Raw genomic sequence first — 138,373 nt, 5'->3', positions numbered from 1 at the left:
TCATGCTCGGTGTTCTCCCAGAGAAAGCTCTTCATGATTCCTCACAGCACAAGAGCAAGGCCCAGGAGCTCCCTCTGCCTGAAAAGCTTGTTTTTAAACTGTTTTGGTTCCACTGTTCCCACTCTGAGAGCAGGAGAAGACTAAGTTTTGGTTAATTACAAAAAGGCAGTTTCCATCCTGTCCAACCTGCTTGGGCTGAAGCCATTTTAGTGAACGCAGGGAGGAATCTTTCATGTGCCTTTTTGGAGACAGCTGAACAACAGCATGAGTTCTGCATTGTGTCCTTGGGCTTCTGACTGTAGGAAAAGAAAGTCCTGATGACTAAAATCAGCTCAAAACCAGTATGGGAGGTGGTCATGCTTACGTGTCTCTGGTTGGGAGAACTCCTTGGGAACAGCTCTGGGCTGTCCTGACTGCAGGGTCAAGAAGTGCAATAGAATCTGAAACATTTCTTCTTTGCACAGGGACCCTGAGTTTGTTTTCTATGACCAGCTGAAGCAGGTGATGAATGCATACAGGTATGGAACTCCTGTGGGCGTGCTGGGCTGTTGTCTCACCTGCTGGCAGTAACTGCTGTAGCAATTTCATGTGTACTTTTCCTTATTCCAGGGTCAAGCCAGCAATCTTTGACCTGCTTCTGGCTGTCTGTATTGCAGCCTACCTTGGCGTTGCCTATGTTGCAGTGCAGGTAAGAGACACAGATGTATCATTTTCCTTATAAAACAAGTTAGCTACAGTAATTCACACAGTGCCAGCACTAAAGCTGGAACAATAATGCCAGTTGGCTGTGCTGAAGGCAGTCTCTTGCCATTCTAGTGTTAAACTGCTTTTTAGAGGTGTTTCTTGTAGTCAAGAACATGCATAACTCACTTGCTAAACTATTTGGCTCCAAACTGAAACTTTACAACAAATTTTAGTTACCTTGGTAATTTAAAGGTTTGTAGCTTGTAGTGTTAGGAAATATCTGAACTTGGGATGCAACTTAGAAATGCGTCTTTAGAGTTCTGCTTTCTTTTTCCATGAAACCATAAAAATCTGTGTCCATACCTCTGGAAATGTTGTACTCCATGCTTTGGCCAGCCAGATTAAATGTGGTGTTTCTGTCAGTGTTAACCAAGCCACTGTGAGTGAGGCTTCTGCTCCTGCCTGGGTTCATGAAGGACATGAATGAAAGGGAAGCCTTTTAGCTCACTCTCAGTTTTGATCACTTCATGTTATTTGTGTCTATTATTTGTTTAGGGAATCCACAAGCATTTAAAAACTTAGTGTGACAATATAAACAAGAGGAAAAGCATATACTTTGATTTCTATTAGCAATCTTCATTACTTCTGTCATTTGAACTTGAAATTATTTGAAGCCTGGATCTTGTTACATCTGTCAAATATCAAATCAAAATACAATCAACCCCAGCAAAATCAAAAGAGAAATTAAGTGAATTTCTAAGTCACTGGGGAAATGGTGAAAGAGAAGATCCAGTTAAAGGATTGTGAATTACTGGGATTTTCTGTGTTTGCCTGGTTCATTTTAACCTTCCTGAAACTGCTGGCAGCAGTGTTTCTATAGAGACCAGGAACCTGCATGTGTTGAAATCTGAAGCTTTCTCCTCCCCTTCAGAAGGAACAGAATTGCATCCAAAAATAAAAAATTAAAAAATCTTTAACACATCTTCACAATGAGGTGATACAGACCTGCACAAACACTTCTGTAAGCCATCATTTTCTGTGTAACTTGGCTTCCTTGTCATAATTCCTCCTCATCCATCAAGTCCCACTCCATCTTCAGGATGAGTGGTTGATGCAAACAAGGCACCGCATTTGCACACTGGTATTGTTTCAAGCCTTCTGCTAAGCTTTCTGTCTTTCTGTTTAGAACTGTCATGGTTACTTTTTTTTCCTTCCGTTTCCAGCACTTTGGTCTCCTTTACAAGATGATACAGAGATTATCCCTTAAAACCAAGCAGCAGTGAAGCACCAAGTCCCCCCCCACCCAGCAGCACTGAGCCATCGGTGAGCCCATCGGGAACCTTCTGCCTTCCACTGAACCCTGCTATTTCTCTTCCTTTGTCTCCTCTTTGCTACTGTATAGAAGGGAGGAAGGCATAAAGAAAATGAAATTTTAACTCTCGTGCACCTTTTAAGTGCTTTTCTTCACCTTCTTCCCCTGATTTGCACCATGTCTGGTTTTCCTTTGCATTTTGGTGAGGGAGAGGCTGAGAGACTTCAGCAATTCCTGCAGTCTGATTCTGAGCAGCTTCTCTGAGAGTAAAACTAAGTCCAGCACCTTCATGGACACATGTCACACAGCCAGCCTGGAAACTGAAACTACGGCCTGAAGTGTTATCTCTGCCCAGCAAACAAGGACTTGGAGCAGTTGTTTAAAAGCAAAAACAGAAAGTGCACATGCAAATTAAAGAGAATGCAATTAGCATGTTTCCTTATGGCACCTCTTCCTTGAGTTCACTGCCTGGCTTTAGGGAGTTGTGCTGAGCAAGCAGTGTCTGCAGCAAGCACCGTCTTGCATTTTGTTTCAACTCACCCCCTTTTAGGAGGTGCACTGTGAATGATCTTGGCTGTCGTTGCCAGGATGAGGAAAGATTGTTAAGATGGGTTTCTGGCATGAGGGTTTTTGCCAGGGACAGGTTCTCTCCTGTCTCTATTGGAGGATGCATTTTGCTGTGTACTTGATTTCTCTGGAGGTTTGAACAGTTCACAGCTGCCACCATTCTGTGCTAAAATCTTGCTTGAATTTTGAGGGGTGTTCCATAGTCCCAGCTGCTGCAGGATCATGTTCTGTGCTGTTCCATGTACTTGCACAAGCTGGTTACACTGATAACAAGAGCAAAAGCAGCTCAGACCTGGAAAATATATTGAGCTACTACAAGCCCTAGGCTAGTTGCAGTTCTAGAAGATAACCCTGAATGCTGTCCTGCCACCCAGCAAGTTTTGAGTCCTTTCTATAATCTCTTCTATGTACATGAGGTCTCTTCACAAGCCACAGTGACGCTTTATTCTAATTTAATTTACTATTTCTAATTAAAGTAGCGTATCTTACAGAGCCTGGAAAACTATTTTTGAATTGAGATGGACCCTTTTTTTTGTGTATGCAAGGAAAATTCCACCTGTGCATTCCTGTTTGCACATACCTGCTGTGCACGTGCTTGTTAGAAAAGGGGTTGTTGTGGCCAGCACTGTCCTTTGGATGGGTACCAAAGCACTGATTTCCATCCTTCTTTTTTTAACCATAGTCTCCTTCTTGGAGTACCCTTGCCCCATGATGTGTCCTTTCTGCTACTTTATATGTGTAGCAACTTGTTCTTTATAGGGTCTTGTCTTTTCCAGGAAAGCATGCTGGTGTCAGTGGCTCACCATGGTGTCAGCAGGTGGCATGGTGCCAAGCACTCCAGGAATACCAGCCACACAGGGAAACCTGCATTTACCTGATCTTTTGAGTGCTCATTTGAAATATGTCTCTCTGCATGCGTGAAGTGCTCATGACACTCCTCTGCCAAATGAATTTATAGTGGCTTCAGAAGTTGCTGGAGTGGCTGGAAGGCAAGCCTTGATTGTTTTCCACTGGTTTTTATGCTCTGCCCATAGAGACTGCATCTGCTGTGCCCTGGGAAGCTGCATACTCTGGGCTGGGTAGGTTTAGAATATGCATGGTACAGCGGCTCTCTGAAGAACTCTGTAGGCTCTGAATACCTGGGAGTCCTCCAGCTGCATTATCCATTTCTCCTGTGTTACACTTAGGGAGGTTGTGTTCCCTCCAGTCCAGCAGATTCCTTCACCAGTCTTAATGATTTACTCTGTTACTTTGCTGAGAAAAATAGAAAAAAAATTATTACCAATGATGCTGCAGCTTGAGTTGATGTGTGTAAAATTTGCCAGTAGTGGACAAGAGCAAAGAGAACAGACCTGGAGCTTGTTCCTTGCAGTGGAAACTGTCAGCCTTCAGTCTTCCAGATGAGAAGCTCAAAGCTCAGAGGCAAAAACTTCCAGAGGCTGTAGCACAAAGAAAACACTTTAGCTCTTTGTGGTGTCAGCAATGAACTGTTAACACTCCTGATGCAGTGCCAGAAGCCAGTGGAAACAACCTAAAAAAAAGATGGATAAGGTTAATGAGGAGAGATCATTAACCTGAGGGGCAGTTGGGATGTTACACTGCTCTCTCCCACACAAGGTTAGTTTGTCCCGTAATCCTTTCGTGTCTCTCTCCCTGGCTGCCATAAAAAGTAGTTTTTACTACAGATAAAGAGTTTTTGCTTTTGGTCAAAGTGCACATGCACTGAAACATATGTGTTCAAATCTGAGATAGTCAAATCCCAACTTCCTCATAGCTGGAGCAGAGTGCCCATCCTGGGACTGAACTTAGTTCCCACATTGTTGTTTCCTTGGGTGAGTCAACAGAGAAGCTTGCAGAGAGACCCTGGAGCTGTTCTGCACCATTACCTGATCAAGTCAGTCACCAACACAAAGGCAGAAATCCAACAGGTGTTGTGATAAAATAAAAGTTCTCCACAACATTGCAGAAGAGCTCTGTGTAGCTGATTCTTGTTGATCTTTTTTTTACCTACTCTCTTTTTTTGAGGAGTTTGCCTGGCCTGTAGGGAAGAGTATGGAAAGCATTATATCTGCATACTCACAAGTGGCTAGCAGTTGATGCTTCTAGCCAGAAAACCATTTTCTTTGCAATTTGTCTAACTTTACCTGTTGTCCTGGTGCTGTCAGTCTGCAGCTCACAAAAAACTGGTTTTTCACCAGGGTTTAACTGAAGCTAATAATTCCTTCTGTCCACTTCCACCTGCATGGGCACTATTGGGGATTGCATGGGAGTAGTTTGGATTATTGTAGTTCATCTCCCAAATAAGAGGGGTTGGTTTATTGTTGGGAGAGAAGTAATGCTGTGCAATATGAACTCCACTCCTGTACTCAGTGCAAAGAAGACCCTGAAGCCAAAATCAACTTAGGTCTCCCACTGTTTTTGGCTGAAAGTCACCACAATCTATTTAGACATTCAAAACCACAGGTAAAATTGCTGTGGGGCTTGGTTTTGAGGGTGTCCTGTTTGTTTTAAATCTTATGTTCTTACACTGTTCATGGCCAAGCCCAAATCCTAGGCTGCTCCTGCACACCCCGTGTTTAAGCTGGGGTTTTACATTTCAGAGGTTTTACGTTTCATTTGGTCTTGACTCACCAATCTGAAATGCTGAGGCTGCTCCTGATGTCTCACAAAATTGGGCCTCTGGGTACTTGAGTGTGGACTCCTGCTTGCTCACTTTGATCTGTTTCGTTTCCATTTGTAGTTACTGCATAGCAACTTCAAGATTATAATCTGGAATATTTGCAGCTCAGGAAAAAATTTGATTTATCTAGCAGTGGTAACTCAATTATTTATCTCTTGTGTGCCCTGAAGAACAAATGTATATTGAGGTGAATATTTAAAAGCTAATAGAAAATTCAATGCAGTTGATTTACATACTTTAGGACTATAAATGTAATAATATTTAAGTATTTTAACTTTTTTTTAATTTGTTTGTCCCTTTTTCCCCTGGAAAAATAAACCAAGTGAATAGGTTTGTCAGAGAACTATTTGCTCCAAAGAATGGAATCTCCTTGCATTATTTGGAGGAATAGACACCTCTACAGAAAGGGAGAAAATCTGTGTATTTAAAAGCTTTATCCTTTCTGTCTAGTCAAAAGTAAAATCATATGACAGAAAACATTTACACACTCCTAGCATGATTCCAGCACCTTGAGGTGAGCAAATTCCTGCTTATTCAAAAGGTTTGTGCTCATGTGAAGCAATTAAAGTTTCTATGCAAAACAGCTTTGGTACTGTGAAAAACTGGTTACCTCAGCAGCCAACACTGTGTGCTCATGGAGATTGTCCTGCCTCTGTCCTTACCCAATGCCTATTTGACCACTAAACTATTTATTCAAATTATAAGCATTGCAAGAGATCTGTTCCCTGAGCATGAGTTTGTCAAAGTCGTGGTCAGAGGTGTAGAGTGGCAAAGTGACCTAAACGAGATAGAAGGGGAAAGCTGGATGTACGCTCATCCTGAGGCCGAGTGTCCTCCTTGTTGAGACCCTTCAAGAACCAGCCGCGTGTGGGGCTGTGCGGTGACACAGGGCGGTGACACAGGGCGGTGACACAGGGCGGTGACACGGGGCGGTGACACGGGGCAGCCCCGCCCACTGCCCGTAGGTTCCGAGGCGAGGGGAGCATCTCCCGGTTCCATCCCCGGCCCGGCCCGGCTCGGCTCAGCCGCTGTCCTGCCCTGGGGACCGCTCCCGTTCCATCCGTTGCAGGGTTCCGCTTCCTTCTCCAGGGCTCGGCTTCCCTGCCGGCAGCAGGGACACGTGTCTGCCTGTCCGAGGGTCCGTGAGGCTGGTGCTGGGGATGTCGAGGTGCCAGGAGGATGCCGATGTCCTGGCTCCTCTGACCAGGCTCTTCAAAGTGGTGATGTGTCTTTCTAGAAGAGAAAGAAACGTCTTCCAAGACAGAGAAAAGGTTGAAAACAAAGGCCAAACCTTGGAAGGTGACAGAAAAATGGCTGGGACAAGGCAGTGAAGAGGAGGGCATCTTCCAGCAATGGAGGGCAAAGAGCTGCTCTAGAAATGTGTCATCATTGCTCTCTCGATACAGGTCTCCCCTGTACCTCCTCTGCTTGTAACAGAGCATTTTTGTAGCTGGAGTGCCCACTGTCCCATCACAGCCCTCTGGCACACGGAGCAAAATCCTACAAGCTGAGGGGCAGCTCGTTGCAGGGCTGGGTTTAACACTGGCTCTATCATGTCATAATCACAGAATCACAGAATTAACTAGGCTGGAAAAGACCTTTGAGATCACCGAGTCCAACCTGTAATTATGTCAGTGCCCTGCTTTGAAGGGAAGGTCCTTGTGGACATCAGGGAGTTCTTCACTGACAAGGAGGGTGGTGTGAAGCCAGAGAGGAAAAAGGTCCAGCTGCCTTCCCTGGATGGAGACTGGGGCTGTGCCAGCCACTCCACTCTGGCTTAGCCTGGCTCTCGGTGCAGGGAGACCTGTGCATGCCATGCTGAAGGACTGGGAGCTGAGCAAACCACACTGGAGGGCTCAGTGCTTTCTCAGCCTGGGTGGCAGCAGCTGCAAAAAAGCACAAAGGATGGGTGTAAGCCTCCAGTGAGATCTCGGGCTTGGCAGGACAGCTCAGAGCAGTGCGGGAAGCTGGTGTGCAGGACTGATCACCAGTCCTTTCTCTGGCTTTTGGTAGGGGTAGAACTGCGTGGTGGAGGAGGGGAGGCTGAAAACACTGGCCCTGATGTTTCCTTGTGTCTCCCCGCTAGCTGACAAACTTGTGTTTTGGTACTGGTCATGCCTCTGTCAAAAAGGGGACATTTTGTGTGTTTGTCCCTAATCTGTAATGCTGGAGCCGTGCTTGGCAGGGCGACCATCCCAGAAGTAAATCTATCTCTCCTTCCCCGTGCAGCTGGGGACAGAAAGGTTAAGAACCTTCTGAATCCTTACCAAGACATTCCAATGCTGCTGTTAGGTGTTCCCTTATTCTTTTGGCAAGTGTCTGATGATGTGATGTCCTGACACTTCTGCAACTTGAGTGTCCCATCAGAGCAGCACTACCTGAGCGTGCGGTGCAAGAAAGGCAGGTGGAAAAGGGAAGACACATCTTTGTCTAGAACTTTTCAGCTGATGAACCACACTTAGGCCTTTTGCTTCGGGACTTTGATGGTGACTTGCTGGCTTGCCTGGAATTTCACAGGCCCTGGGCTCTTTTCACCTGTTCTGTGGGTTGTGCCTAGCAAAAATTGAGTCAATGTGAGGTTTCTTGAGGAACCCTTTGGTCCTTGCTATAGATTTTTGTGTGAGGGCAGATGAATTTGTTTCAGCTTCACAGAATCAATTAGGTTGGAAAAGACCTCTGAGATCATCGAGCCCAACCTATTGCATGACTAAGCATGGTTTTCATTCCAGAAATTAATTTATTTCAGAGAAGTTACAAGTATAAATTACTCTCTTACAGGGAACTATGTACCCTGTAATGAAAATGGGAAGCAAAGTCCTCAAGCTTTTCTGTGCCTCCTAAAATTGCGAACGGCGCAGGATTTCTCCCAGACCAAAGCTGCCAGCAACTAGGACTCTGGCTGCCCTTGGAGTGCCAAACACCATGTCCGAACTGACATCAAGAAACTGGGTGGTTGAATTTTTGTTTCCCATGGAAAAGGACCTGCGCCGTTGGCAATTTTATGAGGCGGCACCCCACTCCTGGCCACGGGTGCATGGAAGTGGACAGAGCTGAGCTGCTCGGAAGAAAGGGGACTTGCCCTTGAAAGGCAGAGGCAGAGAGACCTGCAGACCTGGGGCCATGCATGACTCCCCCTTCCAGCTAAGCCCCCTCCAGCCCTGGCGCTCGTGGTTGTGCTCGCTGCTGGGTCACGGCTCCGTTACAAAATTTTCTGCTTTAAATAATCTCTTCGCCTCCAGATCCTGGTGCTGAGGCACCGAGAAAATGGGGCGAATGCTAATTTCTGACACGAGCGTGGCGCGGCTCTGCCTTCCTGGGTGCTCACAGCTCTCCTCTGCTCCCAGGGCCTTCCACGCTCCTGGGCCGTAAAAACACAGCTCTTCCCTCGCCCACGGGGATGGGCGTCGCGGCAGTCACACCCGCCCTTCCTCCTCACCCACGCCGCCTTCACTACCCTCCCGGCCCAGCCGGCCGGTCCCGAGTGACCCTCCCGGGCCGCTCCGGGGCTCTCCCGGTGCCTTCCCCGCTGCCCCCCGCTCCTGAGGGGCCGCGGCGGCGCCGGGGCCCGGCAGGGGGCGCTGTGGCGCGGCTCTTTGTGGCGCCGCGGCGGCGGCGCTGGCGGCGGGGCCGTTCCCGCCGCGCTGCCTCCCCCGCCCGCCCGCCCGCCCGCCCGCAGCCGCGCCGGGCGCGGGGCATGGCCAGACTCACCGAGGGCGAGGCGAGGAGGCAGCCGCCGCCGCTCCCGCCAGCGCCGCAGCCGCCGCCGCCGCCGCGCCGAGCCTCCCCCATGAGCAGCAGCGGCGGCGCGGAGCCCCCGGCGCAGCCCGACAGCATGAAGGACCTGGATGCCATCAAGCTCTTCGTGGGGCAGATCCCGCGCAACCTGGAGGAGAAGGACCTCAAGCCGCTCTTCGAGCAGTTCGGCAAGATCTACGAGCTCACCGTGCTCAAGGACCGCTACACCGGCATGCACAAGGGTGAGCCCGACGCGGCGCGCACAAAGGGGCGGCGGGCCCCGGGTCGGTCCACGCGTGACCCACCGCGATGTGCTGCTCTCCCACACCCCCCCCGCATCCCTCAGCGGGGGCTGGCGGCCCCCGATCCGCTGCCCGGGAAGGCGTCCGCATCCCCAGAGCCCGCGGGCGGGGTCCGGCATCCCCGCGGCGGAGCCCCGCGGAGCCCCCCGGCCGCGGCCCGCGCCCCGCCGGCAGCCCGGGGCCTGTCGCCCGCGCGTGGGGTGCGGTGACAAAGGCGCCGATGGGCAGCGTGGGCCGGGCCGAGGCTGCTGCGGGGCGCGGGGGCCGCAGCGGGACCCTCTCTGGGCTGCTGACCACCCCCTCAGGGGGCTCGGACCGACCCCGGGCAGGGGTTCGGCGCTGCGGTTTTAAAACCCGCGCAACAAAGAATATTGGCCGCGAACGTGCTGCTGCTGTCAGTGGCATTTGGAGTAGGTGGGGGGCCTTCGTGATGAAGAGATGAGGGGTCTTCCTTCGCTGAAGGGCCTTTAGTGGGTGCTGAAAAGTTTGAGGAGGCTCCTTTAGCCTCGTTTATTGTTGTGTTTTTATATTGAAGAGCTGTCGCGTTCGGCGTGGCAGCTCCCTTCGGTGGAGCGGCTCTACCCCACCCCAGCAGGTGTTTGGGATCTTGTGACCAGCACGGCTCCAGCCAGGAAGGGAACTCACGGAGTTTGCTGTAACAAACCGAGGGGGTGATGGCAACCTTGCTCCCTGGCACAGGTAGAACGACCTGCAGGGAACCTACAGTGAGTACCCTGAAAGCTGTGGGTGCTCAGGCTGGGCTGCTGTGCCCTAAAATGATCCGTGATGGGGCCATGTGTTGGTGCATGCTGGAGGGAGTGTGCCACGCTCAGTCTGATGCCTCAGATTTAGGAGGAAGGGTAGGAAAAATCTAGTGCCTTGGCAACGAGAACCATTCTAGACTGAACAGAGAAGGAAGAGGACAAGAGAAAAACAAGTGTATTTTCAAACAAAAGGCCAAATCTAACTCCAGCACAAAGGGAAAACACTTTCTCATTGAAGCCTGTGGGGGCTGGGCTGGCATGAATTTAGCTGAAGAAGTGTGTCTGGTTGTGACTGAAGAATGAGGATGCCATGTGCTTGTGTGTCTCTGTGTGCAAGGAACTGCATCCAAACCTGCTGCCAGGGGACGGTGAGTTGCAAGGTTTCAAACCCAGCGAGGAGGAGAATGGGCCCAAGGCAAGAGGCAATTTCACATTTCATTCCAGTTGACGTCTTAAATATAGACTGTGTGGTCTGAGGTCAGCTTCCAGGCAGGAGACAAATTCTAGGGATCTGCTTAGGTATGGAAATTAGAGGGGGCAGCAGTGGCATTAGCCAGATGTGTGCGATATTAACAGAGCTGCTGTTAAATGCAGCATTTCTGCAGCAAAATAAATACATCCTTTTGGTGCTAACATTTTTTGAGCGGATGCTGGTGTTATTGGTCATGGGTTGTTGTGTCCAGAAGACGCTGTTGAGGTGTGTAGGTTCTCTGGTGGTTGTCGTAGGGTTGTTTCCACACACCTTCAGTTCCCTCTGCCCCTCCCTGTCCTGTTTTGTACAAAGTGAGAGGCTGGGATTCCTTCCCTGGTGGCATGAGTTTGCATGTAGATCCTCAGCCTGTTTTGGGAACAGCCTCTCCAAAGAAGTCATCCCTTCACAAGGAAGTGGGGGGGGGTTTAGCATGCAGTGAGGGAATTAGATCCACGGTCCAGCCCACTGTGATGCCTGATCATTCCCATTTACCAGGTTTGGCTGCATTAGCTTGTGCTCCATGCAGGAAGGCCATCCAGGTGAGGAGCTGCTGCTGGCATCAGCAGGCCTGGAGGGTGCCAGGCCTGACCCAGGAGCTGCAGTGGCCTAGAGCACTGTCGCAGCCCCTGATCAGGGGACACTTTGGCTGTGAGCTCGTTCCTGCACTGTACAGGAGCCACAACCTTTTTGGGGCAGTTGTAGCAGCAGACTCAGTTTTCTCTCCCCATGTTCCTGATCTGCAGTGAGATCCAATTGACAGCTCACATGCAGCTTCCATCTGCTTTTTTCCCTTTCTCTCCCCAAAGAGGAGGATGCAGCTCTGTGAGAAGCCAGCACTGCTGGTGAAGCCCAGCATGTCCTCTTGTGTTCCCTTGCAGCTTGACATGGAGCTGAGCAGCCACCTCTGCCTCCAGGGAAGAAGAAAGGGTGGAAAAGGCCTGCCAGGGGCTGGAGGATGTGAGTTGGGCTGCAGTGTCCAAGAGCTGGTCCTGTATGGGTGCTGAGAATGGATGAATTTGGTGGAGGCAGAGGAGAATCTTAGAGATCTAGAAATGTGAACTCTGCTATGAAATGGTTTTGTTAGTACCTGACTTGTCATGTCTCAGCAACCTGGCTACTGGTAGCTGATACTGTTCCAGCCTAATATTATTCATGAGGCAGTTTTTCTATTTATGTTAATCACAGATACATTTGCATTTTAATGGCAGTGCTTGTCTCAAAGCTAATATTTTCATGGGGAGAGCGGGGAGGTGTTTGAACAGGCTTTTGGAATGGGTCAGGGCAGGCTGAGTGGGGAGAATCAAGTGGAAATTTTTGGCCTTGTGTTCCAGGATTAGGTAGAAGGCAGTTCCTTCACAAGTGTCAGCTGGATGGGTTTCCTAGGAGTGCTCATGTTAGGAAAAGTGGAGAGATTAAGGAGTGTGAGATGCTAAACTGAACTGCAGGGAAATATTCAGCAGGGGCAGGAGCAGCCGTCTCACAGGCATGTGGACAGATGGGTGGCTTTTTCAGAGGGCAAGGATACAACAACACCCTCAGCCCAACTTGCCTCCCTGGCAGCCCAGTTTTGACTCAGCTTCTGCAGGCTTGTAGATTAGCTCCCCACTGACTCCATGCTTCCCCTGCTGAAGTATTTGATGTGATTTCTGATGCTAAGCAGAATCTAGAGATCCCTCTCTCCTGCAAACTGGCAGCCTTTCCTTGCTCAAGGCTTTAGACTGCTGATGTGTGGAGTAATGTTTAGGATCTGAAGGGACTGTAAATTCCAAAGTCAATGTGTAATTTGTAGGGAGGATCAGGCATAGAATATATATATATTTTTTTTTTTTTCTGCAGTCTCTTGCAAGTGGGACTAGGCTAGGTTCTGCTTTCAGGGAGCTGGAAACCCTCCTGGTGCCTGTGGAAGTAGGGTGGTATCACCAACACTGATGGGACATAGAGGTTGTTTTAGTGGTCTTTGGCAGAATGATGGTGGCCTGGCTTTGGCTTTACAGACAGTGCTCTGGGTGCTGCTCTGCATCCCTGTGCTGGGAATGGGCCATTGGCACTGCCCGGGTGCCAGGGACCTTCCAGGCTGACGCTTCTCAACACCCCGAGCACTTTCTAACATCATGTCCTGTGTCTCAGCAGGCACAGCTGACTTGGTGTGAGAAGTGCCCAAAGGGGCATCAGCCTGTCCGTCTGAGCTTGCTGTTAAGTAAAGCAGGAAATGTGGAAGTGAGGAAGCCTAGTGAGAGTGACAGGCCCCTCTGCACCTCTGTGGACATCACTCTTAAGCAGATCCTTGGGTGGCTCTGTTAAGCTCAAAGTTTTAGGAGCCTGAAGAACCCATGAAGGACATGGTGAGCAGAATCCTGTCACAGCATCCCAGGGAGTAGCTGAAGAGTTAGTGTGCAAGAGATAATGGCTCTTCAGGAAGGCAGTTTCTTTCCCCCAAATATTTGTTTACACAATTAGGCTTAGAGCACAGTGTTTCTGCCAGATCTTTTCCTGTATTTCTGACCAGGACTTTGCAAAGAGAATGGAGTTGCCTCCTGCATCCTACCTCCAAAACACCTGGCTGTGGAAGGCATAGCTGACATCTTTAGCTCCCTCCTTTCCACAACCAGTACAGCTTCCCAGGTTCCTGCTGTTGGGGAAGTAAGAACGAGATGAGATGAATGATAGGAATGTCCTCAAACCTCAAAGCTTAGAGACATGAAGAGCTCAGGGATGGAGCAGTGGACCAGGCTGTCCTGTGCCTGTAGCCCCAGTCCAGGCAGGACGTTAGAGGCTGCCTGAGTGCTGCTTCATGCTTGAGTGAAGGGAAGGAGCACAGGTGGCTTCTGCTGAGCAAATACCCACATCCTTGTAAAGCAGGGCAGCAGTGAGGATTGCCTTTGGGTTGGAGTGAGGCATCTTCAGGCACCATAGTTACAGGATGTTTCTGTCTCTAGAAGCTGCTGCCTCTTGGTACTTGAGCTCCTAAAAGATGAACAGTGTTACAGGCTGTCTTTGCTGTAGGGAAGAGAAGGACCGGGGGGCTCTAGGGAGGGGGATTCATGGCAGTTTTTCACATTGGTGCTGGTGGATGTAAGTGTTGCTGGGCTTTACAAATCCTTGATCTGGCATGATGACAGTACCTCCTTGTGTGAGGAGTGTCTCTCCTTTATCCCCACTAAATGGTGTGTCTTTGTCCAATCCTCACTTTTAGCTTGTCCTCCTGTGGACTGAGGTTTTTGAGCCTGACAGTGTGCTTTGCCTCAGTTTTGACATTCCTGAGCTCTGGAATATGGGACTCGAGGATGGGGTTTGCATGCTTCATGTAGACATAACTCTGCTCCTATCCTAAGTTTTCTTAGATTTGATGGCTGATGCTCCTGAGGCAAGGATGGTGCCTTCATTGCACGTGGGCATAGTACCAATGCATTGAAGCTCTTAGTGGAATAAATTGCTTATTCCCAACTGCTGACTTCAGAGTTTTGTGAGCTAAACCTGACCCAAATTATCTTAGAATGAGTCTTGTATGACTTGCAAAGTAGCAGACTTGAGCAGCAGGTGGAATTGGGTAAACATCTGTGTTTGAGGCTTTTGTGACCAGGCTTTCAAATCTGTTAGAAATAGATTATAGGGGTTATAGAGTCTGGTCTCTCTGGTTATAGAGGTGCTTTTGAGGCTTGATGTCAGAGCCATGGGGGAGAGTGAAAGCAGAGGGGAGCTTCCCCACCACAACAGAGCCAGCTGCCTTTGCCAGGGGAAGTAGAGTTTACCTGCATTCTTCCTGGCCTCACTGCATTTGTTAAATTATGTTTTGGCCCCACATTTGACTTTGGTGCAGCATTCTTGGTTCAAAACCTGGCAATAAGAAGCTTTAATTACCTCTTAGACATATCTGGTGCTTGCATGCTGTTTATGGAAGGTTTTTTTTCCCTACCGAGAGGTGTGAGGACAAATGCAATTTGCTTACCTGCAGCAACTTCTTGGAGTTGGGATGGAAAAACAGGATAATCGTGTTGCTGTGAGTTGGGATTGTTCTGAGGAGCTGGCTTCTTCCTGGCCTGAGGGTGTTGTGTACCGTGGAGTCACACTGGGGTGGAGGGGAGAGGTCCAGACAGCCCCTGCACCTACCTTTGGATCCATGGAGAGCTGAAGCAGCTCTGGAGTACCCCAAGCCAGGCACAGGAATGTGGAGGCAGAAAATTGGGTCTCTCTGGCCATAACAATGCATCTGCAGCCCCAGCACAGCAGTGTAAACAGGGATGTTCATCAGCAAGCCAGAGGGACTCTTCCTGCCTTTGCTTGGAATGTGAAATGCCACTGTGGATGGGAGGGGGTGAGTGAGGGGGTCAGATGCATTCTGAATCTATTCTCCAGTGCTTTGCCTACCCTCATCTGAAACAACTCAAGTGACGGAGCTTCAGGCACTTCCCTGGGGAGATCATTCCACAGTCTAAATCTCTTTCTGCTAGGAAATGTTTCTTGATAACCAGCCAGATTTTTCCTTTGCTTATTCTTAGCATCAGAGCACCCAAAGATGATCCCTCTTCTTCCTGGAGGGGCTACAACTCCTCCCCTCCTCCCTTGGCTCCAGCATTCGTCTGAGATGTTGAGTCATATCTTGACTAAGAATGTCAGGATCTGGCCTTTTCTGTGTGCTTTTCATCTGCCTTCTCAAGTTGGCCCTTGCAGAATGCATGGTGCTCTGCTGGGCTCTGTATTTCCCTTTTTCCTTGCATATGTACGTTGGTGTGTGTTTGTGTGCATCATATGGCATAGAAGGCCAGGCCTCTCCTCCTGTAGCTTTCCCTGATTTGTGAATCTGGATCATGGAGCTTTTGTACAAGCCTAAAATCCCAGATACTTTTCTTCTTTCCTTGCTTTTTTTCTTTATTTTAATCAGTGATCATGCTGGTCCTTGCCTCTCTCCTGATCCTTGTGTTTGGGACTGTTTCTGCCACAAACAAGATCAGCTTCCCTTTTGCTCTCCCATTGTGTCTCACCTTGTTCAACACCTGTGTCAAGCCCAGTTGATTCACTGGGACCCTTTTCCAGCTCTTAACAGACCTTGGATGTGGTCTGCAAGTCCTTTAACATTGTTTCTTTGTCTTTTTTTTCCTCTGGAGCCTTAGACACATCCATATTACGTAACATTTGTGTTGATGTTCATCTGCAAGTGCCTGTCTAACTTGACGCTCGCTGTATCTGCTGCAGGTTGTGCATTCCTCACATACTGTGCCAGAGACTCTGCCATCAAAGCCCAGACAGCACTGCATGAACAGAAGACTTTGCCAGGGGTAAGTCCTAGTGAACTGTCTGGAGTTTTTGCTGTGGGCAGGAGAATGGAGAATTGTCAGGGGAGGGAGCGAGGGCGAGAAGTGGCTTAGATCAATTTTCCTGCTTGTGGAAGAGAAGGGTGTTTCAGGGGTTAGAACAGGGATATGGGAGTGGAAACACAGCACTGTTCTTCACAGAGCTGATGCTTTTTTCTCTAGCCAGGCCTCTTTCTGTGCTGCTCTTTGCTCTCTGTGGTGTGACAGGACACCTTCAGCTTTCTGTCCATGTCACTAGGGAGCTGTGGGCTTTGGGGTGAGGTGTGTGGGTGCAGCCTGCACAGTGGGCATTGCTGGAAAACTCACATGAGATAAGATACCAGAGCCTTTTTCCAGGTGTGCAGAACCTCCTGGTGCATCCACTCCTACTCTGCCATTGCCCTGCAGGGTGCCTGGACAGAGCTCTGATGCAGTGGCTGAGTTGAATCAGGCTCTCAAAAATAAAAAAATACACTTGCCACGTCCCATTGTTTGGAAGAGAAATGGGTTATTTAGGTGAGAGCAGGACTGCTGGTCTGTTCCTGAGTCTTGCTCACTCCACAGCTGGTCTTGGGAACCAAGTTCAGTGGGATTTGAGGGAGGCTGGGCACTGTGGAACAGGTCCCTCCTTGCCTGGCAGTCCTCTGCTTCCCTGGGACCTGCTGGAGAGCTAAAAGGAGTTCTGGATTGTTTCCTTTCCCATTTTGGTATGATTTAAGAGCTTTGACTGGGCAGTTTCCTTGCTGTACTGAGGGGGTTGATCAAGCACATTGAAAGGATTCATTTGGAGGTGAGTAGGAGGAGGAGTTGGGTACTTATAGATAGAAGCTCACAGGAGGCCCTGAGTGCTCAAGGCAACAGAATAATTAATGTAAACCAGGGGTCTCTGGAGGATGGTTAGGAATTCTTAACCATAACATTTCCTCTTTAACCCATACAGGTCCAAAGAACTCCCAGCTCTCATCTCTCCCAGCTGCCCTCAAGACCTCCACACACAAACACAAACCTCCTTTTCTGTATTTGCTTACCTGTGCTTTTTTTGCATGGGCCCGTGCTGGCGTTTGAGTGCTGGAAAATGCATGTAACTTAATTACCACTTAACAGGATCCTTATCTCAGGACAGCCAGGGGGAAGAGTACAGATAACCAGCACAAATCTGCCCGAGTTATTTTTGTGTGATGGGAAATGGTCAGCTTTTTGAACTAAAGCAGTGTAACCTCGTGTGTTGGTCCAGGGCAGAGCTGACAGTGTCTGTAAGAACAAGTCAAAGGATGTAGGAGCAGCTGAGAGGAGTCATGGTACAGTGCTGTTAATGCAGTGGGGAAGTCAGACATGTCTCTGAAAAATTATTCATGTGAGGCTTGGTGGATTCAAGGCAATCTCAGTTTTGCTACAGTTCTACACCAGGAATTTGCTGCATGTTTCACTGTATTCTCTACTGCCTGTGCTCTCAGGGGTCTCAGAGAGCTGCATGGAGCAGTGTTTAAAGCAGCAATTTATCTATGATGTGGTGATCTAAAAGCTTTTTATGTTAAGGGAGGTGTAAGACACTGCCTGGGAACAGTAAGAAGTCTGTGGTAGGTGAGTACTTTTGAACATACTTGTCTGGAGACAGTTAATGAGCAGTGTGGTGTAATTATGTTTCAGGATTAGGATGAAGATGAGCTGTGCTGCATTTGGAGCTGTCTATTTTCAGGCTGCCAAAATACCATTTCATCACATTTAGTTTCTCTTTTGTTCAGTCTCTCAGTGACCAAGGAGGCACAATTTTCTCTCTCTTTGGTCATTTAGAGATGGTTACTTGGCATGGATGTGGGCTGGGTGAGCTGGGGTAGCTTTCAGCCGTGGTGTGCTGGTGTCTGTGTAGCATCACCAGCCCTTCTGGCCCAGCTGATCACGGGGAACACTTTGGAAATGAATCCCAGACAGGAATGCCAGGCAATTGCTTCCCTGTTTGGGGAGCAAGGCCGTACAATCTCATCTCTGTACATTCACATCTGGATCATCTTCTGATGAACTCTGGGGTAAAGCCTATCCCCAGGAATTTAGTCAGGGCCCCAGCACAGGGCAGAGCACAGAGTGTACTGACCACACCTCTGAGGTTTCAGTCAATGGGCCACAGTCTGGTAAACAACTGATTTCTTGTGCATTTTACCCATATGCTCTCTCTGTGTTGCACATAGCAGTAGAAGAAAGAAAGCTGAAGGGCTATGAAGTGTAGGGTGACACAAAGTGTCACCTGAATGCATGACCAAGCATCAGCAGGTTTAGAGACAGCAAGGGATCAAACTGGCAGAGAAAGGATCTGGTGTTGATCCTACACTTGCTGTTGTACCACCAAGCAATAGTAGATGCCACAAGAACCAAAGTACCTTCCTTTGTTGGTGTCAGTGCAGAGAACTGTGGTTGAACTCAACAGTTCATGAACCTGAATAGAGACAAATTACTTTCTTGGTCTAGACTGAGGATTTGGTAAGGACAGATTTGTGGGAGTGCTTTGATATGGTTTCTGAGAGGTCCTTAGGTTGTGATCAGGCAGCTGGAGCAGGAATTCTGGGTTCTTCTCCAGGTTGTCACTGGGTAGGTCTGGGCCTGCAGAGGTGTTGCTGAGGTCCTCCAGGTCTGATGCCAGCAATGTCAGCCCACCTGCAGGGCCATGAGTTCAGTGTAGCTTTCCTAAGCTTTTATATATATAGTTATATTTATATTTTAGGTTTTCCATGTAACTCAGTAGGAATCACTGTGGTCTGTATTTATTCTTGTGGCATTTGGGGCAAGTTCTCTTTGTGTGAGATCAAAATTCTCTTTTGTTTCTGAATTGAGTGCTGTTGGATGCATGGTAACTGAATGGAATTTAAACTCTAAAAAGCTTATTTTTTGACAGTAAGGCTCAGCATCTTTTTCTGAGGTAGACAGAATTTTGGCTTTTATATTCTTTTTTATGGACCACTGTGCTCAGGGTGTAAAGACTGTCATAGAGTCATCAGGCTGGGAAAGACCTCTGAGATCATTGAATCCAACCATTAACCCAGCACTGCCAAGTGCAATAAACCATGTCCCTAAGTGCCACATCCACACGTCTGATGGTGACTCAACCAGTCTCACCTGTACAGCTGTATACTGTATTATCTAGAACACCTGTGCTGCCCTCAGAGCTGGTGAATTGTTGAAATCAGGCCTTTTTCCTAAATCCAGTGTCCTCTTCAGCTGCCAGCCAGCCCAGCAGTGCAGTGTTTCACCTTCTCCCCACTCCCTGGCACACTCCTCCCTGCCTCAGTGAAATGATATTGTATCTCAATAACCCATGCCTTTGATTCGTGATTGTGCCTTCACTTTGCTGAGTTCTGAAAGGAATTGGAGAGGTTATTAATGACACACAGTGATCACACAGCAAGTTAAAGCCTCTTGCTAAGTGAAATTTGAGGGAAAAGCATCCAGCTTTTCAATATTTCGCAGAAACGCTTTATGTCTCTTTTCATTTGCAGCCAGACAGTTGCAAATTACATAAAATTGCTCCTGAAGAAGAAGAGGAAGAAGAATAGAGGGAGGAAGTGGAGGGGGGGAGGTTTAAAAAAGTAATTCTTTTGGCAAAGTACAGTTACAGTTTTATTTCTATGCAGAACAAAGAAAGGCCTGCTGAAAGGTAGGAAAGTAAGTGGCAGAAATTGGTATTGATCCAAGCTGGGAATACGGGCAGTTTAAGAGCAGTGATGAGGGTACTGAAATGTGGCTACATCATAGGGAGAACTCATGGATGCAGGGACACAGGAATGGAAAATTACAGAGAGCAGCAGCATGAGAGCAGAGAGAGACTCTGGGAATGCACCAGGGGTTGAGATGCTGCAGCACTAATTCAGGTGGTTGGGCACCAGGATTAGTGCAGAGACCCAGCAGAGCTCGAGCAGAGGGCATCCCTGTGGGTAGGCTGTGTCCTGTGCTGCCAGGAGCAAGGGCTCACCTGGGCCATCTGTCAGGATCCTCAGCCCGTGGTGGTAGGAAGGAGCACAGGTGTCTGGAGGGACTTTGCTGGAGAGGGCAAAGCATCTCATTCTTCCCTCCCCTCTTGTTTGTGCAATGCTGGTGTGAAGCCAGCCTGGATCAGTATTTCTCAAAGTTTCGTGTGGTCTAAATGTTTGGCTGAGGTTTGAAGCTGGGCCCCACTTGTTAATCTTTGCAGCTGCAACCCTTGAACAGGGCAGGCTGGAGAAGTTTTTCCCATGTCCATCTTGCAGGTTTGATAGACAGTACCAGCAAATTCCTGAGAGCCATGCAACATCAGTTAGCAATACAGAGAGCATGCCAAGGCTATCTCATGGACATGAAGGTGCTGGGCTAAAGCAGCCCCTGGGCAAGAAGCAGCAGAAGTGCCTGTTCAGTGCAGAGGGAATTGCAAATGCTTGTGCTGTTGAGGGTTTGGCTTGAGGGGCTGAGAACTCTCTGTAAGGCAAGGCAGCTGCCCAGTGAAGTGCCAACACTGAAGAGCAAGCTGCCAATGCAGCCATTGCCTCCTGTTCCCTATGGAATTGGAAGAACAGTGAAACTAAAGATCAGCACTTGTTCCCACATGCTGACCGAGTGGACTCGTGCAGGCTCTGTCCTGTGCACAAGGGGTCTTCCTTTCTCCAGAGAAGGTGCTGCCCTTTGCACAGCCAGGCCCTGGCATCTCCTTGCAGCACAGAGCTCTGGCTTTTGCTTCCCAGAGCTGGGTCTTCCCTGGTGGTCTCCCTTAGCTGTGCTTGTGAACACACCTGTACCTGCACACCAGCCCACACAGACCTTTGTCTTTGCAAAGGCACCACCCTCCTGAGCAAGGCTCCACGTTCCCACCTCCGTGGGGTCGTTTGGGGTGTGTGCCTGCACAAAAGTGTTCATGAACATGGATACAGATAGAATCATAGGATAATTTATGGTGGAAGAGACCTCTGGGGTCTCTGCTCAAACCCCACTCAAAGCAGGGCTGACTACACCAGATCACTGAGGGCTTTCTCCAAATGAGATTTGACTGTCTCCAGCGGCATCCTGCAGTCACCTGGGGCCTCTTTTCTAGTCTGCCAGCACCCCTGAAGGGAAACAGCTTATCTCAAATCAGCCCAGAACTGCCTCATTTGGTGGTGCTGGGGCTTGGGCCCGTTTTGGGTGGATTTTCCCGTGGGTGCGTCATTATCGCCGGAGGTTTTGCTCCGCTTGGATTGTCGGTGTTAGTGGTTGCCAAGGGAACTGGCACAGCCGCTCTGTGTGCAGGCAGAGGGTCCCTGTGCCTGGCCCCCTCTGTTACATCAGCAGAGATGTCTTTTCCTGGCCACTGTCATTACTCTGCCGTGGGGTAGGAGAAGGGCACGGCTGCAGCAGCCCGATGGCAGCCTGTGAACCTTCCAGCACAGCCAGGAGAAGCTTGTGCAGGCTCTGCAGAGCTGCTGTGTCCATCAGCTCAGACACCTGCTGCCCCAGGCTCTGCCCTTCCCTGGTTCCCTGGGGTCCTTGGAGGCTGCAGCTTGTGCACAGAGAATCACCTGAATGTGCTCACTGGACCAATGGTGCACCAGTGGGCACAGGGAGAGGCATGGGGTGCTGGGTGTCTTTTCCAGTGGAAAGATCAAAGCCAGCTGAGTGTGGCACTGCTCCCAGCTTTTCCCCATGCAGCTTTCTTGCTCAGAGTAACTTGGTGACCCATCTCACAGCATCTTACTTCTGCTTTTTGCAGGCCTTAAGCCTTAAGCATTCCCTAGGCCTGCTAAGCACTTTCTACCTTGGTGGGAGTGACAAACGTGACAAATCTTGGGCAAGTCTCTGTCTCTGCTGAAGCAAGATCCTGCAGCTGGCACAGGACTGTGGGTCTGAGTACCCAGCTGTGCCTGGCTTCTCAGGCCCACGGCTTTCTGGAGGCCAGAACCATCTCTTGTGGTCTTGATGAGCTTTCTAGAGTTTTTGGGTTTTCAGTTTCATCAGTCCTTCAGCAATCTTCTTTGCTCATGCAATAAGTCATAGCTGAGCCATTCAGGCAGGAGCTATGTGCTTTGTACTCTGGGATTCATATCCTGCTTCTGCCACAGACTTTCTGCATGATCTTCATCGCCACATGCCTCAATTCCTCCACCTGGAACACACTGCTCATAATTATCGTTGTCTCCTCCACAGTGGGATTGAATGAGGTGAATTCATAAGCAGCCTTTAGAGCTGTGCCAGAACTTGGTACTAATGTTGCTCGTGTTTCTGTGTGAGACACCTTCCCTTTCTCGGGGAAGGATGGTTCTCCTGGACAGGACTAAGGCACACTGAGATGTCAGAGGGAAGATGCAAGTAGGATGCTCGAGCACTGAGACTGGCACCAATCCATCCCTGCTTGCATTCCTGATCAGAAACTGAATCCAAATGAACAAATTAGCATTTAGATTTATGTGCTCTGCCCAGGTAGAAGTGATTATGATCATTCAGGCAGGGCATTTTTAACTGGCCAGAGGAGGACAAGCCCACAATTTGTAAAGCTGAAAAGCCCAGGACCTAATTCTGCCAATGGCCTTGGATGCCTTTTGGTTCCTGACAGCCCAGAGGAGCCAGCCTGCATTGTGTGTTTCGTACACTGTGCTTCTGACCCTCTTAACACTGTGAGGTTCCCCTGCATTGCACCTAAGGGGCTATTTTACATCACTTACTCGTAATTAATAGAGAGGCTTGCCCTCCTGTCCCAGGGGGCTTTTTCCTTCTATCCAGCTTTTGCAGTTTGAAAGCTGAATAAGCGGGATGTGGGAGTCACTTCTTCTCCTTGAAGAACAGGGCTACCAGGCTGCTGAGCTGACTGACTAAACCGATTAAACATGGGGAGCCAATTCACTTCCAGAATGCTTTTTTTGGGGTGTGATGAGAGAAGTGGTGCATTTTGGCCTTGGTGAAACCAATAGCAAAGCTTCCTCTGATTTTAGGAGTGCCAGGAATTTTCCTTAGATCATTAATCCCAAGAGTGCTGCAAAGGTGGGGAGCATTTCCTCAAAAGCAGGGGGGAAGCCCAAACAGAGCAGGGTTCCCTGCTTCTCTGTGCTGCCCAGATCCTGGGGATGGGGTGGGATGTAATCCAGACACTTGTCAGCAAGGCCTCTCAGCCTTGCCTCTTCCCTGGAAATCCCTGGGCTCCTCTGGGCTGCAGTGATTCTCCCTGTGGGTATCTCCTCACAGCTCCCAGGGGGCTACACGGGACATGTGGCTGCTGTGCTTTGTGTAACGCTCCCGAGGTCAGGATGGCCTTGTCCCCATCTGGCTGCCCCCCCCCCACCAGTAACCCCCCAGAAAGCCAACAAAGGCTGCAGGCTTGTGAGAGGGAGAGTGATGCAGGCAGGGAGACGCTGTCTGTGAGAGCTCTGAGCAGGGTAGGGACAGCTGTGTTTGGGAAGCTGTGTATCCAGCCAGGAGGGAAATGTGAGAGAGAAGCTGGAGCAGGGCAGTAGGAGCTTTGCTGCCCATCTGGTGCCCACTGCTGCTCCAGAGGATTTCTTGAGTGCAGTGGGTCATGGAGCTGACAGCCCTTAGAGTGTCAGCAGCAGCAGGTAAGAGGGACCCTGAAGTGTGAGGGTGAGGGACTGGGGCAGAGGACATTTTGCCCACGGTGTCCTGACAGCCTGTGCTAAATGTTAATGTGATATTCTTAAGAAATGAAGGCTAATAATGCTCAGCTGAATAATTTAACAGGGAAGATGAAGCTCAGCTTGTGAGGCAGGTACAGGCTCATGAATCATTTGCTCGAGTTCTCCATCCTACACATGTGCTCACCTATGTGCTCCTGTGTGGTAAAAGGCAACCATGTCTGTGCATGTGCATTTTCTTCACTCTGGAAATTTAAGGCAGGCACATCCTACCTGCTGGATTCTGGGCCCAGCTGAGTATATACAAATAGAGTTTTCTTATCCCTATGTGCTCTCTGATTACTGCGCAGCCTCAGGTGATGACTGGAGGCCAGGAGAATTTGAACTTCCAGAGTTTGCTGTGTAAGCCAGAAGCAGGTCCTCCCTGCTGTCCTGTTCCTCTTTTTCTCCCTCAAATGGGAGAGTTAAAGCTTGACCATTCTTACTGTGTGTTCCTGTAGGGGACAGAGCTCTTTGTCTGAGACCTGTATACAAAGTTTAGGACACCCCAGGGGCAGTTCTCAAGGCCTTGAGACACATGGAGTTGAGTTAAAGCTGTTGTGGACTCCCTCTGCACAAGAGGCCTTTGATAATTTGTTCATCTTTGGTGGCAACATGAGACTTGGAAGGATTAAAGTGGCGCTGTCCTTCTTCATGGAAGCCTCTGGGTGTCTGCTTCTATGCAAGGAGGGCCATGGCTGCCTCTGCCTCAGCTGGGAGACCTCCCAATTCAGGAAGAAGCAGGCAGACAATCCTGCTGCTCTTCTCCAAGCCTCAGCATCTGGACAAATTGTATCTTGTTTTCTTCTCTTTACCTATATCTTCCAGAGCAGATGACGACCAGCCCAGGGACCTGACCTCAGATTGGTGGGTGTCTCTCAAAGTCACTGGAGCTGGCAAGGCCTCTGGAAATGGGCAGCCTTTTACTGAGGGCTTGGTCTGATATGGGCAGAGGGAAAGTCTTCCTGTGCCCACCCCAGGTGCTGTTTCAGGTGGGAAGAGAGGAGCTGTGGTCGCAGCTGAGAGGTGCAGGGCAGCCTTGCTCTCTCTTGTAGCCCCAGCCAGGAGCTGCATCCAGATTTGCACCGGTACTGACCCACATCACTGTACTGGCACTGCCACCTCTCCTGCCAGGGCGTTGTGCTGTGGCCCAGTTGTGGGCACATCACTTCACTTGGTCAGTGGCCCTGTGGGATGCACTCGCCCACGGTGGCAGGTTCCGTGGGGTCACCACCCCTGGGGTCAGGTCCCTGGGATGGGCAAAAGGATAGAGATGGACAGATGGGTAGAGGGGGCCCCTTCCCCAGAGATCATATCAAAATGTCTCTTTTGTGCAAAGCAGAGGGAATGCCCCCAAGAGCTGGTTTCCATGGCAACTGCAAATGTCAGGTTCCATGTGGTGAATAACCGTTTCCATGACAACACCTCCTTTATCCTAGGTGCTGGGAGCTGGAGTGACAGCCCTGTTGGGGGAGGGGACAGGGAGATGGCCTCAGGTACTTAACCTCCCCCTCCTCTCCCCCCATCCTTTCCGACTCCTCGCCCTCAGCCCCTGCATCCCTGGGAGGGTGGTGCTGGCTGTGTGTGCACTGCATTTCCACAGCATCCCTTCCGCCCCTCCTACACCTAAATGGCTTTGGGGCTTTGGCTTCCTCATAGAAGCTGAGATCTGAGTCTGTCCCTCCGTCTCCCTCCCCATCAGTTCAGTTAGTTCAGCCCTGGTTTTGCATCCTGGCTAGAAACAAAACTATTCCTCGGTGCTGGGGGAGCAGTGGGATGTGACGTGGCCAGCTGCCTCTCCTGGCTCTGCACGGAGCCCTCTCTTCTGAGCACACATCTGGGCTGCCTGCCCTCTCCCACTCAGCCTGCTCCCACAGCTCTGCCAGCCTCAGCTCACACAGGCAGGCTGCCAGGGACTGTGAGCAGTGACAGAAGCCTCTCAGCAAGGAAACTGGAGACTTTGTGGAACAATCTCTGACCGCAGACTCCTGAACCCCTGCCCCACATCCCACTCAGCTCAGGAAAGAGGTGCCAGGCCCTTGGCAGCTCTCTGGGGGAGCAGCAGCCCAGAGGCTGGCGAGCTCCAGTGCTGGGGCCACATGGCAGCAACAGCAGGATGTCAGGAGCTCTGCACATCCATGCGGCTGATCAAGAGTGGGAAAAGGACCTGCAGCCTCTCCTTCCCTAAATGATTCAGCAGGTCTTGGGGGATGGAGGTTGTTGTCTGTCAAGGTGCAGCACAGCAGCAGCTTAGCCCTCCTTTGGGGAGCTGCCAGCCCGTCTCTGGGGCCGTTATCAGCAGCCCCATGATCAGTCCTTGAGGCAGGAATTGCGTGGGCCTGCTCCCAGCCTCTGCTCGTCCTGCCTGAGGTCCATCAGTCAGGGGAAGCCAGCTCACAGCCCCCAGCTGCCAGGCTGTGTGCCATGCCATGCCAGCCTGTCACCTCCTGGTTGGCATCTCTGTCCTGCGAACTGCAAAGCTACCTCACGGATTTCCTCCAGCTGTTGGGAATGTGGGCTCTGCCTCTGGTTTCTGGCTAGTCTGGCTCAGCCACCACTTGGAGACTGACAGCCCTCCACATATTGCTTGCTGGCTTCTAAACACATTTCAGTTGGTGACTTTTATGGCTTGATTTAGTTTTCTGTTTTGTTGCTGGTTTTCCTCAGGGGTTTCCTGAGAGAAGGGGCAGACTATGCCTGGACCTGCAGCTTGTGTGCAGGCCTTCCCTGCGATATTCTGATTGTTTTTTATTATGAATGTCACTGATTCAGGTCACTGTCAGCCTCTGTGAATGATGCTGAGAGACATGGAGTGAGATGTGCTGTGAATGTGGAAATCTGTCCTGTGCACCATTCCTCGGAGGTTATTCTGGTGCAGTTGGATCCTGCTAGCTGGGAAAGGAGGCTACAGCCTCTCTGGGCAGCACAGGACACACAGACCTGCCAGCAGATGAGTTTTGCCCTGCTTTTCAAATCAGACAGTTAAAGCTGTGGGTTCCTTAATGCAGCTACTTCTGTCTTACCTGGAGAATCCCCATACCATGTGAGCTAAGCTACCCTTCAGGCTTATTTGTGGTTGGATTATTGCTGATGACACTAATGGCTGCAAGAGAAGGAAAAAGCTCTTCTCCACGCCCGAGCGAGAGGAGTTTTGCCACTTTCAACCTCAGCACTGCCCCTGAGGGCCAGAGATGAGAGATGTTGCTGGAGAGCAGCACTGCCCTTCTCAAGAGCTACTCTAGTGCACAGAGCTGTCTGCATGAGGGCTGGGGAAGGGGAAACACGACATGCCTGCTTGCTGTGCAGCTTCTAGCCAAGTTCAGAGGCAGTGTCTCTTCCCTGCTGCAAGGACAGTAAGTGGCTCAATTAGGTGACGTGGCCATGCCTGCACTGAGTCAGGGCAGACACAGGAAGAGCTTCCAGGCACAGTCTCACCTCAGGCCACCCTGACCACTGTTCAGGCTCCAGTCACATGGTGATGAGCTGCTTCCTCAGAGTCCTTTCTGTGCCACTTGCAGCACCCGAGGAGGCAGAGGTTTATGCATGGTGGGCATTTCCAGGAGAACTGTTCTCTGGGGTGAGCAGCTGAGCAGGGAAAAGCGCCAGGCTTCTTTTGGAAAGAATGGTCCCTTCTTCAAAGGGTACTGGTTGCCATCACAATGTCTTGGTTTCCCTTCTGCCACTCTCCTGGTGCCCTGTTGACAGTGCCTTTAGCAGCGTGTGCTGGGCAGTGGGCCAAGCAATAACCTCTGCATTTCTCTTCCCTTGCAGATGGCGCGCCCGATCCAGGTGAAGCCTGCGGACAGCGAGAGCCGTGGAGGTAGTTGTCATCTCTCCTTGTTTCTCCTTTGGTGGCCCTGTACTTGTGAGGGGGACCAGGAAATGAGACACAGGGTCCTGGCCCTGCCTTCCTCTGTATGAGGAGGAGTCTGTGTGTGGCAGAGATCTGGGGGGCAGGAGGGCAGTGTAGGGTCATAGCTGGACACAGCAGGCAGCTGACAGCACACCAGGTCCTAAGGGTGATGATGTGGCTGCCCTCTCCATCCTCTTTCCCAGCTATTTGAGGGTGCCATCAGCCTGGCAGTACCTGTCCCAGGACATTACTGAAGCAGACCTGTACGGCACTGGGGCTCCTGAAGCCTTTAGGAAGAGGTTCCTTCATTCCTGCACCTGATCAGCCCAATAAGAGCCAGATCCCTGCAGCAGTACTGGCTTTTTAACGTGTTCAGCTCATTGCTCTGCAGCTGATTCTCCTGTCTGCAGCTCCCTCCACTGCCTCCCCCATCACTGCTGAGCTGTCTCAGCCCCGCCACTCTCAGTCCTGCAGCAGCCCCCAGCACATTGTCAAGGCCAAAATGCTATTGCAGAAAAGATCACATGATGGGGAAATAATGTCTGAAGGGAAAGGATCCTGAGATGGAGGTGCTGTCAGCCTGCAGGGGACCAGCTTGGTCAGAGCAGCATATACTGAGAAGTTCAGAGCTGGAAGGTTGGGAACAAGAGAATCTGGTAATTTAATGGGGAGCTCTCAGCAGCTCAAATGCCTCCTCCAGGTGGAGAAGGTTTGCAACTTCAGCCCTTTCCAAATCCATTTACTCATTTTGCTTCTTCTCCTTGCCTTACTGATCTATTTCTTTTCCTTTTCTCTTCATTCCTACATCTGCCTCTCCAGGCCCTGTGCTGTTGGTGCTGCCCCTGCAAGCAGTTTAGTAGAGGCCAGGGGAGGGCTCGTGTGCTCTTGTTTGTGCTGTGGGACAGCATGTCCTGCATGCTTTATTTAGATTTGGAAGGCTTTTGTTTTAAATTTCCAAACAGTTTGTAGTGACTGAGAGTTATTGCACTATCAAGAACATGAGATGTATTTTATAATATTTTATATGAGTGTATTTATGGTTGTGTGATCCTCCTTTAAAAAAAAAGTGTTTAAGTCAGAATGTGTAACTTTTGGTTGTTAAGTGACTTTTACTGAACTCTGGGCATTTTACTTCAGTCCCTTGGTTTAGGGTAGAGTTTAAGGTCCTTATTTAAGCTATACACAATAAAAAGAGACCAGAGTCTTCAGGGTGTTTCACTGTTGAAAATGATGTTATGAATGGATGAAAGGTCCTTTAGATGTGCCTGCAGGGGGTGTAGAGGGGGCTGGCTTCTCACTGGTACCTCATATTGTCTCTGGATTCAACCTTAAGGTGGTCAATCCTTCCCCTACCACACTGATAAAAAAAAAAAAGGTTTGTGTGTCTGATGAGTGCAGCTCTGAAGTCTCTGGTGTCTAACCAGGGTTGAGGCCATCTCTGCATCTCTCTTTTGTTGGTGGGGCACTACTGGGAACTATTCTATACACACCCACCTGGTATTAGGTGTTGGGATGTGACATCTCTGATGCCTCTGTAAAATTGAGCTGAAACAGGTCAAAACCAGGTTTTGACCTGTTAAAAACCAGGGTGCTGATTTAAAAACAAGCTTTTGGCCAAGGCACTGGACTCTGAAATCTCTAAGCTTATGAAAAGTGCCACATTCCCTAATGGTTGCAAATGTCAGAACATCAACTCTGCTTCCCATGGATAAGAGCAGTAATCTTTGGAGTCTGAACACCTGTCTCCTGCAGCCTGTGCACCTCCCTTCACGCTCATTGCAGAGCTCAAAAACAAGTGGCTCCCACCATGACAAACATTGGATTTTTTCCTGAGGCAGGAGCAGCATCAAGACAGCACCCTGTGTTTGTCTGAGTCAGGTTGCTCTTCTGAAACGTTTCTGCCATGATGCTCCACTTGTCAGAGAAGTGGCTGAACAACTTTGCAGATATGGGAAGAGCAATATCCGTATAGCAATAGCCCCCCCTAGCAGGAGGTAAAAGAAGGATTTGGGGCAGGGCAGAACTGTATGGATAAGGAATTTATCAAGGGAATAGCTGCATGCATCAGTGAGGCACTGTTCTGCATTATCCTTGAAGGGAACCTCTTTTATACTCACCAGGGACTGACATTTCCCAAGTGGAGCACCCTGAATTAAGTACGTGAAGTTAGAGCACCAGAATTTGTCTCTTGGTCTGAGAGATGCTAATTTTTCTGCCAAAGGGGCAGTTTTGGCCAATCCCTGCAGGGGCTGTGTGGGGATATCTGGATGCTCAGTGTTCCTGCACCCTGCAGAACAAATTCACCACGAAAAAGTTGCTGCCTGCATTAGTTCAGGGTGGGACTTGTGGTTCTGGGGCATGCATTGTCAGCTTTTCCCTGCTCTCTGCTGGGAGCCTGGGAGTGCCAGGAGGAGGTGGAGCAGAGGGGGCAGAGGAGTTGATGTGCTTGTCTGGAGCACTGGGCTGCAGTGATGGGCCATGACAGGTAACCCAAACTGTTTAGCACTGCCCAGGAACGAGGAAGCTTCCCAAGGAGATTTGCTGCATCCCATCCACAGCCAGGAGCAGGCTTCCCTCTCTCCCTGATCCTGGCTGCTGCCTGCTGTTGGCCAGATGACCTGAATTCACTGGCTTTGTAGGAGCTGTGTTCAGTGCTTGTGTGCTCTCTCTTGGCCATAGCATTTGTCCTCAACCCCTGGCTTGTTCCCGTGGTACCTTCATCAACAACGTGCTCTGTGCTGGCCCCCACTCCTGCTGCCTGCATGGCTGATGGTGCCCAGAGCATGTTTCCATGGGAACTCGACAGTCAGAGATCAGAGTGAATTTCCCTGCTTGCTGGACAGCACGGGAAATTGCCAATCAGAGGGTGAAAAGCAGGAGCTGTAGAGAAAGTGAAGGGGAAAACAGCAGGAGGGGAGGGTGTGCTGTGCCGAGGAGGGGAGAGATCTTCCAGTGCTGCAGGAATCCCTGCTGGGGAGCTGAAGAATGATGGAGCTGATGACCTGAGAATGCCAGCAGGTTTAGTATCAGCCCTGAGAATGCCAGAGGGTTTGGGATCGATGGCTTTAGGATCACAGATCAGGTGAAAGGGTTTGATAGCAGATTAGGTGAAAGGGTTTGCAGCGTTCCAGCCCAGCTGGGGAGGGATGAGTCAGCCTGGATATTGTGGGAGAACAGCCCTGTTTGGGAGCTGACGGAATCGAGAGGATCCCGGATCATGGGTTGGGCTCCAAGATACAGAGAGGGAGAGGTCAGCAGCAGAAGAGCCCTTTCAGAGGTCCTCAGCTGCCACAGAGGCATCCAAAGGGAACAGGCTGGATCCTTTTCCTTTGTGCAGTCTTCAGAACTGGGCTGTATGTAGCAGGATTCACTGTGAAAAAATCTTACGTTGTCAGTGATTCCATTCCCTTTTACTATTGCTGTTCTGGGCATTCAGAAAAGATTCCAAACCCGTAGGTGTGTGTATTTATATTTGCCTTTATAGCTTGAGTCCCTAAGGTGTCACAGTTTTAACCTGTGCTGCACAGCCAGGAAGACTGGCTTTTATTTTTTCTTCCGAATTCCAGAAAGGAAAGCTGAAATTCCCACATGAAGGCAGGACTTCCAAAAGGTTGTGTTAGTGAGCCCTGTCAGACAACAGAAGATCTGTAAAACTGCAAGGATGGAGTGTTCACTGTTTCAATGGACTTTTCCCAAAAGGCAGGGTAAAGAAAAATGCTTTTGATTCAACAGAAATGGTGTGAGGAAGAAACCACAGGAATTACCCAGGAAATGTGAGGGCTCTCTGAAGAAGAAAATAATGAGTAACTTGTAATTTGATGTTGATTTGATTGCAAGCTGTAGGATAACTGACTTTCCCAGATGTCTCAACACCCTCTGCCCAGCCAGCCAGGGGTCCCTGAAGAGAAAGGCAAGACCATCAGATGCATTTCTGGCTGTCAAATCTCAGCCCACGGTTATTTGCTTGCCAGTTCAAACAACAGAGGATTATTTCACAGCACTAGAGTCAGTGCAAGTGTTTCCCAGTGTATTTCTCCCCTTTGTTGGTGATTTTTTTAAGGAGCTCCTTGTGTTTGCCCCCCAAAGGCTGCAGCATGGTGCACCTGTCTGAAATAAGGCCTGGTCGCAGCTGCAATGGAGATTCAGGGTAGAGGAAGGAGGAACCCTACGGAGCTCCAGTGTCCCCTGCCATGGCCAAACTGGGCTCACATCTGGCACCAGGTGGTGTCAGTCAGAGCACAGAGCTGCTGCTCCTTTAGTTTTCATGTTCCTCTTCACTGCCCAGTAAATCTGTTCCTGTCCAGTCCCTTTTCTTTCACCCCCCCTCTTCCAGTCAGATTTTTCACCTTCTCTATGTGCTGTTTTTTGGTTGGTTTGACCACCAGCACTTCAGAGCTGGCCCTTGTGGGGGCAGGTGCTGTCTCCCTGCTCAGCAGGCAGCTGTACAGCACCTGCTTTATCAACTCCTGTGCCTTGGCTGGGGATTATTGGGCATCACCGATTTGAATGGACTCAATCAGCTGAAATAATGTCTCCAAAGGCAGCCATTGCCATGCAGGGGCAGGGAGAAATGTAGAAAGAATCACAAGGAAAACAGAAGGGGATGAAATTCTCATGGGCTTAGTTACCCAGGGAATCATGAAAACAGGGAAGCTGGGGAATTTGGCCTTTAAAAAAATACACAAAGCCATATATTTCAGCCACTTCTAGTTATATAAATCAGGAGTATCTGTTTGGGACTGAGTTAAGAGCCTGGGCTGTAGCACTTCTAACACTTGATGTGTGTGGTGGGCACAAGTGGCACATGTCTGCCTGGGGCTACAGGAGAGCTGTGCCTGGCTGAGCCTGTGCTGGGGCCCTAGGGCAGGGTGAGGTGACTCCCTGTGGTGTCTGCATGCTGGCTGAGTGCGTCTGTCTGCGCATTCCTCTTGCTCACTAAGGAATTTCATTCTGGAAGGCATCCCCGGGGGCTGGGGATGTACAAGTGTGTTGCTGGGCGTGTGTGGGCCTTTGTGCTCATCCATTAGTGCTGCGTGTGTGCATCTGCTTTTCTGTGAGGGACACATGGCACGTGTAGGTCCTGCCTGTGTGTGCTGCTGAGCGTTTGTGTACCTGGCTGAGCAGTGGGGAAGGTGGGGAACCATCTCTTGAGCCAAGGGGAGCAGGGATGGGGCTGGGGCGAGCCTTGGTGACAGTGTGAATGTGTCATGTGCCATCCTTGCCTGCCATCCGTACACAGCACCCCCCCGGAGCTGCTCTGCTGCTGTAGCTCCAAGACCTGTTGTTTTTCAGGTCACTGCACGCTCAAACAGAGAGCAGCTCCTTTGCTATTGCCCCTGACGTGCGTCACATTGCATTGGTTTGTTTGGAGCCAGCCCCTCTGATCCTGTCGCTAACAATAAGGAATCCTCTGGCACTGCTGCTCCGGAGCCACATCCCGACACGTTCCCTCCTGTGGGTCATGTCTCCCCACGCAGATCTGGGGCAGTGGGGGAGGGTGAGCTCTGGAGCTGGCACAACTGTTTCCTGGCAAAACCAGAGACTGGGCTGGTGTTTAGGCTGGGATTTCCATGTTGTGCTGTTTCACTGCTGTTCCCATCAGTCTGGGGAGGATGCTGCCCCAACCACCGCTGTGTTTGTGCTTGACTGGCCAGCATCAGGCATGGGATGGGCTCCTGTGGGTGCTGATGGGGGGAGAGAGTGGGAGAAGGCACTCTGCACCTTCCTTGCCTCCACACTTACCCATCCCAACAAAACCATAATCCTCACTTCTCTCTTCTGAGTCGGAACCCAGAAGGACTCTGAGCTCAAAGTCCTGGATGTGTTGGCCACTCTTCCAGCTTCTTGCCAGTGTGACACGGGTACACAATACCACTGGAGAGGGGGGAGCTGATGATTGGCCTTCACCCAGCTGTCTGGTATTTGGGTGATCCTACAGTGAGGCAGATCAGGACCCAGGATGCCAGGGTTTATCCCAGGCCTGAGGAGATAGCTGGTTAGACTGGAGAGGGGAGGGGCAAATGGAAATCAAGATGCTTGGTTACATGGCAGCTAAGGAGATGGGGGTCTTCGAGAGAAGGAAAAGGAAGCAGAAGTCAAAGGTCCTGGAATATATCACCCTGCCTGAGCTGGTCTGCTCTGTTTCCTAAGGTACCTGTTGGACTTCACATGCTGATCAACAGAAATGGAATTGCCCAGACATTTTTTTCTTACTATCATTTCTTTTGGATTATTCGAAAGAAAAGGCTAATGAATGAAAGGAAATTATAATTCCTTTGTTTTCCATTGGGGAGGGTAGGACAGGGGAAGCCACAGAAACCCTTGAAGGTATGAGGATCTTGGGCAGATCCTGCATTCTCACCCCTGGAAGAATTTCAGCCAACAGCAAATCATTTCCATGCCAGGCATGTTTTTAACACTAGGCTGTTTTGTGCTTAAGTGTTCCTCTCCTCCTGCTCTGGACTGCAAGCCTCATAGAAGGTTGATGTTTCTGTGTTTGCCCCTAGGGGACAGGAAGCTCTTTGTGGGCATGTTAAATAAGCAGCAGTCTGAGGATGACGTGCTCCGGCTCTTTGAACCATTTGGGGTCATTGATGAATGCACGGTGCTCCGTGGACCTGATGGGAACAGCAAAGGTGGGAACCCTCTGTGTGTCCTGCCCTTTGTCCCTGCTCTTTGAGTGCTCACCAGCCTCACCTTCCTACTGGGGCTCTTGTTCCCCTCCCTGTATTTATGGGAACCCATAAACAGCCAGGAATAGGGAGCAGGAAGAGTCATCTGCTGCCAGGAAGGATTGGGGAAGGTGGGCAGAGACTGAGGGAACAGGAGGGGAAGCAGAGCACGATGATTAGCTGAGCTATCAGGGTCACTCGTGAGCCTGTTCTGTCAGTCTGGGGCTGCAGGTTGAAGTATTTGTACCCACAATGAGCAGTCCACAGAGAATTTGGTGAAGAGGTGATTGGGGCAAGGGTGGAGATGGTGTCATCATCTGTAGAGTATATCATTGAAGTAATAATTTGAGACCCTTCCTCTTTTTTCCAGGATAGAGGACTTGGGATGAGTCATCCTTTTTGTTCCCTGCTTCCTTGGGGTGGCTTTCCTTTGCCTTACCTGAGATACAGACACTGTCTCTTGCGTGATGGCACTTTCACAGCAGTCCTGTCACTGCAATCTCCTGTGCTCTTTCTGTCCCTTTCCAGGCTGTGCTTTTGTAAAGTTCTCATCTCACACAGAGGCTCAGGCAGCAATCCACGCACTCCATGGCAGCCAGACAATGCCCGTGAGTATAAGGCCAGGGGACCTACCCTCTTCCTAATCCTTGTCCCATTTTCCTGTTGCAGGGACCTCCCCACACTCTCCAAAAACCCATGACAGGTTCGACTGCAGTGTCCAGCTGGTGTGGTTGGGAGGTGTGTGGGTGTGTGTGTGCACATCTGTGCTCCACTCGTAGTGACCATCCTGTCCCCTGGGCTGCTGTTTGTGGCTGTGTTCGTCCAGACTGGGAGTGACAGCACTCACAGCTATAAAAACTAAATAAAAGCCAAAAATCAGGCCTTGATTTTGTCTTGGAAACAACTACCTGGAGTAGTTCAAAACTGAGCAGGGTGAAAGCTGACAATTCAGCCACATGGGTTCAGCATCTGAGCACACTCCTTGGCTTCTTATTTAGGCAGTAGAGGAGGCCTCTGGGGCGGGCTGGGTGTGGGTGGGAACCCTTTGTGCCTTGTGTAGCCATAGCCAGGCCTTCCTGTGCAAGTGGAGCTGCAGCTGTGGCCTCATCTCTGGCAATCTCCAACCTGAAATTGGGGCACCTCATGGACAGGACAGTGCACTGCTGCAGCAGGGGTATTCCCAGCTGCCAGGAGCTGCTGCCTGTCCAGCCAAGCTCATGATAGTGGAAAGATGGTGCTTGTGACCATTGATGCCCTGGCTGTTCCTGGCTGCACCAGCACCTGGTGAATGCAGCCAGGGATGTGTGCATCCATGCAGGCAGCTGTGCGAGGCTCAGGTGTGAGGGGAAGGGTATGAGAGGGAAGGGTTGGATGGACAGACGGATGGGGAAGGGCACAGCCCAGGTTCCAGGCAGCTCCCCAGCACTTCCATGCCAATATTTGCTCTTCTGCTCCTCTTCCCACTCCTCTCTGCCACCTGTCCTGCCCCGTCCTCCCTTGCCTGACCGCTGACTCTCTGGCTGTCCCATGCCTCTTCTCTCCTGCCTCCTCTCTGTCTCCTCTCTCTGTGCCTAGGGTGCCTCCTCCAGTCTAGTGGTGAAGTTTGCTGACACAGATAAGGAGAGGACCCTCCGCCGTATGCAGCAAATGGTGGGGCAGCTGGGGATTTTCACTCCATCTCTCTCCCTGCCGTTCAGCCCATACAGCGCCTATGCGCAGGCTGTGAGTATCCCGCGGGGGTGGGTGGGGAACGCTGCCCTGCTGGCCCCGGGCAGCACCTGGGAGACCACAAACTGATCTCTTGGCAACTGTGGGAGAGCTTCCCAGCACCTGAGAATGCTCCTGGCTCGTTTCTCCAGTCAGCTGCCTTGTCTTGCACAGGTTTTGTGCGCTTTTCTCCTGGGATGGGGGGGCAGGGGAGAGCTGGGGCCTCCTCAGAGTGAGCCTGGGATTTCTCTGATGTGGAGATGTTGGGAACAGGTCAGTCATGACCCAGTATCTTTCTGTCTTGTTTTGAGGACAGCTCGGAGCCATGGTTCCTGGGCGATGTCTGCCAGATATGTGATACCAACTTGTGAACCCTTCCTCTGGGTCTGTGGCACAAATGTGTGCTTCTCTGGTTCTGGAGCACTAGGAGAGCTCTGGGACCCAGCTTCATGAGTTTATTTCTCTGCTGAAATATCATTTTCCCCCCAGCTGTCCTTGGCTCCCAGGTTTTCTCACTTGGCCAGTGGGACTGTGGGGTTTGCAAGATGCTGGACAGGGAGCAGTGGGTAGCAGAGAGCCAGAGGTGTTCCAGCAGCCTGGCTGTGCTTTGGGTTTTAGTGAGAGAACCTCCTTGCCTTGGAGCCATGGTGGTAACTGCCATTGATGTTCGAGGTAGGTCCCAAACTCAACAAGTCCCACATCAGCTGTGGTGGAGCATCGTTTGAGCCTCCTTGGTGACTATCATTTTCAGGTCTCCATGCATAAAGTGTAAAGCCCATGGAAGGAGGCTCAAAAATTGCTCAAGGCACAAGAGGTTCTTGTCTCAACAAAGAACTCAAAAGTAGATACTGTTACTGAAAGTAATTTTCCAGGGGGGAGTGCAAATAAACCTGTTCTTCTCGTATATGTGGACACCTCTTTCTCCTCTGGCTTCAGCAGCTCCTTTCTTTCATTCGTGTGACAGAGAAGGAACTCTTTCTCATTTATTGGCTGTTTCCTCTCAAACATTCCCCAGAAACTGCCAAATGCCTTTTAAGTGTGTGGATGAGAAAAAAGGAAATACACATGAGGCTCCATAACTTGGGGGAATTTTGCAAACCAAACATAGAATTGGTCCAATACAGATTATTCGACGAACCCTTTCTGACCAGGCACCATCTTTCACCAGGAATCTTCTTTTCTGTCCAGTCCAGGAGCCAGCTGCACCTGAGGTTGTAGCTTATCTGTAGCTAATCTCTGTGGGTCACCCATGAGATGATCATCCTGGTGTGTCTCCTGCTGTCCTAGAGATGGCCCTGACTTGGGCATGGTGTGGTGGTGAAGAAGGCAGGAATGGACCACACAGTGAGGTTATGATGGCAGGAGGTGCTTTATCAGCTTGAGCTCCAGGCTGTGTAAGGAGGATGAGCAGCGAGATCTTCCAGACTCAGTCTTTTAATCTTCAGGAACTCCTGCTGATGACAAGAAGGCAGTCAGGTCTAAGCTGTGCCTCCTTGCTTATCTGCATCTTCTTTCTCCTCAGTTGTCTGTTACTGTGCTGCTCTGTCTCTGATTCTTCACTGGCCTTCCTGCTCTGTGACTTTATTTTTGCTTTCCCTGTGACTCGAGACTCAGCCTGTCTCACTTTTTCAGGATTTTTTCCTTCCTTTCCTTTTAATTTCCACTGGGTTTGGTTCTCCTTTTTTTTTTCCCTGAGGCACTGACCTCACACCTGGCTTTCCTCTCTTGTGCCATCCTCATCTTTGGTCTCCCTTCTGGGAGGAGAGATCCCAGCCAGTCCTCATATAGTGTCACCATCAGAGGGAGAGGGAATCAGCCCTTTGAAATGCCATCTAACATCTCTGGAAGTGGAGGCAAAAGAGAGGGACTTCCGTGCTGAATCTCATTAGGGTTCCTCAAACTGCTCTGCCATGGGCAGCCCTTGGGAGCTGGGACCTCTGGTAAGCCAGGGTTCAGGGGAAGCCCAAAACCCCTCGTGCCTTCCTGATTCTGGGCTTGGAGGAGTAGATGCTGCACCCAAGGTTCCCCCCAGGGCTGGGAGATGCAGCTGACCATTATGGATGTGGCTGAACCAGACTGACAGGAGCGAGTGCTGCTGGGGTGAACTGGTGCATCAGAGGCACCACAGGTTCTTAGAGTCATAATTTATTACACACCAACTTTCTCTCCCTGTCCCCACGGGGTTTGCTGTGTTACCGAGCCAAAGTGGTCCCCAGGAGTTTAGGAAGAAGTCTGGAGCCTGGGTTGTTTTGTTTTTGTTTTCAGTTGCCTGTTTTAAATTTATATTAATAGCCTTTTTCTTCAAAAACAATCTCAAATTAAACCTGAAATAATCATACACTAAGTTCAGTCTAAAGTTACTCAGATCTATGCAAATATGCAAAATAAGATACTTAAAATAGTCAAACAGTGCATGTTAGTTGAAACTGTAAGAAAAAGTCTCATCTGGGAAGTACAACTGGCTAAGCATCTGAAAGCAGTTTATTTCAGTGCTTAAATCAGGTTTTGATCCCAGGTGCCTCTGCAAATGAGTTCATTTTATTCAACAAGTTAGTTCAGGTGGACTCAGGGAAATGTTTGGGGGCTGAAAAAAAATAATTATCAATACAAAAGAGGCCTAAAGTCTTTAAAAAGCGGCTAGGGCAATTTACTAAGTGCTTATAATGGTCGAATATTTCTTGTATATCATAAATCAATTAGTTCCAAACACAAAACATAATTTATGCACACCTCCCCCCCTTTTATTTCTGCTCTTATGGTTCATTATGGTAATTTTATGCAAGTGATGAGAACAATTCCAGAGTGCCAGTTTGGTGCTCATGCAGCTGCGTGGAGGCCTTGGTCCGGCCAGAGCCCGGCACAGAACAGGCGTTAATGAGGAAAGAGAAGATCAGTGTTCACAGAGTGAGTAGGAAACGTGTTGGTTCCTGCACCCTTGAGTGGGGACAGTGTGGGGACAGGAGCAGGAACACGTGAGGGCTCTTGCACAGAGGCTCAGCAGGGCCCTGTGACCCCAGGGAAGCCACCTTTCGCTGCAGTTCTGGCTCGGGGTGGGTGGCTCCTGATGACAGGAGTGAATCCAGCTCCAGGGGAGCCAAGGATGATGTGGTGGTGAACAGGGAGGTGATACCAGGGTTTTTCCTGGTCACAGGAGTGACCCTCTGTGCTGTCAGTCCCCCTGCCCGGAGAGCCCCTGCCTTGGGACAGGCCTGGGAGCACTCACCCATCCCCAAAAAGGGCTCGAGCCAATTTCACCCCATGGCTTCACTTGTGCCAGCTTACAGGGGCAGCCATGCCATGAGATTCCTCTTCTTTTTATGCAAAAGCGATGATCAGCTTCTGTGTGGAGGAAACTGGGAGGTTTAGCTAGCCATGAACTTTTCACAGTTACCAGATCCTTCAGCAGAGCCCTGGGCCAAACTGCCTTGCAGGCTTCACCCCTTTGTGAAGAGGTAGGCTCCTGGAGAGCTGTGTGTTTGTGGTGCAGAGCAGACAGTGGGATGTGGCAATGTAAGGAAGATTTTTGTTGTTTTCTTGGGTTTTGCTTTGTGTCACCCCTCAGCACCTCCTGAGAATCTCTGGTTTCCTAAGAGCCGTGCCTGTACCTCCCCTACTCTTCTTGCTTGATGTGAAGGCAAAGCTGATAAAGGGGCTGGATAATTTTGTATCCAGAACTGAGTCTTTGTTGCCACTGCACTCTGAGGGGATCTTATGCTCCCGCTGATGGTCAAATAGGACCAGAAGGACTTTTTTGTCTCTTAGCCCTCGTCCCAACCTTCCCACCCTTCCTTTTGTACTGTGCATCTCTGCCTTGGCAGGTGTGTCATGGCACCACGAGGAGCTGATGTCCCCTGGCCCCAGGGTGCAGGCCAGTGCCAGAGGACAGGCTGAGCTCAGTGGATCACGGGGCAGACCTCTGAGGGCAAAGCAGGCCACAAGAGCTGGGCCTGGGCACACACCTGGTTGCACAGCAGGGTCCCCGTGCCAGAGTGAGCCCTGTGTGTCTCCCAGCACCTTCTGCTCGTTGAGGCTGGGCAAAAGCAGAGGGATTTGGACCCCATTCCTCGAGGCAAAGCTGTGCTATTTAATATCTGGCACTGTCCCAGGAGAAGTGACCAGGGAGAGCGGCCTGTGCCTGACAGTGCAGAAGGGCCTGTGGGCAGACGGTGCTGCTGGCTGCCAGGAGCACAGCCCTGCCCTGCTCCCTTCCACTGCAGGAGCTCTCTGAGCCGAAGGGGCCTGTCCCGATGCCCTGGTGCCCAGCTGAGTGAGCTGAGACCCCTTGAGGCTGCTGGCCCACAGAGCGGGCGAGGCATGGAGGGTGCCCAGCCGCGGCCCTGGCTTTGTGGACTGGGATGCCCCCCGAGCTGTGTCCCCTGCCTGCAGGACGGGGAGCTGTGCTCAGCTCTCGGGGGCTCTTGTGGGTGGCCAGGCCACTGTCCCACCTTGGCAGGGGCAGAAGCTGTTTGAGTATGTGGCTGCAGGGACCTCGTGGGCCCCAGGTGTGGGGACGGGGCCTGGGGTGGACAGCCATCACTGCCCACCCCAGTAGGTCTGGCAGTGTCGGGAGAAGCTCCAGGGCAGGTGACAGGACCTGGTGGAAGTGAGAGCCAGGCTGGTCTGTGCAGCCTCCCCCAGCTCTGCAGGGCCCTGGCAGCAGGAGGCCCCAGGCAGTGCCAGGCCCTGACTGCACGGTCCTGCTTTGCAGCTGATGCAGCAGCAGACCACGGTTCTCTCCACCTCCCACGGCAGCTACCTGAGCCCGGGCGTCGCCTTCTCCCCGTGCCACATCCAGCAGATCGGTGCCGTCAGTCTCAATGGGCTGCCAGCCGCTCCCATCGCACCAGCGTCAGGTGAGTGCCTCCCCGGCCGGGGAGCCTCCTGCCCCAGCACTCCCAGGTAAAGCAGTTCCTGCCCCTCCAGGCTCAGCAGCTGCATTAGCTCGCTCGTTTCTAACAGCGCAGCCTCTGAGCACAGCAGTCTCTGCTCTGCACAAATGCCTGCAACCGCCCCTCACGTGCTCAACACACATCCTCTTGCCCTACGGCCGTGCATTTTTGCTGCAGTTTTTCCCTTTTGTACAGTAAAGAAGGACAGGGTTCCCAGGATTGCACTTGACTCTGAGGTCAGCAGTGCTATTGTTCATGATCATCCCACAGCAATAATGCATACTGGGTTCAAATGCCTGTCAGAACAGGCATGTGTCATGCCAGGTGCTGTGCAAACCCAGATCAAAGATGTTCCACCCCAAAGCTCTGACAGCACTCAGGGCTGGCGGTTCTGCACACACTCTTCCCACTAGTGCTGCTTCTTAATTTTGGGAAGGTTTCAGCACCAGTCTGTCATCTCCACGTGCCAAATAGAAGAGATAATGGTTTCATACACAGCAGTCTTGCCAAGCAGGTGGAAAGGGGGAGCAGGGGCTTTGTGGAACTTTGACTTTGATGGGGTGTCCTCTCTTCTTGTTCTTCAGGGCTACATTCACCACCTCTCCTGGGAACAGCGGCCATGCCAGGACTGGTGGCACCCATTTCCAATGGATTCACTGGCGTGGTACCATTCCCAAATGGGCATCCAACCTTGGAAACAGTTTACACCAATGGCCTTGTGCCATATTCAGGTATTGAGAGCAGTAAAAAAACCCCACCGTGCAGAGACCTAAGGAACTGCATTTAGTTCCTCTTTTCTGGATTCCCCACACAAAACACTTTTGTAGCTCCCTCCCAGCCAGGCACTGAGACTCACTTGGGGGCGAGGGTGGGAAACACCACTACACACACACACACACACACACACACACACAGAATGCATGAATGATTCCCTTTGCTGTGCTTCTGATTGTGTTTTTCCCTGCAGCCCAGAGCCCTTCAGTAGCAGAGACTTTGCACCCAGCCTTCACAGGAGTTCAGCAGTATGCAGGTACCAGCTTCCCTTGTCTCCCTCAGGCCCTTGTGTGGCTGACCAGATCCTCAGGTAAATGGTTTGTTCTGTCTCCTTGGGCTACAGCTGTGTATCCAACCACCACCATCACCCCCATTGCACAGAGCATCCCTCAGCAACCTCCCATCCTGCAGCAGCAGCAGCGAGAAGGTGAGAATCAGAGTGGGAATGGGTGTCCAGTGGTGTGGGTGGAATTTGTGGAGCTCACCTTCTGCACCACAGAGCCAATGGAGAGGAGGCAGCACTAATTTTTGTCCACTGGTCTTTAATGCTGGAGCTGGGTTATAGAAACAACCTCATGTCTGCAGTGAGTGGACTGGCAAGGATCACAGGATGCTTGTTGTGCAAATTTCCTGGCCTCACATCTGGCCAGATGCTGCCAGGTGCAAAGGGGCAGTAGGCCCTGGAACACCTTTCACACCAAAGGGGATGAGAGTCAGCACTTTCCCTATGCAGTCAGGGGCAAAGAGCCGTCATCCCCCTCTTTGCTGATGCCAGAACCACAGTGGAACCAGTCAAGCCAGCCCTCCAACATACTCTCCTCTCTTTTCAGCCTTCATAGCCTACTGAATTTATTTTCAGCTTATTTCAAAACTGGCCTGAATAGAATTTGGAGGCAAAGGCATTTTCTCTTTGCTCCTGATTGGTACAGCAAGTGTCAGCAAGGGAGCAGTTTCTTGTGCTCATAAGGAGCAAGTGAAGGAGTGGACAGGATCAGGTCAGCCCATAAATTGGATGTGTGGCAATCCAGGAGGTTTCCAGTTAAGGGTGTGGCTTATGGACTGAAGGCAACACTGCAGGGAGTGCTACAGCAGCAGGTTTCACACAGCAGCGTCTGCTGCTCTCCTAGGACTGGGACAGCTGTGAGCTCTCACCTCAGCTGATTTCCTTCCAGCAAAACAGCACCCAGACACTCACAGTGCTGGTTGTGTCCAGCACCCTGTGTAGGAGCTAGGCAAGCTTTGAAAGAGAATCTGCTCTCCAGAAACTCCAGTTTTGTATGGAGCCTTCCAGTTGCTCTTAAAGAGCCGTGAGAACCCTTCACGGACCAGTGACTGAGAGACAAGCAAGGGGAAGTCAGAGCAGAAGGAGGCAGTGCTAGGGCTCTCCTCCAGTGCTGTGCTGTGAGTTGAGCCTATTTCTCTTCCCCTGCCCTTTGGGGCTTTCTGTTTTGTCCTTCCCCATTGCCCCTGTACCTGCAGGTCCTGAAGGCTGCAATCTCTTCATCTACCATCTCCCCCAGGAGTTTGGAGACAACGAGTTGATGCAGATGTTCCTGCCCTTTGGCAATATCATCTCCTCAAAGGTGTTCATGGATCGTGCCACCAACCAGAGCAAGTGTTTTGGTAAGTGCAGGCAAGGGAAGCATGATCAATAACAATGACACTCATATTGGGCATGGTACCAACAGTGCCACTGTCACCCATCCTGTGTCCTTCCTTCAGGTTTTGTAAGCTTTGACAACCCATCCAGTGCACAGACTGCTATCCAGGCCATGAATGGCTTCCAGATTGGCATGAAACGCTTGAAGGTCCAGTTGAAACGGCCCAAGGATGCCAACCATCCCTACTGACAGCAGTGAGCAAGCAGGAGTCACTTCTGCAGCACAGGTAAACTGCCTGTACCATCAGGGCACAGCTCTAGTCAGGGGTCCAGCTGCTCCCTGCAGAGTGGAAGGCCAGGAATGGAGGCAATAAACACAGCTGGTGGGGCAGAGGTTTCACCTGAGCAGAGTGACCAGAGCAGGCCTGGAGATAATGGCCAGGTTCAACAATCATCAGGCAAATTTGTGGCAATGGGGCAAGCCCAAAGCCAAGCCAGAGAGTCAAGATCAGGCTCAGGTCTGGTGGAGGTGAACAGGGTCAGACATAGTCCAGTGATTGCCAGGCAGGTCTATAATGATAATAATAAACATCGAGGTGGAAAGACAGCCCAGGAGCTGGAGCCCAGGTAATGACATCCATGGAGAGGACAGGTCCATGGACAGATGGAGACTGGCACTTCCATGCTATAGATCAGACAGAGGCTGATGGCACAGGGCTGTAGTGAGACTCTTGGAGCTGTGGGCAGAGTGTGGACAGACATTGCAGGTGAGGCTGGCCAAGTTCATCAAGGCCTGTGAGTGCCCTGGGGGCCCTAACAGGCAAATGGTTCCAGTGGCCTGTTTGTGGTCTAAGCAAGGTTTTACTCTGCTGTCCAACTGCTCCCAAAAAGCTTTTGACTTCCTGAAAAGGTTTTAAACGCTGGTAGTTTTCAATTGTTACATGGCCCCAGAAGTTAGTCTGCAAAGAATGCTTTCTGGGTTAAGAAGAGACAATCCCATGATTCATAGGGATCACAGAAAAGCAGAGAATAGGTGAGACCCTGAAGGGCTGCTGCCCAAGAGCCTACAGATGGGGAGCAAGGGAGGGCTGATCTGGTTTGGGTCAGTCGTCGACATTTAAGCAGCAGCAGCAGCAGCTCAAAGCCTGAGGTTTGCATAGATGTCCTCCTAATCTCCCAATTCCCTCCCTCCTCCCTTTCTGTTCAGGTGAAAGGAAAGTCCAGAGGAAGAATTTCTGCTTCAGGTTGATTTTCAGAGAGGCCAGTAAATTTATCGACTCTTTTGACACCACCCCTTTCCTTCCTCGGCTTCCCACCTTACCCACCCCATCTTCCTCCTCCCCTCCTTTCCAAGACATGCAATTAAAGAGAAGGCTCAATATCTGCCCAGGAGGAAGATTCTTGCCACGCCTGGACTCGCATATTTGCTGCTAACGTGGTGCAAAGCAAAGGGACCAGCAAACCAGCAGCCCCTGGGGACACGGAGCTCTTCCTCTCGGGGTGTGGCTGGAGTACATGGACCAAGCAAACCCACTGGTGTGTCTCTAGGTTACTGCAGTGATGTGTGGAAATTTACTTCCGTCCCTCCCTCCCTCCTGCTCTGTTTCTGGCCCTTTCATAGATAACTATAAATATATACAGTCTCTATTTTTTTTTTAAACTAGCTCACAGGACCAAACTTTTCCATTCAGAGACTGACTGCTTGCAAGAGGTATTGGAAATTAGGGGTTTACCTTTGCAACAGTGTCTTCTCAGCATGCACTGCAGATAGGCCTGAACGTTTTGGAGGGCGGGGGGCTGGGGGTGGGTTGGGGAGAGAGAGAGAGAGAGAGAGAGCACATCTCTACTCAACAGGAGCAAGAAGAAGGGGAAATACATTCCTCCAGGATTAGGGCACAGTCAGCTGCTCAGCTTGAGTCACTCCTCCACCTTAGCACCAGCCTGGTTAAGGATCTGGAGAGCTCTCAGTCTTACCTTTCCAAGGGCTTCTGCAGACAAAGCTCCTGGAATGTGGTGCCAGCCCCTACCCTGAGCACTCCCTGATTAGGCTGAAAGCACAGGAAACCAGTCCCTTTACTTAGAGGAACTGCACTGCCTCCCCACACATGGAACAGATCCATGTTTCACAGCTCTCCATGGCAACAGCATTTTCTTGATGAAGGCAGGAGAAGATGAGAGAGTGTGAGCAGATGCAATCTCCAGAACAGCTAGAGAAGCCTCCCAGGGGCTGCACACTGCCTCCCTGTGTCGGATACCCAGCACTGGGGAGTGGGCAGTTCTCATTCCAGATGAAACAGGACCTTTTCTCCCTCTGAATTCACACACCCGCTGCAAAGCCTTCCCCAGCAGACGCAAGGAAAATAGGATGAAAGAGGGTTCCATTCTGGGATTTTTTTTTCCCCAGCACCCCCTCCAAGAGAGAGATTATACATTATGCAGCATATACATATATATATACACATATATATATGTAGGGACAGCTCTATACACTATATACACATACTCTAAAGCACAGAATGTAGTTCAGAACTGGATTTAAAAAAGATCCCCTGGGAGTGGGGGGTGTGTCATCCTGACAAGGCACATCCCTTGAACAGTCTCTTCAAGTTTCTACAAAAATAAGGGAAGGAAAGCAAGGCAGAACAGACCAACAAACCCCAGAGTGATTAAGGAATGAATGATTTCAATATTCCAGAGTTTGATAAGGTACCACAAACATTGGTGTGTGTGTGAGGGTGTGTGAGCACATTGAAATAGGAACAGAGAGTTGGTGGGGTAAAGTTGGTGCAATTGATACTGAAGTGAGCTATGGGGATTTTGGAGAATCTCGGCCAACTCTCATTCTCCTCCAGTTGCCCTTTGTTCAGGTGTTTGTGGCACAGTACCTTCACATCTCCTCAACCACCCTTCTGTGTCTGACGCTGAGAGTTTATGAGAGGTGAATGAAGCTGTGAGAGTCTGTGTGTTTCTATAGTCCATGTTTACTTATTGTAAATACCATTTTTATACTTAACATCTATTATGTATGTGATTTGTATAATGTACTTTATTTCTGCTACAAGTAATTTCATGAAGTTTAAACTTAGTCTAATTTTGAACAAAACAAAAAAAAAAAAAGAAAAAAGATGAACAAATGCAAAATGGGAAAAAAAGGACTTTGGGAATCCTAGGTCAAGCTGGTTTAAAACAAGCATTTACAGTTTCTTCCATCACAGTTACTGATGTGACTGTACAATGTTACAGGTGCGATACAAGCTTTGTCAATGTCAAATTCCTCACTCTGGTCAAAAAAAAAAATCCTAAATTTATTTAATAAAAGTTTTACTTGCTAAGTAACTGGGGCTCTAGTTCATGTTGTTAGTTGCACCTGCTTTTAGGTAATGCTTACACTTGAAGACATTGCCAAAGCTCTGGGCCAATTTAACAGGTCCCATGAGGTCAGCAAACAGGCCTTGGCCCACAGAATCCAGGGGACCAATATTTCTTCACAGAGGAAGCATCAACACATAATACCAACACATTAAAAATAATTTAATTAAAATAAGAGATTAAAATTCTACTTCATGGAATCAAAAAAACCCAGTGAAGTCATGGAGCAGGATGTCCCTGGAATGTACAGACATTCTAGGACATCCTGTACAGACAGACAGGGGTTAAAGGTGGGGCTGAGAGAAGGCTGGATGCAGTAAAAGCAGGTGAGGCTGAAGGAGGAGGGGAGATGGGAGCAGGGCTAAGACAGAGTGAAGAGGGGGAAAGATCTCTGAAGGGTAGCAGCAACAGAACCATGGCTGAAGCAGGATGAGAGACCACGAGTCATGTTAGGAAAAGGGCACCTTTGCCACCACTGCTGCCCTGCTCCTGCTTGACACCAGTGGTTGGGTGGGATGCTTAGTGGGATGGCAGGAATGTGATTAGAAGGGATAGAGGATGGGAGAGGGGACTGGGCATTAAGGACTGCTGTAGTTGTAGAAAGTCCGTAGCACCTGGTTGCTGCTGCTGGGGAACAAAGCCCAGAGGCAGCAGAGCTGCTGCAGCCACCCCGGGTAGAAAACCTCGTGCGCCCGAGCGGCTCCTCCCCGGACAATGGCGAGCGCGGCCTCGGGAGCAGGAGAGGCACTGAGGTGCACTTTGCCCCTGCAAGGGAATGGTCAGAGGGTCACTCAAAGCCACACGGTCCCTGGTGGGGTTTGAACTGGGCAGACTGACCCCACAGGGCTCTGCCTGCTCCTGTTCCATAATGAACAACCCTGTGATGTGCCCAGGCAGGTGCACTCTCCCCAAACAGATGCACACACCCTCTCAAACAGAGCTGCTGTGCATTTTTTTGTACGCTTTCAAGAAGAGACATTCCCGCAGACAAACTCTCTCCCAGACTCCTACATCCTCTTCCAAATACCTACCTGATATTCTCCAGTGCTGAATCAGTAGCAATCAGGCCCAGGATGCACAGTGTGACAGAGACATTTCTCTTCTGCATGATGAGCTCATGGCGCAGGGAGCCAAAGAATCCATCCAGTGCAAACTTGGTGGCAGAGTAAGAAGTGGTGAAGGGAGTGGGCATTTTCCCTGGAAAGGGAAAAGAGAATGGAAACCACCAGGAAACTGGGTGTAAGGAGGATCCATGGAGAGGGAATCTGGGCAAAGCTGTAGGCTTTGTCATACTGCATCAACTCACGCTCTGTTCAGGTGAGTGTCCCTTTATATAAGTATAATATTAGAATAAGTATTGTTGTATTATACTTATTATATATTTATTGTTATTATATACTGTGAAAAGCACAGTTTGAAAATGCTTTTAGGGGTGGAACAACAGAGAAATAGGAACAGTGTATATGAACAGTATTGGGAACCATTGTTTCCACAAGGCCAGCACTTAACTCCAGGTAAAGCCACCAACCTGTGAGGGAAGAAACAACCACCAGAGCGCCTCTGTTCTTCTCCAGGGTGGGAAGAGCTGCTGTTGCAAGTGCCACATAACTCAAAAAATTCACCTGGAATAATAAATGTAGACATGAAAGAAGCAAGAGGGTTTGAAAGCATGAGCCAAGAAAGTCAATAGAGTGGTCAGAAATGGAAAGAAGCACGGTCTGGATTTGGCTTTTCAAATGTCAAGTGAGAAAAATCATCTCTCTGAAGATGGGGACAAACATTGCATCTATGAGTCTTTCAGATTCTAGAAAAAGCAATGGAGAAGATTCAGAGCAAAATTATTCCTGGGCTTTAAGATACAATTGGCTATCCCAGCTTTCTCTCTATGCTGTTCTTTAGTCTGCAATCCCTATCAAAGACATCAGTCTCAGTTTGCTCCCCTTTTAAGCTTCTCTTCACTGAGCTCAGACTACAATGAAGCACAAAATTCAGCATCTCTTCAGAGCTTCACTGCTCTCTTAAATTTTAACTTCTTACCATGTCCCTAAGTTCCCACTCTCCAGCAAACAGCCTCCCTCCAAAATGAAATAGAAACTACTATGACCCACCTGAATGAAGAAGACTGAACCAAGAAAACAGCTCTTCATTTTCATGGTCCCAAAACCTGGCACCAGGGTGATTCTACAGGAAAACTCTAAATTTGTGAACAGAGACTCAGACAGCAGACACCATTTCAAACAACCTTAATTGTGTTCTGCAATTGTGCACATGCCATAGATCAGTAGGAAATGCTGGCTGTTCACTTATAGACCTTCCTGACCTAAACACAACTGCCTGTAACTGCACATCAATTCTAAGCTCCTGGGCTAGAAGGAGATAAGAAGGACAGAAGGAAGAAGTCTGAAGTTCTTCCCAAACATTTCTCTTCACAAATGCACAACATCTGAGGAAAACACCTCTCTAGCAACAAAGCCTCCAAAGTGCTTGATTTGAAATGTGAATGAAGTAAAGGGATTGTTCTCAGCCCTTGCCACAGGCTTGGCTTTGCCTTGGAGCTTCCCAAAGCTGTCCCAGGAGAAGCCAGACTCACCCAGATCCTGGTGAGCTGGGAAGCCTCACCTGCATGAGCCAGCGGGTGTATTCCACATCTCCAGTCCACTTCTGGAAACGGTTTGTGCCAATGTGGTTCAACACCAGGTAATCCAGGCCCCCTTGGACAGCAGAAAAAGCAGTCAAACAAGGGGCCCATCCCCTGACCACCAACCAGGGAGCTCAGAAATGCCAGGAGGGCTGAACCACTCCCTCAGAAGGCTGTGAAGTGCTTTACCATGAAGATAGATTAAATATGCCCATCTGGGAGCAGCTTTGGCTGCTCTTCAAGAGTAGAATTGAAAGGAAAACTGTTTGACAACAACTTTCTGAAATGATGTTTCAGTGTGATTCAGACTCAGAACTTAGTTCTGGTGGTACATCTACGTCCTTAACACCCCTCTCAGTTCAGGGAACTGAAGCAGGAAGCTCCTACTAGAATGAGAACTGTCCACACACCTGAAAACCAAAGAGATGCCCAGGATGCTTACCCAGCTTTTGGACAGCAAACTGAATCACCTTTTCAGGCTCTGAAGGGGAAGACATATCTGCAGGGATATAAAATATTTTCTTTGCTCCGAGTGTCAGGCATTTCTCCATCACCTTGAAAAAGAACACCAGAGATTAAACAATATGGAAAAAGAATAAGAAAAAAGGGCACCTTAAAGCATGTACTTCAGTCAGTGAGAGCCAATTCTGGACAGAGACACATTTAATCTAAAATCTACTGCTGTTTGGGCCATGGAGAGCTCATTCTGCATCCAGACTTTGAATCTGCATCCTGCAAAGAGTTACCTCAATTTAACTGTCTGCTAAAACAATCTGCTTTAGAAAAGGATCAAGATTGGGTAAAAAACCCAATCTTCAGCAGAAATCTTCTGGAACAAGGGTTATGCTTTACATCAAGTCATTCTCTTTTTTCCAAAATAACTGGAAAAGAATTCATCTTTCATAATTCCTTTGCTGTGTTGAGTATGTGAATGTACCTGGCAATGATATGCAGTTTTAGCTATCTGCTGAAATAATGCCTGCCAATCATTAGGAACTATTATTATGCTCACTGTCCCCAACTCACCTTTTGCACCATTTCATAGTGAAGAACTTTCCTTGGAAGTCACATATCCCCACAGTTAAAGAGTTGTTACCCTTTCTAAATATTGTCCTATTTCATAAAGTACAGATGAAGAAGCCTCGTCTATTTGAGTTGGTCAAAAAGTTGGTTAAAAATGCATTTAACCTACAAAAAGTCCTGGGTTTTCAACAAAACAGCTACAAATAGAACAATTTGGACTCTGAAAAGCTGCACATCATGCAGGAATTGTAGTTCATGAAGTATCTCAAACTGAAAAGGACCCATAAGGATCATCAAATCCAAATCCCTGCCCCTCACAGGACTCCCTCAAACCAAACCATATCATTGAGGATGTGGCCCAGATGTTCCTTGAACTCTGACAGGCTTGGTGCTATGACCACTTCTCCCTGGGGAACTTGCTCCAGCAACTGATCACCCTCTCAGTGGAGAACGTTTTCCTAATGTCCTATCTGAACTTTCCCTGATGCAGCTTCACACCATTCCCTCAAATAAATAAATGTTCAGGCAGTTAAAAGCTCAGGCACCATATATGCATCTTCTTGTGCAGGCCACCTTCTCTTCCGGATTTATGCTTAACAACAGTTCTGAAGGAAAATTTATCATGCTGACAACTAATTTTTTTTGTTGTTTTGGTAAAAGCCTGAATTTCTCATGTCTTCCCCCATACAAGGAAGAGATTCTTACCTTCTGCAGCACACCTTCCCTCCTGGCAGTCAACACAATTTCAGCACCAAATCTGGCATAGTGATATGCTATCTGCTCTCCAATCCCAGCACTGGCTCCAGTCACGACAACACGGGCACCAGACAAGCTCTCTTTTTTATGGGAAAGAGAATAAAAGATATAGAACTGAGTGAAAAAAAAATGCCTTCTGCATATCATTTATTCTTTGCCATCACTTTGGAGACACATCAGCCCTCTTGTGCCAGGCACTGCACACCTATAGAGATGATTCTTGACACTAGGGAATTTACAACCAAAACATAAAAGGAGCAAGGCAGTAGCAAAGTGCCATTTTTTTCCCCAGAGACAGCAGGATCCCTGCTCTTAGACCATTGTGTTCCTATTTGTTTCAAGTTTCTCTTTGTTTCTGGGAGTGAAACATTGCTTTGGGGCCACCAACTCTGGTAAGACTACGGGCAGGAACGAGACCAGCAGTCAAAGTCTGGAAATTCAACCTTTTCTCTTGTGTGACTTATATTTCAGCTTGAAACCACCCCCTGGCGAGCCTACCTGGATTAAAATCGTCTTTCCAGAAGAAAGCTATGAGCCCAGCTACGACCCCTGTGGCACAAAGCACTTTTCCAATTGCCTTCATATCCCTCCAAGTGATGAGGAACAAAGTGAAGTCTTGAAGTTGAGCCCTTCAGCCAAAATACTGTGTTCTCCTTCCTCTGATGCCGGGAGCCGACCTGCGAGAGGCACATAAAGGCTTTTCTAGAACCGAGACCCCACCGGAGGGGCCGCTCCCCTGGGAGCCACAGCCACTTTGGTCAGGAACAAACAGGATCTTTCACCGGCAATTCCCACAGCCCTCTGCATTCAGAGCCAGCCTTCACACACCGCGAGCCTACAGGAGAAAAAACCCCCCTCGTGTCTAATCTTAGAGGACGCTTAATTCATTAAAGACTGATGACATTTGGCAGCAGTGACCCCAAAGCAGCCGAACGCCGGGAGGGAGGCGGCGGCAGAGCCCACAGGACGGAGCCTCGTCGGGAGGAGAAGAAGAGCAGCGGGATAAGCTGCTCTGCCGCCACGCTGCGACACAGCGCGACAAAACGGGCGGCGGGGACATGACCACAAAGGCGCCGGAGCCGCGCCCGGCCCCGCCGAGCCCTCGGCCCTGCCCGGCCCCTCACGGCCCTCACGGCGGCGGCGCGGGCGGGGCCGCGCGCGGGCACGTGACGGTCCCGGCCCCGCCGCCGCCATGGCCGCCCGCCTGCTCCCCGCCGCCAAGTGAGTCCCCGGCCCCTGCTCGCCCGGCCCGCCCCGGTCCGCACCCGGCCCCCGCCCTCCCGCACCCTCTGCCCGGCTTTTGCCCTCCCGCACTCCCCTCCCGGCCCGCCCTTCACGCCGCACCCCCCCCCCGCCCCGCGCCTCAGCGCGCCCCGGCTGTCCCCGGCCCGTCCCCAGGCCCTGTACCTCGGCTCCGCTCGCCCGGCTCCGTCGCTCCGCGCCCTTGGCCTCGCCTGTCCCAGCGCCTGGGAGCTCCCCGTGTGTGTCTGCACACGCCGGGCAGGGCTCTGGCGCTGTCTGGGGACAAGCATGGACACGTAACATAAGGCCGAGAACAGCGCGACGCTCGGATCTGGACGTACACCCGTAGCGAGGAAGTGCAGAAGGGTGTCCTTGGGAGCGAACAATGCATTTTAGCAGAGAAATCCCTTTTCCCCAAAATGCGTGTGAATGCACGACTTAAAAAAATGGCTCTCTCTTGTCAGCTGTATCTATCGTATGTCCTACTACTGCAGTACCGCTGTCTGCCAAGGTTTGGGTTGTCCCTTTGCACAATAGCTTTTGCTGTTTTTTTTAAAGGGGAAACCTCTTGTCCTGTGAGTTTGGGAAAGTCGGTCTCCTCAGATCTCTTATTTATAATGAAAATGCCAATAAAGGCCAAATATTCTCTTCCCTTCTTCCCTTTTGTGGGTTGCCATTGCAGCTGTAAAACTGGTGACTGTGCATCATGTAGGGAAATATTAAAAGCCTTGGCAATGCAAACACCATGGCCAGGTGTTCACTGGATTGTAAGGAGCTTCACAAGATACTGGTGTCTATCAGATTTATCAGATAAATATCAGATTTATCAGGAAGAACCACATCATTAACATGGATGGCTTGCCCACTGCAAAATCCTTTAGTTGCTTTTAGAAGAGGTATATGCCAGTGATTCTCAGACTTTAAAAAGTGGCACATGCTCTTGAGGTGCTTGGCACTTTCTCTTTTTTTTTCTTGAAAACCATCACTGATAAAATGTGAATTTGGTGCAGTTTCAAGGGGCTGACAGGAAATAGTTGTCCTAGGAAGGCAAGGAAGGTAGGTAGGTACTTTTCTGCTGATTTTTGCCTGCAGTAAGACATGAGATTTCGTTATTGATACCATCTCCTTGGCAGTCACAACCACTGAGAAAGATGCACTGATGGTCATAACGTGGACTGAACTGTTCTGATTTCAACTCTTTCAGGTTTCTCATCAAAGGAGGCCTGGCTGGAGCTGCTGTGTACGTGGCATATGACCAGGGGCTGCTGGGCAGTGGCACACAAGGTGCCGAAGCACTCAAAAAAGCTCAAGAAACGCTGCCTCCAGCTATCCAAGAGTGGACAAATTACCTGGGCTGGGAGGTAAGGGCTGCTCAGGTGATCCCTGCAACACAGACACCTCCTCGGAATGAGGAAGAGAAAATATGGGGGTGATACTCTGATTCCAGTGAGGCTGGCAGGAGTTTTACTGTTGAAACTGGATTTCACACGGCAAATATTTTAAAGAGGATTGAAATGGAAGGCGAATAAAATTCTGAATTTGGGGCAGAGACATTGCTCACAGATGTTATTTCAGTGGAAAAGGGGTGACCAGCCCTGTGCAGGGTCAAGGAGGGGATTGCACACATGCTCTGGGAGATATTTCCCTATGTAGTGGTCTTCCTAAGCTTCTTTTGAAGGATCCTACATGTTTAAAAAGAACCAATGAATATATTATCCTCCCAATTTCTTACATTGCCAGCAGTTCATCAAGTTGAATTTAAACTGCTTGAAGAGACCCCTCCTCTATGAGTAGTTCTTAGTTTTTAAAATCCTCAGAAAACAGGAGGCCTTTGCTTGAAGTTTGAAAAGGTTTTTCATAATTACAGACAATTACAAACTAACAGTCTGCTGCAAGGAGACCACAGAGATGGTTTTTTTTCAGTAGCACCTAAATAATATTTTCTACCTTTTGCACCTACTTTATATTGCAGGAAAGAGCAAAGCCCAGACTTGAAGCATCATTTGAGGCTTACAGAGAGTAGGCACCTAAGTATTTTTGACATCTGAGGTCAAGAGGCTTTGCCAAGGTGAATTCCCAGTGAAACCCCTCAAGTGCTGATATTTTGTTTCTCTCTCTTTAGCTCCCCGCCACTCCAAAATTTGACTTCTCCCTCTCTGATTCCTGGAATAAAGGTAAAATAACTGCTCACTAACTGAGTCTGAACAGCTTTTCAGAAGGGATGAGCATTCCCATTGTTATTAGAATTTTAGATATTTTTGTTTGAAGGCCAAAGCATGTTAGAAGTATCCAGTAATATATAGTTTCTATGGTGCAGCAAAGAGTCTTCATACAATTGTGGGGAAACACAGTCCACAAATACTGTGACATGTCCAGCATCACCCATGGAGTCTGTGGCAAGGCCAGAAATAAAACAGGACTTAAACAAAGAACCAAGCTCAGTCTTGTAATTGTCTTAACTCATGTACAGGTGCTGAAGTTGGAATTTCTGTGTCACAAATGCTGTTGAGACAATAAAGCTGTACTGGAAGCATGAATCATTCAGGCCACAGTGTATTTAAAAGCTGAGTTAGAGCTCAGGGTTTAAAGAGATCTACAATGATGGAGTTGGAAATTGGGCTCGAATGATGGTGATCTTGGGGTAATTCTTCTCTGCTTTCCTTGCAGGAGTGCACACAGTCATGTCTGCCTTGTCTGTAGCTCCCACCAGGGCCTGCGAGTACACAATGGAAGGCTGGAAATACGTGAAGGATCTTGTGAAATGAACACGTTCTCCAGGGTTCAGGATTCTCTCAGTCCATCCCTCTGGAGGGCAGCTTGGCCATGTAAGGGCTACAATAAAAGACTTTGGAACTTCCATTTGTATTTGGGTTGGTTTTAGCCTACAGAGTGGAACAGTTGCTTTGTCTTAGCTATGATCAAAGGCTCCAGGGATCACAGATAAGTTGGAATGAAGTGATGGCCATGTGCTGAGGAACAGCCTCTGTTCTAAAGCTTGGAAACTAAACAGATTATTCTGAAGCTGAATTAATCTTGACGGTGAATGCCATCTAATTCAAACCAAGCCAACAAGAGTTAAAAAAAAAATTTAAAAAACCAAGGTAACAGTAAAATATGCTGTAAAAGATGGCCTAGGATGATCAGACAAGCACAGGGGAGAGTAAGTGAGCAGTTTATCTGCATGAAACATTCTGTTAGCATCCTCTGTGCCCCAGTTGGCAGACTGTGCATATTTTCATTTTAACATAGATGAAAACTTTCATGAGGTCACTTTTCAGTCACAGCCAAGACAAATGTAAGGGGCACCAATAGCCTGGAAGGCATCAGTATTGTAAAATAAAGTTACAGATTGATTCTGTGTTTTTAACCCTTTTTGATGGGATTGTTATAATTACAGAATGAGCCAAAACACAACCGTGGAACAGGAAACAGCAGTGGGAGGGGAGAGAAGGATGAGTCCTTACTCAAATTAGGAAGCAAATTTAAAACAGGAGGATAAAGAAGGATTTGCAATTTTGTTTCCGTTTTTAACAAATAGATACACGATGAAGCCAACTGCCCAGAGATTCCAGAGGATTTGCTTAAGATGCAAATGGCTTTAAAAAGTGCTTAAGTTAATTCCTGAAGGATGGGTCCATCAGCAGCTCTTAAAGCTGATGGTCCAGATGGAAGCTGCAAGCTCAGTAAACCTTGGGAATTGTGTCCTGCAGGTGCCAGATGCTTCACCTCACTCCAGAACCGAGATAACCTCTCTCAGTGCCCCACTTCTTCCCTAACTTTCCAATGTCCACTGATCTTGAAGCAGCACAACTTCGGTTCCAGGTCTACTCCCCATCTCACTGAGCCAAACCTCCCACTAAAGAAATTCTGACACTCATCTACAGAGTTATCCTCTCTCTGGCTTTTGCTACAAACCAAATATAACCACTCTGAACAAAGCACACTCTGTACAAACAGAATACTGCAGCTCTGGTATGCTTAGAACTCGAGTTCTCTGTGCTTTTCAGGACCTTCTCTACCACTTTTTTGCTCTTTGATGATTGCTCTCCTAGGCTTCATTGTTGTAATATGTTTTCTCCATTGATGAATGAAAAAATATCTTCAGGCAACTCATAAAAAACCCTTCTCTAAAGATGGAAAAAACCCCAGTGACCCTACAAATGAAGTAACAGGACGTTTTTTCCTCTTGGCATCATAAAAACCATTTTAGGGTAAGGCTAAGGTCATGTTGCTCCAGAGATATCTGCACAAAGATAAATTATAATTTGGATTTGACAAAGCAACAGATCATTTGCACCAATCTCAATCATGTTAGGTCCTCAACACATTCTTAAAATGAATCTAAAGCACAGCCAGTGGCTGCTTCTAAGGAAATTATGGATTACTTCTAAGACAGTTATAGATTGCTAGGTAAAATTACTGGGCTAAAACTGGTGGAGTTTTGGACTACCCTGATTCATCAGAAGCTAAATAAAGTGATTGTGGGTTCACAAGCACCTCTGCACTGTCTCTTAACAGAAGCTGTGCTGCTATCACAGAATGTAACTCCTTTTTCAGACATTATCTTGCACATGAGACCAGATGAAAAGAATTCTTCACTACTTGCCCTACAAGCTCCTATGGCAATTTTGCAGTGGCAGGGTGTTCAAATTTTGACCACTCTGATCCACTAACTTTAACACATGGTGGCACATGGGCTGGTTGTTAGCTTTGACAGCTCTGAGGTAAACCACAGTATTTCACTATTTCTGGGAGTGCAAAGGGACACCTGTAAGGCATTTTGACACTTCCATCTTTGACACAGATTTAAATGGTTTAACATACAGCTGAAGAAATCAGTTTGACAGGAACTGCTGAAACAAAGCAAGTAACTGTAAACTGGCATTTATTTATGGAAAATGGAATGCTTCATTAACAAACATTTTTAAATGGGATATGAACAACACCTTACAAAACAAATGAGTTCACATTGGATTGAGTGACATAATATGGCAGCAGCTTAAAAAAAATTACACTTACAGTAGCCCATAAGTTACAATTAATGGTAACCCTGGGTAACAGATCTGTTTCACTTGCCACCTTGCATGAAAAACCAAACACAATCAGTAGCGACGGTTGAAACGAGGATCGTTCGGTCTGTTTGCTCTTTCCTGGCCAGCAAATCCTTCTCCTTGCATTCCTCCTCCGTGCATGATCTGACTCTGATTGCCACCCTGCATGAAACTGCCACGCCTGGAAAGGGATTTAGACATTTTAATGTTCTCTCATGCTGGTACAGTTAGATTGCTAGAATGGGTGTTCTTTTTGCATGATTTTTCACTCTTCCATAGGATGCACTACATAAAAGCCATGGGGATTATTTTATTATTCCTTGACACTTAAGTAACAAATTAGATAACTGATACTCCCATAAATGTTTCTCTGGCTAATTTAAATAGAAGAAATGCCCCTTAAAAGGAAGAAAACCACTTTGCTGCTTTTAAAGTTCTTACCCTGACATGCCTCCACGATGCATCACATGGCCCGGTCTGCCTCTACCGCCACCTAAAGAAGTTCAAATGCTCCCTTTATATCCACAGCAAGTTTTACTTCATCTCCAAGAATAATGTCTGTATTTTCTTCTTTACATGGCACAGCTAAGGAGCTGTGCAAGAACCATACCTTGCCATCGCTCATGATCCCGTCCTATCATCCCTCCATCCACACTGCTCTGCCAGGAACGATCTTGGTGCCCTTCAAACTTTCGACTGTGATCTCCCCAGTCACGTCCATCCCTGTAAAAACATGAAGTTCCCATCTTCTCATATGAGCAGAGCACAAGAAATAGTTTTTATATTTGAATCCAAGTCACAAACGTACTCAAATGCTTTACCAAGGCTCATGTGAATCTTGTATTTATAGTGCTGCTAAGTCAAATCTCGGAAGAATCTTTCTGCTCAAACCAAGATGACAACTAAATAAGATACTGAAGAAGAACCACTATTGTGAAAATAGCAAGCTTTCATAGAAATATTAGTTAAAATTAATGGAAAGCATGATGACTTTAAGATGTGGAGTTATTAAAAAAAAATCATTCCAAGTGCACGTTTTGATGCACACAGCATCGAAACATTTGCAGTCCATCCAACACTGTGGTGAAAGCTGGAAAAAAAAGAACTGTACTTCCAAAAACTTTGACATGTGGAAATACTCCTTAGGTGCACAAGAAGAGGTGCTTTTAGTACTCACCGTGACTGTGGGGGTATCCCTCTGCTCTCACTCATCCTTCTGTCAGAGCCGTAGCTGCCCCAGCTCTCCCGGGAGTCCCGCGAGTGCCGGTCGGGGCCTCCGTGGCGCTCGTCTGGGTAATGCTGGAAGGCACAGAGAGCTCTTACAGGGCTGCACACACAGACCTGGCTCACTGTTTAAACCTGCTCAGCTGTAATTCCTCCATCTCAGAATCAGCTGGGAGGGAAGGGACCTCCTGACAACATCTACTCAGGGTCAGCCAGGACAGGCTGTCCAGGAGAGTCTCCCAGTGGGTTTTGAGGATCTTCTCAGGTTCTCCAGGCAACCTGTTCTGGCATTGCCAGTTAAAGGGGATTTGAATTGTCTTCAGGTAGAATTGTGTTTCAGTTTGTGCTCACTGACTCTTGTCAGTGGGCACCACTGTGGCACCTGGCTGCACCTTATCCATATCCTCCCTCCCATCAGGAGCTAAAGCACATTGGTAAGATAAGCCCAGGACTTTGCATTTCCTGCTCTTGAACTTCATGACATTCCCCTCAGCCCAACTCTCCAGCCTACCCATGTCCCTCCAAACCTCATAGTAAAGGCCACTGAGGGTTCTATGACTCCCTAAAATTAATCTCTCACTGCTTGAATGAGCCCTGAAGGTCCTTCCCCCAGCCCTCAAACACAAACATCTCTACAGTTCAGCTCTTACTTCCATGTAACCTCATAGAGTGAATATGTATTTTTGTACTTTTACCTCTTCTATGCAATCTTTTGGAATACTCTCTTTTGACACAACTCACTTGCTTTGATTTCTATCAGAATAATTACATCTAACTTCTATAGTAAGTCTTTGAACTGAATTTCATCCTACTGAAGAAAACAAGACAATCTGATTACTCAAACGTATTTTGGTGGATATAATGTAATTCTCAACTACTGAAATTTAATCTCACACACACTATAGAAAATCAGGTTATAAGATGTTAAGATATTTCTGTAGCTCTATAAAGCAACTCACTTGTCCATCCCGATCTCCCATAATTGTCCTGGAGCCATCTCTCCTATAAACAGATGATTAGAATCAGACTGTGGTAGTAAAACACACAGCAGTCTGTAAAAATCCATCTATATAACAACACAGATGAAAAATCCTGCACATCGTGTCACATCAACAAAAGGCATAAACAGCTGGAACATATGGAAACCACGACACATTTTGGATTCCTGGAAAACCCAGTTAGTCCTAAGGTATAAACCAAAATATTCTTGTTAGAATTCTAGGTGCCTAAAATATTATTGAGAAGTTTTCCAGAATCCTATAAATATGTAGAATTGTAAAAATACTTTGCCCAAGCCTGCCAGAAGCTTTAACTCATGTCACAGTACAAATCTTTTCATGGTTTTGGAAGAGAAAGACCACAGCCACTAAACAGCACTTGAAAAATAAAATGCAAACCAAGCACACACCTACCTTAAGTAAAGGCAGCAAAATGTGACATTAAAAATGTATTTTTGTCTTTTGTTTTCAGGCACGAGTGGAGGTAAGACACCAACCTGTCTATTGAATGCTCCTGGTAACGCCCACGATCCCTGTGATCGAAGTCATGGAAGCGATCCTGGCGACTGAAATCTGAGTGGTACCTGTCATTCATGGCCATTCGTTTTGCCTCTGGCCAGTAGGGATCATCCCTCCTGAAAGACAGAACAGACTCATTTTAGCCCAGATAATGCCTTTTGATATTGGTCCTCCTTCCAAACCAAAAGAAGGATAATTAAGTTCAAAAGGGCATTGAAAAGCCTGAGCTATTAAATATGATCATCTCAATGCAACCAACAACTGCTGAGAGCACATGTACGGCTTTTGCCAGCCCAGGCTGATGAGACAGAACCCAGCAGTGATGTTTTCCAGTGGCATCACTTGCATTTGGTGGCTTTACCTGCCATCTATGTCATAAGGTCTCCTCATGGCAGAGCGCCGCTCCTGCTCATAGCGCAGCTGCTCGTGCTGGCGCCGCAGCTCCTCCCTCTCGCGCTGGATCCGATCCTGCTCCCTCCTCCTCTCGTGCTCGATGTGCATCCGTTCCCTTTCCAGCCTCTCCCTCTCCATCCGTTCCCGTTCCAGACGCTGCCGTTCGATTTCCAGTCTCTCCCGAGCAATCTCGAGCCTCTCCCTCTCTTCCCGTTCGCGGATGGTCTGGAGGTGCTGCTGCCTCTCCCGGCGCTCGCGTGTGCTGTTTGAACAGGCAAAAGTTACACGTGGAATGCTCCAAAGAATAAAGCAAGGTAAAATAAAAGGGGAAGCATTAAAAATTAAAACCACAGTGGCTGCAAACTTGCATGATCTCCTTGAAATTACACCTGGGAAGGGCATGGAGGGAAAGATATTCAGTGTACACATGAATTTATTTAGAGACTGATCAAATGACTCCCACAAAACCCACCCTGGGGGTGAATACTTCTATATCGTCAGGAGAATGTGAATCCAATTGCCCACATATACTTCCATATGGTCAGGAGAATCTGAATCCAAATGCCCACAGTTCATTTCTTATACTGAAACAAAGTATCTGTGAAGAATATTTTATTTCTGTGAAGAGACCTGGGACGGCATGGTGGATAATGACTCCACTAAAGCTCAGGAATTTAACTATGAGGGAGAAACTTTTTCCTCTCCAATAAAAATAACAAAAGCATTTTCCCCCTGTTCAATTCAACTACTGTCAGGTGAGAAATAAAGTTTTGTAACGTGCAGAAAACATGGAATTCAGGTCACAGTTCTAGCAAGGAATCTGAAGGGTGGCAATTATCACCTTTAATCATGACTCTATCAAACATACGAAACAAAGAAAAAGCCCCACCAAAAAGAATTAAATACCTAAATTAAGTTCAACAGATACCCATAAAAATAAACAAAGTTACAAGAGAGGAAAAAAAACTGAAGGCCTTTTTCTCTCTCAGTCTTATTTTAATAAAAATAAGATATATATATTTAAGGCAAAAAAACCCAAGCAATGTCAGTGCTGCTCTTACCGGCGCTGCTCTGCCTCCCTCATTTTTCGCTGTGCTTTGATTTTGTCAAAGGGGACAATCCCTTGTCTCTCTCTGCTCTCTGATTTGCGGTCCTGGCTCTTAACACTCTGTATTTAAAAGAGAAACTTTAATTAATTAAAGGACAACCATCACAAACAATACTCTTAAGCTCTGTTTCCATTTGTACAGTTCATATCTCCAAGGTTGGGCCCTGCTTTTTTCCAAAAGCTGTTCTTTTTCTAACGTTACAGACACCATATATTAAGACAGTAATACCTTGCCTCATTTGTTTGGCAGGATTTGAGTGCTGAATATGGTGTTGGCCAAATGAGAGGTATTTTACTAATTAAGATCTAAATCCCTGTTACAGAAACTCTAATTTGACAAACTGGCAGGACAAGTGTGGGTTGCATGTAGCATGGCAGGATTCAGGATTTGTTTCTAAGGAAGATGTTTTCCATGCAGAAGCATTACTTACTCTGTCTTTTGATGTAGTGGATGTTTTCACACTAATAACAGGTTCTCCTTTGGATTTATCCATGACTACTGTTCTCTCTGTTCCTTTACTTCCTAAATAAATCAGAAGTGGAAAAAACCAATCAAACTACATGACGTACACCACTCATTGCTACGCCAGAAGTTCTGTTCTCTAAAATGTGAGAATGGGCATTTAACTCTCTCTTCAAAACAAATTCTTTCACTCCACCTAACCCAGGTACTTCTTTTAAGGATTGCACAATGTCAAACATCTCCCCTTCCCCTTATACATTCTGGATTTCCAATCAGAAACAATCCTAGAACATTTCTTTGGAAAGAACTACCTACAATTAAATATTCCTACATCAACATATCTTTTACTCTATTAAAAAAAAACAACAGTCAAATTACCTGATTTAACAGTTTTAGGTTGATCTGATGAACCAGACTTCTGCTCATCTTTATCTTTTTTTTCCTTTTCATCTTTGTCTTCTGTCTTTTTAGGATCATCTCTTTGGTCAGATTTCTCATCCCTTTTAGCACCGCCAGGTCTGTGGATAGATACTGATACAGATTAGACTAATACAGACTAAGAGAAAAGAAAATTCAAGGAAAATGCCAACAACACACCAACAAAGTAGAATTCTGATGTGTAACAACCATAATTGGATTTCCAAACTTTTCCTTCCATAACTTCCTGCTCCATAAAACAAGATATTCAGACCATCCCGTGCAGGTGTCAGAACTTGGCCAGGATTCAGGTATCTCAACTGGAAGCATGAGGACAAATTCACACCATTAAGCACACCACGTGCTTAATGTCCACAAAGTTTCTCACACAACGTGACAATGAACTGTTTTTGTCAGGCAACTTGGTGAAATAAAAGCAAGAAGTTCTCAGCAAGTAGCATTTAAGAGAAGTTATGCCTCGAGAAGATAATTAAGGCAAAGTGCTTAGTGTTTAATTCACTCTCTTAGTGCCTTAATCAGCTACTTTCAGTAATGCTAGAGAGGAAGAGCACAGTGCTCAGGAGGAACACAATCTGGGAACAGATCTTGGACAATTTTCTTTTAACTGTCTGGGACCTGGAGGAAACTCTATTCCAGTGAGAGACACAAGGTAAGGAGAAAGTGAAATTCTCAAATGGTCTTTCCTACAGACTTAAGACATGAAAGCTCCACAATTATTACTAAACCCCAAATAAGGCTAAATTTAAAGGGTGTGCTTGAAAATGCAACTTTCCAGTGCCTACTTTAAAGCATGCAATAGAAACATTTTAAATTAGGCACTGAACATCAAGTGACGTTTATCTTGTAGTAAAAGCTGAAAAAATCCATGTACACCTGTTTTTGAATGTTTGCCACAGAAATTCTTACTGTAACTTTAGTTTTTCCTGACATCAACACAGACTGAAGAACAGAAAACACCTTTGGTAGGAGAATTTTCAACACAGTACCTCTCACTGACTGTTTCTCTCTTTGCTTCACTCTCTTTTTTTTCACTTGTCTTCTTCCCAGCGGGTTCATTTTTTGCCTGAAATTTATTTTGCACATCATCAGCTGAGAATGTGGCCTCAATCATTTGCACAGTCTGGTGGGAACTCGGTATCTTTGAGGACAAGTACTCACTTTTTCCACAGAAATGATCTTGCCATGCAGCTCTGTCTTGTGCAGGTGAGTGATGCACTTTGTGGCCTCCTCGGCCGTGGACATGGTGACAAAGCCGTAGCAGCGAGCGCCAGGACTGCGAGCGTTGGTCACCACCTTGGCACCCACCACCTTCCCAAAAAAACCAGGAATTACTCTCCCTGTGACAAATCCCTCACGTATAACAGCAAGAACTACAAGCTCCTTTTCTGCTCTTTTTAATTCCTGGCCATTGCCACGCAGGAAACTTCTGGTTTTGAGAGATTAACAAATACAAAAGGAGCATTGCTTGGAGCTGACTATGTTTCTGTTACCAATGGAATGCTACAAAAGCTGAATCAAGAAGTGGGAGCCAAAGACTGAATTCTCTTCTGGAGAAAGACCACAAGGGAACAATATCAAAAAAAAAAGGGCATCTAACTCTACATCAACAAAATCACTTTGCTCAAGTATAAAATAGTAAAAACCAATACAAATTCTTAAGGCAATTTCCACATACACACTAATTCTCAACTGCTAAGTGCCAGCTTCCCTCCAAAAAATGTTTGCATGTCACTGCTGAGGCACATCAGCAATGTTATCTGCAATCTTCTTTACAAAACAGGAAGTTTCCCCAAAAACTAGAGCTTGAAAAAGGCACACAAATGGTGTTTACTTATGCTCAGATATTCAATGCAGCTCACTTTGTAATAGAGAAATCAATCATATTTCAGGTGTGATGTTTCAAAGTACAGCTAAATGAAGAACCTACTTCTGAGCATTTAATTTATTGCACATGTACATCTACTTCCAGGAAGCTCTGCCTCTGCTAATACCCTGAAGAAAATAACAATATTTTATTTAAATGACTAAATGGCACCATGACATCTATCTAGAACCAAATACTAAGTTGTTTGTTGTTTACTTTTTAATCACATTTAAAATTTAGTGGCACATCTCTATAATCAACATTTTTGGTTACCAGATGGAATTCTAAGCAAATCAATGGAAGTATTGTGTCACAAGGAGCATTAAAAAGGTTTTACCAGTCCCATGACTTTCAAACTCCAAGCTGTGCTACAATTAATCCATTTTTGTACCTATCTGTAAAGGCATATTTAAGTTTCAGAGTATTTTCATCAGTAAAACATTCAATGGCAGGTTGTCAGCACATACCATTTGCTTTTACTACAATCAGCTGACAGTAATCTGTAAATTGGCCTCAGAGGTCTGACAAAAATCCTTACTGATGGCTCTGATATCAGATGCTTTTTATTGAGCTCTTTCCATTTTCCAGCTGACAGGGAGATTTGACATTTTGTCTTTCCTTAACAGCAACTGCAGGACCTCTCCTGCCAGCAAAACCAAACAACACCTCCCCATATCCCAAACTACCCAAACAAGTGTTTTTTAAAGGAACTGCCAACTCTTGACAAAAGTGAAACTTTAGGTACTAAGGCAATTCCTAAGATATTCCCCAGCAATTTTGTCTCAACATTTACTGTATATTTTACTTAGTCCTAAAGAAGTCTTTAATAAACATTAAATTCACAGCTGACTGTGAATTTTCAGCAGGTGAAGATACCATACTGCAGCACAGGAGACAGAAAAATGTGTAAAGTTATTGACTATTTCAAATAAAGGATCACAAAGGGAATTTTTCTAGCCAAAAAAACCAAACAAAACAAACACTGGAACAAAAAGAAACCAACAAAAATAACCCCTTACCTTCCCATATTTGCTAAACAGATTCTTCAGATCTGTAGCTCTGGTGGTGGAAGCCAATCCACTCACCCAAAAGTTTCTACCAGAACTGCCAGCACTGCGACCTAGTTGGGAAAACAAACAGACAAAACCAAAACATACCCCAAATCCTAATTACTTGAATTAATTACTTGAATCATTATGCGAATTAAAATGGAGCGGGATCACAGATTTTTAACTTTTTAAAATCCCAGAGCAAGTGAAATGCATTGTGTGACACTCTCCTCCCATGATTTGCTTTGCTGAAGGTAAGGAGCATTACAAGTTCAAAAATTTGGGTGGAACTACGAGTTTTGATACAGAAATATTTCATATCATTCTTCAAGAAAGCAACTGGACAAGGGCATCTCTGAATTAAGTGAGGCTCTTGAAAGCATGTCAGAATAGATCCCAGTAACTTACAGGAAAGGAGAGCAGCCCTGTAAGAGTTGTGGGGAACTGTGTCTGCACCCCAGGTGTGCTCATGTCTTGCCTCCTTATCTCAACTCCAAGGGAATGCTGATGGGATACAGAATTCCTCCCAAGGAAAGCCATTCACCATCAAGAAACCAAGGAAATGTCTCTGTTTCTGCCCACAAAGATCCACAGTTGGGATACAGAGTCTGACTTCAGTTGCAGGCGTTAGGAAAGACCTGGCCTGCTTCAGCTATGCAAGAACCACAGAACACCTGGCCAATTTTCCATCTCAGCTACAAAGGTAATTTAATAAATGCTAATGAACTTGCCAAGTCTGAACACCCAACATCAGGTGATTAAAGACTGACCTGAACTCCAAGGTTTAGTGTTTGCATGAAGCATTTACACAAGGATACTGTTTCCAGTCTCCTTTGAAATGTCTTTACTGTCCTTCTGTCAGTCTGGGCAGTTTCAAGGCCTCAATGAAAGGGTTTCACTCCAGCTCCCTGTTTTCCATACTTCTGTTTTGGTGGTTTTTTGGTGATATATGGAATTTTACAGAACCTCTTTCATCGAGGGAAGGAATTTTTCCCAGAACCTTTCCAAAATGCTATTTGGGTGTCTTTCCATCTTCTACTTAATAATTTCAGTCATTGGCACGAGCAACTGAGAACACAGATATCAATATTTACACAAGTTTCCTAGGAAAGGATGCAGTAATTTGTATCAATCTCTTACAAAAACACCCAAACCAAAGAGAGTTTTTTTGTGTAAAGGTGAGTATACACCTGCCATCATCTATCTCAAAAGTGCACGGACAAAGGTATGTCATGCACACAAATACATGGGGGATGCATTGTCTTAGTGTTTTAAAAAGCTGAGCCAAAGGCTTTGATGCTTTTACTCCACACATTTCTACAATTTAGAAATTACTACCTGCAGTTACTCTGGCAACAGATTCCTGGAGAAAGAAGAAAGTGCCCATTTTTCTGTTTTCTGCTATTTTACCAATGAGTTTCTTAACATTTTTAAGACTATGTTAATGTCCTTTTTGATTAAGGATTGCTCAGTCTTAACATCTCCAGGTTCTTCCCTCCCATAAGACTTTAAAAAGTGCTCCTGCAATGGTACTGCACTTTTGAGACAAAGAAATTCTGGGACTTGAAAATATTTAACTTAGAAACAAGAACAGTGCAGACGTTGGGAGCCGACCACCAACACTGGAGACATCTTTCAGATGAGCATCCATTGACTGCCAAATCCACCAGGGTGAGCTCATGAATTTCTTTTTCTGCACTCTTGTTGACACAGTTTTCAGAACGAATGCACGGAACATAGAAAATTCTTCATCCTAAATAAAATCCTTTCATACAGGTGGGCACATAGCAATGTATGAGTCAGAACTGACTTGTATATAGTTTTTTAGCTTCCTTCTGGCTCAGTCACTTTGCTCTGCATGCAGAGAATGTTACAGAGCCAAGCAGCTCCCTCTCACCACTGCTGCTCACTAAGCCAGAAAAGGAATAAAACAAATGCTATGGACCACAGCATGTCCTTTGGAGAGTGGGATGCAGGAGCAAGGTGGTTATCAGACACCCAAGCTCCTGAAGGCTGCTTTGAAAGCAAACCCAGCTAAGAGTTTTCTCAGTCTCACAAAAACAACACACTCGAGTCCTTAGGTAAATGACAGCATGCACAGAACATTCCCGGAGATATTCTGAAGTAAGAGAACACAAGATTACAGACTGAACCCAAATTGACTCTAACAAGGCTGAAAGGGAGGTCCAGCAGCTTGTGCTAACAGGTATAACCCAGGACCTCTGAAAAAGCAGCTGACAGGGAGGTGAGTCTGGGTTGCAAACCCCAATTAAAACCAAACCAATTCCTCCTGTCCAGTTGGCAGGCAGACCTCATAATGAGTTTCTTGCTTTTTATAGGAATTGCTGGTGTTTCCACACTTAAAAGTGCTGAACTACCTGCCAGCAGCGTGTAAGAAGAATGTTAACAGTCAGATCTAAATTTTCAGCCCTGGGCAGGCAGAAGAGAACAGAGAGGTGGGGTGAGCTGCAAAGACTCAGCTGCCTGGTGTATTAAAAGCAAGAAGGCATCTGACACTGATAGAAATATTTTCTTCTTGCTTATGATGCATACTTGCACCATGAATAGGATCTGCAGGACAAAGATTTAATAAAATCAACCTAATTTGAAGACAACATTAAACTGTAAGATTTGTGGCATGTAAATATGTGAATTCTAGATCCCAAATTACTTCAGCAAAACAGAAGATGGGAAGGAGAATTCTAAGTGTATAGTAAAGCAAACACAATTGCAAAAGGTTCCTGACTCACTAACAGCTGTTAGTGAGCATCTCCAGTGCCAAAAAAGACATATTTACCACGTATTAACATCTACCTTTAAAAATCAAGATACAAACAAAACAGTGCAATGCACATGTTCTGAAAAAATGCATATAAGGAAAATACTTATTTTAACGTGAATAAGGAAAATCCAGACAGAAGTGAGTTTATGCTATTCAACAACTGCTTTGAGTGCAATCAATTTCTGCTGAAATAACCCATCCAAGACAAACAGCTATCCAAGCAATCATTGAACTTTTATATTTGAAAACAAACATACCTTTCTCATCTTTTGAAATTATCTTTGTATCTCTGTCCTCCTCAACAGGGCTAAAGAAAAAACACCACATTATTCAAGTCAGAAAGAAAAGTGACTAAATATAAATTATGAAAAAAGCTAAAATTAAATACCTACCAGAAAATATGTTGCAAACGAAAACACACCTTTGTATACTTGATTTAAGAAATCTGACAAGAAATAACGAAGTCAGATTCTTAAACAGACTTACATTAAGAAGATGATTACAAATAAGAGTAATTTGGGAAAACAACCTTTGAAGGTTGAGGAAGGAAAGAAATCAAACCCACTGCGTTTAAAAAAATAAAAATATCTGCACATGGAGAAATAAAAGAGACCTTTAGGAATAGGCTACAATTTCATCAGTCTCGGAGGCCAATTGAAGGAAACAGCTTATTCGCATCACTTAAGGACCAATGATAAAAGATAGCATCTGGTCTATAACGGAGAAAAAACAAACCTCTTTTTCTGATCACCGCCCTCACTGGCTGAGGACTCTTTAGTGGCAGGGGAAGATTCCTCTGAATTAGCTTTGTCTTCTGCTCTCTTGCCATCTTCTTTGCTATCTCTGGCTTCGGCACCTGCGCCTTTCTCCGCTGTCTCCCCACTAGAGGCTTCCAGGCCTTGGGAGCGTTTGCTACTCTGATCGCTTAGGGTCTCTACCACTACACCTTCAGAGTCCGGGGCCTCTTCCTCGGGGCTCTGTTCACTTGTCTCCCCTTTTGCTACCACTAAACGCTTTGCTTCCTTCCTTGCCAAAGCTTGGGCCGATTTGCTGTCCAAAGCTAAAGCATCTTCCTCCAACTGAGCGGCAGCGAGAGCGTCCTCTTCCTCAGCCAGCCTCTTGCCTGGCCCCGCGTTACTGGCTTCCTGCGCACGCGGCCGCTCCGCTTCGGGAGGTTCTTCGTTAAGTAGCTCAGATTTACAAGTTTCCCCCAAAATGTCGAGTATTTTCTCATTTTCTACGGATTTAACAGGAATAGAATGGCACAAGATTTAATCACCAGGGAAATACAGCAATCACAAATGTGGAACTGGCATGGCTGCCACACTAACACCAAGAGAACTGCTAAGCTACACAGAGATTGGAAAACCCTAGTGTACACAGTGTTACAGCTACCACGCTAACTGCTCTCTCACACACTGCCAAATCAGCCCTAGCACCTCAACAGGGAAGAAAAATGCCCCCACAGATTTAACAAAAAACTTCGGGCTCAGCCTTCATATTCTTCAGCAAATCGTTCAGCTCTGTTTCTTCTCTAGTTAGCTTCCAGAGTCCGAGATGCTTAACTGAACGTATCAAGGCACTGAGAGTTCAATTTTTAAATTTCTGTGAAATTCTTTTAGCAGAGACAGTCCAACATGAGAACTGGGCATCTTCTGATGGTGCATGAGTGTGTTTGCAGTCCAGAAAGGGAATAGTATCTGTATGAAATTTCCATGAAGAAACTCTCTTCTTTCTTCTGTATCCAGTAACTAATCTTTACACTTTAATGCCCTACAATATCTTTTTACTGCTTTCACTGCTCTCTACTTAGTAACAGAGTTAAGGTGTGTGCAATATCACAAGATCTGTTTACAAGTAGAATATTTAGCTTTTAAAACTGTGATTAAACTTCTCTAAATCCATTTATGTAGTTTAACAGGTTTTTAAACCATTTCATTTCACTGGAAGTATTTCAAGCATCACTTCACAGATCTGGGGATATGATTGGGTTTCCAATCTCTATGACCCTGCATGATCTGGATTGTCCATTATAAAAATAATGCAAATTATGTTTGTTTGCTTGGGTTTTTTAATAGTTAATGGTTTAAAAAGTATTAGTTGAAAAGACAGGAATATGTTTTTCTTTAACAGTACCTGGCTCCAAGTGTAGCTTCTCCATTTTCTGTTTGGGAAAAAAAGACCACAGAATAAGGACTTTATAAAATGTATCATCTAACACAGAAAAATAGCACCTGCCCAATCCCAAAATTGAAACTACACAAATTCATCTACTACATTTAGCACTTTTTTCACTGTCCACTGGAAATAAGTATTTTATATAGGTGACTTTTCTGGCCCATTAAAGCCAAGTCAAAATATCAGCCACATCTACATTCTCTCAAATAACTCCGAATTTTAAAGAGACCAATAAAGTATCTTTGTGTACCACCACACCAATTACAGAGTAAAAAACAAATCCAGCTACTACTTTATATAATCAGTGGGAGAGAGAAGAAATCAACAAGACCCTTTTTATCTGCCATGAAAATGAAGGAAGTCTTGAGAGCTGACTGAAAAGTAGGGAGAAAACCACACGGCACCCTCATTTCACAGACCGTGCTGAGCAAGGTTACCAATGTCTTGGATTCTGTTACAATTTCATATTATAGTCACATTTTCTTTCTTGTAGTATGAGAACTGAGTAAATACTAATAATATGACATATTGATTAACATAATCTGAAATACAGCTACATTTTCAGTTTACCTTCATTTCAATTAAATCAGAAGAGGAGGCTTCTAAATTGTTTTCAATTTCATCATAATCTTCCTAAAAGAGTAAAAAAGGAATGAAAGCATTTCTTACCAAAAGCAGCTTAAGGAGAATACACCTGTATTTAATTTTCCCTTTCAAGAAAACATGAAATATTTTCAAGTGCTTGACAGATCTCAATTGCTACTTCAGAGTGTGACCCAAAAATGAGCAACATGTAAACATACCTCATATTTAAACATCTTTCTCCAATTACTTTTCATTTTAATTTTAACAGGACATTGTCTATTTGTAAGTTATTCTTAGTCTTATTTCACATTTCTGTGATTACTGAACATGTTTTTTCATTTTCCCACTTTTTAACTTTAGTTCCTAAACAAAAAAAACACGTTAGAAACGAAGCTGACTCAGCTTTACACTTCTCCAAACCAAAAACATATCCCAAAAATCTTGCTTCCTTAAAGAGCTGAGGGTAAGATGCAACCAAAATTCATTGGTTACATGAGATTAATTTACAGAACAGCACAAAATTGCCTTTCAGGTGAAGTGGATGCTGTTGCAATGACTCTGTGTTCAGTCCCATGAAAGGGGAGATTTTCTCCCAAGCCTTTGTGTTTGAATGCTCTGTTGGAGTGCAGACACCACAGCCAGGCTCTGTTGAAATCCCTGCAAGAGGGGGCAACTCAGAGGTACCTTGTAGCTGGTAAGCCACAGAGCAGCTGTCAACCAAAGGAAAACAAAGAAGATTTCTTGTTGTTGAGCCAGGGAAACGCACAGCTCTGTGCCAAGGGTTACCTCAGATGTAATACTGATGTCACCCACCTCCAAGGTATGACCACCCCCCAGTGAACAGGATGTACAACTAGAGTCACTCAAGCTCCACCTAAATGTAAAAACAGTACAAAACTAAGCTAAAAGTGTGGAGAAGTTAAGGGAGGCTCCACTGTAACAGTCTGAACCTGTCTTCTCCCCTTTAGGGATGTCTGTTGAGTAAGAATACTCTTAAGCATGATGAATGATGAACTCCAGCCAGCTTTTGTTAGGAATTAAAGCTGGTTAGTATAGTGGGGGAGGTTTTTTGCAGACAGATACTACCACCAGCAATCCTTAAGCCTTAAGCTGTCACAATTTTCCATGACATTAATGATGTTATTCCATAAAAGGCTGGGTGTGAGCCCTCCAAAGGCACCAACAGCTGCCTGCAGTGAGTAACACACTCAACTGAGGAGACCTGGGGCAGGGGGCTCTGTTACGCTCTGATTGTGTGTGATCTCTCTGATCCAGGGGTCTGCCCAGTGAAGGGTCCACAGAACAGGATGCTGACACTTTTTGAGCCCAAGGGTCTTGGTTTTCCCATGGCACTGACAGACCAGTCAAACAAAAAGGCTTTGAGAAAATCTCCCTTTTCAGTTGAAAGAAGGTAAACGATAAAAGTTGAAGCAGATATGCAGAAGGCAAAGAAGGAGAATATGTTCTGTTTTGTGAGTGAACAGCCTGAAAGAAATAAAAAACCCAAACCCACAAGGATCCAAGAAGGAAAATATTTGGGGAGTGAATGTGACATATGGATAACCCTGTGCTGTCTGCAAAAGACATTGCAAGCTGCTCTCAAAACCAAGCCAAAAGCCTGGCAATGTCAGAACAGGGCAACACAGGAAGGTCTTCTTTTGTTAATCTCCATAAGAAAACAGAACTACACAACTACCTTAAACCAGAGCATTCTGTCTGCAAAAAAGATATCCAAATTACCTAAGTTGAAAATGTATTTTTCTCTCTCCCCATAAACACCTACACGGCTGGGTGTATGCATATATACACTTTGACATATACAACATATAAACAGGAAGAGGGAATACAGACACTAACACAGCATTTTCAATTCCAGACTCCTTTCACAGCAAGCAAAGGTGATACTGAAAGGTAGGGAAGATGACAACTCATCTACTGAGAACATTTCAAGCCTCAAGAATATTTACCACTTAAAACACTAGGACATGAGAGCTGTGAATGGGAAATAGAATCCAGATCACATTCAGATCCGATATTCTACTGGATTGAAATACCTTATGTGCCCATATCCCTATTAAATATCTTCTGGAAAATTACAAAGACCTCTACTCACTCACCTCATTTTCTGTTAGTTGATCAGGAAGTTCCTTCATTTCTGCTTCGACATTATCTTTATTATCAGACAGAGAATCAAGAATATTGTCAGGACTATAATCTTCTCCGCAGTCTACAGCACTGCTGTTATCTATTTCAGCTTCATCTAATACACTAATATCCATCATGTCAATATCCTGCAAGGTATCCAGATTTGCTTCAATATCCTCCTACAGAGAGAAAAAGGGTAAATGTGTAGTTATTGCAGGTTACCTGATGCACTTTCTTAGTAACTGCAATCATGATTTCACTTACTTGCCCATCTCTGGAGTTTTCTTCTAGACCATTGTCTTCCACACCTTCTTCTTCTGGTTTCCTTCCTACAAACAGTATCACTGCAGTGAGATGTAGCACTACATCTTGTAACATGTTTAAGCTTTGGTGAATTATCTCTTGAACACTCGGTTTGTTTCAGCAAGTAATCATTACGAGGCAGATTCAGAAGTCTGGGTCAGTATGGATATAACTGAGGTCACCTTGCCACTCCATAAAAGCAAGAAGCAGGAGCATGAACTACAAGTAGCACAGTATTTTTTCTAAAGCTACAGTCTCATTCCACAACACTTCAAAACCTAAAAAGACACAACACCCTCTGAGTAATCCGTTTAAAAGTAACACCTTAAGATTGTTACAAAAACACCTCCCTTAATTAAATGGATTCAGAATGAGTATTTACTTTCAAGATCTTGGACACGAATCACATTTATGCACATCTGTCACTCCCAAACTCCTACTGCTATTCAAAGACAACAGCTCTTTCTCTATTTTTAGCCAGTCTGACTTAGAAGAAGCAGCTTAATAATCTGTTTCTTTTCAGAAAATATTCTTTAAGAACTGGCCATGAGCAATTCAAATAAGCCACAAGTAACATGGCACGCAGAATATTTAATATTTTGAAGCAACATATGGTTAAATATAGCTACAGTTTAAATATAGTTTAAATATAATTATAGGGGCTTTCCATGGAGCTTATGCTGCAGCTGCTTGCTCTGTACCTGACACAATTCTACACACGGTAACAAATACAGAAACATCTGCAATTTGTGGTTTCATCCTCACTTTTCAAGACTTGCTAATAAAATACAGTCAGGTGTCATGTTATCACTTAAAATTGTTATTGCTCATTAATGCAAAAGAGTTTTACCATTTTCCATAAGGTAAAAAACAATTTAAAAAAAAATTAAACTAATGTAACAGGAGAAATCAAGTTTGCATGCCAAATTCTAGCTACATGCAAATAGTGGAACTGCAAGTGTCCAGACACCATACCTTTGCTAGTTCTTTTTGGCATTCTTTTCGTGGTCAGCTCTGAGGCCACGGGAATTTCGTCAGGATCTCCTCCTTCCTCCTCAATGGCCTGTTGGAGACAGCAGGATGATATCCACTGTATTATTTGCTTGTGTGCATTTGTAGTGGATTGGGATGGGCAGTTAATTCTCTTCACAGCAGCTGATAGGGGGCTGTGGTTTGAGTTTGTGCTGAGAACAGTGCTGATAACACAGGGATGTTTTAGATACTGCTGAGCAGAGCTTACACAGAGCCAAGGGCTCTTCTGCTCCTCTGCCCCAGCAAGCAGGATAGGGGCCACAAGGAATTGGGAAGGGACACAGCAAGACAACTGCCCAAAGGGTCTTGTGCTCAGTAATAAAACTGGTGGAAGCTGGTGGGGCTGCCATTACTTGGGGGCTGGCTCAGCATCAGTTGAGCTGGTTGACACTATGGAATTATTTTCTTTCATGTCACTTGTTTGTCTTATGTGCTTTATTAATTTCTTTCATCCATTTCTTTTTTTTTTGACCCTAACATTTCTTAAGATTATAAAACTATCTTTGTCACAATCCCACAAGTTTACTATTCCTTTTACCCTTCCACTTCTAGCCCTCATCCTGAGTGAGTGGCCATGTGGTGGTTGGCTGCCTGCTAGGATTTAACCACAACTGCGTTTTTAAGGATTTGTGACATGGAAACATTGGCATCTCTCCCCAGTTCAGGTGATGCAGCCAGGCAGCTGTATCACCTGTCAGAAATACTAAATAGTAAGGTGCAACACACACACAATCCCCACAGCCAAATCAAGCTACTACTCTGCAAATAAGCACATTAATGGTATAACACTGGGAGAGACTCTTACAGGAGCTCAGGTGCATGAGTTTTTTCTCAATGTGCAGGCCTGTTAGAACCCATAAAAGGGCCAAGGCTGACCGTGCCGTTCTGGCCTCATGGAAGTCTGTGAGAACACATTCCAGAGAGGTCGGAAAGATGGAGTCGGGTGAAGTGTGGTGGTGCCAAGCAATAGGGCAGAAACTGATGCACAGAAAGTTACACCTAAATAGGAGGATAATATTCTTTACTGTGCGAGTGACCACGCACTGGAACAGATTGCCCAGGGAGCGTGTGAAGTCTCTCTCACTGGACATACTCAAGAACTGTCTGGACGAAATCCTGTACCATGGGCTCTAGGACAAAACCCTACCGGAGCAGATCACCCACTACGATCCCTTCCAACTTCACCCATTCTGTGAACGGTATAGAGAGAAAGGACGAGGAGAGATGCGAGAAAGGGGCACGTGCGTGTATGTCGGGGGAACGGGAGAGTAAATCGGGGAAGGACGCGAGGACGTCGGGGTCAGGCAACAACGGAAAGGTCGGGGCCATATCAAATTCCACCCAGCGCAATCTGAGCCGCGCTCCAGAGCGGCGACGGAGCGCGGGCGGCGGAATGGGCGCCCACACCACAGAGCGGCGTAATGAAACCCCGCAAAGGCAATGGCTCTGCAGCGGCCGGAGCAAAGGGGACACGCTGGAGCCCAACAACACCCCGCGGGTGCCCGGCAGCAGCACCGCAGCCCCGCTCCCCTCAGGGCCGCCCCGCTCCAGGCCCGGCCCCGAGCGCGCACGCGCCGAGAGCGCCACAGACAAAGGACCCGGATGGCCTCACGCCACTGCCCCCTCGCCTCCCCCCGCCGCGCTCTGCCTCACCTTCCGCAGCCGCTCCATGAGGACGCTCTTGTTCCCGCCGCTGTCCAAGTTACGCCGCTTGAGCTCGGCCCGCAGGTCGATGACTCGTAGCTCGCTCAGCCGCCGAGTTTCAGGTTCCGAACCAAAAGTTGCGGCCCCGCCAAGGGATGTGAAATCCCCCAGTCCGGCCGCTGATTGACTCTCCGCCATCAAGGCCCCTTCAGTATTTCGCCTCGAGCCCAAATGCGCAGGAGAACACGGCACAACCCAACAGCAAACCTTGCGATCACGGCACAAAATGGTGGGGAGCGAGACGCGCCGAGGGGAGGGGGAACAAAGCGCGCTGTGCGCAGGCGCGGGCGGGAGGCAGCGGGCGGGGCCTGGCGGGAGAATCGCTGCGCGCAGGCGCGAGCGGCGCCGCTCGCGTCCAAGGACGGCTCGCGAGCTCTTGCGCATGCGCGGAGGGGCCCGGGGGCGGGCTGGCCGCGTGACGCCACCGCCGCTCCGGAGTTGGCGGCGCCGCGGCGCGCGCAGCCTCCCCGGACCCCGGGGCGCATGCGCGCTGGGCATCCTCCTCCTTCCCGCCCCCTCGCTCTCCCCCGCGTCTCGGTGTTCCTCCATTTTGTGCTGCGGCTGCGGCTCTCCCCCGTTGTTTTTGTCCCGCCTTGCCCCGAGCGCGCGACTCGAAACCGCGGCCCATGGCGGAGAGTCACTCAGCGGCCGGGCTGGGGGAGTCTGCGTCCCTGGGTGGGCCTGGGGTCCCCGGTTCGGAGTCTGAAAGCCGGCGGCGGCCGCTGAGCGAGCTGCGCGTGATAGACCTGCGGGCCGAGCTCAGGCACCGCAACTTGGACAGCGGCGGGAACAAGAGCGTCCTCATGGAGCGGCTGCGGAAGGTGAGAGCGGGCGGACACGCCGGGGCTGCCTCAGGGGTGGGTGTAGCGGGTGCGACCCCGGTCCGGCGGGCACCGCTGGGGAAAATGGCGCCAAAGAGCGGCGGGGCCGCGGCGGAGCCGGGGCTGGTTCCGCAGAGCCCGCCAGGGTCAGTGCGGGCGTTCGGCGCCCGGTGGGGCTGGGCCTGCTCTGGGCCGTCCTAGGCTCGCCCTGTGACCTCTGCTGTCACGGAGTGTCACCTAGTTCCCCTCCGATTCCCTAGACCTGTCCAGCACTCGGTGTCTGCCGTGGCCCGACTGTTTCTAGCCTCGTTCATCGCAATCTTCCGCTGAGTTCCTGGGTTTACAGTTCTGTACGCTGTCTGTCGGGCTTTTTACTGCGTACTGGTGTTTTTCTGGCTTTCTAGCTGGTAGCCTGGTCGCTGTATCCTCAGCACAACGTTTCGTGTGTTAATAGCATGGGGAGCCGCTTCGCTGAACCGCTGCTTGCTGTATCCCAGAGCCGAGGTTTTTACTCTGTCACAACAACCCGTGTGTCCGTGCACAGTCACAAAGGCTGTCGGATTGGCTTTTTTTGCTGACTGCTTTCCAGAAGACTTAGACCAACATGTTACAGCCTTCTGTGTGCTTGTTGCTCCGGTCTGGTGGTTTTTCATTTGAGAATCCAAGTTGCTGATTCATGATTTGGGACTTTTCAGCATCTGGTGTCCAGCTTCTAAACTCAACAAAAATGCACGAATGAAATTTTTTATGTCTGTCTTTATATCTATCTCTATCTTTTCTCCCTGTTAGGCTATTGAGGAGGAAGGAGGGAATCCTGATGAAATTCCAGTGATTTCAGAAAATATGAAGAAAACTCCAAAAAGAAGCAGCAAAGGTACAGGGCAGTTAAAGAGACTTTCCACACTACCATCCTTGAATTTTCAAGCAACTGTACTCATCAAATAGAACCTTGCTAATCTTTTTTTCTGTTAGTGGTACTTTTCCTCACATTTGTGCTCACGTTTCTGGGTATGGGCGATATAATATTAAACTTAGCAGTAATATAGTCACAGAATTTAATGTGATTTAATAAGGCAGGAAATGTTGAAGGATCTGTTGATTTGTTCTCCGAGTTGCCTGAAATTTGTATTAAGAATTACTGATGAACGCTGAAGCAGTCTCAGTGTTTTTAATAGATACTTTTTTTATGTAGAAATGCAGTTTCTAGCAAGTGCAAAATAAGCTCTGTAGTGTTATGCTTCATAGCTAATAGCAGTTGCAATTTTCTTCCTAGAAGACAAGTTTTGAATCAATTTCTGAAGTCATATGTTTTCAAGGCCTTATGCTTGATTTTTCTAGTGGTGAGACAGTCTTACATAATCCTTATTTTCAGAAAATAATCTACTGGTTTTCTAAAATTAGTTAATTTGCACAATTTGATCTTATTTTGTAAGCAAATCGTGTTTAAAACTTTGCCTTGAAGCTGAGCAGAATAATTAGTTTAGATTATGTATTTTCATTACTAAATTTGATTTATACAAAATGTAAATTTGTGAGATGAAATTCGACTGTGGTGCCAGCTAATTTGTTTGATTTTTGTCATTGTATCTGATCTGGAGTGATGGTGCAGTTGCTTGCAGACTGAAATGTGGAATCTTGACCAGATAGAGGGCAAATGTCATAACTCTGGTTAAAAGAGATATTTTTAATCATACTCATTTTCAAGTCTCAGAAAAACACCTATTGTCTATTGCAGCACTTTTAGTGTTGGGATGGAAATAGATGAAACGTTCCTCTTGGCTCCAAACCCCTCTCACTTTTCAGTCGTAACGTGCTTGTTGTTTTTGAGGAAAATAAAATTCATAAGATATCAAACAGCTGCTTGGCTCTGAGTTTGAGAAGTTGCTCTTTGGTGCTGAAGCTGGTATAGTGTTTTCAGTAATGCCAGTTGGGATAATTCATGTCCAGCTGGTGGACAGAGCACTGCAGTAAAACTCACAGGTAGAGTGGGGTTTTTTCATGGTTTTGTGCTGTGGTTGCTTTTTTCCCCTTTCTAGTAAATGTCTTTAAAGAAATGAAAGGTAATAAATTGCTGCAATCTGAGCTGAGCCAAATGTTCTGGGGAGGTCACAGAGCTTGAGCTCTTGCCAGGTGTTGGACTGTGGCATGTTTGTCACTTACTGGGGTGGTAACAGGGAAAAAAAATGAAGGGAATACCAACGCTGATGAAAAAGTAAAGCTTGGAGGCTACATCTGTAATTACTGCTTACATTCTAATGATGATAATCTTGTTAGGACGTAGACCAGATGAAGAGGGAGTAGAAGACAATGGCCTGGAGGAGGATTCTGGAGATGGACAGGTACATGAGGCTGGGTTTGGAGGGGAGTGATGGCAGCATGGCTCTCAAGTCACCAGGACTATGACATGTGCTTTTTTTCTTTTCACAGGACGATATTGAAGCAAGTTTGGATAACTTGCAGGATATTGACATGATGGATATTAGTGTGTTAGATGAAGCTGAAATAGATAATGGCAATGCAGTAGATTGTGGAGATGATTACAGTGCCCATAATATTCTTGACTCGCTGTCTGATAGTAAAGAAAATGCTGATGCAGAAGTGAAAGAACTTCCAGATCAGCCTACAGAGTATGCTGTAGGTAACTTGGAGGCATCCCCACAATTTTCAGAAATTAAAGAAGAATCAAGAGAAATACCAATAGTGATGGTATGCATCTCTTATGTGTGTGAAATCAGGGTTTTCTTTCTAATTAATTTATTTCTGAATGGAATAGCAAAATGGTGGCTAAAGAGTTCTTGGAACAATTTGGGACTGTACTGATTCTTATGGTCATTGCTTTTCTTTTTACATATTTGTGGAAATATGAGTCTCAATTTTAAAATACTTAGATGTTGTTTGCATACATGTGACAATTCATAGAAGTTTACAAAGCATTTGTTTTTCATCATGCTTTGAATTCTGCTTCACGTTACATTTACGTTACTATTTTCACATCTTTATTTTAGAGAATATGTGAGGCATACAAATAGTGTAGCTTGCTTTCTTCTCAACTGAGCAGCACCATTCAAGGAATTATATTCTAGGTTATTTTTCTGCTAAGATGGGATCTTGCAGTTATTCAGTTGCTGAAAGTATTTTTACGTTGGTTTTCTGTGTTAGTCTGGCTGTTGCACTGTTCATATGACACTGGGCTAGAGGATAATCTCTTCCCCCAAAATGAAGTGTTTTATCTCCTGAAATGTACAACAAAGTATTTGAAAAAAGTTTTCTGTCCCATCTAATGGGGGAGTATTGCTCTTTGTCGTGTGGGCACATTGACTACGAGGTCCTAAAGTTGTGTGGTTCTTTTCTAAAATTGCAGAAATAAGCTTGGCCCCTTATCCCCAAGCATATCCCTGTTCTACACAAATCAAATGGAAATACTCAGAAAAAGGGTTTTGTTGAGTGACTAAATGTCTTGAGGCCAGGTCAGCTCCCATGATCTGCTTTTATTAGTGAAGGAAATAATTATCAACTCCCATAGGCTTTTGGCTCTGTGTTTTTGCTATAAATAACAGTGATACAAATCAGAGAAGTTTTGCTGTTGGAAATCCCCATGCTTAAAAGATTTTCGTGAGCTGTCTGTCATAGTTAAGAAATAATGAGAGAGTTTATTCAGTCAGTGGGGATCAGGAAGAGTCCTGGGGGTTATGACTCAGTTTTTACCATTATTGGTTGCTTTGGGTGCTGGATGTATCTGCTGAATACCAGCTGTCAGTGGAAATAAAAATCTTCAGTTTCTCACTCAGGTTTCACTCACAGTATTCCTTTATAGATAACAAAATGTCTCCTGTTTATGTTTTAAAGGTAGAGTTTGAAGATGTTGGGAACAGTTTAGATGCTTCTTCATCAGATTTAACCGTAATAAAGGTAAATGGTAGCCAGTTCTTCTTTACAAACAAAAAAAGCATAAAATGCACTATATGAGACTGTATGTTGAAGCAGTTTGTGTACAGTGTGCATTCTTAGTCTGCAAAGAATAGGAACTAATGCCTTTCTAATCTACTCATAAAGACAAAGATTTCTTTTTCTATCAGGTCATATACGTATATAGTTATGATGTATGTATCTTACTGAGTTTGGTAGTAGATGGGATTCCTTTTACCTGGTGTAAATACCAGCTCAGTGCCTTACATTGTGTTTAACTTTCATTAAAAATGTACCTAATCCCATGTTGAGAAGAAAGCTGGAACTGTCTGTTCCTGAAATGCTGGCCTTGTTTCCAGACCTCTCCTGGTAGGTTAAGAACACCAGCTCCAGGTGAAGCTGGTGTTTCTGTTGATCCTGTTTGCAGAAAGGAGACTTCACAAAATACAGGGTAGAGAAGAGTAACATGAAGATAAACTTTCCTCTGTGCTACTTACATTTATTGATTTATTTACCCATGGGAATGTGTATCATGTGTTCAACAGGTGACTGAATTTGAGAGGTGTTAAGTTTTTGCAGACTTCATAAAACTTTGAGACGTTAAAAACTCATTTTAAACCTTCTTCTGAGAAATTTATTTGAAGTTCAGTGTTTTCAAGGCTGAAACGGACTAAATTATTGTAATGCTTTCACTAAATTCTCTCCTATACTGGGTGGTTAAGAGATATCATTCAGCATAGCATCTTGCTTATGAAATAGTGATATTTCTCCTTTTTAAAATCTTTTTCGCTGCAGGAACTTGAAGAGTTACCTTTGGAGCCAGGTACTGTTTGTTTTTGTTTGGTTAGTTTGATTTTTTTTTTTTTTTCCTTTAATTAATGAAAAAAAATCCTGGGCATTTAAACAGTTTCATTCTTCATTTAGGCTTTTTGCGTCCCAGTTTGGTTTTTTGGTTGGTTTTTTTTTTTAAATGCATTACTGTAGTGTACGTTATGGTGGAAAATCCAGGTCATGCAGGGTCATAGAGATTGGAAACCCAGTCATATCACCAGATCTGTGAATAACCACCTTTGGAATATGTGTTTAATGCCATGAAATGGTTCCCTAGAACTGTTAGTGCAGAGTGGACTTAAGGAATGAGCCTTAAAGATGTAAAGGTTCTGAAAACAGATCTTGTGATATCACACTGTACAGTGGTTCTGTGAATAAATATAAATACAGGAGTGCAGGCAGTGCAAAGCTCTGGTGCAGAACAGAAATTAAAGAGCGACTGGACTTCAGAAGAAGGAACACGCTGCCATCACAGGAATTTGCTACAGATCCCGCTCATTTTCTGGACTGCAAACACACTCAGAACCCTCAGAAGATGCCCAGTTCTCATGTTGGACTGTCTCTGCTAAAAGAACTTCACAGAAATTTGGAAAATTGAACTCTCAATGCCTTGATACGTTCAGTTAAGCATCTCGGACTCTGGAAGCTAACTAGAGAAGAAACAGAGCTGAACGATTTGCTGAAGAATATGAAGGCTGAGCCCGAAGTTTTTTGTTAAATCTGTGGGGGCATTTTTCTTCCCTGTTGAGGTGCTAGGGCTGATTTGGCAGTGTGTGAGAGAGCAGTTAGCGTGGTAGCTGTAACACTGTGTACACTAGGGTTTTCCAATCTCTGTGTAGCTTAGCAGTTCTCTTGGTGTTAGTGTGGCAGCCATGCCAGTTCCACATTTGTGATTGCTGTATTTCCCTGGTGATTAAATCTTGTGCCATTCTATTCCTGTTAAATCCGTAGAAAATGAGAAAATACTCGACATTTTGGGGGAAACTTGTAAATCTGAGCTACTTAACGAAGAACCTCCCGAAGCGGAGCGGCCGCGTGCGCAGGAAGCCAGTAACGCGGGGCCAGGCAAGAGGCTGGCTGAGGAAGAGGACGCTCTCGCTGCCGCTCAGTTGGAGGAAGATGCTTTAGCTTTGGACAGCAAATCGGCCCAAGCTTTGGCAAGGAAGGAAGCAAAGCGTTTAGTGGTAGCAAAAGGGGAGACAAGTGAACAGAGCCCCGAGGAAGAGGCCCCGGACTCTGAAGGTGTAGTGGTAGAGACCCTAAGCGATCAGAGTAGCAAACGCTCCCAAGGCCTGGAAGCCTCTAGTGGGGAGACAGCGGAGAAAGGCGCAGGTGCCGAAGCCAGAGATAGCAAAGAAGATGGCAAGAGAGCAGAAGACAAAGCTAATTCAGAGGAATCTTCCCCTGCCACTAAAGAGTCCTCAGCCAGTGAGGGCGGTGATCAGAAAAAGAGGTTTGTTTTTTCTCCGTTATAGACCAGATGCTATCTTTTATCATTGGTCCTTAAGTGATGCGAATAAGCTGTTTCCTTCAATTGGCCTCCGAGACTGATGAAATTGTAGCCTATTCCTAAAGGTCTCTTTTATTTCTCCATGTGTAGATATTTATTTTTTTTTCTTAAGAGCAGTGGGTTTGATTTCTTTCCTTCCTCAACCTTCAAAGGTTGTTTTCCCCAAATTACTCTTATTTCTGTCATCTGCAAAACAGAATTGTCCGTTTAGGGGTACAAATCCCTATTTCCTGTCACTCTTCTAGAAATTTGCCAATAATAGTGTTTATTTTGGAACTAATTTACTGGTAGGTATCCAATTTTAGTTGTGCTGTCTAGAATTAATGTCCTTTTTGCATATGATCTGTTGAATAATGTGGTGTTTTATCTTTAGCCCTGTTGAGGACAGAGATACAAAGACAGTCGCAAAAGATGAGAAAGGTAGGTGCATGTTTGGGTTTTTTTATGTACAAAGGATCAGGAGTAAAAGGAGGACTGTTAATTCAGTGACCCCTCAAAGCATTTGTAACATGTCCCTTGAAAATCTTAACTTTAAAATTTCAGTTCCTTGTAACTTCTATAATGTTATTAACCAACAAAGTTGGAGGTTTTTTTTAAATAGGAATCTTTTTTTGTGAATTAATGTTTGATACTTTGTAATTCTCCTCAAAGTGATTGAGGTACAGAAAGAAAATAGCTGCAAACTCATTGGGACTGTTCAATTGCACATTAACTGTGGATTTCAGCAGCTCATTTTTGCAGGCTGCAGTGTGTATTGATTTTAAGAATGAAGAGAAGAGGTAGAAATAAAATTGCAGTGGAAGAGTTTTATGAAGGGAAAATGTGAGGGGTTTAGGACTCTTCAATTTTGCACTGCTGGATTTGTGTTTTACGTGGTCTTTTATGTTTGTATTTTTTGTACCCTAGGCCGTGTGGGGAGTGGTTCTGGCAGAAATTTGTGGGTTAGTGGACTTTCCTCCTCTACTAGAGCTACAGATTTGAAGAATCTTTTCAGCAAGTATGGAAAGGTATGCAGTGGATATGTAAATTAACGAACCATTCTACCAGTTTAAATGGCTGACCTTAAATTTAGCTCTTATTTTCCCTAATGAATAACAGGGTAGGCTGAGTTCTTAACTTTGTGTTATTTGGAAACTCTGTATCTGAAAGTAGCACAGTTCAATAAAGAAGACTGAAAAGGAGGGGTGGGAGCAGAGATCCAGTTTGCAGAGAGTATCTGCAGATACCTGTGAAAATGAGGCAATTCTTGACAGGAGAGATTGGTAGATCATCATGTAGTAGCCTAATTATGTGTTGAGTATCCTGCAGTAGTTAATGCTGTTTTAAACTGTTGCTTTTCAAGGGGCGTTGCTTGGAGAAATCCAGTCTTTGAGGGCAGTGCCTACTAGGATACAAGCGCAGAAGTTGTGGAAGGGAACTGTTTATGTGACCATCTCCCCTTCTGCCAAATACATTTCTGAATGTAATATTAAATGTTTATGTCACTAAGTTCCTCTGGCTGGCAGAGGTTGTCATATGTGGATACAGATGTCCTGTAAGGAAAGAGAAAGTGGTGGTAGTTTCGTTTATTCAATTTTATTTTGGTTTTTACAATCCCACTCTCCCTTCTCTGTATATATGTTCCTCAAGCTGCTGACCTGCTCAGCAACTTGAATTTTCTGAGCTGCATTACTGAAGATGTCCCTGCCTGTGTTAGGGGATTGGTTGAATTAAATGGCTTTTAAAGGTCCCTTCCCATCCAAACTGTTGTAAGAAATGGTGATTAAGTTAGAATTTATTTAGTGACAGAGCTGAAAACACAGAATATTTTTTTTTCCCCCAAAGGTGGTTGGTGCAAAAGTGGTGACAAATGCTCGCAGTCCTGGTGCTCGCTGCTATGGCTTTGTGACAATGTCCACATCTGAGGAGGCCACCAAGTGTATTAATCACCTCCACAGAACAGAGCTGCATGGTAAAATGATTTCTGTGGAAAAGGTAAGGGGCAGCTCTTTCATGGCAGTGTAATGAAAATAAAAGCGTGCAGTTTTAATCTCTGTCCCTGACTATATAATTATTTCTGTCTGAATTTCTAGGCAAAAAATGAACCAGCAGGAAAAAAGCCTTCAGACAAAAAGGAAAGTGAAACAAGGAAGGAGAAAGACAGGCACCATTCTGCAGAGTCCAAATCTGAGAAGTAAAGTGTCGTTCTGTATTTTTTTGATGTTTAAAGATCGCTCATTTGAAATACAGCCAGGTGACCAAGTTGAACAGTAACTGTGATAAATCTTGATTTAATGTTTCATCCTGCATTTGAAATAGGAGTAATTCTTGAAAAGTTGATGTTTTACAGTAGGAAGGGCATCTTAACTGGGCTTCTGTTCAGAAATACAAAGCTCATTAGTGTTAGTTAAAAACCTGTTAGTTACATCAGGAGATACTAAATCAGATTGTTTCTAGATAAACCATTATTTTTAGCAGTCATTTGTCCTCTGATCTGACTCTGTCTTGGACTCTTTTAACTGACAAATGTTTCTAGGATTTAGTCTGTCTTTTTGATAGACTTGTCTGTGTGGTTAGTGAGTGACACATCCAACATTTGTTCTTCCAGTGGTTTGTTGCTTTTGAAAGAGGCATTTTGCTTTGCTGCTTTTTGTAGGTCTGTTGGTATTAAGAAGGAGGAGAAGATCGACAAAAAAGATGATGCTAAGAAATCTGAAAAAGATGAAAAAGAAGGAAAAGAAAAGGATGAACAAAAGACTGGGTCTTCTGATAGATCCAGGGCAAGCAAATCGGGTAATGCTGGCTGTCTTTCACAAATTATTTCAAGGATACTTCTATTATATTAGATATGATTGATAATTCAGTAAAAAGAAGCTTACTTAGTAAAACTGACACATCAGAAAATACCTTGAAAATTTTGACTTAGATTCCTAATAACTTACAACAAAGTTTCCATAATTTTTATGGAACTGTCACTGAGTTTAGACCCGACAAAGTGTGTGGTTGTTTGTCCTTTTTTGGGCTTTTTTCTTTAAACTGTGGCAAAGGATGTATTTTTGTGGAGAATTAAATTAAATTTGTGTTCTTCTAGCTGTCATCCCTGCCAGAGAATACTGCTGTAATTTTGTGATAAATTTACTGCCCCCATCCTCAACTTAGCCAAATCTCGGCAAGCTGCTTAAATCATAAATAAGTTCCATAGGTTATTAAAAACCTCATTAAAATAACTTCTTACTATTTAGTATCTTCACAGTATTAAATCTTGCAGGAATTGTTGAATGTCTTCTGTACAATTTATTTTTGGCTCTATTTTGTCTCCTAGTGAGTCGAGGAACCGAAAGGACAGTGGTGATGGATAAATCTAAAGGAGAGCCAGTTATTAGTGTGAAAACCTCTACATCAAAAGAGAGGGTAAGTCCAACTTCCAGAGAAACTTGTGTGTAAAAAATAGGTGTCAAATAGATTGATGTGCTCAGAGTTGAAGGGTTTTTCATATTGGTACAATTATCCTTTTATCACTTTCTGGAAAGCATCAGGGTGTTAATGATGTGGCAGAGGGGAAATGCTTCTGTTTCACCTTCTAATAGTTTTTCACTGCTGACCTAGTGGAAGAAGTAGAGTTTCAATATGAAAGTGGAATTGGGATGATGTGTTTTCCTGAGCTTGGAATGTTACTGGTGGTGCAAAAGCAGTGTGTTGTTTGAAATCAGTGCAAGTCAGGTTGTGTTCCCCTAGTATTTATATGTATTTATACTATTGAGAAGTTCTAGCCAAATCTGGGGTACTTTTCCATGACCTACTTTGGCTGGAATTCCATCATTGCTTACCTCTGGGGAAGGTATGGTAGCCTGCTTTGTTCAGGTTGACATAAAAGAGGCAATTGCTTGGGAATTTTTGCTGGAAATGCACCGTGTTCAGCTCATGCATTGTTCTGATTCACCTCAGAGCACAAAAAGCCAGGACCGCAAGTCGGAGAGCAAGGAAAAGCAGGATATTTTGTCATTTGATAAAATCAAGGAGCAGCGAGAACGGGAACGACAGAGGCAGAGGGAGAGAGAAATCAGGGAGACGGAGAGGCGCCGGTGAGTTCCCAGTTGCCTCTGCCCTTTAAATGGCATTTTTTACTCCCTTACCTGTTTTGTGTTTTGAACAGGCTGCAAAGAAGTTCTGTGCTGACCCTCCAACAGTGGTATCTCAGATTGATTTCATAGTAATTATTGCTAGAACAGACATAATGCCAAATGAGGGAGGCTTTTACTGCTGAAATCAGTGTTCTCGTGAGACTTCTGTAGGTGCTTTCAGGCTTTGTGTTCCACTTGATTGGATTTAAATTTCTTTGTGTTTTCCCCAGGAGCTTGTAAATACTTTTTGTTTGTCAGATTTCTGTCTTAGGACGCGCTATGCTCTCTGAATGCTTTTTCAGACCTGACTTGGCAGTAGATACTGTGTTACTTATGCAGAATTCTCACTTTTGCTTTTTTCATTTGCATGGCGTTTTTTATTTTCTCCTAAGCTGTTACTTAATTGGGAAGAAATCATTAACATTTAAGCAGCTGGTGGGAAGAACATAGAAACTTTTTTTTAAAAAAAAGCAGAACCAAACAAGAAACCCCACCCAAAACAAGCAGTAAAGCTTGGACTGAATCTTCTCAACTAAAAACAAAGTATCTCTTGTAAATTAGAGAGAGAGAGAGACGAGATCGGGAGCAGCGTCTTGCAGCCATTCACGAGCGGGATGAGAGACAGAGGCTCCAGAGGGAGCGGGAACGGCTGGAATTCCAAAGGCAGCGCCTGGACAGAGAGCGCTTGGAGAGAGAGAGGTTGGAGAGGGAAAGGATGCACATAGAGCAGGAAAGGAGACGGGAACAGGAGCGAATCCAGAGAGAGAGGGAAGAGCTGCGACGCCAGCAGGAGCAGCTGCGCTACGAACAGGAGCGGAGATCTGCCATGAGGAGGCCTTATGATCCTGACAGCAGGTGAGCAGCATGGCAGGGGGGCTCCAAACTCCTCAGCCACATCCCCTGTGGGAGCCTGTGTCAGTGGGAGCACTCTTGATAAGGCAGTCATGGCAGCTCACAACTGAAAGGCTCTTTATGTGCTGCTTTTAACACTCTAACAGCAATTTGAGGAACAGCAAATGCTGTGCTTGTACACTTGTAAGCACTGTTCTGGTACAGCAGGTCTACTCTAACTTCCCAAAGAGGAGTGACCAAGAGTAGTAACTGTGTGTATCAACTCTAGATGGTAGAAAGATACTCATTCTCTTCTCACGCCAGCATGTGCTGAAATTAAGCTGGTTTTGGTAAACCAAATTTTCTCTGAGACTGAAATGCAACTCCTGCTTAACACGCTTAGATTTTTAATTATTGGGTTGAATGAGGTTTGAGAGAGCAGGAAAGCAGAGATGGTTCTGGGGTTGCTGCTGATGGTGACCGTGTGTGCAGGCGAGATGACCCGTACTGGCCCGAGGCGAAGCGGCTGGCGCTGGAGGACCGCTACCACTCGGACTTCAGCCGGCAGGATCGCTTCCACGACTTCGACCACAGGGACCGGGGCCGCTACCAGGACCACTGCTTGGACAGGTTGGCAAGGCACTGGCTCTTCTTCATCTTCCTATGCCTTTAGGTGTCTTTTTGTAGCTTGAAGGGTGTCAGAAAAGAAATCACTCTTGTGCATTTCTCATGTGTAATTTCACGCGTGCTTGCAATCCTTTGTTTCTGTGGGTTATGGACGTACCAGAAAGAGGCTGCATAAAGATTATAAGCCAAGTCCTGCTGTAGTCTGCCATGATGCTGATAGAGATGCAACAGCTTCTCTCAAGGTCTATGGAAGTCTGCTTTATGAACCCCTAAGATTTAGCCATTTCCTTTTGCTTTAAAACTTTCCCTATTTTCGTCTTTGCAGCCTGGCTAACGCAGGTTTTTAGCGCCACAGAATGGAAAAATATTTTCTGCGTGGTGCCATTGAGACTTCTGTTTGCTCTCAAAGGATCTCTGGTGAAAACTGTACCGTTTGTTTTTGCTTGTTACTCATTTCTGACAATGGTAGGTTCACTCAGTATTCTCCCTTGGTATCACTGTGTACCTGGCCATCCTCAGTGGTGCCTTTTTTACCCATATCACAGTGATAGATGTTACTTTGATCTCTTTTTATGCTTTGAAACAAGAACTCTTTTCAGTTATCTTGCCACTGAACATTAGCATCCAGATTTACAGCCTAATGAAGATTAACTTGTGTGTTATTTCATGCAGACATTGGAATTATGATTACTGTGTTGATTCAACTGAAACTTTTCCTTTTTTGTTCCAGGAGAGACTGTACAAGGGGAATTCCAGATCGAGATGGGCAGGTGCGTTACAGCCAAATTACTGCTTTAGTTAGAAAGCCAAACAAGCTGATCCCAAAGCAGAAAGGACACAGTGTGCACACAGCCTGGTTCTTGAACACAGTCACCTCTGGGTTTCAGCTGAGATGTTCTAGCAGAACTAATTTTGTGTGCTAATGAGCATAAAGTGAATTGCTGTGTTATCTGCTTGCTGGGGTGGTAGCCACAGATACAGGCAAGGGGAAACCTCTGAGGGATGGGAGCATCTTTTCAGGCTGGTATGTGGCAGTAAAAGCTTTCTGGTTGACCATCTTAGATGTTAAGAGAGAGCTGCTGTACTTACTTAGCTGGCAAAAGATGCCTTCTCTTCTCTCACATTTATCTAAATAAAACAACTGGTGCCATAATGAAACAAGGCTGCAAAAGGACAGGTGTGAAAATCAATGCCACAGTGGGATTCAAAACCTTTCATTTCTGAAGAGAGGTAGGAGGTAGGCACATAATCTATATAAAAACTAAAAATCTGAAGCCAAGAATGTAAGCCTTTAAAAAACCTTACCAGACAAAAAAGATTTCTCCCACCAGTGGACAGCATGGAATCTGTGCCAATAAACAAAATAAATGCCTGGAGGGAACCATGCACAACAGTGGAACCTGTAGAAGATGAGACAGCTACAGTTTTATTTCCTGACAGCTTATAGAAAGACAGCATCCAAAAAGCCAAATTTTTGGCAATCCTAGAAGAAAACTTGTGTTGGTTCTTCGCATAACTGGGTCCTGTTTGCCTTTCAGCACTACCCAGATGAGCGGCATGGAGGGCCTGACCGTCACTCCCGGGACAGCTGGGGTGGCTACGGCTCTGACAGAAGGATGAGTGAGGGAAGAGGGATACCCCCACAAACCCGGTTAGTGCCTGGCAAATTGGGAAGTGATCGGGGCTTCTTAAAATTTCCTCAGTGAGCCTTTGAAGGGTGACAGCAGAAGCAGCTTGACAAGTGTGAATCCTCTCTCCAGATCTTTGAGCATCTGGAGGAGCAGGGAATCTCCACATGTAGCTCCCACGTGCCTCGGGAGAGGGAAGCTCTGTAGTGAGTAAAGAAGAGCTGCTCAGTTAGCTCAGCTCCTAACTGTGGTTCTCTCGTACGTAACTTTCATTTCTACAGATGAGATTCAGTCTGTTTCTGCAGATGAGATTTACAGATGCCCCAGTAAGGCCTACACAAGTCTCATTCATGGCTGGTGGTCAGGTTTTAAGGGAATGGAGTGGAAGTCTCTGCAGTGGTGGGGGTAGAGAACTTAGACTCATCTAGAGTAGTAGTGGTTTCTCTTTCAACCAGTTAATCAAGCTGGGCATATTCCAGCTGCATAATGTTCAGTTCTGCCTAAATACACCAGACAGAGGAGTGGCAGCCAATGAATTGATCCATCCCTGAGTATTTCAGTCCATTGCAACATCCATGTCATCTCTGGATCAAAAAAGACGAGTTTTGTTGTGTGAAGGATGCTGTTCAGCAAGTGTGTCTCTCTCATTGTTTCCCTTTGACCAGTTTTGATTGCAATGATTGGGTGGCTACAGCTGCAGCTTGATTAACCATTTAACACACTTTGGCATGGGGTATGGTGTTTGGCTTTACCCTGTGCTGCTAAGTGGGTAGGGGACATACCTAGAAGATGTTCTTTTATTTTTTTAAGAGATGGACGTGACTGGGGAGATCATGGTCGAAAGTTAGAGGGGCATCAAGATCGTACATGGCAGGGAAATGTGGATGGAGGAGTGATGGGACGGGATCATGAGAGATGGCAAGGTACACTTGCTGCTTACCAGTGTGATCGTGGTTTTTTTCTGTGAATTACTGCTGCTGAACCTTCTAGTGGTAGTTAAATTACTGAGAAAGCAAATGAAATTCTGGGAACAAGGTGACATTTTTACTAGGGAAACACAAAAGCCTGTATTTTTCTTTTTTTTTTTTTTTTTCCTTTTTTTCTCTTTTTGAATTAGGTGGTGATAGAAGCATGCCTGGTCAGTCAGGACCAGGCCATGGGATGACTCGAGGAGGGACATCAGGGTAAGAAGCTCTGTCAGAGTGCTTCTAATGTTTTCATAATAGTTGATTAATCAGTATAAAAGAAGAAATTGCTGTGTCAATTCTGAAAAATACCTTCAGCTTCTACTTAAGCCTGGATTGGCACGGAAGGGGAAAGAAACCCCAACAAATTAAGGAAACATCTCTCAGAGTCACAGCAGGATTAGCTTCCCTGGGCCGTGTCCAACTTGTCTGGCGTTGTTTTCAGGCACGGAGGCTTCACCCCAGCTGGGAGCCAGAGCCAGATGCTGCAGGGCAGTGGGATCCCAGGTGTGTTTGCGGGCCAGGAGCGGACAAACAGACTGAGCGAGCCCCGTTTCAGCCGCCGCTACTGACGGCACTCGCTGTACATAGATGTATTTTTTTTAATGCCAGATGACAGTGGTCGTGAGTTTTATTAACCAGGGTCACCTTGAGTTTGTGATTCTAAAAAAAAAAAAAAAAAAAAAAAAAAGCAAGACTGCTGCTGCACTGTAGCCAAATACTGTGTCAACTTGGTTTGGGGTTTGTTGGTTTTTTGTTTGTTTGTAATGAACATGGTGTTGGTCAAACATCACTTTAAGTTTCTTAAGTGAAACATTCCATTTTTCAAAAATAATAAAATCGGTTTATGGCTACTATTTTGTTGTTTCTAGAGTCTTTGGCAACCTCATGAGAGGTTTAAAAGTCAATAAAGAGACAATCTGCTTTTAGCGCTGTGAGATTTGAAGAGAAGTGATACAGATCTGTGACATTGTGGATGTGGAGGGGCCTGGCAGGCTCTGCCTGTCTTTATTTATTTCCTTTGTGCCGTTAAGTTTAAATACTCTTTCTACATTTCCATTTTAGTTTTCAGTCATTATGGGAGTAGAAGGAGGAGGAAGGAAAGCTGGGAGAAAGGGGGAAGGAGAGAGGAGGAAGAAGGAAGGAGGCCTGAAAAGTAGGATCTAGTTCAGTCTAGGGATCAGTGCTCACCTTGTTCAGCTCCCTCTGATCCTGATAGCCTGCTCTGCTCACTGCTTTGCATCTTCAACATAAAAACCTAAAAGCCATAACAGTAAAATACTCCCCTAGTCAGAAGTCATGTGTTGTCCCCCCTCAGCAGCACCACAGACACCTGGGGGCACAGGTAGGGCAGAAAGTGCCCCGCATCGCCCTGGGCACTGTGGGGCAGAGGGGATGCTGAGGGGAAGGAGGATGCAGGTGGGACCAAGAACAGGTGTCCCCTGGGGCCATGCTCACAGGTTTGGGGTGATGTCACAGTGGTGGAGCCCCCTTGATCAGAAATTTTAATTCTTCCCTATGGTCCAATTTTCTTTCTCCTGCCCACCTCTGGCTTCTGTCCCCATGTTTTAATTTCTCCCTTTAAAACTCCTCATTCTTACACATATTGAAAAATAATACTAATTTATATAAAACTTGATTTCCAAATAACCCTCTTCATTTACTGTGTTACAGGGTTTTAGAAGGTAAGGAATTCTGAATACAGATATACAGGGCTTGAAAATACAAATATAACTTTTGTGTATATATATATATAAATCAAACATAAAGGGCTTGAAAATGTAAGGAAATATGATTGGCAGGAAGGAAATAGAGGCAGCTCTGTGTATTTAGAGGTTTTTTCCTGTTTCTTCACAAAATCTGAGAGTTTGGATCGATTCAAGGGCGAGGAGGGTGAGGAACTGCGCGGCTCTGAGGCCTCGCTGCTGCCGCCTGCTGGGTAAAGGTGGTGCTGCAGGCCGGGAGCGCAGGCACGGGGACAGCGGGGCCTCGCCGGTGTCCCCCGGCAAATAAAAACGGAGCGAGAAACAACAAACGAGCACGGGCGCAGTTCCTGGCCAAACCTGGGATGGTTGTAGTTACACAGGTGAAGATCCCAAACTAGGAGTGGTGATAACAAGGGACAGAGGTGCACGGGGCTGTTGTTTGAACAGAAAGGGGTGGCCCCGCAGTGCTGAGTGCAGGCGGGGTGGGGCAGTGAGGCCTGGGATTCACACAAAAAGTGTGGGGTCTGCAATGGGTGTAGGTGTGGGCTGGATGGTGGAAGAGGCCACTATCAAGATTGGAGGCTCTGGATGGACCTCAGAGTGTGCCACAGCCTGGGTGGTGGCCATGGCCAGAATTTGGAGTGTGCCACACCAAAGGTGGTGGGCTTGACCAGAAGTCAATTTTGGTCACACTCAAGAAGGCGTTGCAGGCTGGAAGTCAAAGGTGGCCACCTCCAAGATAGGGGGGCAGGCTGGAAGGTGTGGTGCCACGCTCAAGGTGAAGGACAGAGCCAAGAGTCACAGTGTCACACTCAAGATGGTGGAGAGAGACAAATCTCACAGTGCCACACTCAAGATGGCAACAGGAGACGGTGGCTGTGTCGTCCCAAACTCAAAAGAGCGGCCGTAGCCAGGAACCCACGTGCCATCAAACACCCACGTGCCTCAGGGGCAGTTGAGAGGTGGCCCCTGGGAGTCCAAGGCCAGCCAGAGCCATCAGTCCTGGCAGCTTTTGTCTCAGAGAAATCCTCCAGTGTTTGCAGTTTTAGGAGGTGGAATCCCCCTCTGGCCCCAGGCCTCTCAACAGGGCCTGGATCAGGATTCTGCCTCATAAAATTTCATTTGCCCAAGGACTGCTCCCAGCCAAGATCTGCGAGGACTGAGGGCCTGTTGTTATTTTCAGGTATTACCTTCACTTCATAGGGTTTGCCATCACACAGAGGACGCTCAGACATCCTCACAAAAAGGTGGAACTGTTTATTATCATCAGGATGTTCTGTGAAGACCCCACTGTGTCATCTACAGATACAAAACCTCAGAAAGGTGGATATTCTCATGTGTCCAAATAAATGATGAAAAAAAGAATCCTAATTCAGACTCTGACTGTGATTTAGAGTCACTCTCCTGTCCTGGAGATTCACAGATCCCAGAAGACCAGCTGAACTTCAAATTTTGGCCAATATAAAAGTTTTCCTGCTGCCACCTTCCATCCCAACACCAACATTCCTGCCTTGCTGTCGGAGTCCACATGGTCACCCTTCCTCACCTTCCTCAGCAGAACACAGCAATGGTTTATCCACAAAATGCCCCAAAAGCTACTGAGGTATCCCCCAAAAACCATCTGAACTCCTGGTGTAAGGTAGGAATGAGTCCCAGGACCTGGAAGTCACCAGTGGTGTTATTCCATAAGGGATCCCAGCAGGATCCACAGGGAACCAAATGACATCCAGAACTTCACAGCACAACAGAGTTGGAGAACAGGAAAACAACACAAAAGTTCCTTTGCTGAAGGGCAGGATTCCACACAGGAAGGAGAGTGGGGGCAGTTTGGGGTATTTTTTGGGAAATTCACCCATATTCCCATCAATTTATAGAGTTCTAACATTAAAAAAAGCAACAAAAAAAAAGCTTCCTCAGAGTGTGTAGATATCCTCCTTGGCTATCTACACACTCTATCACCTGTCACTTCAGGGTTAACAAATTTGTTTCACTGGCCTGGAACATCACCACAAAGAGATTTCAGAATTATTTTTAACAGCTCACAACATGGCCCAGAAATTTAAGCCTTGGAAAAACAAATTTTTCCCTTTATTTATATTGCACCTGTTTCACAAAGAGCTACATGGCAGAAGTTCCTTCTGCTGCAAAATGCTACATCAGAAAAAAATGGGTTTGAACACAGATTAAACACAGATTAGAAAGGAAAACTGAGCTTCAGGAATCATCATGAGTTGACCCCGAAATACCAACACTATTTTTACAAATCACTGTGCACTTACAAAGCGTAAGTCTTGCCTCAATTTTATTTAGCATTCAGTTATTTAAAAACCACAAGCATTTTACCAGATGATAAAGATGCTCTTACCAGTAATGGGTACTAAAATTGAACCTGCAAGGGGAATATTTTTAAGGTCTTTTGAAAGAGCACCAAATACTCTTTGGAACTACCAACAGAGCACCCACATGGAGTGGGGAGAGATTGGGTTTTCTATTTCTACAACTACCCAGGGCTGTTTGGGGGAGATTTTTTTCAATGTTGTGATGTATTTATGAGTTAAAAATGCACTGTGGAAATCAAAATATCTCAAAGGAGCCCAGTGCCTGTGTTCTAACCCTGCTTACAGCATTCCAGCCCCTGTAGTTTCAGACTGTGTGAGGCATCATCCACAGCAAAACATCCACCCAACTCCTCACCCATGGCTATTATGACACTCCCAAAGCTTCCTGCAAGGAATAAACCCAAGCCAACCCCCTTGGCTTTGATTTAATAACAGGGTCATTGTACACAATTGTCTAGATTTTGCCCTTTTTATTCCAGTGTTTCCATACTTTCTACAGACCTGTGTACAGAGTCAAACACGCCATTCACTTACAAACCAGCTTAAAACAAACGTCTCACTTGGCCAAACAAAAATCTCGCAGAGGTCCAAGATTAAGATGTATATTACAGCAGTGCCAGGAACTTCCTTTCCCTGAATGTGGGCAGTATTGCTTAAGGACTGGGATTCGGGATCCAGCAAAACCACCTCGTGTAACCGACTCACCCGACCGTTGTAATGACACCTTGTACCACACCCAGCCATCCCTGCTGGCCACAGACCTGGGCTTGAGCAGCAGCAACTCTGCCAGGAGTCTCCAGGGAAGAGATTCACTCCCTGGGCCCTAAATGGACCCATTATCCTCATGGGATATCCTCATTTTGGGCCAGTCCCTTTTTTGCTCTGCAAGCACAGGAGTTTTCACAGACAACAGTGAGGCCCCCAGGCCCAGACTGGAATTTGGGACAGCTTTGAACAGGAAGCCCTCACCTGCTGCCAAGACTCTACAGAAACAGCTGAGCTAAAGACCTGCCATGGTCAGTGTGCAGTGCAAGCTTACTCTGAAAACAATTGCCAGAAAAGGTCTGGTTATGTTCTTTAAAAGGAAACTATTGGAACATATTTAATAAAGCCTCTGATCTGGTTTTTATTTACTCCATGTAGCAGCTGAGGCTACAGGAAGATGGCACAGCAGCAGACACAGCAGAGGATGGACAGATGAACTCACAGTATGCCTGGACACCCCTGGAGCCCCCACTGCCACTTTTTCCTGGTATTTTACCCCCTGTGATGTAAAGAAGAATCATCTCCATTTTCCAGAAGGGAAACTGAGGCACAAAGACCACAATTCAGCGTTTGCAGGAGTCTTAACAGGTCACAGCCAGCTCCCTTTGAAAGCAGCTGGAGAACTTCAGCCCCTCTTGAAAATCTCAGCTTGAATCTCTCATTCTCAAATCATTCTCTTGCAGAGTCAGCACCTAATCCAAATCCAGAGTCCACAAAATCCTTGTTACTTGTAGGTAAAAGCATTGAAATGTTGGGAAGTGAGCCTTAGAAATACACATTTGGCACTTTCCTGTATTAAAAAGAAAGAATTATACATACATGAATACTGGAACAGGCAAAAGAAATTTCATTTGAAGGAAAGCTTTCTTCATGACCTTGTTCACCTGGGTTAGGGACAGACTTATTTAGATTTCCTACCTAAAAGCCCAAGCTCTCAGCTTGCATGAACAGACTGAACTCCAGTCCAGGCAAGGAAGTTCTGTTCACACACAGTAGCAGCATTTTTAACCCATCTCTGAAGTTTCAGAAGGACCATTTCCTCTTTTGGACTCTCTGGTGGAAAGTTGTTCATGTAACTACCACCCCAGCAGCCAAAAGAATAAGATCAGCTTGATTTTGCACTTAAAAATAAATTCTTTATTATCCAGAAAGGAGCTAAATCATCATCTCACATCATGGAAATGGTCATTTGTAAAGCAATAAATAAGAGGAGTGTTCTGTGCCACGCCCTGAATTTTGTCACTGGTGTCTGGTACCTCTCCAGTTAAAAGCATAAAACTTATTCTATCAAAGTCTCACTGTACAACAATCTGGGAAGGAAAGAAGGCCCCTAAAATCTTTTGCTAAAGCAACAACAGAAAAATCTGATTCAGTGAAACCCAAGTTCCATGTTGGGTTTCACTTCACTCAAAGGAATTTCATTCAAAGGAATGAAAGCCAAGTTTCATCCCTTCCATGCACAAATGCAGTACCTGACACACACAATCACCTTGTCTAGAATTTTTACTGGATCAGTTCTTAACCATAAATTATCTATTTACTGCTGATTCAAACAATTTTTCTTCAATTTCCTATTTGAGCCAGGGGAGTTGCAGGAACAGCACAGGAAACAAAATTTAACTTCTTTCAGCAGGAAGTGGAAGTCAGGCGAAATCCTCACAGCTACTCCAACACCAGTAATAAAGGAATTTTAAAAAACCAAACAATTAGGGGCTAAAAAGATTTAAGAAACAATTAATAATGATTGTTCAAATCAATGCATTCAAAAGATATGAACATATGAGAGCATAATTTATGCAGAAAACTGAGAACAAAACACCTTTCACCTTTCAATTTCTAAAGCAACGAAACAGTTTTGAAAGAACAGGTGTGAAGCAAGTAAAAAAATAAAATCATATTATTCCAAACACTTTTATTTGTGAAGGAGTTTCCTGCATGGCCAAGGGACAGCAATGTCTGAAGTTACAGGACTACATGATTCAGAAAACAATGATGATTTTAAGTTTGGCTTGGTTGTTCTCTACCATGACCAGTGATTTGGAGAACTGTGTTTTTCCATGCCTGAAGCAGTTCTGGGAGAGATCAATCCTTCCACTGCCTGCTCCTCCAGAAACATTTCTGGTTTGTCATCCAGAAGGCAGAGTTGTGAATACCCACAAGAAGTTCCACAGGTGCTGGAGATGAACTCAAGTTTACCTGTCAGCAGCTGATCCACCTCAGTCAATCCTCCTCAGACAAATCCTGGTAAGCACAAGTACCTCTCGCTTTCACTTCTTTCTGAAAGCTTCATTAAAAGTTATCATTAAACCATTATTAGAGAACAAGTTAAAGGTGACATTACCAGCGTGGAAAGAAGATACTGGCCAGAATTCAGCTGCCAAGAGAATAATAACCAGCTGGCAGACTCTGAAAGGAGCAGTGACAGATGTTCCACTCTGCAGTGACACGTGCACCTCACCAGAATCTCTGCTCTGCGGGTTTGGTTCCAGTGTCAGGTCTGGCTGTTCCAGGTTTAAAGCTCTGCCCAGCAGCAGCTGCAGGTCCTGCACCACTCCCTCTCCACATGCACCTGCCCTGCTGCCAAACCTGCACAGTTAAATGGCTTTGTGACATTCATGGATGTACTAAAAGTTTTCTGATAATGCTGGGGACACTTTGATATCACAGTCTGTACCTGTCTGCCAGGATCCTAAATATCAAAACGATTCAGGTTGTAGGATGCTGGATAGTTCTGCCTGTTGTACTGGAAGTGGTCTGTGAGGACATTGGTGCGGCCGTACTGAAAGTCTCCGTGCTGGGCAAAGGCTGTGAGTCCATTTTGGGACTTTTCAGGAGGGTTTCGGTGCCTTTCCAAGTTCACCAGGTCTCCAGTGGTGACTGGGAGCAGCTGCTGCTTCTTTGCCTCTTGGTTTGCATCGTATTTTGTCTGGGAAAGGAAGAAAGAATGTTTTTCACAGAATCCTTTAGGCTGGGAAAATCTGAGATCATCAAGTCCAAGCTGTGCCCCATGCCCACCCTGTCCCCAGCCCAGAGCACTGAGTGCCACATCCAGGCCTTCCTCGGACACCTCCAAGGATGGGGACTCCAAACCTCCCTGGGCAGCCCCTTCCAAAGCCTGACAACCCCTCCCAGTGAAGGTAGATTTTCTTAGATATCACCTGACATACTCATATATCCAGAAAAAACCAAACAGCTCTACAGTCACATCACTTTTTTTGGTAGAGTCTTAAAGTATCAGTGGCTTCTAATAAAAACCTCACTCCTCTCGCATGCCAAACGTTTTGCTCAAGAGATTTTGAGTTACTTCCCGATCTTCCCTTTTCAAGAAAAACTTAAGATCAAAATTTAGTTTTGTGAGAGGCCCAGCAGCTGGTGTGACCCAAGTCCTTCACTTGGGCCATGCTCATCCCTCCTCTGCAATGGAGCTTTGTGCCCCTCGTTCTCTATTTTAGCTCCACAAGCTCTCATCTTGTACAAAAAATAATTCAAAGCTACTGGACTGCTTCAGCCATGTTTCCTGAATAAATAAACAAAGAACTGGAGTACCTTGTTGTACAAGAAGACCCCGAGGATGGCTGTCATCATGCCCAGGACGTTGGTGCTGGTGACGGGGTTGCGCAGCATGATCAGGGACACCGTGATCACCATGATTCTCTTGGTGGCATTGGCCACGGAGTAGCTGAGGGGACTGATCAGGTTAAGGATACTGAAGGCAATGACATTCTGGGCAAAATTACAGAATCCACTGATTATGAGCAGCATCAAGGTCCAGGACCAATGAGACATTGTGCTCTGTGGCAAAGCAAACAGCAGGAGAAAAAAATTATCTCAGGTTTCAGGTAACAACACAAACATAACTTGAGGCACTTCTTACCTACCCTGGAGGGAGGAATATCTGCACTGAGCTCTAAAGAGGCCCCAAAGCACGTTGCTTTATGCAACTCCCAACTCAGAGAAACCAGAGGAGGACGTTCCCCACACACTCTGGGAGTGTTTATTCCTGCCTCCAGCTCCCAACTCCCGAAATTTATGCTGTCCCATAAACTGCCTCTCCTAACCCTGATGGGAATTCTCACAATAAACACTTTGTTAACTTGTGTGAAACAATTTGCAGGTGTTTCACAACACTTCCTTCCACACTGACAGGAACTACACTGAAACACTTCAGTGCATTTTTCTAGTTGGGTGGGGCAGTTTGTTTGTTATTTATTTTTTTCTCTTTTCTTTCCTAATAGCGAGCAGTTCTCCAAATACAGCACTCACCAAGTCATTCTCTACCAAGAAGGAAGAAAGATCCACCAAAACCCACGTTGGGATCATGAAGAACACAGCGTGGCACCCGAGGATGTTCAGCAACCGAAGATGATGAATTCGGGAATCTCTCAACACCTGACAAGAGCCATCATTGAACAGCAGTCAGGAAACAGAAACAGCTCTAGGGGACAGGTAAGTTAGGAAAGTAAGTAAATACTCTGGGGGTATGAATTTCCTACGAGGGTGACCAATGAAAAACTGATGCCTCTTTGAAAAACAATGGTTTTTGAGTGGTGACACTTAGTATCAACATGATATTAAAATTAATATTAAAAGCTCTACAAACCAGAAATCATAACTAAATACAGTCACACACTTTAATTTTGTTTCTATGATTTCAGGGAGTGCCCAGTGTTGACAGTGACTTGTTCAGCACAGAGGATTTGATATAACAAGATACATTAAAAGCTTTCAAATGAACTGTTGAATTTAAGCCCTGTTGAACTGCCACCAGAAAAATAAAAAAATCCATGTTGAGGAATAAAGAAAGGGCTCAGGATAAACTCAGTGTAAGAGCTTCAACAGGTAGGAAGAGCTGCAGGGAACACACACACGAAATAACAACCAACCCTCTGGGCTCCTTTGACTGCAAAGTCCACTAAAAACATACATTTATGGAATTGAAATTACACCCTGTCCTGCTGAAGGGTGACTCCAGTGACCAATGCTGTGAACAGAACTGGTACCTTCTTCGAGAAGATGTTTTGAAGTGAAAAGCACAGAGTAGCAGCAAGTGCACTGATGAGACCCCACATGTCAAAGGAAAGCTCTGTGACTGTGGCCAACAGGACACCAGTGATGATGGGGATCAGAGACAGGTACACCTGAAACAGGGACAGAGGGGTAGCTTGCATCTGCTAAGAATTTTCAACTGAGTTTATAAATCCTGCTGATTTAGGGAGGAAAGGAGAGGGAAGAGCAAAGCAACAAAACCACGGATCAACTCTTTTACTATTGTAGTTCAAAGAAATGAAGTGACTGCAGCAGACACTGACAACTCCAGTGCATCAGAGAGCACCACCCTGGTCAGTGTTTAGATGTGTTTTACATTCACAATAAAAGGAAAAGGGACTTTTAAAATCTGCATAATCTAATTCCAGTCACAAAATCCAAAGCCTGAGCTCTGCTGCCCCCAGTCAGCACAGCACCCCCCAAGCACCACCAAGAAAAGAAACCTCAGCAAACCTGTCCGCACCTTCGTCGTCTGCTTTTCCTTCATGATGATCCGTGACAGCAGAACCACCCAGATCGGCATCGTGGCTTTCACTGGGGACGGGAAGAAAACATCGGTGGGGACCCGAGGCTTGGGACAACTCCACCAACCACCATCAGCACAGGGATGGAGCAGGGGCTCAGCCCCGGCCTAGCACAGCCCATGATGGGTCTTCCCTCCCTGTCACCGTCCTGGACACTTGTACAAACCGGATCCCGGTGCTCTGGGACACCGTGCTGGGCACCCACAGAGCACACACCAGGACGCTGCCCCTGGAGCTGGTGCCAGCACACACTGGGGATGGGGACGCTGCTCTGGGAACCTACAGAACACGCAGTGGGTACTGGGACACCACACTGGACACCTGTATGAGCACAAGGTGGGTACTGGGACACTGCACCAGGTGCCCATATGAGCACACACCGGGCTTCAGGTCGCCGCCACTGGGCACGAGTCCAAGCCGGCCCCCCGGGCACAGCCGGCGCTGGAACACCCCACCGGACACCCCTCGGCCCTCACCTGTGTGCGCGTAGGACACGGGCACCCGCCAGAGCGAGACGTGCGCGGACACGGAGGCGAAGTACTTGCCGAAGGCGAGCGGGAGGATGTAGCGGGGGTAGGCGCGGGGCGGCAGCTGCGCGGGGCCGGCGGGCGGGACGCGCCAGGCGCGGAGCAGCGGCGGCAGGAGCCCGCACAGCCCCAGGATGTGGAACAGCGAGACGGTGACGGGCCGCGGGAAGCCGCCGAGCAGCAGCTTGTTGACCACGTTGCCGCCGGCGCTCAGCCCGTACCAGGCGAGGCACAGCGCCGACACCCGCGCCCCCTCCCGCAGCGCCGGCCCGCGCCCGCCCCGCGCCGCCCCGGCCCCGGGCCCGGCCCCGGCGCCGCCCGGAGCCGCCAGCGGCGCCGCCATCGCTCCGCAGCCGCCGCCGAAACGTCAGCGCGGCCGCCAGCGCGTCGCTTCCTGGGGCGGGCGCGGGTCCCGGCGGGCCCGGAGCGTCACTTCCTCCGCCCCCGCCCCGCCCCGGCCCAGCCCCGGTACCGCCGCGTCCCCGCGTCCCGCGGTGCCAGCCCCGCGCGGCCCCCGGAGCGAGGCGATGGAGCCCGAAGGGTTCCCGTGACCGGGGACGGCGTCTGGGGGAGCGGAGACGCCTCCAGGGCTCGGCGGTGCTGCGGTTCGGCAGCACCGGCCCTTGGACACCGAAGCACAGGGCAGCGACAGGGCAGGGACGGAGCGAAGGTCACGGGCTCGGAGACACCGAGCCGATCGCTCCCGACCTTTAAAACTAACGCGAGCAACGCGTAGCGCCGGCTGGGGTAAAGGATGGGTGAGTACCTGGCAGGCAGGAGGGGTTCTAGAGCCCGGTTCATCCATGCACCCTGTCAAGAGACATTTCTACAGGATTAATTTGCCCATAAAAACCACGCACTGTAGGTAATGGCGACTCCCCAAAGATTTGCTGATGAGCCATTTCATGTCATCCATTGACAAGGAAGAAATGGCAGTGTTTTAACTTCAGGTTTTAGGATTAGAAGGAGAATTTTTGCGAGAGAGGTAGGAGAAAGCAGTAGCAGAGAAACTGAGTCATGCACAAATGAGAGTACACAGCAGGTACGCACATGGTAAACTTCATTTGAACTTGTTTACAAAATTGACAAAAAAATATCACCTTGTAAACTTATTCACATTTGTTGGAGCTCACAGAACTGGTTATACTGGCATGCTGAAATAAAGATTGTCAAGCCTCATCTCACCCTGGAGGACACACAAGTGAGTTGACCCCTTACAGCAGCAACAAACTCAGCAAGGAACAAGATTTAAAGCTTGCATTGGGAGGGAATTTCTCCAGCAGTTTTTGTACCACCAGGGAAAGGGCTGGGTCTGGTTCCTGATGCTCCCTCAAACAGATGAGCATCAGCACAGGCAATTTTTGGGTGTAATCTGAAAGCTGTGATGAGCTTCGGGCATCACCATACCCAGTGCAGTCAAGGGCCATCAATTGCATCAGAAATGGACGCAGTGGAGAAAAAGATGGAATTTATCAAGTAGTACTTCGTCATTTCCTGAAATTTGGGAATATTCAAAGGCCTCCAAAGAGCACGGACCCTGTTCCTAAATGGGACCATTCAGGGAAGGAGGGAGGAAGGGCAGGGAGAGATAAGATGCACAGTACTTTTTTACATAAACAAAACTCAAGCATTTCCAAAATGACCAGCAGCTTAGCCCTCTACCATCAAATCTGAACTGCAAGACAGGAGCTTTCCCCAGCTCTAAACCACACTGCTCAACCTCAGCAACTGCAGAAGGACAGAATGGAAGTAAACTGAAAATATACTTGGATGCATTTTTTGGTAACCACTTCTGGTTTCACTCTCAGACCTCAGATTTCAGAAATGGAAGCACACAGACATTGTATTTCTGAAATACCCACACATTTCAGTAACAGTCAGATCATAAATGAACAAGAATGACTTAAAAAGAAACCAAACTTCATCAGTTGTATTCCAGGGAATGAACCAACACAATGCAGACCTGGCCAGGAGCACCCTCCTCTGAAAACCAAGGAAGAGTGCCCTCAAAGACAGGACAACCCTTGCCAAGGCTCATCTCCAGCACACATGGGTTAACAGAGTTAATAAGCCCAGGAATATTTTTGGTATAGTGTCCCCTCCCCTGAACAGAAGCCCAGCACTGGGGACTGCATAAAACAACATAGTCCCAAATATTAAAGCAATTACAGTTAATAGAAATCCTTCACTTTCTACACCCCAGGCTGCTTTAGAAAGCACTGTAACAATTAGGAATAAAACATTACAAAGTTACCGAGACGAAAAGATGAAGTCTGATCTCTTTAGGCTTTGAGGTACATTATCAGCAGTTGGGTTATCAGTCTCCAGAGTTAAAAACAAATCCAACCTGTGTGACTGAACACCACACCAAGGTACTTGGAAGACATCCCGTTATCCCTACCGGCAGTGTCCGTGGGATTCGGCTCCACCTCCCTGCTCCGACGGGTTCCCAGTGCCAGGGCTCCCTTAGCTGGGCTGAACTGAGCAGACTTGGGGGGGAAAAAACGAGTGGAGTATATATAAATAATTCACAAACTGGTTTGTGCAAATTTTTTTTATTTCCACATTTATATCACAACGTGTCCACTTAAAGGACCAAATAGCAAAGTTGCTCCCTTCTGCATCCCAGGAACACAGAAGTCTAGTTACTGTACATTCACTAAGGCTCTTTGTTTTTGCAAATTGCGTTTATGATGGATATCCATAAGGCAAACAATATCTAAAGGAATGGTAACAAGTATATTTCCAGCATACAAACAGGCTTCCTTTTTCCCTCTCACAGTACAGTTACAAACTTGTAGCACCCTCATTACATTTAGATTCTAGAAAAGGTGATTTTTCTTTTTTTGTTTTTTTTTTGTCTTTTTGTTTTTTTTGTCTTTTTGTTTTTTACCTATAAGTTTGCAGGAAGGGAAAAGGAGGAAAAATATTTGGCTGGTGGTGGTGGGATCAAAAAATATCGTTAAACATCTAGTTTTTGCAGCATTTCTCAGAGACTGGATTTAAACTGAAACCAGACTAAAATATGTGGATGCCTATGGAATGTTGAGCTGAAGCTGGTGGCCCAGCCTGCAGTGCAACACCTGCTGTTTAAAACCCAATCTCCGTACCACATGACTCTTAAATAATGCAATCATGTTCAGAGATGTGATAGAAATAAAACTACAGTTTTTGCACATTGTCTCTCGAATATCTCACTGCCAAATAAAAACCCAAATCAAGTCAAATAAATAGATGCATATTTTGTTAAGGTAACTTCCACAATTTTTCTCTGTACCTGCCTGTAGTAAGATTCCGGCATTCAGAAAGTGCTGGAAATCCTCTTCACTTCTTGGGGACTAACACTTTTTAGAGCTGGCTCGCTATAGAGTTTTGAACTCAACTGATCAACCTTCGTATGCCTTCCTTTGCAATTGTTAGTAAACTGGTAGCAGCATTTCACAAAAGGAGAATTTAAAGGAATGAGCTGGAAAAGCCCAGCTCCCTCCCCCCCTCTGCTCGTGGGGCCTGTTTGTCCAGGACAGGAGGCTCTCTCCAGCTGGAAGTGGCATCGTGTCTGCCAGTTCTGCTAACTGCAGGTGTAAAAAGCGTGGTTAGCAGAACTGCTCTCAGTCTAGGCAGACGTAAGGCAGGATGTTCAATCTCCCATCATCCCCGTGTGGATCTAAGGATATGCACTGTGTCCAATCATACCAGTTACCCTGTGTGTCATAACAACCGTTCACGCCTGGCCAGTTGTGGTCACGTATTCTGTCAAGGTCATCGCCCGTGACCTCTCTGGTGACCCCAGGCAAGTCTGTAGGTTTGCTGTTAGGAGCTAGAACGTGAGTCTTTCTAGCCTCTTTTCTAGTGCTTTCCTCCTGCTTTAAATACTCAGACATGAAGTAGTGAGCTCCTGGAGTCTGTACTCCTGATGAAGACAGCAAGCTACTCTGTCTGTTTAAATATGACTGAATGATTTCGTTTCTGGACAACTCTTTCCAGTTCGTTTGTTCAAAGGGGCTTTGCAGGTTGGGTTTTTGCTCCTGCTTTTCCGTTTCTGTCCTGTGCTGTTCAGTAAGTGCAGGGATTTCTACCTGCAAAGGATCTTTCGGTGTTAAAGGTTTTATCTGTCCTGTCATGGGATCAAAAGTGAGTTTTCTCTCTTTTAACCTCACAGGTTTCACACCCCCTTCTGTCACGTGCCCATCCAAGTTGACTGTATAGTCTCTGGGTCGGTACCTTTTCTTCTTTTTGCTATCGGACCCTGAAGCAGCATCGTCACTGTCCATTTTGGAAGTGTCCTGTGGGAAGCCCATGTGTGGTGGGAGCGATTCCCCAGGGTGACCTTTGCAGCCGGGAGCCGTGTGCTGCTGAAGTGTCCCTGCTGTGTGCCTGTGCTGGCCCTCGGCGGCTCCCTGCTGCTCCTGCCAGTGCTGTGCCGCCTCGGGGGCCGCCTGAGGAGGGAACTCCAGTCTCTTGGCTGGCATGGGAGGTGTGGATGGTTGCATCAGGGACGGTGGCGGCGATGGCACCTGTGCAGCATCTAAGAACTGAGACCTTTGAGATGGACTGGGCATCGAATCCTTTGGTGAGTATGTGGTGTGCTGCCGAGCAAAAGTATCATGCCTAACATTCCTGGGGCTAAAGGAGGAGCAGCGCGGGCTCTTGGGCTGGTGGGGGCCCGTGGCTTCTTCTGATTTATCATGCTGCTGAAGCACTGCAGTCTTTAGTAACGAGGAAGTGCTTGAAGGTTTTACAAGTCCTGGAGAACTGGTGTGAGGTTTTACAGCGTTTACTGGGATCTTATTGTGTTTATCATTTTCACTGAGATCTGTCCTGCTGCTTTCGGGCCCTGCATGTAGGTTTATGTCTACAGGACTAGGAAAATTTTCAGGACTACCTCCAATTCCATTGGTTGGAGGGGGTGAAGAGTTTTGTAATACTTCATGACTAGCTTTGGAGACCTTTGGGGGAGGAGGGCCCTGATGCCCATCCCTGTGATCACCTTTCCTTTTCCGATTTCCCAGTTTCTCTGTTTTTGGAGAATTTAGTTTCTGGATATCATTCCTGCTTTTCAGTTCGCTGATGGGCTTGGAGCCAGCCACAGCAGGAAGTTGTGTGTCTGGTTTGCAGTTGTGAGCACCTCCATTCGCTGATCCTGGTGGGTTGGGCAGCCCCCTTGGCACTGGCTCATTCTGGGTTACGGGTTCTATCAACTTCTGCCAATTCCGCAACAATTTCTTGGCACGTTTGGCAAGTTCCTCATTGGAGGTCTTCTTCCTCACCTCATTGATAAGCCTCCCGAGTCTTGTTTCCTACAAAGACAGACAAGGTGTTTTACAAACATGTATCATTCCAAGCAAAATTCTTAAGGAATATTTCTGCTTTGTAATGCTCACCCCTGAAAACACCTGGTTAAAACCACTAAAGATTTAAGTGTTGCATTAATCTTTTTGGAAAGGATTAGTCCAGTGCTCTGCCACGCAACGTGAAACCGACTGTAGGTTTCAAGTCTTTGTTCCCTGGTAAAAGCAGGAGAGCTGGGAAAAACATCAGAAAGGAATTCTTTAATGAGAAAGAACCTTAAGAACAAGGGTGCAGGTTCAGATTTGAGGGGAAATGAAGCACCCAAAGGTGTGTGTTTATCACAAGGGAAGTATAAAAGCTGCAGAAAGAGCCAAGAAAAGAATTCCAGGATCTTTGCCTGTTACAGTAAGTCGTTAACAATAAAAATCTCCATTTAACAAACCTGACTACCAGGTGTGAGTTATGTCCTACCTTTTTCCTCCACCTCTCTCCTCTCCCTTCACTCCCCAGCCTCGTGGAAACGTACGAAAAAGCCATTTAAACAAGCATTCCCAGGGTGTCCCAAGGTGGTTTCATGAGCGGAAGGAAGTGTCTGATTGTTCCCAAAGCACATTTGGAAACAAAGAACTGTTCCACAAGTCAGATTTCTTAAGAAAAGTACTTCAAAGGAGAACATAGACCAGACTGTGAGAGAAATATGCAACCTGTTGTGATAGATATGTTGAAATACAGGTGGAGTTGTAATAAAGCAACAGTTAAAAGCAAGAACACCGCTAATTTCAATACAAAGAGTGAAAAAGAAATATATAATTCAGCCATAAAACTGTTTCTGCAAGTGGTTAGTGAGATTTCAGCTCTCCCTACACCAAATCCCACCACAAATATCAGACCTTGAAAGCTGCTAAACTGAATTTAAGATTAATTTTATAGACACATGGCAACTCTACTCCTATTTCAGATTTTAGGTGCGTGGTCACCAAACCTCTATAAAGGTGACCGGAACTGCAGAGTGATATTGCTGAATGCAACAGAATTAATCAGTGGCAAGTGATGATTAATGTAGTGCCCTGCACAAACAGGAACTGTGCTGCCCAGAATACTGATCTGGGCCCAGAAAGGATCCCTGTGTTCAGCGAGATGTTGGAAGCAGCATGAGAGGGACAAAATAATATCTTAATTGTGAATCCTTTGCAATCCATCTATTGTTTCCAGAAAAGCTGTGATGGAAATTAGAAAGGCAGGAAAAAGTCCTTTTATACACATAAAAAATCATGTTCAGAGGGTGACATACCTCAAGTGCCTCTTTGGTAATGGGATATTTCTCCAGGCTGGAGATCACTTCCAGCACTGCCACCATGTTATGGATCTGCAACAAGGAAGACAAAGTCACTTCATGTTTCAGGTACTGGTCTTAGTTAACAAATGTAATTTAAGACCTTCCACTTTATAATTGCTGGAAGCATTAATCACAAACTGCTATCAGACTGTCTGGCTTTAGGGAGCTGATCGTTCAAGGAATAGGGACAAGGACACTTTTACTGACCTAGTTGGAAACTGCAGGAGCTGTAACAAACACACTCTTATGTAAAACTCAAGGAAACAGTCACAATAAAACCGCTGTGACTGAGTAACAAAGTTCTGAGACCCCTTTGCAAAGCATCAATTAATTGCCCACAGCCTAACAGGAAACAAGTGCCAAGTGGAGCAGGAGCAGCAGCCGGTGCAATTGGAAATCTGGAGTTTAATCCTTCAGGCCCCACTGCAGATTCACCCAGGCCACTGCTCTATGGCTTTATTCCACTATCACTTCCTGTACTGCACACAGGAGCCTCAGCCTGCAGGTCCCTCCTCAGCCAGGGCTGTGCCCAGCAGGTGTCCCCAGACCATCAGCACCAGCTTCAGCTCCTCCAGCCACCCCATCACCCCTTGCTGGGGCTGTACAGGGGGAGGAGGAACTGCACAAATCCACATCCATTCAAGAAGTGAGGAGCAGGTTCTCTGATGGGCTGCACTGCACCCCCAGCACAGCTGCACATCCTGTACATCCTGGGCACACATGGGACTTTAATGGTTTTCATGAGAAACCACACACTGCACATTTTAGGGACTTGGTTTAGGGGTGAACATGGCAGTGCTGGCTTGGACTTGTTAATCTTGGAGAGCTTTTCCAACCCAAACGAGTTTATGATCCTACACAGAGATCTCTGTTTCCATTACCTGATGTTAAGAGCGCTGAAACCTGGAATTTCTAATTCACCTTTGGAGATAGATTTAAAAGATAAGCAAAGGAAAGCTTGAATCACAGTCTCATTTAGTGCTTAATTGCATTTATGACTCAACTGGACGTGAAGTGCATGTGAGAAAAATCTCTCAGCAAGAACCTCTGCAGGGATCCCACATCATCCTGAAACCTAATCAGGAGCATCATCATCACCAGGCAGCTCTGCCCTCCCAGCTACACACTCCCCTGCATGACCCCTCATCTTAAAAATACTGACTTTTGTAAGAATTGGCTTTTCCAAGTCAGTTTTACCCCTCCACTAAGATACAACAGGAGCACCAGGAGCTGAAGTCTCTCTCTTTCACAAAACCTTGGGCACAGACCATGCTTTGTCCATCCCTGCAGGACTGTTTAATGCTGGAGACACCTCGGTGAAGCTGTCAGTGATGAAACACCTGTCCTGACTTTTTTATTTACTTTTATCAAACTTACATTTAAAGTCTATGCAAGCTTTGAATGATTCTAACTCCTATAGGCTGTAAAACCAACTTGAGGTCAAAGATGAATTAATTTGTCCTGGTTCTTTCTTCACTCTGCAGATACTTAAAGCCCTGCCATGAGGTCAGGCCTGGTAAAACTCTGCTTAACCTTTAGAGCAGCAAGAGCACCTATTCTGACATATTTTGGTTCTTATTTCACTTCAGTGCACTGACTTTCTTCCATGTTTTGACCTTTGCCCTGCCCTCAGTGCCCAGGAAGGACAGTTTAGCACCACAGTTTAAGCAGTACACAACAACTTGATTTTTTCAGTTTTTAGAACCAGAGCCCTTAGAATAGTTAAAGCTCAATTCTGGGAGTTTCCAGACAAATATTTTTAAACTTGCAAAACACAATACTCTCCTTCCCAACACATATTTTAGACTATGAATTACCAGGGTGAAAAAGGCTCTGTTGCACACACCAATAACTGGTACAATTATTTTTGCAGTTACTGGTAATCCCCAAATATTTGTTATCTAAATGACAAACTGATGGCAAAAAAAGGGTCATTAGCCTATCAGAAGGTCAAGATGGGGAAAATGATATGTTCATGTGTACACACACCTAGAGAAAGATGAAACTGGTCAGGGAATTTCCAGTCACAGCTTTGTCTTTGCTCAATACCCCCAAATACACACCAGTGGATGCCCCACATGCTGAATCACCTCTCAGGTCTACGCCAGGACTGACAGGCTGTGACTTCCCTCCCTCCTCTGGGGGACACGTGGTGCCAATTAAGGACAGTGAAAGTGGCCTTGCACCCTCAGCTCCTGCTGGAACACAAACCACCCACTTCGGATTCCTCACACATTTGTAACCAATTGAGAACGCGCTGTCACAGAGCAACTGCTGAGTGGAGCACGAACATCTCACACTCCAGACAACTGCAAGCAGCTCCTCTCATTTTCCTTTTTTTTTTTTTTTTGACCTGTAGGGAAGCTTGATTCTTTGAAAATAAATACATAAAATGTTCAAGCACGTTCAACAACTTCTCCCCCCTTCCCCTTGTGTAGTTTTCTCAGAATGTTTCATCCAAAGTGCCATAAAGAGATGCTTAAAATAAAAATCACATTTGCCTATTTTAAAATAACACAGAGTATGAAATTCCTTGTGGCATAGTTAAACACAGTGATGGAAACAAGAGAACCTCCCAAAACACCTCAAGTATCACCTCTTCCATGAGAAGACACCATAGGGATAACAGCAGCACCCCAATCTTGCACACCACTATCTTCACCTTAAACCAACTGTTACAATAAAATTCATACATTGCCACATAACCAATGTGGCACTAATGTTACAAAACACCACCCCACTTTGAGCAGCACCAGAAAAGATAATCTATTAACATGAAGGGCTACTGAAGATGCCTATTGGGAGTAGAACAGACAGGTGGAGTACCATGGAGCAGAGCAGGACAGGGAATTTGGCTCCCTCTGGACACTGGGCAGGGCTGTAATGCCCAGGTCAGTGTCTCAGGAATTTGCATTTTAGTTTCTTCGTGCCTTTGCCTGCTCACACTGTAACCCCTTAGTACCCCCAAAAACAACAACTTCCAGGACCCACATTTAGGAGCTTGCAGCAAACAGCTCATAATAATTGATACATAATTGATACAGCATTCCAACTTCTCCCATGCTGCTCCCATGTTGAGAGGACTGGCTGGCACACAGACTAATTCACTCGAAAGTTTACTGGAGAACATCTGCTTTGAGTCATCCATGATAATCCTTTCCAGCCAACCCTAATGACAGCCACAGAAAACAAATCTTATTTATTCCATGCAAGGCTCCTTAAGTCATCCAGCCATTCAGCCATACTCTGGAGCTTACTACTGCTATCCGAGATCTTTTCTGAGTTAAGCACCAAACGTTTTTACTCCAGATTCAGACAAAAGCAGGGGTTTCTGAACTCTCAGGAAAAGATCAAGAAGCTTAATTTTCTTTCCTCAACTGCCATCTTAATCTTATTTCAGCCTTATTTTAAACCAGGACCAAGCCAGTGACTAATTTCAGGGTGTTACACAGCAGTTTAAAGAGCTTTTTGGGAAGGTTGAGGTACAGCTGTTCCCTCCCACCTCCACTTCCACCCCTGCCTTCCCAGAAAATCTGAAAGCAGCAGCAAGCTCTGCATCCATACAAGCTCTACCACCATTTCCAGATGCTGGGATGTGTTTTCTGTTGGACCAGCACACTCCATGTGATGCTTTGATTCTCTTTCTTTGCTTACACACCAGCCCAGACCCCAAACACAACATGAGCACCCCCAGAACACTTTCCTGTCCTCCTCAGGACTGCCCAGCACAGCACAACCTGCACTCCCTCACTGCAGCCTGAAAAACAAACGTTATATTAACTTTCTATTGCAGACACTCATATAAAGCAATGATTTTTTTTTTTTAAATATTTCACAAGGATGTTTCTAAAGATCTTTGCATGTATGACTAGACTGTGATAGATGACAAACCACACCGGAGTTACCTGGAGTAGAAGGAGCAGCTCTTTCTGTGTAACATGAAAAACTCAATGAACAATTCCAAAAAAACCTTGCAGTGAAACCACTCCGGCAGACTTCTGCTTTTCTGATAGAAAGGCTCTTTTCAATCACAAAGTTCAGGTAACAGTGCTAAAAGGCATCTTTTGATACAGTATCATCATCCTTCTGGATCACATTAGTACCTTCACAAGTTTCTAAAGGATACTTAAACTTGGCCTGGAGTCCCCCATCACTGACACTCCTCTAAAACCAAAGTGTAACACCATCACCCTCCTAAAATCACAGCTTACAACAATCACAGCCTGACCCCACCGTGGGCATGGTGGAACAGAGCACACAGGTATCACAACACGCTGGTTTGGAGAGAATTGATTTGCCATCATACTTAACTACTTCCTCAGAATATCTATAAATACTCAAATTTCAATGGTTTCAGAGAAAGTACTTCCGTAACATTGTCCCACCTGTAGCACCAAAGCAGTCTGACAGAAGTAAGCAGAGAAGTGGAGACACCATGGGAGACTGAACAGGTCTTTTATCTTCCTACAGACAAATCCAGGTGTCTATTTCCAAGGTGGAGGTTTCTGGTGGCAGTCAATACCAGCAGCAGGGTCCAGACAGAAGTTCACAGGAGCATTTTTTGTCTTCCCCCTGCTCCTGGGACCAGCAGCACCTTGATGGGGAGTTACCAAACTGTCCTAGAGCACAGGGCTGTGTATCTCCTCAGGGAGTGCAGGATAATGTTCAAGAAGATGCCAGGTTCAAGGTCAATAGTGCTGGAGAGGCCAGGGAGGCAGAGCTGATTCCCAAGAGGAGCAGTGCCTGCTCCAGGAGCGATGGCATCGCTGGTGTTCCTTCTCTTGGAGCTCTCAGTGTCACCTGGAGCCCAACACCAGCTCCTGCCCCAGATCGGGGTCCCCCCTCAGCGTCACATCGTGCCCCAACACTGCTTTTGTATAAAAGCTACTTTGCTGCACAGTAATCTAAAATATGGAATAAGAAGGAAGGAGAGAAAAGTTGCTATTCACAGGAGGCTTTATTTAACTGTGACAACAAAAATACAGCGGTGCAGAGTTTATTTAGCACTTTGTGTAGGAACTATGAGACACCAGACACTGACAATACACACCACCAACAGAAAATTGTAATGTCATTTTTTCAAAGGTACAGACTAAACACACCAAGTTAGAATTCAGGTTACAACCTGCTGGTATTTAGTTCAGTTCCCTTGCAGCTGATCTATTAACAGTTCCCCCTAGCCCCAATGTGACATGATGTTGTCTAAAGATAGGAAACACGAGATACTATTCAGAGACACAACATACCAAAAAGATGACCATGCACTACTTTGCTCACATTCTTGGAAATGTCTGAAAGTCAGTTTGCCAAACAAAGGTCCAATGTTAACGAGTACACAAAAGATATTCTTAAAGGTGGAGGCCAGTTTTCTAATAGTATTTAGTAAAACAGATCTTTAAACATTAAGGAATCAACGATTTGGGTTAAAAGTCATTCACTGGGAGAATCTTCTATGACAGAGAAATTCACATGGAGTTCAGGCTTTGAAAACTTATCAGAAATTTGTGGTGCAAAACGAGGGATAGAAGAAATGTTCCTTGAGTACCAAGAACAGTCCAAAGAATGGCCAGACACAGGAAGCATTATCTGCACCTCCAGACTTAAAACTCCCAGGTATAATTTAAAGAGTCGAACCAATCTGCATGTATTTTATTTGTACTTAGGCTTTATTTAATGGCAAAGTAACATCATCCAGATACCTTCCTGCATACACTTTACAAAGCCAGGATCATCAAACAAGACTAAGGTCAGATTCCAATAAAATTCCGCAGTGCGAAGAAACCGGTGGACCTGAAATATTTCCCCCACTCCCTCCCGGCAGTGCCCACGCACATCCCTGAGCTGTGCAGGCACCACAGCAGCCAAGAGAATGAGAGGAGTTTGCCAGCACAAAACACAGTTTGCCCTGGCACTTACAAAGGGCCTCCAGACACAAATCCACGGCAGCTGGGAAGTGCCATGAACGCTCCAGCTCTTCTCTGCATGGGCCCATTCCCAGGGAGGCATCCAAGACCCCTGGCACAGCAGGAACAGACTCCAGGCTGGGGCAAGGCAGGGAAACCACCCAACAAAAGGAGTATCCACTGGAGGAAGCACTCAGAAGATACAAGAGGTAGTAAAACACAGACTATGAAGACAAGACACACCCCCAGTTCCCTGCACAACGCAAAGAGGTCTTTAAGGCAAACAGAAAACAGCAACAGTGAAACACTTTTCGCCATTTATATTTATTAGCCAATAACTGGAAGACATTTTTGTTACTACAGAGAGAAATACCTGTCTGTCAACTTCTACAGTTACTGAACATTTTGTATAACACCATAAGAATTGTGCCTGTAAGCACCAACCCTGAGCTGTAGACATACAGAGAAGATTCACTGCAACATGGCCCCCTCCACTTCTTTTTCCACACCCCACAACAAACCCACCCCACCAGACTGTGACCCTGAACAAATAAAAATTCATTAGCCTGATTTTATAAAACCCAGCAGCTGAAGAGGCTACATGAAATACCATTCAATTGGAAAGACATGTGGCACAAATTCCTGCTGAAGGAATGGAGCAAGAACCACGGAGCACAACCCCAGGCAGTCACTGCCACTCTCGGTGGCATCCACCACAGCACACTGCAAGCAAGATAATTTAGTGGTGTTCTCCACTCAATCCCAAGATGTAAGGAATGGTAGAGGAATCAAATTCAGCTGGAATTACATCTTTGTCTCAAGGTGTAACAGTGCAAAAAGAACACACACAAAGAGGAGGTCAGAGGACAGCAGCGATAAGAGGTTTTGAAAACATGGTTAATAACAAAAAGTTGAAGCTTTCATTTAACACAGTATTGAAAAAATACAGAAGAGACACATGAAGCTTGAAATAAGCCTTCCCATGCATTATTAGTCGTAATAAAGAAAATGTTAATCAACTGTTTTCAAGCTCACTGGCCTAATTTGCAACAAGACAAATACTGATTGCATATAGAAATAACCAGCGAGCTACCAGTGCACTCAAATAATCTCTCCATAGTCTCCAGAGCCACTACAGAGGTTTAAGAACAGACAGATAAATCCAGAAGGAGCTGTTTTATGAAGGTGATGGACCACATGAAGTCCCTTCCAGCCATGCCCCTATACCTGGGGAACAGACACTGAATTACAAGGAGCACAAACACATTAAAACACCCATCTCCACCTACTCCAAACTAGACTCAGAGCAGCAATTCAGAATTGTCCTCTCAAAAAGATCCATACAGGTAACTCTTGTAACAGCTTGTATTGTAAAGGACCTAAAAATTCAACACTTGCAACCTCATTGCCCTAGCACAGTGCTCCATGTGAATGTGATCCCAAAAATCCCAAAAGAAATGCCCAAAGTTCCTCTCCCCACTCAGGCTCTGTAGCTGCTCCCTGTCACTATTTCAGCCACCTCACAACCCCTCAATCACTGCACTGGTGCTAAGCACACCCCAACCATGATACAGTTTCCTTGTCTACAGGATAATCATTTCTCCTCCTCTTCCCCCCGTACAGAAACTTCAACCAGATGAATCCTGGTAGTTAATATTTATTATAAGCCATGAACTGAAGTCCAAAATTATTGCTTCAAAATTTAGAGAGCCATAAAACGAGGTTGCTGTGCAAGCAAAGTCACGGGGACAAATGGTCCTACTTCAATGAGACAAATGCAGTTGGATGATTATTCAGGCAGAATAATACAGAATACACAGAAAATCCAGCCTTAAAATGTGCCCCTGCTGATTCATCATGATCTTGGTGCTTTCTGCTGTAAGGAACTCACCTGGACTCACTGGTGGCGCCTCCCTGGGTTAGGGTAAGAGCACAGTAAGGTGCCATGGGACCCCTAAAGGCATCACTTGGACAGAATAATTCTGTGACCACCTGCTTCATCTTCATCCACTCCACAGAACTGGTGAACGTTTAAAACCATGCAACATGCATTTAAGGACTTGATGAGAAGGGGTCCAGAGCTTTGTGAAGTTCTTAAATATTATTTTATCCATCCCATAGAGTGTCTACACAGAGCTGTTAACACAGAGCAGTTTATATCTGAGTGCAATTCAGAAAGGCCCTACTAATGTCCCCATAATACAGATTTTTCACTCTTTTCTTAAAAAATAAAACCATTTATCACCATATCAGTGTACTTTAAATGCAGCAGGCCAGCTTTTCCTTAAATTTCTAGGGAAGCTTCTCAGCTGATTCCTTAAATGAGGAGGAGGCTGAGGTAGGAGCCTGGTGAATACAATGTTGAATTCTTTGTGGAATGTATTAATTAATCACACTGAAGTGCAATATGCTCATGAGAATTTAAGCATGGTATGTTTGTTCACAAAACCTGAGAAAATGGTGTTACAAACTGGGAAAGTTTGTGCAGAGAAGTCACTGTATCCTTTCAACAACTGTTACCAATAGTGAATTCTTGTCAGCACATACCATAAACAAGTTTTATGGATATGGAAAAAAAATTGAAAACAATTTACCCATCTTCTAGAATTACTGCTCTCCAAATTCTAGATTAAACACTGCTCCTAGTCACCCATTTCCAAATACCTCCATTCTCTGAAGGCTGTGTCACCTCAGGACAATGTCACCTGTCAGGAAAGCAAAGCCCGGCAATAATCCCTGGAGAATGCTTGGCCATTCCAGCCAGTGGAACAATCCTTAGCATCTCCCTGGAAACAAAATGCCTTCTCTACCTTTGGCTGGGAAAAAAAGTCCTCCCTGGAGGAAGGTGAGCATGGAGCCTTCTCAGCTCAGGGTTTGTAAGAGCAGCTCCACTCCAGAACCAACTGCTCCGCGTGGTCATGGCAGAACAAAGGAACACAGTACCCATCTGCACTTTTTTCCTATTTAAACACAGAACATGGAATAGTGGAATCCCAGACTGGTTTGGGTTGGAAAGGACCTTAAAGCCCACCTCATTCCACACCCTGCCATGGGCAGGGACACCTTCCACTATCCCAGGCTGCTCCAACATAGCCTTGAATGCTTCCAGCGATGGGGCAGAACATTCATGAAGCTCCAACCCGGCCTGGTTATTTCTAACCTAGTGGCAAAAACCGTCACAACTTCCACTTAAGAAAGTCCCAGTGAGGCTTAAGCCCCTTGGCAGCCTGTCTTGAAAAGTCCAGTGAAGAGAATACAAAGTCAAAACTCAAAAGCTCGTATTTTGACAGACAAACTCTTCCTCACAAGACAATGGACACTGAGTTTTCCAGGATGCAGCCAGGCTCCTAAGCAGTGTGCTCAGCCCATGAGCTGCAGGCACTCACCTTCACAAATAAATCTGAAACATCACCTCTTGCACTGTCTCCTCCATCTCACTGTGCTCAATTCTGTTCAAAAATCAACTGTAGTTTCTCCAAGAATTAACTACAATATTGAATTGTTATTTTTTTCCTGGAACTTTCAGGATGATAAGTTATATACAGACATTAAAATTCTCTGTCCTCTCCTGCTGCAGTTAATTTACAGAGCACGAGGAGTGTTATGTACTGACCTGCTCAGAAAATCCTGCTCAAGTGATGGCTTGAGTTACAGGCACTTGTAGATGTGCTGGAAGTTTGTTCACCAAAGACAATTTATGACTGTGCATCGCTGCCCTGAGAAAACACCGTGTTCCTCTACCTTCCACAGTTCTACGCTCCTTAAAAAAATCAAACCCTCCAGACCTGTATTATGACTGTGATACTCTGCAAGCTGATCCTTCATGGAAACTATGTGAGAAAGCAGCTCCACAGAAGTGCTAGCTGTCACTCTGAGACAAGACTTCCACCTCTGCACAGTCGTCTTCACAGCACAAAGTTTGAAAACACGCTCAGCTGAGCATGTCACTGAATCCCTTGGACGCAGGATCCCTCCTCCCCAGCTGCTGGGTTAGAAACCACGCTGTTCACTAAAACAGAACTAATTATGTTTTACTTCCAGTGACTCCTCAGCAGAAATTGCTACCACTGACTGTTTGGACATGCTGAAAATTGTACACTTTGATATTAACAATCACACTCAGGCACGCACTGCTGCCCCATGAAAGCTGTGCCCCTGAAAACACCAATTCGCTGCCGAGTTTTAGCAGATTGCACCTCAAATTAAAGCAATTTGCTGGCACTTAAATATTATTCCAAACACCAAAAGCATGAATTACCCACAGAAAGAGTAATTTAGCTGTTAGAACACTGAATAAACAAACCTATATTTACATTAAACTGAATGTGAGGTACTTACTTACCTTTACCTTAAATTATATCTTTAAAGACCAAATGTAAAAATGGGGCCACATCCTACCACATTACACAGACCGAAGAAAGTATATCTGGAGTTATCACCAAGCACGTAACTGGTGAGAAGAGATAGCAGCAAAGTGTTATCAGCCAAAACAGACACATTTTTTATGTAAAAAAACTACACTGACATTAATTTTAACTCCAAGCCTAAAGTACTGGAGTAACTATGCCTTAAAAGCAGTGCTTCCTGACTAACATCAAACTTCTGCAGCAGGCAGAATCGATTCCTCCTTCCACTCTCCTGAAACTTTTGTGGTTCTTGAAAAAAAAAGAAACTCTAATTGTCGCCTGCAGCAGCTCCTTGAAGAAACTGGGAAAGGATCTCACAGGAAGAAAAAGCTTCAGCTGCAGTGGAGCTACTTTGATCGGGAGCCAAAGGTGCCAGAATGACAGAGCTGTTGTGTCATGTGGCCACAACAAAACCCTGAAGAGAGGCAACCATGCAGATCTCACCACCCCTAAACTGGGCTCACCCTCAACTTACCAGACAAAACCCCCCCAAAATGACAAATTGGAATTTCCAGCCCAGGCCCAGACTTCTGAAATACACCCTAAGCTAAAAATCTTCCTAAGGCATAGGTTGGGTTCCTCTCCATGTGGGAGCTTTTGACAGTGTTTTCCCTCCTGCCTGTGCTGGTGTCAGGCTGCAGTGCCTGGGATCCTATGCCTACCCCATCCCAGCTCCAGCCCTGCCAGATGCCATGCTCAGCTCCCTGCTCTCTTGGCTTTAAGGTGTGCCAAGGTGCACTCAAATGGCCTCACACAGGATCCAGGAACATCCCCAGCTGGAGCAACTCGGGAAGCACCAGCCACAGATCCTCCGCTGCCTTGGAAGTTTGCTCCAGCACATCTCTCCTGGAAGGACCCACACTTTGCACAGCAGCTGTCTGTTCCAAGCTGTGGCTCATGGTGACTGCCAGAGGTTATTCCCCATATTAATACTACCTACAAAAAGTTGATTCTTCCACTGAGGAGCTGTTCCATGGCTACACCAATAAAAAAGTCTTAATGAGTTATTTCCCTGCAGCCTCTGAGCATTCAGAGTGTTTGTTTCCCACCAAGGGCCCAAGTACAGCATGTGCAGACAGGTGCTTGCTGCAGAGTCATTATCATTTGGATTTAAAAAGCTCTTTAATGATCCCCTATAATGACCCATTCTGACAGTGTGAAGGGGGTCAAGCTACTCTACAACAGCCTGAGCTGCCACCAACCCTCCCCATCACCTCTCCTTGCCACATGCTCCCCCAACTCCATGCCAGAACTGCCACCTCTCTCAGCCCAGGAGGGGCTGGGGCAGGGAAAGAGGTCCCTGAGGAGCCCCTGTTCAGGTAGGGTTTGGCCAGGTGAGTTCCTTGGCTGGGTCAGCACAAGGGAGAGAACAAGAACGACTGGAGGTGGGGACATGGACAGGTATCCCAGCAGCTCTTCCAGCTCCACTGGCAGCTTCAGCTGGTGTAAGCACAGGGGTTCAAGCCAAATCAATCCAATTTTTGATCATTTGGAGCATTAGCCACACAGCCTTTAGTGGAAGGTGGTGGTTTGCTCGAGTTGCAGAGCTCACTCATGAGTTACAACTCAGGAACATCCTCTGGGCTAGCTGTAAAGATGTTTCCCAGCAGTTATTCCAGGACACATTCAGAGCCTCTGTTTTGGTGCATCCACACAAACACAGGATAATTCCAGACATCTGTGAACCACACACAAGTGACAGCGACAAAAAAGGCTCTGCAAGTGAAACTTGACCATAAGGCAGCCACTGTCACCTCAAAAAACCCAGACAGGCGTGGCTAACTTTTCCAGGTAACAACACACCTCCCTGCCAGGTCCCAAGGCAGCAGGGAAGCACCAGGAAGCAGCAGCATTCCACTCCTCATAGAATCACAGACTGGGCTGGGTTGGAAGGGCCCTTAAAGCCCATCCCATTCCACTCCCCTGCCATGGGCAGGGACACCTTCCACTGTCCCAGGCTGCTCCAAGCCCTGTCCAACCTGTCCTTGGACACTTCCAGGGATCCAGGGGCAGCCACAGCTGCTCTGGGCACCCTGTGCCAGGGCCTGCCCACCCTCACAGGAAGTTGATCTTTTCTGCTTCCGCACTCATTTAAACACGTTAAGACCCAATTCTGCTGTCAGAACTATTTGTGATGCACCAGAAGTTTTATCAAATAATTGAGCTACATCAAAAGCTACCTGGGAAAAGATACATATATTGCCTTTTTCTTCTTTAAACCCTGATCAATTCCTCGGTTCAGTTCACCACATGGTCCTGCACACATAAAATGGGTGTGTGTAGCAGGAATAAGAAGTGGGTGTTATTTAAATTGTCACTGCTGCTGAAACAAACGATCAAATTAGAGCTTCAGAGCAAATGACTACTGCCATCATCACTGGGGAGTTTCAAGGAATTAACAGTGGAAAAGCAGTTTGGCATTCCCCTTGCTTTGACCCCGCAATTCAAACTCTCTGATATTTCTGTTTATGCAGATTTTGTCTTAGCAGCCTCAAAGTTCAGAATGGTCTCACTGCTGCAAGGGGCACTGTACAGATGAAAAGTTTTAAGCCTCCAGCCCCCCAAACCCTCTCAAGAAGTGACAGCCTGCACGACCAGCAAGCCAAATAAGCTTTTTCAGAAAGAAGTGGACAAACAAAATTCAAAGCAAGGCCAGAAACCCAACTGCACCATCACCCTCACACAGGTTTCAAGTGAATCCAAGTGTTTGTAATAAAGAGCACTAAGAAACACAGTCCTCATTTCAAGTTATTATGAAGAACCTGAACACAAAGGGACTCTACATCAGGCCCAAATCCTTATTTGGAACTCAAGACTGACATGATAACAACACTCCAGACCTTGCACATTAGGAAATGCTCCCCAAGCCCCTGCACATTTTGTCACACACCTGGAACAACCTGCTGCCTTCACACAGAAAATGTGCGACTGCTCAAAACAAGATGAGCTGCAAGTGAGGAAAGGGCCAAAGAGGGCAAGAGGTACAACAGGTTCTCTGCACCTCCCTCAAAACTGCTAAGCTCATTAAGGCCTCACAGAAGAGGATAAAGCTCAAGCAAGAGCCATTCCTAGTCTACTTTCGCCCACACAGAACACTTCCTGCATCCAAAGAAACCACCGAGACCCTCAGGAAGTGAACCACCGGCTTCCCCTGCTTTCTATATTTATATCATTACAGCAGTGTCCTGCACATTCTTAAAACACTACTGGAAAGCACCTTTACCCCTAATGAGGGAGGTTTTGTCTCCAGTACCTTGGTAAAACAACCAACAGAGAAAACAGCCATGGAAGCATCTTTAACCATGCAACTTGTGCCAGCTGGGAGATCTGCCCATGCCAATGCACCACCCAACATATTCCAACACAGACCAATTAATTATTAATCATTCAGAGCATGGACCACTCCTGAATGTCTGTGCAGCAAGTCCGGCTGAGATACTGCATGAACCACAGCCAGAGTTACAGCCAAGCCCAACCTCACAGAGAGCACATAATACAGGCTGTTACTCAAACCAAAGCTGGGTTTGTGTCACAGAGGGGTACTAATGGCAAATAATGAAGTTATTATCTAATATATTAAAACAGGAACAGATTGCCACATATTCAGCATGAGGAACCATTTAATTGCGAGCACAATTCTAGCAGCTGGTTGGAAACGACAGGCTTGTCCACAGAACAAAAACCAACAGGTCTCATTACTCCTGATATCAGGGGATAAACTCCCCCAAGAGAACAGAGCATGAGTTACCAGGGCAAAGGTGTTCTGCTGGGTGGAAGGGGTGGCTTCTCAGCACACAGAGTCCGAAAGCAGAAGCCTTGTTCCCACCAGAACCAAGGAATATCTCCCCTGTCAGATCTCACAGAACAGAACTCCTGCTCTCCTCCACCTCCTGCTATGTTCTCACAGAAGCTTTGGAAGGAAAGTGATGCTGGTACTCAGTGCTTAGGTCATGGAGCACAAGTGGTTTGCCCATATGTTTCCTTGAGGAGAGAAGGCTGAATAAATGAAGACACAATACCAGACATCCCGGGTGGCTTCTAGGATGATGTAAGTTCTTTTAAAAATAGCTTATTTCTTATAGGTCCCCTTTGAAATAGTTCAGAATTTACACGGGTAACCTCTAAGTGTGGGAAACTAAGTTATAAATATATTCTGCAGCAATTACTAGAGGAGGTTCAAGTGCTAAACATGTGTGTAAATTCAATATTGCTCCCGAGTCAGCAGGGCTTTACGGAGCAGCTGGAGATGAACAATCAGCACAGGAGATGATTTCCTGAGGCCAGCAGGTTCTGCAAGCTTAGGGAAATGATTATTTTGACCAGTTCAACCCAACAGAGGTAGAGACACTTACGTCCTATTTTTTTTTTCATTTAAGGCATGACCTGCGAGTCAACCAAGATCCAACTAACCACTCAGGAATGAATATCCACAATGGCAGCTCATGTTAGGGGATGTTAGGGATGTGTTAGGGAATTTAAGTGAAGCTTAAATTTACAAACCCTACAGTAAGGCACCATGAAGAACCAACCATCTCCTCCTCTTCAGCCCCACAGAACTGGACTGGTTTTGCCCACCTGGCACTACTGATGCAGCTTTCACCCTCTGCAGAAACACACATACACACGCCAAATATACTGAAAAGCTTGAATGAAATCCAGGCCTCAAAGCTTGACTTTCTTGGTAAATGAGGAAGTCAGTGACAACAATGAATACTGTAGGTTTGAACACAACTAATTCTGTCAGGAGAAGATTCTAAGAGCCAGCAGAAAGTAGCTGGAGTTTTCCACGAGTCCCTGCAGGCACAGCACCTCATGGCTGCACTGACTCTCCCAGCAGGAGAACAGCAGAACAGTTTCTTGTACTTTCACGCTGGTGCCCAAGTGTGATTAAACTCAGAATCTGCTTTTTAAGTGTGTCCAAAATTAAAGTTTTTCTTCCCTCTGTGCCAGTGACATGCCAGGTAGTGAACAATCAACAACACCACGTATTCCATGTGCTTTGGAGCCAAGAGTCTGAGCTTTCAGCCTGCACAATGAACCTCAGCTGCACCACCTCTGCTCTCCTTCAAGAAAAGGTTAAAGTGGAAAACAGACCCTGCCTACAGGCACTTCGGAACAATGGGCTGATTTTTCTGCCACCAATTATTGCCCTGGATAAGTATCAAGTATGTAGAATTATAATTTAACATACATCACTCCTAAACTTAAGGAGCTACTGACCTGTTGGGAGCTCTGGCCTCCCCTTGGCCTGTTATTTTGGTTTCTCTCACAACAGCATCATCAGTGTAACATCAGTGTGTGGAGAAAGGGTAAAGTATCCGTCACAAAATCGACTTCCTGGCTGCATAGCTCTGCACAGCCACAGTGTCTGACAAAGTAACACTAGAATTAGGGTAACCACCGCAGCTGACAGTTCTGAAGTCAAAAGACACCACAGATCTGCTAGAATTTTATTAAAGTAGGTTGGCACTCAGTCTCACATAGAGTGAAAAATCTGCAGCCACAGAAAGAGAGTTCAGAGCAAACAGGATTCATGAAGTGCACTAACTGACATTTCAGCAAGATCCACGTTGAAGTACTGCAAACTCAGACAACGCCGACATTTAACAGCCCACAATTACCACCACGATTTGTTACTGTTACTCCAATGTGTAACACTGCAGCTCACGATAAATGCCCAGCCCAGGAGGTTCTACAGAACCTACAATGTCAGGGTGATTTTTCTTCAGTCCCCTTGTCACACGCAGGCCACTCCGGGGGGGTTCCAAACGACAATAACTTTATTAACTCCTTTAGGACTTTGATACAGGTCTATCACAAAAAGCATTTGTTCAGACAGGAGCAGGGATGACTTTAATAGAACCAAAGCACCATTTCGCACACCCCAGCCCCTGAAATAACACGTACACACTCAGCCTGATGCACCAGAGGCTGCCCCCACAAACTGCAGATGGCCAAGACAGACCCACCTTTGCATCCTGCAGTGGTGACTGTTGATCTAAGACTCAAAAATTGGACAGATTGAGGGCCCTGCAGTCCTCTCACAGAAATAAACACCAAAGCAGAGAACTGCTTGGATGAGCCAAAAAACCCTTTAAAGGAGCAAATGATCCTTTGGATAACCGCCACTTAAGGCCACTTACAGGTAAAATACACGCTGACTTCTGTGCTTACACCACATCCCAGAAGGAGCAGATAAGCTCATTACGGCGCTGCAGGAAGGGATAGAAGCGAAGACCGAGGCTGCTCTGTGCTGGAGCAGCTCCAGAGCCCCGCAGCCGCCGCCGGAGCCCTTCCGGCGGCCCCGCAGCCCGGGGTGCCCCCGGCCGCGGCCGGTGCGGCCGCAGGGCCCGAGGAACAGGTGGGCGCCCCGGAAGGTCCCGGCGAGCGGCGGCGGGGCCGGCCCAGAGCCCCCTGCAGGCCGCACCCGAGCCGCGGCCTGGCGTGGGGAGGCGGCCGGGCCGCCCGCCGCATGGCCGGGCAGTACCGGCCGGGCCCGAGGCGCCGAGCGGCGGCGGGGTGGGGGCGGCCGCGGCCCCGGGCGGGCGGGGAGCGGCCTCCGGAGCCCCTGGCGGGGCGGCCCTGCGGTCCCGGCCCGGGGGGCGCGGGCGGGAGGCGCCGCCGGCTGTGGGACCCCGGGCGGGCGGCGCGCCGGGAGCTCCGAGCTCCCGTCCGCAGCGGAGGCTCCCGTGCCCCAGGGGCGGCCCCGGCGGGAGCCCCGGACGCCCCGGGAGGGAGAAAGGCGTCGCGGCGGGAGCGCCGGGCGGGGGTCGGCCCGGAGCGGCGGGGGCCCGCGGGGCCCGTACTCACGTTGCTCTGCGGGTCGATGGCCTGCAGCAGCCGGTCCCTGATCTGCTGCGGGGACGGGGCCGGAGCCGCTGTCATTGCCTGGGCGAAGCGGGGCGGCTGCGGCCGGGGCGGGCGGGCGGCGGGGCCGGGCCGGGCCGGGGCGGCGGCGGCGGCGGCTCCTCACTCGCCGGCGGCGGCAGCCTCGGGGAGCCGGAGGAGCATGTTCGCTCCCCGCGGGGCGGGGGCGGCGCGGGGGGCCGGGGGGAGCGGGCGGGCCCAGCGCTCCGCTCCGCTCCGCTCGGGCCGAACGCGGGGCGCGCTGGGGGCAGGGCCGGCGCCGCGCGCGGCTCCCTGGGACGCGCCCGACGCCGTGACGTGCGCGCGCCGCGCCCCGGCCCCCGCCCGCACGCACCGCCGGGGGCGCGCACCGCGCGTGCGCGGGGGAGGGCGGGCGGCGGCGGGAACGCGCGTGCGCGGTGGGGGAGCGGGGCGGGGCTGGAAGGGGGGGGGGGGTTCGCCGTGAGGGGGAAAAGGGGGACACGGGGAGAGGAGAGAACGGGGGGAGCAGGAAAGAGCGGGAGAAGGTGGCTGAGAGGGGGCACAGCGGGAAATCGGGGCGGTGCTGGCGGAGAAGGGGCAGAGGAGGAGCTGGAGCCCGGCAGCGCCCCCGGAGCCGCCCCGCCCCGCCGCTGTGGGGACCCCCCGGCGACCCCCGCCCGGCCCCGGAAGGCCCGAGCGCCGTGCGGAGAGCAGCGATTAAGGGGAATGAGCCCCCTGCGGGCGCCACTCGGACCGTGGGGTGTGAGGGGTGTTCTGGTCCCCTCCGCAAAGCATCAGCGTGGCACTTAAACTCCTGACAGCATTTAAGAGCGGCTCAAACTTGACTCCCGACTTCGTTATTTGAAAGCAGCTGCTTAGAAGCTGAATCACAGCTTTTGCACAACTCGAGTCTCGTGGGGACAGCAGGCTCTGGAGCCGCACGCCCTGTGCAGGGTGATAAAACTGCTTGAATTCCTTTACCGGTGGAGCTCCCCCCTCCTCTGTTCCCTGTGTTCAGAAAGCACTGTCAGCTCTGCACAGGGTCATCATTTTTCCGAGGAAGAATAAAACCCCCAAAGTCCAAAGCTCGGGGCTGAGCCCAGGGCCTCAGAGTCAGAGTGATGCCACGTCCACCCTTCCCTTCACGCTTGGTTTAATGAAGATTAGGGACTAAATGTTTTACAAGAATTATATTAGTTTAATCCCTGTGTTGTGTTTGGATGTCCTGAGAAGGGAGCACACCATATATATTTTTTTTTTCTCATTCTAAAGAATAAGAGTCAAAATATACCGAAATTAAGGACAAGGAATATGTTTAAATTTAACCAAAGGTTGTATGTATTTCTGGACAGGTTAAACCACATTTGAAGGAGCCTTGTCTGTACATTTTTCTAGGTTCATTACAGCCAGGCATCCTCCCTCAAATGACCCTTCCTCTGTCATGTTTCATTTATGTGAAAACTTCAGTTCAACCAAGAGGGTGACTCAAATAAAAATGCCCAACACTTGCATCTCACTACCAGATAAAATTCAAAATATTCCCTAAAACCTGTGCCTCAGAATCATTTAATTCAGGCCTCTTTCTCCTGAACAGCCGAAGAAACTGAAGCTGTGGAAGCCCCACTAATAGTTTACAGTTTGATTTAAAGAATGCTCAGCACTGCACTCTCTTAAATTATCTTTGTGATGATCCTGGGGAAAAGCTGGTGGTCAGAGAGGCCAACTTAATGTAAATAACACAAGAATCAAGACAGATTACAAGACTAGCTACTATTTCCCAAAATACACCAATATAGAATCAATTTCTCCCATAACAGAATGAACACGGCATCAAATACACATTTTACCATTAAACAGAACAACTTTATTCAACCAAATCCAAGATTATTCCAAAATTATCCCTTAACATAGGCTTAGAGAATTATTTTTGCCATTTTCCCCCATTCAAAATCCCTTACATATTGCTTAGGGGAAAAAAAAAAAAACCTCTTTGAAATATCAATTTAAAAAGTGCTTTTTTTCTGGAAAAACAGGGAGAAGGTGAGAATGACTTTTTTTTTTTTTCTTTTCCTGAATATTCCTTTTCTACTCCTTCAACAAAATTAATGGGATAGTGAGAAGTTACAAGACCACTCTGCCCAACTTTTACACGAAACTGAGAACTAACGAGTGTGACTTGCAGGGGAGCTGGACAGGGGTGACATGAGCTGGCACAGCCCGAGCTGGGACTGGCAATGCAGAGGTTTAAACTGGGGACTGCAGCTCCAATTCTCCCTTGCTCCCCACTCTGGGCTTAGAAAACAAAGTTTCTCTTCCAGTGAAGCTGAGATAATTTGTGTGAAGGTTGTGACTCAAAGCCCCAGCAGAAGGGACCTGGAGGGGACGAGCATGTCCCAGCTCCCCACAAGCCTGGGGCTGCAGCTGGAGAGCATCAGAATCCTTTAATTCTAGAAAAGTTTGTTCCCAGCCAAAACTCTCTTCCAATGTGTTCATGGGTGGCTTTCAAGATCCAAATAACCTGGGGGATGCAACAGGAAAAAACGTAGATGAGAAACAGTCACACCAGTGCAAGGCTGATTTCATCTGACTAACTTGGTGGGTTTCCACCCCACCCCAAAATGAAAAATATCCCCAAATTTAAACCCGGGTGATGTTTGATTTAAGCAACCCCCAACAAGCAACACTCTGCCCGAGGCTGAATGACTCAGGTGCTGGCACGGGTGGTTTTCAGGCACTACAGGTGCCCACATTAGCAAAACAAAAAGTGAGATCAACCCATATTTAAAAATTGAAATAAAGAAGTGAAGTGCAAAAGAATTATGGAGTAATCGAGTGGGAGAGAAAGAGATGAGAAGAGAGATACATGTGCAAGAAAAATGCCAATATATGACTTTCTATAACCAAGTGATGAGACGCTGCACAGGGTAACTTACACAATCATGCAGAACATCATGAAGATATTCCACAAGGCAATGAAGATTCGAAAATACCTGAGACTCAGCAAGAACTCTCTGATATTGTCACCTAGAAATCAAGAGCAGAAGCCTTTGATATGAAAAACACACCTGACAAGCCACATTTTCAGTGCTGCCTGAAAATCCCAAGCAGCTCTGAGGGGGAAAAAAAAATTTAAAAAAAAAAGAAAAAAAGAGTTCAGACTGAAATTTGAGGTTGTAGGTGAATTATGGATGCTCTGTTCAGTGCAACTCTGTAAGGACACGTGGCAAAATACCCAATAAATCATAAATAAGGGGTTACACTGCAAAAAAGGGAAGACCAGTTGTAGTTCAAAGGCTTCCTGGGATTTTTAACCAGCAAACAGAGCTACAAGGGAGCACCACAGGTGTATCCACATGGAAATGGCAATCAGGGAGTGAGCAGAGTGTTACCTCTATAGCACAGGTACCTACAGTCAGAAATAATTAAAGAAATGTGCTTTTTGTGTGCGTGTTTCTTCTCATTTCAGTTTGCAAATTAACAAACCAGTTATTCCAGCCCCAGAGCAATTCACATCCAACAAAAAGGGGTGGAAAACTGTGGTTTGGCCAAGGATTTCCTCCAGGAAAGCCCGTTCCTGTGCGTGTGCAGGCGGCCCAGGGCAGGGCTGTGCCCGGCTCCCGTGTCCCCTCCGTTACCGGTCGTGGGTTCCCTCGGTTCCTCTCCGAATCCCTCCGTGTCCCTCCTCCTCCTGCGGGGCAGAGGAGCCGTGTCAGGCAGGTGAACCTCAAAAAAACCCTCCCCGTTCCCCCGCCCGCCCGCCCTCCCCGTTCGCTTACAGCCTGAAGTTGAGCACGGCACCGGCGTTCACCAGCAGCGTCCTGCGGGAGAGACGGGGGAGAGGGGAGTGAAAACGGGGATGGGAGTCGGGGACGGGGAAAGGGACAGGGGGACGGGGAAAGAGAGTCGGGGAAGGGAAGTGAGTACGGAAGAAGGGGGTTGGGGACGGTGAAAGCGGGACGAGGAAAGGGGGAAGGGAAGAAGGAGACGAGGACGGGAAAAGAGGGACAGGGAAGGGGAGTGGGGCCGGAGAAGCGGGTCGGGGAGGGGGAACGGGGATGGAGAGGGGGAACGGGACGAGAATGGGGACGGGAACAGGGTCGGGTCAGGCCAGGCCAGGCCGGGCCGGGCTAACCCGACCGAACCGCTCCCGGTTCCCGACGCCGGTACCCGCAGAGCAGCAGGTCCCCGATCATGGCTCCGGCGGCGGCTCCGGGGGCCGAGGGGAAGCGGAAGGGGCGGGCGCTGCCCGGGCCGGCGGCGCCTGCGCTCCCCGCGGCGGCTCCGGCACCGGCGGCGGCTCCGCGCCCGGACACCCGCGGGGAGCGAGGGGCCCGGCCCGGGCAGCACCGGCCGCAGCTCCCGCAGCGCCGGGACGGGCCTGCGGAGCCGGGTCGGGAGCCGGGAATCGAGAACCGGGGGCTGAGAACCGGGATCCGGCGCCGCGATGGATCTGGCGGAGGCGCTGCCCCTCGGGGAGCTGGCGGCCGCCTTCGCCGCGCTGCCCGTGTTCCCGCTGTTCGACACCGCCTATTTCATCATCTCCATCCTCTACCTCAAGTACGAGCCCGGTGAGTGCGGCCCTTGGCCCGGGGAGGGGGTCCGGGGGTGGCTGCGGTACCGCTGTGCCGGCACAGAGCCCGCACTGCCCCGCACCAACAGGTCCTGCCAGCTGCCCGTCCCTGTCCTCTGCCGCCTGTCACAGGCGATGCCACAGCCCCGACACCTGTGTCTAAATGTAAAGCAGAACCCCCCCCCCCCCCTCCATGAACCCATGACTCTGATTTTGAAAAATAATCTCGGATTTTGTTTAAGATCGGATTCCGGCCGCACTGAGGTATTTGAGTTCGGTCACTTGGCTGCCACCCCAGGACTGAGAGTTGCGTTTCTGGCCGGTCCCTTGGGTTGAAGATTTTTGTGGCAGTACCTTCCTCCTATTTAAATACAAAAGGGCTGGATGTAAAACCTTGGTTTTTCCCACCCTCTGGACCATGCCCTGAGCTGTTCTCAGGCACCATAACTGACCTTGCCTTGTTTGTTCTCTTGGGCTTATCTTGCACAGATCGATAGATCTGTGCCTTGGCTTTCACCTTCTTCTTGTCACAGCCTGGCTGTGCTTCGGTCTTTTCCAAACGCCACTTTCCCTCTGTGTTCTTGACAATGTGTGCACCCCTCGTGCTCTGCTTTGAGCAGTTTCACTGTAACTGCCCAGTGACTGAAGGGAAAACCAACCCCGAGCTCGGCAATGATTTTCAAACCCGGTGTTGTGCCACCTCGGAGCCATACAAACCACACGCTGTTCCAGTTAAACTCCCTATAAACAAGTGCTGGGTTTTCCAAGCCTGATCACTCCCAGCTGCTTTCCAGCATGGAGTCCTGAACCGAACAGTTAACAGGCAACCCTCACAAAAATAGTTTTTAAATATATGCCAGCCCAGGAATCCACTTGGGACTGGATGAGGCTGGGGTGTACTTTTCCCCAGATTCCTACAGTGCTCCCATCCCACATCTCCTGGGCTGAGGATCAGTGTCAGGACAGAACCGTCCTGTTTCCTCCTTGGAGACAGCATGGCTTCGTGGAGCCAAGGAAAAACAAGCGTTACTAAATTTAAGCCTCAAGCTAAACCTCAGGTTCCTATAGAACCAGTTTCATGTCTCGGCTGTTACAGCTGTCCCGCCGCCGCTGGGTTTTCAGCTGGTTCAAATGTCCCCGAGCATGGAAGAGCCTGGGCACTCAGAGCTTTGGCTCATGTTATTCCACTTACTGCTGTTTAAGGTGGACCAGGTAATCCTGTTGACATAACATTTTTAGCATTTTCTCTCTTTGTCTGCTCACTGAACAGAGTTTTGTGTCTGAAATGCCGCAGGAAGGATTCTGGAGCAATTTAAGTTGATGAAACAACCTCACAGAATTTATGTTATTGGGAGGTTTCCCTGGAAAAGTACAAAAGTGGATGAAAATTGCTACAGGAATTTAAAAAAAGTCCATAGCAGGTTGTGGGAGGAGACCACAAAGTATTTCCAGACTAGTACAGGAGTAGGGAAGAACCCTCAAATCCTCTTCTCTCAAATAAAGATTAAGATTTCCTGTTCTATTTTTGCAGGTTATCTTATGAATGAAAGAGCTGAACAGATTGTTCATGAATTCTAGAGGGCACCTAGGTTTAAGCAGTGGAGAGAATGGTACTAGTATGCATTTTATTTTTAGACTGTAAAAAGACATTGATTTCAAGGGAAAAAAATATTCTTTCTGGTAGCAGCAAATAAAGGAGAGAAACTCTCAGCCAGTTCATAAACTTCTAATGACTCTGTTCACATGAAACCTTTGGGGGGTCCACAGGCTGTGATCATTTATTGACCATCGCTGGTACTTGTTTGGGCTTCACACTTTTGTATTTTGTTTTACTTTTCTTTGAGTTACTTTGTGGGAGAACACACACCTCGAGCCTCTCTCTTAGTGGGTCTTGAAGTTCCTGCTTAATTGCTAGATCCATCTTCTCATTGAGGCTGGACTAGATGGCCTTGAGGGTCCCTTCCAACACTGGTGACTCCGTGATTCCCAATATTTTTTCACAGGAGCCGTGGAGATGTCCCGGAAGAGTCCTTTTGCCTCCTGGCTCTGTGCTATGCTCCACTGCTTTGGGAGCTACATCCTCGCTGATCTGCTGCTGGGGGAGGCACCCATTGGCTACTTCAGCCACAACTCCAGTGTCATCCTGGCCACAGGAGTGTGGTGAGTCCCCTCCACCCTTCCTGATGTGGCACGAGACGCCCTGGCTGTGCCCAGAGCTCCGGTGAGGAGGGAGACGTGGAGGGAGATGTTCTTCCTGTGTGACCCAGCTCTGATCTCGCTGGGATTAACTGGGGAGAGCAGAGGTGGGGTAAGGAAGTCTGTGAGGCTCTTGCATTCCTGGCTCTAGTTCCCAGTTTCCCTGACCAGTTGCCTAATGCTGTGATTATCTGGGCTGGGGCACTTCTATTCATAGCAGCCACTGCTGAGCCAGGGCCAAACCGCAGGAGCAGCAGCACCCACTGATCCCACACAGAGTGAGGAGTGGCACATCCTGAAGATTTGAGGGCACTTTATTCGTTGTGTTGGTGAAATGTCCACAAATTAACCTTTAAGTCCCTCGATGTGTACGGGTTGTAGGTGCTTTTGTGTGGCAGAATGAGCACTGTTGGGAAACGTTATGAATGAAATTTTCATAAACAGAAGCCTCAGAGTAAATCCCTCAGCCACCTACTTTTCTCTACTTGAGAAAATAAAGAGAAAGATCATCTTTCAGGGTTGAAAAATATGGGAGTCTTCTGGAAAAAAGGAGCATTTGAAATCTGTCCTCTGTCTGTAATGTCATGTCAGTATATGTAGCTTCTGGACTATAGTGTATGAGCTGATGCTTCTGGACCATACAAGACACAAACTTCTAAAAAATTCTGAACTAAAATTATTGGTTTTTATTCAAGATGGAGTATTAGTAGTGAGGGCTCTCTGAGTTACTGAGGGCTCACTGAGTTGTTGCTATAGAGAAGCTTTGCTGCATGCTGGTTTCCTTTTAGAATTAACTATGAAATTAAGAAATTTTTTTTGGTTTTAAATTTTTCTCCTCCTTCACCCCCACCTGCCATAACTCAGTCTGCCACACTACGCCCCTCTGCATATCCCAAATCAGAACAAATCTGTGGTCTTTTTGCAGGTACTTGATGTTCTTCTGTCCCATGAACCTCTTCTACAAGTGTGTCAGCTTCCTGCCCGTGAAGCTCATCTTCGTGGCCATGAAGGAGGTGGTCCGAGTGCGCAAGATCGCGGCCGGGGTGCACCACGCCCACCACCTGTACCACCACGGGTGGTTTGTGATGATGGCCACGGGATGGGTCAAAGGTGACACCTGAGATGCTCCAGAGGCTACAGGGAGGGCTGGGACAGTCTGGGGGCAGCTCAGGGGAAGCAGCAGGGAGGGGATGTGGGCTGGGTCGCTCAGGTTCCCAGCACACAGGTGTTTGTGCATCCTCGTGGAGTGGTTCAAGATCTGGAGTCAGGAGTTCTTTATTCTTTCCCCCGTGGTCTCTGACCTCACCTGGGTCTTTTCAGGGGGTTCTGCCGGTCAGTTTTCCTTTAGAGTGTGTTTAGAGCAAGCATTTGAGCATCAGTAACTGCAAGAGGCAAATGTCCTTTCCCTGCATCAGGAACCACTTGGTAGAAAGACAAGAAAGTGTTTGCCCTGCTCTATTGATTTAGGCTAACTTTTAAATTTGGGGAGAATGTTGAGAAGCCTTTGTCCCCCTGTGTTATACTTCTCCCTTGAGGATCCAGAGCCCTCTGCTGTGGCACTTCCAGCTCTTTGACAGGTTTCTCTGTCTCACAGGTTCTGGTGTGGCCTTGATGTCAAACTTCGAGCAGCTGCTGCGTGGGGTCTGGAAGCCAGAAACAAATGAAATTCTTCATATGTCCTTGTAAGTCCTCAGCCTGGAAATTCCCAGTCAGACCAAGAATAGAATGGAAAGAACCAGTCAAGGCTGGGTGCAAACCTTCCAGGAAACCTCTTTCTTTCTCTTCCAGCCCTACAAAGGCCAGTCTGTACGGCACAGTCCTCTTCACTCTGCAGCAGACTCACTGGCTCCCCATCTCTGAGGCCAACCTCATCTTCTTTTTCACCATGTTCATGATAGTTTGCAAGGTAAGTTTACAGCAGCTTTGCTGCCAGCAAATTACAGAACCTGAATTGGGGATATTCGCCTTCCTGAGCCACTACAGAATTCACTGGCTGTAGGATCTGCTTGGGAAATTCAAGGCTGAATTCTCCATCATAGAAGCAGATCCTTGTGTCTCGAGTCATGCAGCAGCAGGGACTTTCTCTGGGGTCAGTAGAATGCTCACTGGTCAGTATTTGCTTGCTGTGTGTGATCTCTAAGTGTCCCCTGTTGCCTGGCAGGTTTTCATGACGGCCACTCACTCTCACGCCTCACCTTTTGCTCCGCTGGAAAACCTCGTCTGCCCCGTTCTCTTTGGCTCTGTTTCCAGTGGGCACCCAAGCCACCACCACGACCACCACGGGGCCTCCCATGAGGTTTCCCACCCTCCTCCTCCTCCTCCTCCTGCCAAGTCCAAAGAGGAGCTGAACGAAGGCACAAGGAAACGGAAGGCAAAAAAAGCTGAATAAAAAAGCAACGGCACAGAAAATAGGCCAAGAAAATTCTTCCAGAGCGGAGTCTCAAAGCCACCTGTGACCTCCTTTATGCTCCAGTCCTCCTCTGTCAGACTCCAGAGGAGAGGTGGAAGCCAGGACACTGCCAGCCGGGTCCCTGAATTTCATTTTTGCTCTCTGTGCTGCTGCTTGCTTCTTGGTCTCTGCCTCTCTATTCTGATCAGATTTTCAGGGATTCGTAGGTTTGTGCCAGGGTGGTAAGTGGGTGCCAGTTCCCAAGCTGTCAGCAAATCCAATGCAGCATTTTCAATTGTTGTAAAATCTTTCACTGTGTTTATTTATGAATGGGGGGAATGGTTTGTGCTCCTGCAACTCTTTAAGGTCCTTTGAGTTTTCATTGACCTTTCTGGAGTCTGCCAGAACAGCAAACTGTTACGACACAATCAACGTGGAAATCAGGTTTCATACTCGAAGAAATTGAATGGCCTGGTATGAGCCTGGTCTGACTTTTCCCAGCTCCCACACCTGCCATATCTCCAAGTAATGTGACATTTTATATGCAATAAGGACATGGCCTTTGGCCGAGCCAAACCCTGTTTCCCTCACCTCGGTTCCCTCTGATTCTAATGGCCAGGACATTGTAATTTGCTTAACCAAGTCTGTGTTTGCAAGAGCTCTGAAGCTGTGAAGTGCTCCCAGTGCCATGCGTTGGCACTGTCAGTATCCTAAACTGTGTGTGGCATTGCTGCACGTTGTTAGTGAGTGTGTCCCACCCCAAACCTGATCCTATTGAAGCAGCAGAGAAGCATGGCTCTGGTTTGTGTGTAATCCTGTGGGATACAAGAAGAGTGTGTGTGAGTGTAAGTATTTATTGCTATTTATTTATAATTGCCAGGGCACCTAAGTCATGGACCTGAATCTGGCTTTTTTTTAACATTGCAATTGGAACTTCTAATGATGGCCCTGAGCCCACAGCCATGTGCTGGTTTGGGCTTGCAGTGATCCTGGTGTGCTACAGGACAGCCTGAACGCTCCCTGGATGCAGGAAGCAACCTTTCCTATATTCTTAAATTAAGATAGAAAGGCTGAAGCAGTGCATTTTACACCAGCTGATAAAAACTACTTTAAAGGACTGATAAAAGCACATCAGCTGAAAATACTGATTACCTTCTGTAGGCCCCCTCGGGCCAAACTGCTGGGCTGTGAGTGCAGCTTGTGCCCAACGAGTGAAGAATGTGAACTGCCTTGCATGGCTCAGGAGGGGTCTGTCAGCTCATTCGTGTTCTGCTTAGTGAACACTGGCTTTTAGAGTAATTGAAAGCTGTTCTTATAACTGATTTTGTTCCTAAAAATGGCATCTTCCAAGGGCTGGGATGACCACAGTGAGAGTGGCAGGCCTGGGGAGGTAGCACTGAGCTCCCTCAGCAGCATTTTCCATCCCTAGCTGTGAGGTTTGCTGCTGTTTCCATTCCAGCTGGGAATGGCAACAGGATTTAAGAGAAGTGGGGGTTTGTGTGTGTGTGTGTGTCCCTGTTCAAAATGGCAACTGATGGTTAATGAAAGACAAGAAACCATCCTTGTGTACAAGCAGAGGAAAGCCAGTAGGAAAAGTCAAATGATCTGTGGGCTTGGGGTTTGACAGTGCCTTAATTTTGTGAGTTTCCCTCCCCTTCAGTAGAAAACAGGAATTCTGCCTGACAGAATTCCACTGTCTGGTCCTGCAGATGCTGCTCTACTGGAACCTGATGTGTCACGAGCATGCACGAGACTCTAAATAAGTGTTTTATGAGATGTCTGATCCAAGGGGAGCTTTGTTTTATAGAAGCTGTCAACAAATAAAAATTGTAAAGTGACTGATTGTCCAGTGGCACCTGAGGAAATCTGTGTGTTTGTTTTACCCTCCCCAGTCTCAGCAGCCACCCAGGAGCTCTGTGTCACCAGGACCTGGTGACAAAATTATTCTCGTTGAAGAAGGAGATCAGACTTTATGTCCTACAGCTGGGCCTGAACATGTTATAAATGGAAATAACAGGGTAAAAGCTGTTTGTGGTGGTGTCCTCTGAGCAGCCATCCTCAGATTTCAGGGAAGGAAAGAAGGAAATTGAGTCCTTTGGTGTTTATACCAGTTTACTCTATTTTTCCTTTTGTCACCTACGAGGGAAGAGGGCATTCACCTGGGAGTGGTAAATGTACACACACTCACAACCACACACACAATTCCAGCATATTTATGTGGAGTATTGGTATTTAAAAATCTGAAAAATAATCCAAATTCCCTGCACGAGTGTGAATATTTAGCGTGGTCCTGTAGCTGCTGCTCTGCTCTCTGAGTGCAGAGGCTTTGCTCTTCAGAGTCTTTGGACTCCGAATCAAATTGAACTGAGTCAAATCACAGCTTCTAACCAAGCACAGAGAGAAGAAATATTCCAAAGGAGGTTAAAATTTAAGCTCTGTACACCTTCAGAGTACCCAACAGGAGTGGGATTTGTTTTGAGAAGACAACGGTCACAGAGGAGTCACAAGTTCCATTTTGTGAAGCCTTTCTCAGTGAGAGAGATGGAACCTGTCTTGAATTTCCATGGCTCAGCACTGACAGTCTGGTACAATTCCAGGCTGGTGTCCTTCATCCCAAGAAGCAAAATGGGCCTTTGAAAAGCAGCACCTTTTAACCGTGGCTGCAGGGAGACAGGGCTGCTCCAGCACCTTTGGGAAGCCCCACCTGACCTGTACAGATACTTCCTTCCTTCAGGCTCTGCTCCAAACAGAAAGAAAATGGGAGTGAGGTGTTTCCTAAAGGGATGGAGTAATTTGTTTCCACAGCTCAGAGCTGGAAGTGATGAGGAAAGCATGACACAGCCAGTCAAACAGGAATCTGCAAAGGCCTGTTTATATTTTGAAGGGTTTCTCTTGTCTCCCCCCAGATTTAACTCTTTTAAAATGTTTATAAACACCCCTTAATGTAAAGCAGATGAGAGTATCAGTTGCATTGGAAAAGGGAATTTCCATCGGTATGATCCACCAATGGAAGAGGTCGGTGTAAGTCTTAACATTAAAAAAACAACTCAAAAAATAAGGGATTACAATGTTTCGGGTGGTTTAACCATTCTCCTGCCCCGTGGCATCCAGTTCAGGGTTATTTTGCTCAGGACCTGTAAATGAACAGGCTCATGAGAGCAGGCATTTCATGTCCTTTGAAGAATCCCACGATGTCTCTGGAGTGTCTGGCTCCACAGAACATTCCCAGCTCCCAACTCTGCTGCAGCCCAGGGCAGGACAGGAGCCTGCCAGGGCTCAGGGGCTCAGACTTCCACGGGACAGACGTCATTCCCTCCAAAGATGTCCTGATCTGATAACTTCTGATACTGACTCCAGTGAGACCAGGCTAAATTTAGCAGTAGGTTTAATCCTCAAAGAGGCCCTGGGTGCCTGCTGGGAAAAGCAAATGTTTCAGTTGCTGTTTCAGCATTTCATATGGATTGACAGGTTTCCCTTTCCTGTTGCAGAGCCAGACCCGATGCCTGCAGCTTTTTCATCGTGGCAGATCAGCTCCACAAACAGGGAAAGCTCTACAGG

The 138,373-nt window shown here is 46.9% G+C and overlaps 10 protein-coding genes across 15 annotated transcripts in view; 5 read left to right on the top strand and 5 right to left on the bottom strand.

Moving 5' to 3' along the window:
* The window catches only part of NCLN (nicalin), a 9,086-nt gene extending 6,966 nt beyond the window's left edge, over positions 1–2,120 (top strand). The window contains exons 13-15 of the mRNA XM_082297824.1: positions 465–518; positions 610–688; positions 1,908–2,120. Of these exons, the coding sequence (XP_082153950.1) occupies positions 465–518; positions 610–688; positions 1,908–1,967 (193 nt within the window). The 3' untranslated portion in view covers positions 1,968–2,120. The remainder of the gene's footprint in view (positions 1–464; positions 519–609; positions 689–1,907) is intronic.
* A 6,817-nt stretch (positions 2,121–8,937) lies between these two features.
* On the top strand, positions 8,938–43,158 carry CELF5 (CUGBP Elav-like family member 5; the record flags this gene model as incomplete). The annotated part of the gene is made up of 12 exons (XM_082298071.1): positions 8,938–9,220; positions 15,707–15,789; positions 27,186–27,237; positions 33,774–33,902; positions 34,467–34,546; positions 35,514–35,660; positions 40,354–40,498; positions 41,119–41,265; positions 41,502–41,564; positions 41,652–41,735; positions 42,788–42,931; positions 43,031–43,158. 12 exons carry the CDS (start codon positions 8,938–8,940, stop codon positions 43,156–43,158), a joined length of 1,485 nt encoding a protein of 494 aa, XP_082154197.1.
* Positions 43,159–46,805: 3,647 nt separating this feature from the next.
* Positions 46,806–51,361, bottom strand: HSD11B1L (hydroxysteroid 11-beta dehydrogenase 1 like). Its single transcript, XM_082297791.1, has 7 exons — positions 51,193–51,361; positions 50,644–50,774; positions 49,358–49,469; positions 48,897–48,988; positions 47,806–47,899; positions 47,309–47,474; positions 46,806–47,042 (listed from the first exon to the last, which is right to left on the bottom strand). Exons 1-7 carry the CDS (start codon positions 51,275–51,277, stop codon positions 46,856–46,858), a joined length of 867 nt encoding a protein of 288 aa, XP_082153917.1. The 5' UTR covers positions 51,278–51,361; the 3' UTR covers positions 46,806–46,855.
* A 484-nt stretch (positions 51,362–51,845) lies between these two features.
* Positions 51,846–54,793, top strand: MICOS13 (mitochondrial contact site and cristae organizing system subunit 13). Its single transcript, XM_082298131.1, has 4 exons — positions 51,846–51,915; positions 53,141–53,297; positions 54,059–54,110; positions 54,604–54,793. The coding sequence occupies exons 1-4, from the start codon at positions 51,887–51,889 to the stop codon at positions 54,699–54,701; spliced, it is 336 nt and encodes a 111-aa protein (XP_082154257.1). The 5' UTR covers positions 51,846–51,886; the 3' UTR covers positions 54,702–54,793.
* Positions 54,794–56,804: 2,011 nt separating this feature from the next.
* On the bottom strand, positions 56,805–76,321 carry LOC309582634 (scaffold attachment factor B1-like; the record flags this gene model as incomplete). The annotated part of the gene is made up of 21 exons (XM_082297886.1): positions 56,805–57,168; positions 57,429–57,480; positions 57,598–57,710; positions 58,165–58,286; positions 59,171–59,213; positions 59,707–59,844; positions 60,090–60,383; positions 61,183–61,289; positions 61,661–61,752; positions 62,071–62,210; positions 63,117–63,193; positions 63,289–63,438; positions 65,014–65,114; positions 68,083–68,132; positions 68,561–69,062; positions 69,962–69,989; positions 70,574–70,636; positions 72,706–72,912; positions 72,998–73,062; positions 74,012–74,099; positions 75,722–76,321. The coding sequence occupies 21 exons, from the start codon at positions 76,319–76,321 to the stop codon at positions 57,039–57,041; spliced, it is 3,162 nt and encodes a 1,053-aa protein (XP_082154012.1). The 3' UTR covers positions 56,805–57,038.
* On the top strand, positions 76,280–91,848 carry LOC309582635 (scaffold attachment factor B1-like). Of its 3 annotated transcripts, XM_082297887.1 has the most exons (21): positions 76,280–76,593; positions 77,383–77,467; positions 78,868–78,932; positions 79,021–79,299; positions 80,440–80,502; positions 81,295–81,322; positions 82,282–82,783; positions 83,214–83,260; positions 83,747–83,847; positions 84,665–84,814; positions 84,913–85,013; positions 85,476–85,612; positions 86,142–86,230; positions 86,765–86,901; positions 87,502–87,795; positions 88,264–88,401; positions 89,129–89,168; positions 89,937–90,049; positions 90,837–90,949; positions 91,144–91,210; positions 91,437–91,848. In XM_082297887.1, exons 1-21 carry the CDS (start codon positions 76,399–76,401, stop codon positions 91,561–91,563), a joined length of 2,871 nt encoding a protein of 956 aa, XP_082154013.1. In that variant the 5' UTR covers positions 76,280–76,398; the 3' UTR covers positions 91,564–91,848. The 3 variants fall into 3 exon arrangements, 2 of the variants coding, with proteins under 2 accessions (XP_082154013.1, XP_082154014.1); XR_014227115.1 differs by lacking the exon at positions 90,837–90,949 and having other exon boundaries at positions 91,437–91,509; XM_082297888.1 differs by lacking the exons at positions 90,837–90,949; positions 91,437–91,848 and having other exon boundaries at positions 91,144–91,218.
* Positions 91,849–95,181: 3,333 nt separating this feature from the next.
* Positions 95,182–102,241, bottom strand: SLC35E1 (solute carrier family 35 member E1; the record flags this gene model as incomplete). 3 transcript variants are annotated; one of them, XR_014227110.1, is made up of 7 exons in its annotated part: positions 95,182–96,591; positions 96,720–98,727; positions 99,348–99,593; positions 100,065–100,190; positions 100,802–100,939; positions 101,311–101,381; positions 101,848–102,241. XR_014227110.1 is itself a non-coding variant. In XM_082297797.1 (7 exons), the coding sequence occupies 6 exons, from the start codon at positions 102,239–102,241 to the stop codon at positions 98,491–98,493; spliced, it is 1,212 nt and encodes a 403-aa protein (XP_082153923.1). In that variant the 3' UTR covers positions 95,182–98,387; positions 98,476–98,490. The 3 variants fall into 3 exon arrangements, 2 of the variants coding, with proteins under 2 accessions (XP_082153923.1, XP_082153922.1); XM_082297797.1 differs by having other exon boundaries at positions 95,182–98,387; positions 98,476–98,727; XM_082297796.1 differs by having other exon boundaries at positions 95,182–98,727.
* Positions 102,242–104,198: 1,957 nt separating this feature from the next.
* MED26 (mediator complex subunit 26) lies at positions 104,199–125,886 on the bottom strand. The gene is made up of 3 exons (XM_082297866.1): positions 125,643–125,886; positions 108,479–108,553; positions 104,199–107,195 (listed from the first exon to the last, which is right to left on the bottom strand). The coding sequence occupies exons 1-3, from the start codon at positions 125,715–125,717 to the stop codon at positions 105,507–105,509; spliced, it is 1,839 nt and encodes a 612-aa protein (XP_082153992.1). The 5' UTR covers positions 125,718–125,886; the 3' UTR covers positions 104,199–105,506.
* A 1,613-nt stretch (positions 125,887–127,499) lies between these two features.
* On the bottom strand, positions 127,500–129,881 carry SMIM7 (small integral membrane protein 7; the record flags this gene model as incomplete). Of its 2 annotated transcripts, XM_082297916.1 has the most annotated exons (5): positions 129,828–129,881; positions 129,437–129,478; positions 129,296–129,348; positions 128,594–128,684; positions 127,500–128,178 (listed from the first exon to the last, which is right to left on the bottom strand). In XM_082297916.1, exons 1-5 carry the CDS (start codon positions 129,851–129,853, stop codon positions 128,163–128,165), a joined length of 228 nt encoding a protein of 75 aa, XP_082154042.1. In that variant the 5' UTR covers positions 129,854–129,881. The 2 variants fall into 2 exon arrangements, with proteins under 2 accessions (XP_082154042.1, XP_082154043.1); XM_082297917.1 differs by lacking the exon at positions 127,500–128,178 and having other exon boundaries at positions 128,590–128,684.
* Positions 129,882–129,916: 35 nt separating this feature from the next.
* On the top strand, positions 129,917–136,670 carry TMEM38A (transmembrane protein 38A). Its single transcript, XM_082297819.1, has 6 exons — positions 129,917–130,228; positions 132,234–132,390; positions 133,352–133,536; positions 134,021–134,108; positions 134,215–134,332; positions 134,588–136,670. The coding sequence occupies exons 1-6, from the start codon at positions 130,105–130,107 to the stop codon at positions 134,813–134,815; spliced, it is 900 nt and encodes a 299-aa protein (XP_082153945.1). The 5' UTR covers positions 129,917–130,104; the 3' UTR covers positions 134,816–136,670.
* The last annotated feature ends 1,703 nt before the right edge of the window (positions 136,671–138,373 follow it).

Source organism: Coloeus monedula (assembly GCF_965178545.1).
Source record: "Coloeus monedula genome assembly, chromosome: 27".
Lineage (NCBI taxonomy): Eukaryota > Metazoa > Chordata > Aves > Passeriformes > Corvidae > Coloeus > Coloeus monedula.
The sequence above is the reverse complement of the archived record's forward strand: the minus strand, read 5'-3'. Positions and strand labels throughout refer to the sequence as shown.

Excerpts from the sequence above, each read along its gene's own strand:
- LOC309582635 (XM_082297887.1), top strand. The coding sequence starts at position 76,399 with ATGGCGGAGAGTCACTCAGCGGCCGGGCTGGGGGAGTCTGCGTCCCTG. Across the intron at positions 80,503-81,294 it reads CAGATTTAACCGTAATAAAG|GAACTTGAAGAGTTACCTTT; the intron begins GTAAATGGTAGC and ends TTTTCGCTGCAG. Across the intron at positions 90,050-90,836 it reads GGGATACCCCCACAAACCCG|AGATGGACGTGACTGGGGAG; the intron begins GTTAGTGCCTGG and ends TATTTTTTTAAG.
- TMEM38A (XM_082297819.1), top strand. The coding sequence starts at position 130,105 with ATGGATCTGGCGGAGGCGCTGCCCCTCGGGGAGCTGGCGGCCGCCTTC. Across the intron at positions 132,391-133,351 it reads ATCCTGGCCACAGGAGTGTG|GTACTTGATGTTCTTCTGTC; the intron begins GTGAGTCCCCTC and ends GTCTTTTTGCAG. Across the intron at positions 134,333-134,587 it reads TGTTCATGATAGTTTGCAAG|GTTTTCATGACGGCCACTCA; the intron begins GTAAGTTTACAG and ends GTTGCCTGGCAG.
- MED26 (XM_082297866.1), bottom strand. The coding sequence starts at position 125,717 with ATGACAGCGGCTCCGGCCCCGTCCCCGCAGCAGATCAGGGACCGGCTG. Across the intron at positions 108,554-125,642 it reads CCATCGACCCGCAGAGCAAC|ATCCATAACATGGTGGCAGT; the intron begins GTGAGTACGGGC and ends TCCTTGTTGCAG. Across the intron at positions 107,196-108,478 it reads TTACCAAAGAGGCACTTGAG|GAAACAAGACTCGGGAGGCT; the intron begins GTATGTCACCCT and ends CTGTCTTTGTAG.
- MICOS13 (XM_082298131.1), top strand. The coding sequence starts at position 51,887 with ATGGCCGCCCGCCTGCTCCCCGCCGCCAA. Across the intron at positions 53,298-54,058 it reads CAAATTACCTGGGCTGGGAG|CTCCCCGCCACTCCAAAATT; the intron begins GTAAGGGCTGCT and ends CTCTCTCTTTAG. Across the intron at positions 54,111-54,603 it reads CTCTGATTCCTGGAATAAAG|GAGTGCACACAGTCATGTCT; the intron begins GTAAAATAACTG and ends CTTTCCTTGCAG.
- HSD11B1L (XM_082297791.1), bottom strand. The coding sequence starts at position 51,277 with ATGAAGGCAATTGGAAAAGTGCTTTGTGCCACAGGGGTCGTAGCTGGG. Across the intron at positions 50,775-51,192 it reads GAAAGACGATTTTAATCCAG|AGAGCTTGTCTGGTGCCCGT; the intron begins GTAGGCTCGCCA and ends CCCATAAAAAAG. Across the intron at positions 47,475-47,805 it reads GGTTGTTTCTTCCCTCACAG|GGAAAATGCCCACTCCCTTC; the intron begins GTTGGTGGCTTT and ends TTCCCTTTCCAG.